We start from the raw sequence: 109,411 nt of genomic DNA on the forward strand, positions 1-109,411 counted from the left end.
GGAAGGCTAATGAACACAGATGTGCAGGAATCCAGAAAAATATATCTAAACACAAGAATGAACCAAGAACCTTACAATGAATTAACTAAAATAACAGGAAAACAAAAACAACAGGCAGGAAACGGCTCCATAAAAAAACTCAAACACCTCAAGATCATAACAGATACACAATGAAACCAAAGGTAGCCTTTTCTGTTAAACATTTAGTTTAGTTTTTTTATCTAAATGACACAATTTTTGATTTCCACTGTGAGTAAAAACAGTTACATATGTGAGATAAAACAGTGTTTGAAACGATGAAACCGTGTTAAGTGTAGAAAAAAACAGAACATTGCTCAAAGAATCCTCAAAAAGTACAACCAAGAAAATATAGTGAAGGATAAAAATGTTATTATATAATCAAGAAGCAGTTTATAGATACACATCAACATATGGCAGGAGGAAGCTGGAATCTAACCCACAACCTTCTGATTGCAAGACGACTACTCTTCCTACTGAGCCACAGTCGCCTCAACAACTCCAACATAGATACTTTTGGCCAGAGAAAGAAAACCAGAGAAGAAAAACCACAGAAGCTCTGAGAAAATATTCAAACTCCACTCAGAGAGGCCTGCACAGACAAGATTCAATATGAAGAAACTCTTGCTGTTAGGTAATTGTCCGAACTACCACTACATAGAGCACTGTACAATATATTTATTCTCTTGTTTCTACTGTTGTAAGACAGCATGTGGGGTAAAAAGCGTATAAAAAGATCAGCTGTTGTAGAGCTCGTTTGGGCCTGCTACATCTGGTTAAGCTGTCATGATCAGGTGCAAGGACCAGAAGAAAATGAGTGAGAAAGGACTAAAGTTGAATTATAAAATTAGGAAAACCTTCAGAAATCCCAAAGGGCTGTTGATTCAGACAATTTTAAAGGACTACAAGTAGGTCTTGCTCTTTGGAAACATTATGAGGCCGTTTAAAACTTTTTACACGATGTGTTTAAAACAAATGTGCTGATAGAGAAGCTAAGTTATTTTTTTCCTAGAATGTTTTACATTTAGCAAAAAAGTTTACATGTAAACCCACTGGGCCAGTAATGTACAAAGTGCGGCCCGGGGGCCATTTGTGGCCCCAAACTTATTTTCTGCTGCCCCTGAATGCATTTCAAGAATGATACAAATTTGGTAAAGGTTGTTTATGCAGATTAAGACTTTTTATTTTTAGGCAAGGCAAAATTACTGGTCTATTAATAACCATGTTTTTTGCATTCTCTTCAATTTCATAGTAAATTGTCACAGAGTGACATTTTTGGACTGTGTTTGTGGTTTTGTGTTTGTTTACCTGTTGCTTAGATTTTTCTATTTTGGTTTTTGTTTCATGTTTTCTTTTCTCCCTCTTCTGCCTCCTAGTGTTTACTTCTTAAGTTCTTTTATGGTTTTCTTATTACTTGGTATGGTTTATTATTATTATTAGGCCCGAGCAGGAAAACTGCAAGGGCCTATTGTAATCGCTCGAATTCTTATTATTATTCCGGGGACTTTTGGCGGGGCAATATGGGGACTTTGCCATATCCCAAAACTCACCAAATTTTAACCAAAATTGTCCCCCGCGTGAACGTTTTGTTCTTTAATGTCGTCGTCAGTGGGCGTGGCCAAACCACTTAGCCACGCCCCCAAACGTGACATAGGCCAAACCGTAAGTCGTACAGATCTGAAATTTGGCACAATGCTAGAACTCCTGAAACCAAGAAAAAAAGTATCTTGGGGGTATGCCCTAAAATGCACAGGAAGTCGGCCATTTTGGGTCAAAGGCCAATTTTTGCCCGTTTTTCACTTTTACTCACCTCGAACTTTAACGAACTCCTCCTAGGGATTTTGACCTATCGGCTTCATATTTGGTCAATATGCAGTTAAGGCATGGGGGATTAAAAGTTATCAAAATTTTGAGTTTTCGGCCATGTTTAGGGGGCGTGGCCGGGGCACGAACTTGCCGTTCGCGCTCAAAGTGAAAAGATGCAATAACTTTCCCAAAGAAACGACAAATCAAACCAAAGTTGGCATGAAGGAGGACCTTTGGGTTCCCGATGATCCTATGGGGTCATATTCTGACATCATAAAAGCCACGCCCCCTGAAAACCGGAAGTCACTTTTTTCACTTGGAAAGGTGCCTCTCTGACCCTCTTGACCCAATCAACTTGAAAGTGTGTCAGAAGACAGACAACTAGTGGGTCTAACTTCGTTTGAAGCACAGTAACTTTTTAGAAAAGGGCATGGCCGTGGTGGCGCGGCGAAGTCAGACGTCACGCCATGGCCATACGTTTGGCTCTAATTTCCACATAGATCATCTAATCTGCACCAAATTCAATGGGATTGAGCCTAGTCCAGTCCCCAGCAAAGATCTGATGACATATTTGGTGGGCGTGGCCTCATTCGTCCACAGCGCCCCCTAGACAATTTAAAAAAAGCAGCCACAAGCCATGCTTTGACCAAGGAATCTGAAATTTGGTACACTTATGTATCTTCTCTGGACCTACAAAAATGTGTCTTGGAGCATTGGTCTAAACCCCACAGGAAGTCGCCCATTTTGGATTGAAGTTGCCATTTTGACCCTCTTTTGGGCGTTTTTAGCCCGCATATCTGAGCAAACTCCTCCTACAGCTTTTGACTTAGAGATTTCAAAATCACTCAGTATACTCTTAAGGCATTGGGGATCAAAAATTATCAAAAGCTTTTTGATACATGAAAGCGTGTGGGCATGGCCACGCCACAAAATATGACTTCTCGCCATAAAACACTAAATTGATATAGCTCCTACAAGGAAAGTCACAGACAAATGAAACCTTCTGGGATTGATCTGCCTCTAGGCCTCAACAATATTCACTGATCAGATGCTGACATCATCGAAGCCCCGCCCCCTCAGAACAGGAAGTGTCATGTTTCACTTAGTGTGGGCCATATTTGATCTCCTTCAACTAATCAACATGAAACTGTCTCCAATGACAGATAACACGATGGTCTAACTTCATCTCCAGTACTGACATGTTTGGCTGGAGGGTGTGACCGTGGTGGCGTGGCGAAATCTGATGTGACGCCATGGCGATACGTTTGCCTCTAAATTACACATGCAGGGTCCCATTTACTCCAAACTCAATATGATTGATCCTTGTCAGCCCCTAAACATCTCTATTAGATTACATATGAATTTGGCTCAACAGCGCCCCCTATGACACTTCAAGTGCTCTAGCTCCCTCATGCCCGATCGGATCCACTTCAAACTTCCTGTACATCATCATGTATCAATGCTGGACATGTTGACACAGTCAATACATTACATCACTCTAGCCCCGCCCACTAATAAACAAATGACTGTAGCTTCCATATGGAAGGTCCGATTCACTCCAAACTGAATATGGTTGATCTTTGTCATCCCCAAACAGCTCTATTGGATTACATTTAAAATTGGATCAATAGCGCCCCCTAGGACACTTCAAGGGCTATATCTCCCTCATACATCATCGGATCCACTTAAAATGTAGTATATATGATCATGAGTTAATGATTGACATTTTGACACAGTCAATTGATGATGTCGTTTTTGCCCCACCCACAAACAAACAAGCGGCTGCTGCGTCCTTCTGGAAGGTCCGATTTACTCTAAATTTTGAATGCTTTTTGCCAGACCGAAACTCTGCATGACCGAAGATCATATGACATGTTGCTCACAGTACTACTTAGTGACGACGTGTTGAAGTGAAGCAGTGTCATCGTCGGTGCCGTGTATGAGGAGATGCCAGGCTCCCGTGGTCGCTCAACAGCCCGAGTTGCGCTGAGGGGTGCGAGGGCCTTCAAAGCTGCTTGCAGGTTTCTAGTTATTATTGTAATCATTATAGTTCTTGGTCTTCCCTGGATTCTCTAGTTTTATTTCTCTTTAGTATCTTTGTGTTTAATTGTGTTTTATTATTTGTTCCTTTGCACTCTTCTTGTTTACTAGTTTATTTTCTGTTTCCTTTCCAGTTAATTCAGTCAGTGTGGTTAGGTTTGTTAACTTTTGTATTCAGGTTTTCTTTATGGGTTCTTTGTTTGTTCTTAGGTTGTTATTGTTGTTCTTATGTTCCCTCTAGTTTCTCTGTTTACTTTAGTCATGATTATTCTAGTTTTCTTATTCCCCATTTGATTATTTATCTTTGTCCATAGGTTTGCTTGGTTTGTGTTTCTGTTTATTGTTTATTAGTTACTTTGACCATCCTCAGTCTTTGTATTTGTTTCACCTGTTCCTTCTGCCTCCTAGTCACACCTGTTCCCTGTTTTCTCTGATTACCTACCCTTTGTTATCCCTCAGTATATTAGTTGGTTTTGTGTCATTGTTTATTGCTGGTTCCTTGTGTTTGTCATACCCTGTTCTCAACCCACGTATTGGTGCTGAGTTTTTTCCATGTGCCTGCAGAACCTCTTTTAAGTTTTTGGATCAGGACTTTGTTTGTATCTGCAGTGCCTTGTTTGGTTTCTTTTGAAAACCTCTGGAAATAAAGCTAAAACCTTTTAAAACATGCTGCTGCCCAGCTCTTGTCTGCACTTTGGTCCGCCCTCAAATCACACTATGACATAAATAGGATCACATCTGTCCAGTGACACACTTGTTTAAAACATCTCGGTACACCCCCAAACCAAACTCACTTTACTAAGTAAACACAGTCAGCCATGTTGGTCTGCTGTGAGGAGAGCATGGCGCAATGCTCCACAACAGCTCCTCTGACTGCTTTATCAGCATGCCATAATTTATGTTGTATTAATTAGGTCCCAGTGGCTGTGGCTAGCCGGATGCAGTGGCTGATCCCACAGAGGGAAAAGGGAGAGCAAAAGAAAAGGGAGTCCTTACAAACATTAAGATGCCCTTAGATGCGGACCAAACTGAGATTCAGCCATGTCATAATTAATGTTAGTGAATTATTAATGTTGCTGTCCTCAGTATGTCTTCTATGCTGTGTCTGTGCCTCTCCAAACCTGTGTGATTGGAGCATGTTTATCTATCTGCAGCCTCTTGAGAGTCTTAGAAGAAAAAAATATTAAACCTGAGTCCTTCCCGGTCATTTGCTGGACAAATGACCACATCAGGAATGTGACGTAAAACCCAGCATCTGGAAGGCCCAGCTCAGCCGTTCTGCACCGCTCATTAGCTCAGGCTGAGGTCAGGCAGGGGAGAGCCTGCGGGATTGCTGGTACAGCCGCGTAGAGGGGCACAGCATGACCTGCAGGTTCTTCTGCCTCGTTGTTAGCCTACAGTTTGCTGCCGATTGTGAGTTCAGGTGCTCCACACAACACTCCACTGCAGCTCCTGAGAGGATCACACACAAAAACAAATCTCCGCACTCACTTTGAGCCCACATAAATCTAAAGGCTGGGTGATATTAAGATCCATATTGACAGAGTGAAATCCCATAAGCGCCTCAGTTCTCCCCACATATCAAACATTCCTCTAGGTGCAGATCATTCCGTTTTATTACCCTGCCTTAACATTCAATTGCACAAGCAAGTTCAGTCCGTTGGATTAGTGGAATAATGTGCGCACACAGGCAAACACATCCACATGCACTTAACTAAACAGAAGAGGTACTCAAAAAGAAAAAAATCCTAAATTTTAAGTCTTCTTCTTCTTTCGGGTTTCTCTTTCAGGGGTTGCCACAGCGAGTCATCTATCTCCGTCTAACACTATCTTCTGCATATTTTTCTTTGATTACACCTACAGCCTTCTTCTTCTTTGCTGGCCAACAGTATCCCAGTTTCCACCATTACCCTGTCAGTCACCAGTGGGCCTCAACCGATCCAGGATGGAGATCATGTTCTTGACTCCCATGGTAGATGTGGCTAAAGTTTTACACCTGATGGAACCCTCAGCATTTATCCGGGCTTCGGACCGGCACAAATAGGACACAAGACACCACTCTGCACACATTGGATTGTGTGTGCAAAGCTGATCTACCAGGTGGAGGATATGCATGTAATTCTTTACTACCCACATCGCGATTTATCCAACCTCATACAAATTGCGAGTGCAGTTTCTGCATCTATATTTAGCACATTTGAAAGGCAAAAGCAAACTGGCTTTGACTGTCCGAAATAGAAATAGTAGCAAAATCATCTATCCAGCAATGCCATTTTGGAGTTGCAGCATTATATTTCCTGCGTACCGCACTTTATGGGACGATGACGATGTGTCTGGACACACTGAGGGGCGCTTCTATACAGCCCAACAAGGAGGTGCAGATTATAGTTGTCTGCTGCATGTTTGCAGCAGGACTGCAAACAATGGTTTTCTTTCAACTAATATTTCAACCACACAACTAATAGTTGTCCTGTTAATAGATTCTCCCACCTGAGCTGTGGATCTGTGCTGCTCCTCCAGAGTTACCATGGACCTCTTGGCTGTTTCTTAATGAGTGCTTTCCTAACCGGGAGTGTACTTTCAGGGGTCGTCCATTTCTTGGTACGTCTGCAGTTGGTCCATCCTCTTTCCATCTTCAGATGATGTATGAAACATTTCTCAATGATATGTTCAGAGTTTCTGACAATGTTTTAGAACCTACCTCTGGATTAAACTTCTCCACAATGTTCACCCTGATCTGCCTGCTGTGGTCGTTGGTCTTTATGATTGTTGTGATTATGAATATGAATATATTATTTAATATTTAATATTGATACTTTAATATTTTATTAAATAATATTTCAGTCTGTTAAGGGTGGTCCTGTGAATAACAGCCCAGTAAGGCGATAGTATTAGAACAAAATAGAAAGGGATGAGCCAAGCTCTGACATTATTGAACAGCAAAACTCTGCAAACACATGGATTCACATAATTTCTTAAAATATAAGAATTTATTAACAAAAATAAGTCAACTCAGGTCAAACATATTTCAATCAACAAACTCTTTACTATGCTAAAATAATCCAACTAAACTACCAAGCAGAATTAAAGAATAGTGAAGATTAATGGGCTATGTACAATATAAACAAGTTGATTAAAGATTATTGAAAACCATGACCAAAAGAGTGATGCAATATTACCATGAAATGTTTATGTTTGCCCCTCCTTGAACCATCACCTTAACGTGGTGGAGGGGTTTGAGTGCTCAAATGAGCCTAGAGGCTATGTTGTCCGGGGCCTAAATGCCCCTGGTAGGGTCTCCCATGGCAAACAGGCTCTAGGTGATGGGTCAGACAAAGAGTGGTTCAAGAATCCCTCATGAAGAACAAAATATCGAGGCACGTGACGTCGCCCGGTACGGCAGAGCTGGGGTCCCACCCTGGAGCCAGGCCTGGGGTCGGGACTCGTCGGAGAGCGCCTGGTGGCCGGGATGCTCCTCGCGGGACCCGGCCGGGCCAAGCCCGAATGAGAGACGCGAGGCCATCCCCCAGTGGGCCCACCACCTGTAGGGGGAACCGTGAGGGACCGGTGCAAAGAAGATTGGGTGGCAGACGAAGGTGGAGACCTCAGCGGCCGATCCCCGGATGCTTAGGCTGGCTCTAGGGACGTGGAATGTCACCTCGCTGGGGGGGAAGGAGCCTGAGCTTGTGCGGGAGGTCGAGAGATATCGACTAGAAATAGTCGGGCTTGCCTCCACGCACAGCGTGTGCTCTGGAACCCATCTCCTTGAGAGGGGTTGGACTCTGTTCTACTCTGGAATGGCCCACGGGGAGAGGCGGCGGGCTGGTGTGGGTTTGCTTGTTGCCCCCCAGCTCAGCCGTCTCGTGTTGGGGTTTACCCCAGTGGATGAGAGGGTCGTATCCCTGCGCCTTCGGGTTGGGGAGAGGTCTCTGACTATCATTTCAGCCTACGGGCCGAGTGGCAGTGCGGAGTACCCGGCCTTCTTGGCGTCTCTGTCGGGGGTGCTGGATAGTGCCCCTCCCGGGGACTCCATTATTATGCTGGAGGACTTCAACGCCCACGTGGGGAACGACAGTGACACCTGGAGAGGCGTGATCGGGAGGAATGGCCTCCCCGATCTGAATCCAAGTGGTGTTTTGTTATTGGACTTCTGTGCTAGTCACGGTTTGTCCATAACGAACACCATGTTCAAACATAAGGGTGTCCATCAGTGGACTTAGCACCAGGACACACTAGGCAGGAGGTCGATGATCGACTTTGTTGTCGTATCATCAGATCTTCGGCCGCATGTTTTGGACACTCGGGTGAAGAGAGGGGCTGAGCTGTCCACTGATCATCACCTGGTGGTAAGTTGGATCCGCTGGAGGAGGAGAAAGCCAGTCAGACTTGGCAGGCCCAAGCGCATAGTGAGGGTCTGCTGGGAACGTCTGGCGGAGCCCTCGGCCAGGGATGTATTCAACTCCCACCTCCGGGAGAGCTTCGACCAGATCCCGGGGGATGTTGGAGACATAGAGTCCGAGTGGACCATGTTCTCCGCATCTATTGTCGATGCTGCTGCCCGTAGCTGTGGCCGTAAGGTCTGCGGTGCCTGTCGCGGCGGCAATCCCAGAACCCGGTGGTGGACACCGGCAGTAAGGGTTGCTGTTAAGCTGAAGAAGGAGTCCTATCGGCTGTGGTTGGCTTGTGGGACTCCTGAGGCGTCTGACGGGTACCGTGAGGCCAAGCGTGCTGCGGCCCGGGCTGTGGCAGAGGCAAAAACACGGGCCTGGGAGGAGTTTGGTGAGGCCATGGAGAAGGACTACCGGTTGGCCTCGAAGCGATTCTGGCAAACCGTCCGTCGCCTCAGGAGGGGAAAGCAGTGCTTCGCCAACACTGTTTATAGTGGGGGCGGGAGACTGCTGACCTCGACTGAGGACATTATCGGGCGGTGGAAGGAGTACTTCGAGGATCTCCTCAATCCTGCCATCACGCATTCCGTGGTGGAAACAGAGGCTGGGGACTCGGGGTCGGACTCTTTCATCACCCAGGCTGAAGTCACCGAGGTGGTTAAAAAGCTCCGCGGTGGCAAGGCTTCGGGGGTGGATGAGATCCGTCCTGAGTACCTCAAGTCTCTGGATGTTGTAGGGTTGTCATGGTTGACACGTCTCGGTATTGGAGAGGAGAGTCCGACCGATAGTCGAACCTCGGCTTCAGGAGGAGCAGTGTGGTTTTCGTCCCGGCCGTGGAACACTGGACCAGCTCTATACCCTCTACAGGGTGCTCGAGGGTTCATGGGAGTTTGCCCAACCGGTTCACATGTGTTTTGTGGACCTGGAGAAGGCATTCGACTGTGTCCCTCGTGATGCCCTGTGGGGGGTGCTCCAGGAGTATGGAATCGGGGGCCCTTTACTAGGGGCCATCCGGTCCCTGTACGAGCGGAGCAGGAGTTTGGTCCGCATTGCCGGCACTAAGTCGGACCTGTTCCCGGTGCATGTTGGACTCCGGCAGGGCTGCCCTTTGTCACCGGTCCTGTTCATAACTTTTATGGACAGGATTTCTAGACGCAGCCAAGGGCCGGAGGGGGTCGGGTTTGGGGACCAGTGGATTTCGTCTCTTCTTTTTGCAGATGACGTGGTCCTGCTGGCCCCCTCTAGCCAAGACCTACAGCATGCGCTGTGGTGGTTCGCAGCCGAGTGTGAAGCGGCTGTGATGAGGATCAGCTCCTCCAAGTCCGAGGCCATGGTACTCGACCGGAAAAGGGTGGCTTGTCCTCTTCAGGTTGGAGGGGAGTTCCTGCCTCAAGTGGAGGAGTTTAAGTATCTCGGGGTCTTGTTCACGAGTGAGGGAAGAATGGAGCGGGAGATCGACAGACGGATCGGTGCAGCTGCCACAGTAATGGGGGCGCTGTGCCGGTCCGTTGTGGTGAAGAGAGAGCTGAGCCGAAAAGCAAAGCTCTCAATTTACTGGTCGGTGTACGTTCCTACCCTCACTTATGGCCATGAACTTTGGGTCATGACCGAAAGAACGAGATCCCGGATACAAGCGGCTGAAATGAGCTTCCTCCGTAGGGTGGCCGGGCACTCCCTTAGAAATAGGGTGAGGAGCTCGGCCATCCGGGAGGAGCTCGGAGTAGAGCCGCTGCTCCTCCACATCGAGAGGAGCCAGTTGAGGTGGCTCGGGCATCTATACCGGATGCCTCCTGGACGTCTTCCTTGGGAGGTGTTCCAGGCACGTCCCACCGGGAGGAGGCCCAGGGGACGGCCCAGGACACGCTGGAGGGACTATGTCTCTCGGCTGGCCTGGGAACGCCTTGGGCTCCCCCTGGAGGAACTGGAGGAGGTGTCTGGAGAGAGGGACGTCTGGGCGTCTCTGTTGAGTCTGCTGCCCCCGCGACCCGGTCCCGGATAAAGCAGAAGACGACGAGTACGAGTACGAGTACGAGTGTTTATGTTTGAGAACCAAGGATTATCTTGAAGAATCTGGAAATGAAGTTAAGTTAGTCTTGGAACTAACTTAAGCAATAATCAGCAAACCTTTAAACAACCATTCACAATGCAAGATCAGATCAAATATTATTTAAATGAAATAATGTTTTAAAGAATGTTTTGCTGAATAAAACCAACCTTCTGGATGACTAATTCTCAATGGTGCCTTTATTTATTAAAATAATATTTAAAGAAATATTATTCTGAATAAGAACCAAATCTTTGAGAAATGGGCTTAATTGTGTTACTTAGTTATCAAGTTTAGTGATTGAAAACTAACAACCCTTTTGGGTAAATGATCTTTAGCAGGCAAGCATGTGTTCTTAGCTGTTATCGGTTAAAGCTGACAAAAGAAGCTTATAGCTTATCATCTGAATCAAACACATACCTTTAAAATACCATTAATAAAAGGGTTAAAACCATGGATCTTCTGTGTTTAAAATCACCCTTTAAATAAAGTTTGTCTCAACTTAAGAAAAAAAAAAAAACACAAACACAGAACACAAAACTGAGCACATGTGCTGAGCAGAGATGGCTGGGTTTTCAACATAAACAAAACCAAATGTCATAAAACGAAAAATGTTTAGATTATTTCATTCTAAACTACTTCTCTCTCTGCCCAAAACAACCTCTTACGTGAACCGTGCTGAGGAAAAGTTGTCTGGGTCGACGAAGTTGAAGAAAGCATCCACAGTGAACAAGGATTAACTTGCAGCTAACCTCTGTAGCTGTGGGGGGGGCGGCTCACTCGGTCGGCCGGCCAAACTGCGCGATACGTAACCACGGCGATCCCGTTGTCCTTCCTGCAGACCGGGAAAACTGCTCCACTCGGCATCGTAGAGATGGGGTCTCTACTGGGAACTCTCTGGAACACAGTTTGGTTCTGTAGACCTCAGAGAGAAAGTCAAGCAACGCTTGTACCTTAATTACCCCGTTTATGAATGAATACCGGATACAAAACAGTAATTCATTCCTACTTAACTTAGTGCATATGATCGCGTGATCGTATGACACTCTTGGATCCAGTTTGAAGAGTTATATCTGCTTGCCTTTAAAGAGACATTAGTGCGCTGTGTCCCTCTGTCCAGTCCCTCTGGGGACCTGCCTGGAAGAGGTCAGTTTGTTGCAAAAGCGGGGTTTTTATTCGGACAGTGACGTCACAGGAGGTCCACTGTTACCCCTTTTCCTGGCGGTGCTGGAAGTAGGTTAATGCAATTTATTTTGAAAGTTCCAGAAGAGTTCATACTGGCCTTTCAATTTGTAACACATGGCTGTGGTTCCAATATGATGCTGGTTGTTAACTAATGCTCTCTAACAAACCTCAGAGGCCTTCAGAGAACAGCTGGATTTATACTAAGATTAAGTTACACACAGGGGGACCCTGCTTACTAATTAGGGGACTTCTGAAGACAATAGTTTGAACTAGCTTTTGTGTAGGGGTATCAGTGTAAATGGGCAGAATACAAATGCACTTTCCAGACTATTATTTTTAAAACTTTAAAAACCATTGTGTCACTGTAACTGCTGACGTCCAGGATCACAGAGAGAGGGTCTAGTCTGTCAGAGAGAAGATTTATTTAATTTATTCAACTAGAAAACTCCCATTGAGGTTAAAAACCTTTTTTTTCAAAGGTGTCCTAACCAAGAGGCAGCAACAAATAAAACACAAAGTTTCCCAGTTAAAAGAAAAAAATCCAAATTATAAGAAACAGGTACATTTTATAGAATCAGCTTCTAAAACTTTTAGTTTGGAAGTACAATCATTGAGTGAGATAAGTTCAGTCAATTTCAGAGTTTTCTGAAGCAAGTTCCAGGAGAAGGGAGCTGAGTGAACAAAAGCCTTCTTGCCCAATTCAGTCCGTGCAAAAGGGACAAAAAGAAGCAACAAATTGTTTGAGCGAAATGAAATTAGTCAGCATCTCTTAGTGCAAGTGTAGAATAGATATAGTCCAAGAGCAGTCCAAATAATGCCTTTTAAATAAATGTTAACCAGTGCCAGGCCATCCCACCCATGAGTATGAATCACAATGATGTGTTGACATTTTGCAGTTTGTAATGAACCTCATCGAAGAGAAATAAACAGAGTCAAGTATTATAAGACATTGTGAAGAAGCAAGCATATATAAAAGATCTCCATAGTCCAACACAGACATAAAGGTGGCACCGACAAGCCGCCTTCTAGCAGCATATGAAAAATACAGCTTGTTTCGAAAATAAAAACCCAGCTTCAATTTGAACCTTTTTACAAGATTTTCTACATCGGGTCTAGAAGATAAGCATTAGAGAGATTTGGTAAGAGTTGTGGTAAATATTTTTTCATATATATCTATGATGTACAGAGTTGGATGTTGAAGAGGTACAACATGATCCCAGGGTGGAGGGTTGACTGACGCTCATCAGTATAAAAAGCTGACATGAGTCAATGACCCTTTTGCCTTGTCGGAGGTCAGTGCTCTGTGAGTGCTTTTCTAGTAATTTTGAGTTTTCTAGAGTTTTTTCATACCACTGTTCATAGAAGTACAAAACTGTGTAAAGGAAATGGTATTCCAACTGGACCATTACTCTGATTCATCAAAAACAAGTTTTTATTGTCTGTAATTGTGGTTCTCAAACTGTGGTTCAATTTGTGGAAAAGATTTTGATGGTTTGGGCTTTTATTTTAGGGTATCAAAGTAAAGGAGGCTCAGTACATATAAACCTATTCAATAAATTAATTCATTATAAATCAAACTTTCAATAAAACTCTGTAAACTAAACTAAAAAATAAATGCATTCAGTCCTGTGTTTCCTGTTTTCGTGCATGGGCTTTGAAATGTTTTGGAAAACTGTTTTTAAACCTCAGAATACAAGACATTTAACCACTTTACACCTTGATAGAGCAGATTTGTTCGTGTCATGTATTAAGCATATAGCCTTCCTGGATAAAACGTCTTTCTGCACACCTACCAAAAATCTTAGACAAGAACCAAGTGAGAACTTTTTTATCTCTCCATCTGTGTTAACTTTTGCATGTTTCATGGATTCTACTAAAGAAATGAGAACAAACTCTGTCTTTTTCACATGCTGAACTATTGACTGAAACCACTAAAGGTCCAGTGGCCTTCAGCTCCAGTAATTTTAAAGATAAATAGTAACCAGTTTAATGGTAAATTGTATAGGTAATGAACTGAAGTTATATAGCGCTTTTCTAGACATACTGACCCCTCAAAATCTTTACAGTAGAGCCAAATTCACCTAATTGGACTTACAAACACATTCATACACCGATACACAGATACGTAAGGACAACTTGGGATTAAATTGCCCAGAGGCACTGTGACATGTGTCAGGAGGAAGCTAGAATCAAACCCAGAACTTCTGGATTGCAAATACTCTACCCACCAAGCGATAGTCACCATCATGTCTTGTTGCTTGGAATTACAACACAAGGGATGACTCAAGACTTTTGCACAACGCTGTTAATATATCCTACTTTACTAACTTTAATTTCATTTGATCATGCACTGAGGATTGCAGCACTTTATTGCTTTTAATAAAACACAAACAGTTTCACACCCAGATGGTTAAATATTTCATGCATCTGAAGCAGCAGGGGAATAAATATGCCTTTGAACATATATTACAGAGGCATGGTCTGACAAGTAGCTGTTTCATATTTTCCTTCACAAAGTTGTGTGAAAAGTAACAAAACTCCACTTCAAGACATTTAAATTGGTAATCACCTCATCACTGAAACATCACACGGACAATGAATTATTTAGACAAATGTCCAGTCGGTTTAATTTCATTAACTCTCATTCAAATCCCTCTTATTTTCCAATCTGTCCATCCTTGAAACTTTTTAATTCAGCGACGTTAAACGAGATTAAATCATAATTATTGCAGCAGAGCTTGTTATTTAAACCAGATCAAGGTCGAGAAGGACCTTTGGGATCACAGAATGAGTAGCCATGTTATACAGGGAGTTAGACTGAATGGTAAATGGGTCAAATCCTAGAACCTCAGCAATTTGTGGATGTGTATTTAAATTCTTAAACAGTTCATTAGAAGAAGTATAGAAGTAAGCAGACTTAAAACAATAAATTCATTCTAAAAAACCAAAAATAAACGTACAATTTAGAGACTCTTGGTGCTCAACGTTCACACTAGAGACTAACAGTAGATTTGTTGTTGCCATCACTGACATCCTTACAATTTGCTTGACAGAACCTTTGCTGCTGACTGCAACCCAGCGCAACTCTGTTTACCATTTGTGTATTTGGTTTGGCATTGTTTGAACATTGGAAGTTTTTACGTCACTCTTGCATCAGCGAGGTTTGAATAAAGAAAATGTTAGTCTCGCGTTTGCTTCTTAGGATTTGAATAAAGACCAGATGGAGTTGTGACCAGATATAAGGCACCTGCAAGCGTCTTTAACTGAGTGGTCAGGATTTAATGCTGGAAAGTCTTCACAGATTTTGAAGACTAGGGGTCTGATCATCATAGATTTCAAACAAGGAGTGCTAAATTGCTTGTGCAAAAAAACTGCATGTGCAATACGTGGACGTGTTATAGGTGATCTACAAAGATTGCGTGCACAGTGGATAACAGGTGAAAAAGCTGTTTTGGACCGCCCTATGTAAATGAGGAAATTGTGTGTGCTGCTGGCTGTCACCATGAAGAGTGTAGAAGAGCAGGGCGGCTGTAAAAGAAAGATTAGGTTCAAAGCAATAATAATAAATAAATTGTGGGCTGCACGGTAGTAGCACTGTTGCCTTCCAGCAAGAAGGTCCTGGGTTCGGCTGCTGGGGATCTTTCTGCATGGAATTTACATGTTATCCCCGTGCATGCGTGGGCAAGACAAAGACATGCCCTTAGGTGTGTGAATGAGTGTGTGCATGGTTGTTTGTGTGTTGCCCTGTGATGGACTGGCGACCTGTCCAGGTTGTACCCCGCCTCTCGCCCATATACTGCTGGAGATAGGCACCAGCTTCCCTGCAACCCACTATGGAAGAAGTGGTATAGAAAATGACTGACTGATAATACAAATTGTATTTAAGTATTTCAAAGTGTTAAAATACGAAAAGCTACAGTTAAACCATCAATGTTAATTATAAAACCTAGCAAAGCTGACAGCCGCTGTCAGACCATCCAATCATCTCTAAACAACTCATTCACAAACCCCCTCACCCACCACACACACTCCCCTGTCGTGCTCTGACAACTCCATCAGCAGTTGGCAGCAACTCGGGATAACATTTTTGTGTGCCAGTTTGCATCTGGCTTTAAAAGTGTTAAATATAGGTGTAAAAACAGCACCCTCAATCTGTTTCAGGCTTGACAAGTAAGGTTGCAGGTGGTAAGAAATTGCATTTGCATATCCACCTCCCATAAATTTGTGCATCTGGGTTATTTTCATCATGTTTTGCATTTTCATGAAGGTAAACATTCTAAAAAGTTTGCTTTTTAGAATGTTAATTCCAGGGTCTGTGCAAATTTTATTTTGCAAATTTTACACAGCAATTTGATTCCCACGCCGTTTGTAGATCAGCTTTGTGCACGCAATCGAGTTTGCATGTGTTTTTATACGCAAACCTTTTGAAGATCAGGCCATAGGTGTTCACACTAACTGGTGTTTGCTTCACGACTGAAAGACCGGGGATAACACTTACTAGCTGGACCTGCTGAGAGATCGCAGACTACAGGAATTTGTTGACCGACTAACGCCATCTGAAAGCATCAAACTCTTGATGAAACTCTCGCAAGGGCCACACGAACATACCAGAAGTGTCACGGTATGTGGTTGGTTGGGACCGGGATGCAGACAGAAGCTTGAGAGCCACATAGTTATGAAACTTCTTCTTTAATAAAAAATAAACAAATGATTTACACGAGAACACAGAGCAGGAGACACAGGAGGAGCCAACGGGGAACAAGGAGAACCGGTAAGTTAATATACAGAGGAAAGTGCAGTGTGAACCAATGGGAAGGGAGGCAGGTAATCAGATGATTAATGACAGGTGTGAGGACCAGCTGAGGGAACTGAGGGAATTAGGTTACTGTGGATACTGGTGCAGGGGTATGCAGAAACATGGGAGAAACTAGACTAAAGACACTCAGGGAAACAGATCTAAGGAAAAGTAAAAAAAATAAATACGGGGATCAAAATACTAACTGGGAAGACAGGGACACGAGGAACTAAACTAGACTAAGGGTGTATTCACACTTGCCACTTTTGGTCCGCTTTAAACGGACTAGAGTTCGTTTCCCCCTTGGTCCGGACCTTTTGCGCAGGTGTGAATGCACTCAAGCAAACCCTGGTCCGGACCAAACAACCGGACCGAGACCCACTTTTTGAGGTGGTCTCGGTCCACTTCCAAACGGACTCTGGTTTGTATTCAGACCATAAGCGAACCGCTTATGGTCTGAATACAAACCGGCCCCGATCCGAACCAACTACAAAAAGCGTACGTCTCTTTGGACATAACAAGCCACCGTAGCCGGTAGCAAAGGTGTGTGTTTGTAAGGTAATCATACCTGATAAGCTGTGTGTTGCTTAGCAACGCTACTGGCTTGTTGTGAGACAAGGCACGTAGAGAACGTCGGCGTTCAGCACACATTCTCCGATGGGGTTCCAAAATTATAAGTGGAAAATCTGTGTTGAATGAGCTGCTCTTCGCCCTCACAATAATATTGCAGCTGTAATAACGGCACAAATATGCAGAACAGAGGAGCAGCACGCAACACGTCTACAGCTGTTTTCCTTAATTTCCGGGTCTGTGCTCTGTCCCGCCCCCATCATTTCTGTCCAATGGGAACAATGATCGTCACCTGCGTGGCTTTGTTTACAAGTAATAGTTCACTTGCAAAAAGTACAATGTGAAAACAAACCGCACCAAATGAAGAAAATACAGTTTGCATTTGGTCCGGACCAAACAAGGGGACCAAAGGATTTTTCTGGTATTTAATAAACCTAAAAATTAGCGAACACAAATGGTAACTAAATCTAGAAGGAAGCAACAACTAAAGGACACGGGAAAAACCGAACAGCAAAAGTAAAAGTAAACAAGCACAAGGATACAAAGAGACAAACACAACTAAATAAAACTTGACAGGAAGGAAATAAACATAAGGAAAAAACAAAAGAGAACTAAACTAAATGATAAACTTGGGGAAGAAAATAGATCTAATGTCAGGACTTGAGCAACGGAGGAACCCAGAATGCAGATTACCAGGCAGCATGATGGTAAGTGAAGAAAGGATTTAATGAGCAAAAACCAAAACCTCACTCACAGGTGGAGGCAGGAACCAAAACCATAAACAGGCTGGTGAGACAAGCATGGCATGATCTAGAAAACAAGGTATGAGCATGATCCAGAAAGCAAGACCTGAGCATGATTTGAAAATGTTTCTGCAATGTGTAACTGAACAGGTGTGTATTTATGGAGTGTGAACCAGGTGGAGCAAGGAGACAGATTAGCTTGGAGCAGGTGAACCGAATAAAGATCATTGACAGACAGAACAAAACGTGGCTGGAGCGAAACAGACTCTTGAATACAAACAAACAGAAACTAGAACAACATGAAACTAAAGCATGACCAGATCCAAAAACCAAATTTGACAAAACATGAACAAGACTAAAACATGACCAGAAAAATAAACAGAAACATGATTCAAAACTTCAACTGTGAAATAATATATATAAAAAAAAAAAACCAAACCAAAAACCAAACAACCCCAAATCATAACATCTATTAGGAAACACGTAAGCACAAGGATCTAAACAAATATTAACTAAACAAAAATAAACTACTAATCAGAGGAACAGAGAATACATCTAACGACAAAGTAAGCAAAAACAAAGACCAAAATGGCAGATCATGACAAGAAGGTTGGTAATAGAAGATATTCTTAGAATTTAAACATCTTGTATGTCTATTATACTCCCCAATAAAATCAATGAGATGCAATTTAAAATATGTTACATTTATGACCAAGTGAATCTGATTTCCTTGTTATGCTCATATTGGGAGGTTGGAACATGTATTTGAGGTTGTGGGTCTTTGTATTTTGGAATGATTTTTAATTTTGGCTTTAATCTACAAATATCATTACTTCTATCTTAACACACACAATAATGTTTGGGCTGGACCATGCAAATGAACATTATTTTTAATAAACAGGTTTAGTCTATGTGCAAAATATGTCATTCAGAAATGAAATTAGTAAAAGGAAGTCCCATTACCTTTATGTGCAATCTGTGAGTTGTGTGGTTTATTTCAACAAAGCCCGTCATTATTTACTGTATTTCAGTTTTAAATATCTGATTATCTCTCTGTTGCTTTTTATCACTACATGTTTGTAATGAATTAGCAGGTAGTTTGTATTATGCCCAGAACTGTTTATGTTCAGAATGTTATATAGCTACCAATAAGGTGTGAAACTAAAAGCTGGCTCAGAGCTGACGTCATGTCCTCAGCCTCTCTTTTTAATTGGCTGTTGGCAACATGTGTAGCAGTTGGGTCAGTGATTAGTTCCACTCCAAAATATTTAAACGTCTTTGTTTGGTCAGGTCAGGACAGTTCCCCTCACATGCTTGCAGACTCAGGTCCTCAGCCGATCTCACAGTTACGGATCATGATTTGATCCAAGAATCGGTCTTTATCTGGAGTCCAGATCCACCCACTCTGGCTTCCAGTAGTTCCTCAACCAGAGTTTGAGGACATCTCTCGTCCACAGCACTCTTCTGGTCATTGCCCAGATCTTCTGGCAGATTTAGTGCTGAACTCTGACTAGGCCCGTCCAAAATTTTAATTCATGACCTAACTCCTCTTCAGCTTTGGTTCTCCTTGCAGACACCTGAACATTTAAGGACAAAACTGACGTATTTATAAATGTTCATGATTCCATCTACTAAAGCCATAATGCTGGCGTCATCATATTTTTTGGTAAAGAGCTCTTTGGTGATTTGCCATGTAGTTTTGTGCCAAACTAACCTTGTGTTTTCTTCAGAAGCAAAGACTTCTGTCTTTTAACCCTGCTCCTGATTCAAGTACAGGAGATTATTGTCACACATTGAAGACCAAAAATACAAACCACAAAATCTCACAACTCCCTCAGCGCTGCTATCATCCATTTGGAAGCCTCACAAACCAGTTTCAGTCTCTTCTTTTCATCAACTTTGGAGAAATTTCCAGTATTTCAATGTCCCCACTTCTTTTATTATTTATTTATCAACATATTCACATATTCCAGATGGTTTAAGGACCAGTGGATTTCGTCTCTTCTTTTTGCAGATGACGTGGTCCTGCTGGCCCGCTCTAGCCAAGACCTACAGCATGCGTTGGGGCGGTTCGCAGCCGAGTGTGAAGCGGCTGGGATGAGGATCAGCTCCTCCAAGTCAGAGGCCATGGTTCTCAACCGGAAAAGGGTGGCTTGTACTCTTCAGGTTGGAGGGGAGTTCCTGCCTCAAGTGGAGGACTTCAAGTATCTTGGGGTCTTGTTCATGAGTGAGGGACAGTATAGAGCGGGAGATCGACAGACGGATCGGTGCAGCTGCCGCGGTAATGGGGGCGGTGTGCCAGTCCATTGTGGTGAAGAGAGAGCTGAGCCGAAACGCAAAGCTCTCGATTTACTGGTCGGTCTACGTTCCTACCCTCACCTCTGGCCATGAACTTTGGGTCATGACCGAAAGAACGAGATCCCGGATATAAGCGGCTTAAATGAGCTTCCTCCGTTGGGTGGCCGGGCACTCCCTTAGAGATAGGGTGAGGAGCTCGGCCATCCGGGAGGAGCTCGGAGTAGAGCCGCTGCTCCTCCACATCGAGAGGAGCCAGTTGAGGTGGCTCGGGCATCTATATCGGATGCCTCCTGGACGCCTTCTTCGGGAGGTGTTCCAGGCACGTCCCACCAGGAGGAGGTCCAGGGGACGGCGCAGGACACGGTGGAGGGACTATGTCTCTCGGCTGGCCTGGGCACACCTTGGGCTCCCCCCAGAGGAGCTGGAGGAGGTGTCTGGGGAGAGGGACGTCTGGGCGTCTCTGCTGAGTCTACTGACCCAGCGACCTGGTCCCGGATAAGGCGGAAGACGACGAGTACGACAAGTACTAGTACGAGTATATTCACATACTATGACAGCTGAACTTTTTTTCAGGTTCATCAGATTTGCTCTATTTGATGGCAGGTGTGAACGCAAGACTAAATGCTGAAACAGAATCAAAAGGTGTTTCCGCTGATGCGCACATTTAAGCAATTCCGGCTTTTATTTTTCTGATTTTTTTCCTCTTGCGCATTTGTTTTTCAGCTGAATCTTACAGGATAATTGAAAATTTAATGTGGAAAAATTCTAATTTTTATTCAGAAAAACCTGACATTTTAACAGCGATGTGCACACTGAGAGTCGCTGTATCTTTGTGGCGGCAGTCTGAGGGGATGCTCAGTGCTCCACAAGGTCAACTCTTTACCTCCCTCCCTGTACTCAGCCTGGCTGCAAAGGTCCAGGAAAAACCACCACTGGAATAACAAGTCCACGATGTTGGATAAAATCAAGTCTCTATCCAGAAAAGTCAGGAATCAACATAAAAATGTCAATGTTTACTCAGAGAGTGGGAGAAAAAAAGACATCTCAAAATATACATTTATTCAGAGCCTGAGAAAGATCAAACAGCAAAATTGATCTGCTGTTCCTTCAACTCTCGCTCTGCTCCCCCCTCCCCACGACTCCTTGGCTCAACGCTTATTGACTTTCTGCTCGGGCCATCACCATGACGACTCCACCTTGGCCCGCTGTCACCTCTATTCATGCCAAAACACAGACTATTATGGTATATGCTGTGATTGAAGGAAAGCACCTTACTCCTCTTACACGTGTTATGTTTTAATAAACGATGGATGCTGGTGTATTTGTGCTGGTGGTATTTCTGTGGGGACTCGGGCCATGTCGCAGCATGGTGGGCTCCTGGCTGGCAGCCCCTATGGTTTATGGGGATGTTCTGTGCTGGCTGTGGGCTACAGTAATTGAGCTCGGCTCTGGTGGGGGTCCAGCTCACTCTACCTCCCTGGAGCTGTCCAATTCTGATTCCTGGCCACTGCCTGCTCAGCAGGTTTGGGACGCTTGTGGAGGGTTCCTTTCTTCTTGGTGCTGGGCGTTTCTGCTGCTGGGTACTTGTGTGGGCAGTTAACTATCCTGCTTCTCTCTCTGTGCAGTTCTGGCCTGGAGGCTTTTGCCCCTGTGCTTTACTACTGACATGCCTTCATGTCAGGCATATGGATACTCTGCATGTATGGCTGGTGTCCACCTGCCTGCATTCCCACAACCTCTGGAAGCCAAGGCTACCTCCCCCTTGCTGCTTATGGGAGCTGAGTGCTGCAAGGTCACTAGTCTCTGCAGGTAACATCTTTGCAACTCCAGGTGACAAACTAGCCTACATACCTACTCAACACACACACACACACACACACACGTTCAAACTCAATGTTACACAAATAATCCGAAAGGTTAAAGGGCATAAAAAACAAAAGTTTATATTTTATTATTGAAACCTGTCTACTTTGATGCTAGATGCACCCCTGATTTAATAAAGTCAATCAGGCAATTAGGATACCATCTCCAGAAATCGTTTTTGTTAAGATGCCCTTGTACATGTAGGCAACCAGCTTCTCCATTTGGTATGGCTGTCATGCTGCCACATGACACGTCAGGAAACAAATAGATGTTCTTAACATGTTTTAAGAAAATTTGAATTTTTTAAAGTTTAAAATAAAAATTTAATAAGGTCAAAAAGTCTTAGTTTCTTTGTGTTCACTTCTTCCTATCCATACTGACTGCCAAACAATGTTTCCAAATTTGTCAGCACAGCACATTGAAAATTACATTGCATGCAACAGATGAGATGTCTTTTTTAAATGACTGATTACAGCACTGTTCATTTACTCTGCATTAACTCATTCATTTAGGCTATGTATGTAGCAACACGGAAGCATCTAAAACATACAGGGCTGTGGGTCATGAGGATTAGGGTTGGGACCCACTGCTTTGGGGACAAAATTAGGCATTCTTTAATTCAATCACACATTGTCTATTGCTTATCTGAAGTTGAATTGTGGAAGTATCGAGTCTAGGAGGGAAAACCAGACATTTCTCTCTCCAGCTTCCACCGGAGGATACACTGCATGAAAAAGTATTTGCCCTCTCACAGATTTCCTCTGTTTTGCTTTTTTTGGCACACTTAAAAGTTTCAGACTGTCGATCTTAGTTTAATATCAGCAAAAGATAACCACAGTAAGTACAAAAAGTAGTTAACAAATGATGATTTCATTAATTAATGAAAAAAAGAAAACAATCCAAACCAACCTGGCTCTATGTGAAAGTATAATGTCGGTTATGATCCTGGTGTGGGGGTGTGTGTGTTCTTTCTGTACAGAGGATCTCTGATGAAGGGCGCGGCTGGTTGGCAGCAGTTGGCACATTTGTCCCTAAATCCATCCTTTCCTTGCTGGGGATGTAAGGAACTGCAGGACAACCATGCTTCGCCTGATGATCAACCTATGTGGTAGAATCAAGCCCTCTGTGTTCTCTCACTGATCTCTGGGGTTGCTTAACTCTGCTACCAAATGTTTTTTATATTTAGGAAGGTCTTCTTTGTCTGATATTAAATTCAGTTTAATGATCTGAGCATCTGAGAGTTAAAAAGCACTGCAGACACCCACAGTAACAGTCTTCAGGTTCCTTACATACATAAAGTAAAAAATGAAAACAGTATGTTATGTTTGTTTCTGGTTGTATTTCCTTCAGTTTATCTTAACTCTGTCACTAATTATTAATGTCAGTTTTTACACTTGTTTTTGCTTTAACCAGATTTTATCTCCGAGAGTGTTTGGAGCTAAAGATGTAAAACAAATGGTCACAATAACACAATAGTATTTAAATATATGTTATAAAAGACTCGGGGGAAAAACAATGAAACATAACAATGTATAGATGCAGTCTATAGATTTTTTCAACAACAAAGAAAAAACAAACCTGTAGAATCTCTCACCATACAGTGGAACTTTGAATTATTCAGTAATATAATATAGTTAAGTCACAGCTGCTTCAGAGGAAATCTAGAGTCCACTTCTTCTAATACTGAGGAGGGGAGAGGTCCTGTTGTCACTGAACAAATGCTGGGTTTGGTCCAGTGGTGCAGCTATAGGTGCAGCAGCTCCTGTGGCAGCAGATGTCTAATTGGTCCAAGAGAAAGATCGATATCAGCCGGAAGAGACGGAGGGAATGATGGGCATCCCAGGCAGCTCACTCGACTAAATTACATTACAGACTCTTGAAAACAGTAGAGAGTGCTACAAAAACTGCCAGAGGGCTGTTTTCAGGAGAAGTTTGTGCTTTAATTTTTGGACCCTTAGCTTTATTGTCTGTGTAAAGTTTGTGTAAGTTAAGGATTGAAGGAGCAGATTCCTGTTTTTACCTCAGAGGTCAACAAGAAACAAAGTAACATTCCTTTGAGTGGACAATTTGAAGATAGTATTTTCATGAAAAGAAATTACATCTTAGAATTTAAATCAGTTGTGGTGGCATGGTCCTCTTCTGCTCCATGGTGCCTGTGCTTGTTCGGCAGTGCCTAGAGGTTTGGGGATGGCATGGGGGTCTCCGACAGCATCATGGGGGGGCTAACCCGCTTGGTGTAATGTTGTGTGGCCCAGCATGTAAAGGTGCGTTCACACCGAACGCGGATTCTGCAAATATTTCGCCTCATTTGTGTGCTTTTGCCCGCTTCACATTCCGCGTGAACTCCGCCTCTACATAGGGATAACATGTAAATTGGCCGCTCCTATCACAGAATCCGCGTTCGGTGTGAACGCACCATTAAAGAACCCCCATGTAAACCCAAAAGAGTGCTGGGAATGCTATCTTAAACATCTACAAGACATTGTCAAATACCGGTGACCTTCACACACATTCTGATTGACTGTCACTGTCGCTTAATTGTGATGCTAAGTCTATTGCCCTCTGCTGGCCAAGCACCAACTCCCTGCAAATAAAATCATTTTCAAATCCGTCACTTGTTTGCATGTGTACCCAATTATTTTTGTAATGAGTGAGAATGCTATCATCAAATTGAACTACTGTAAAACTGTGATGATAAGATGCTACTTTTTGCTACAAAGGTAATGATCTTACAACATGTAAAGATCATGAGATAGAGAAAAGAATAATCTTATGACTGTTGTTTAATTGTACTGTTATTGTTTAAATACAAATTATCTGTACAGAATAGTACAATCACCTGGTAATGTAATAAAACAAGGGAGTTTGCATTTCCACTTTTCAAACTGAGGGTGAAGTTGCCCACTGAATGTCTTCAAAACATTCAACCTTTAATTTGACAACATTTATTTAGTAAGGGATGAAAATATATTTATACATACTTATTTTTACATACCAGGGTGCAATTATTGGCCACAATGACCATTCATTTTATACTTTACCTTTAAAAGTTGAGTTCAGGTCATAGGAGAACTGCAGCAGATGGCATCCTGAGGCTGTTGGTTGTTTATGAGGATTTTTGTCCTGCCATCCCAAAAATAAACAGAGTTTGCTAACTGTTGCTGAAACTGTTACTACAACTGTGTGTGCTGGTCATATGAGACTGACGGGAGCTCTTCTGCAACAATCATTTCATCTGGGTCTGGCCTGAAATAAAAGTTGAACCACGTGTCTATTGTTATGAACAGGGGAGGCCTTTTGACACTTGTTAGAGTGCATAGCATCATGAAGTGTTTGAAATAAAGTCAAGTCAAGTTTATTTATATAGCGCTTTTCAGCAACAAGGCACTCATTGCGCTGTACATGAGGAAAAAACATTACAATGATACAGAAAATCAAACACAGAAAAACAAATCAAATGACATTAATAATCCTTGGGGGTTTACTGGTAAGAGCTGGTTCTAATCCAATCTTTCTAATAGAGGTAATTAGCTCATCAAGTCCTCTGTGGTAAGGAATTCATCCTGTGCTAAAATGATAATATTAATCCTTGAGGTCGCTGGTATGAGGCAGCTGTGGTCCCATCATTCAAATAGTAACAGTCATGGGCACTCACTGAAATCTAAGTAGAGAAGCTGGGTCACTGGTAGGTCCAAACATTTTAAATACTAATAATGTTTGGCTTTCACTGGTATGAAATTGTAATACAATCTTTCTAAGAAATCTAAAAATATATGAATTCTTCTAAGAAATCTAAAAATCTCTGGTCATTGGTGTAAAAACAGCTGTAGTAAAATTTTCAAATACTAGTAATAATTGGCTTTTGCTGGTAATCCTTCTGAGAAATCTGAAAATCTATGAAAAGTAAGGAAATCACACATTTAGGTAAAGTAAGATAGGAGGGAAAAAAATCATATTTCAGACTCTATTCTTAGCAGAATAGAGTCTGAAATAGTACACAAAACCTCAGCAGGGTGAGCAACACACACATAAGTAAAGATTTAGCAAGGGTACGGTGGAATCTTGAGGGTGTGAATATATATAAGTCTGAGTGTGTTTGCAAGAATTAGACTGTCAACACTGATAGAAGCGCCATTGTCCTTGAGAAGAGAGGTGGAAGTTTTATCAATCAGCCGCATAGTCCTATCAGCACACAGCTGGTAGGGGAGTGCTGGGGAAGAGCGTCGTGTTTATATAACATCCAGGAGATATTTTGTCGATAGCCAGTTAGCAGAAGTTGCCAAGGCCACAATGGGGAGCCATATTTAGAAAAACAATAAATGTTGTGGTTCAGGCAGTTGTGAATTTCCAACTACCTTAAGAGTTTTACTGGTATGTCTCAATTGCGACTCCAAATAGCCAAATTTCTGGTATTTTCCACAGATCTGGAGCGTACAACTTCTCCAAGATTGTATCCTTTAACCTCTGAGTCCAACCGCTGCCAGGCTGCGATTCTGCTCTCTTAACATTTCACTCTGAGTGTTGATCGTTCTACAGACTCCATCCAACATCGCAGGCAGCTTTGAAATGCTTTGAACAGCCGCCCACGTTTTGCAAATCACTCGATAAGCCAGGTAACCACCAACTCCAAAAAGCAGAAATCCTATTATCAAAAGTCCAAATATGTACACGTTTTCTACGTCCACGACCGACATCGTAGTCAGGTACACAATCTTCCACTGCTGCCAAGAATCCATTGTGTATCCAGAGAAGAACGTCCCGTCTGATGTCAGATGATCTGTCAGAAAATGAAATTGAGAGAGAATCCATGACCATGGAGGATCTGGGGAGATTGTGCAAAGAGGAATGGGGAAAGATCCCTCTCTCTGTGTGGCCTAACCTTGTGAAAAGTAAGGGCTGTCATGTTTCCAAAAGGGGGTGATTCAAAGTATTAACAGCAGGAGAACCCATAGCTGTGGCATCAGTGATTTTGTAAATTAAAAGTAATTTTTTGACATACAATTATTTCCCTGATAGATAAATGTGGTCAACTTACGTGGATTTTTAATTAAAACATTTTCAGTATGAGCTATAAAAAAATGAATAAAACTGAAGGGCACTTAGTTACCCTGGCTTAATTTAAGTAACTTTGTTGAATAATATTTGCAAAAGTACTAATTAATAAAAGTGTTGTGTCGGTTTCCTTATCTTTAAAATAAGGAGGAGAAGTCTTTATTCCTTAAGCTAATGCTCTGGGGTCAGATCAAATCCACACAGTTTATCACTTTTAAATGCTTGTGTCTCTTTATTATTCATCATGTAATTTATCCATCTCATCCTCTACTGTGAGATGTCAGAGGGAAAGTAGGTGACCAGTGGGTGGCCCCCACGAGATCCAGCCCAGAGGTCAGTCGGTCACTGTCCCAACGAGGCAGCCCTGCCGCGGGTCACCTGCTGCCCGCATTCCTCTCGTTATTTATCTCTTCCTGACAGTCCATTCCTCTTCCTGTCAAAGCCTCTCCTCTCCCATCTCCCCATATTCCCTCTCTCCTCTGCTGGGCCTGGCACCGGACTTCCCGTCCTTTCACCAATATCCGCAACCAAGGCCAAGGCTCGCTGAGTCGACCAGGTCACATGACACCCAGATTCAGCAGCCTTTCTAACAATGAAATAGGTGTGTGTTGCTCAGTGCTGAACCACAGGGATAATTACCTCTCAACATTGGACTTACTTCTTGGCCCCTTTCAGTCTCGGTGGACTGGCCAGGACGCGACACCCCCTTTCATTAGGAGACCGACCTATGGAGCAAGAGCTGGGAAGAGAAGAAGTGAAGGCCCTTCTTTGGCTGGTGATGAATTGGTTCGCCTCACAGAAGCGGTGGGGGCGTAAAGTATGACACTCAGAGGACATAAAGAGGACAAGGAAGTCACAAATACAGGAGAGGAGAGGAGAGGGTTTGGAGATAAAAATATCTTCACTGGAAGGAAAGAAACAGCAGGTTTGGTAGCCGTGGAGGTCAGTTTAGGGACTGATAACATGAGAGTTCATTTTAGCAAATACACATTTTAATTAGAGGAAAATAAGACATCCTAGTAAATTACAATATAATTGACAATTTAATTTATTTTACTAATTTGATTTAAAAAGTAAAACTTTTTGATACCAAATGATACACATATTTAAAGTATTTATTTCTGTTAACTTTGATGATTATGTTTTAGAGGTAATGAAAACCAAAAATACAGTTTCTCATTAAAACATTACGTAAGACCAATAAAAAATATTTTTATACAGAAATGAGAGGTTTTTGACCATGCAGTCCCTGACAACCTTCATGAGAAGGCTTGACATTTTTATTGCAAAGGAAGCTGGATCACAGAATGCTTTATCCAAGCATTAGGATTGGAAAGTCGAGTGGAAGGAAAAAACTGATTAAAAAAGATGCACATGCAACACGTATAACCACACCTGTGAGAGGATTGTGAACCAAAGAACATTATAGAGTTTGGGGCTGAATCACATTACATGGGCTGCAGCTGGAGCCACCACACAGAGATGTATCCCAGTAAGGTTGAAACACACCCAAATGAGAAACTATGTTAGAAGCATCTTTTCTGGAGGAAAGAAATTACTGGACTGTTCAGTGGTCCAGAGTACTCCTGTCAGATGAAAGTAAAGTTTCCATTTCATCTGGAAATCAATGTTTCAGAGTCTGGAGGAATAGTAGAGAGGTACCGAATCCATGTTGCTTGAATTCTAGTGTGAGGTTTCCACAGTCAGTGGCGATTTGGGGAGCCATGTCATCTGCTGGTGTTGGTCCACTTTGTTTTCTGAAGTCCACAGTCTATGCAGCCATCTACCAGCAAATTTTAGAGCACTTCGTCCTTCCTTCTGCTGACAAAATTGGAGTATGGAGATGTTGATTTCACTTTTCAGCAGGACACTGGTCCATACTACCAAAGGTACCAAAAGCTGGTTCCATCACCATGGTGTTATTGTGCTTGATTATCCAGCAAACTGGCCCAGCAGAGAATCTATGGGACAAACAGGTCCAGCAGAGAATCTATGGAACAAACTGGCCCAGCAGAGAATCTATGGGACAAACTGGTCCAGCAGAGAATCTATGGGACAAACTTGTCCAGCAGAGAATCTATGGGACAAACAGGTCCAGCAGAGAATCTATGGGACAAACAGGTCCAGCAGAGAATCTATGGGACAAACTGGCCCAGCAGAGAATCTATGGGACAAACAGGTCCAGCAGAGAATCTATGGGACAAACAGGTCCAGCAGAGAATCTATGGAACAAACTGGCCCAGCAGACATCTATGGGCCAAACTGGCCCAGCAGAGAATCTATGGGACAAACTGGTCCAGCAGAGAATCTATGGGACAAACTGGCCCAGCAGAGAATCTATGGGACAAACGGGTCCAGCAGAGAATCTATGGGACAAACAGGTCCAGTAGAGAATCTATGGAACAAACTGGCCCAGCAGACATCTATGGGCCAAACTGGCCCAGCAGAGAATCTATGGGACAAACTGGTCCAGCAGAGAATCTATGGGACAAACTTGTCCAGCAGAGAATCTATGGGACAAACTGGCCCAGCAGAGAATCTATGGGACAAACTGGCCCAGCAGAGAATCTATGGAACAAACTGGCCCAGCAGACAATCTATGGGCCAAACTGGCCCAGCAGAGAATCTATGGGACAAACAGGTCCAGGAGAGAATCTATGGAACAAACTGGCCCAGCAGACAATCTATGGGCCAAACTGGCCCAGCAGAGAATCTATGGGACAAACAGGTCCAGCAGAGAATCTATGGAACAAACTGGCCCAGCAGAGAATCTATGGGACAAACTGGTCCAGCAGAGAATCTATGGGACAAACTTGTCCAGCAGAGAATCTATGGGACAAACTGGCCCAGCAGAGAATCTATGGGACAAACTGGCCCAGCAGAGAATCTATGGGACAAACAGGTCCAGCAGAGAATCTATGGAACAAACTGGCCCAGCAGACAATCTATGGGCCAAACTGGCCCAGTAGAGAATCTATGGGACAAACAGGTCCAGGAGAGAATCTATGGAACAAACTGGCCCAGCAGACAATCTATGGGCCAAACTGGCCCAGCAGAGAATCTATGGGACAAACTGGCCCAGCAGACAATCTATGGGCCAAACTGGCCCAGCAGAGAATCTATGGGACAAACTGGCCCAGCAGACAATCTATGGGACAAACTGGCCCAGCAGAGAATCTATGGGACAAACTGGCCCAGCAGAGAATCTATGGGACAAACTGGCCCAGCAGAGAATCTATGGGACAAACTGGTCCAGCAGAGAATCTATAGGACATTGTCAAGAAGATGAGAGACACCAGAAGCAAAAATGCAGATGAGACTAAAGGCTGTTATCAAAGTAACCTGGGCTTCCTGAACACCTCAACAGAACCACAGGCTGCGCTCCCCTTTCTGAGAAACAGTGTTGTGGGTTTAAATTAGTTGTAATTCATAATCCATCATCAAAATATAAATATACACTTGAAATATATCACCTTGTGTGTATTTAACCCATATAACATATGAGTTTCTTTCAAGAAATAAACTTTTCCATTATTTTCAATTTATTTAGATGTACTTCTTATAATCAGTACATGATTACCTCAAAGCAGCTTCTCTACTTCTTTTAACCTATCAACTGATATAAAGTGGTACAATGAGGAGAGAAATGAAGAGTAAACATGAAATTTTTTTTATTTTATTTAAATACTCTTTGATTTATAATTCAGCATCACAAGGATCCCTCCTCCAGCATTTTCTTCAACTGCAGGAGGAAGCAGCAAACGAAAGATGAAGAAATTTGATTCCTTTCTGCTTTTTGTAATATCTGCCTAAAACAGATGGAGGCTAAAGGTCTGTATATTGACTTTAAACTCATCAGATCTGAAAACACAACATCATACAGCTGTCATTACTCTGCTTTTCATTCTCTGATCAGATGAAACAATCAAACTTTCAGGTAAACCTGCCGTAAAAATGTTGGATATGATGAAAGTCACTTGTCTGTAATGTAACAGCATAAGACAGAAGGTGACAAAATATTACAAAGTTTTCAACTACATCTTGTGTATGAAGATATTTTCCATGGGAATTTAGAAAAAAAAATCCTCCCTAACTGCATCTTTGATAAAGGAGGCTTTTCTGTCAGCTGTGGCCTCATTTTTCCTCCTCTTCAGCTCGGTACATATTAGATTCTCTTTGGTTCCCCATGGGTCCAATGATCCCCAGATCATCTATATTCTGATGCCCTTATAAAGCTAATGTGCTGATTTTACGTTTTCAACCTGCCGTGATCCCCTCCCAATCCCCTCAGTTCCCTCCGGTTCCTCTTTCACACTCGAGTGAGGATCTGCTGCCGCTTTGATCACAGTCCCCTGTTAAAGGTTTAAAACGTCTCAATTCCCGGCGATTGTTGGGGCCTCTGTGGTTTACTTTAAGCATCTCCCCATGCTGCCCTGTCCAAATGCACCGCTCCTAAATGAGGCACCGTCTATCCCAGCTTCCCATACCAGCGCTACTTTCAAGTTCCCCCAATTGGGTGCCGCAGCTGTAAGCCCTAGATTTTGTCTCCTCCATCTTTGTCAAGCCCATTTGCCAAATACAAAAAAGGCCAAATAAGCTAGGTCTTCATCGCTGCTCTCCAAAGTAATCCCCAGATCTCCCACTCTCTCAAAAATCAATGCAAAGGTTGAGACGAGGTGAAACTCCCTTCTTAACTCATCAGGCTGGGAAGTGATGGTCTTATGATCACTTTTTCCTTTATCGGTGTGGCTCCATGATGAAACTAATTGTCCTATTTCATGCAGGCCTTTAAACTGTCGTTCACGCGCTGCTTAGAAAAAAAACAGATGCTTTGAAGAAGTTGGCGCTGGTTGTAACTAACAAACTGCTTGTAAAGTTGAAATTAGAGTACATGCCAAAACACATTAGGTCATAACGACTAACAGAGAAAATTAGTGAACTGTTGAATTTTTTTGTATTAATATCTGGTAACTTTTCTGGAAATATCAGCTTCGATCTGGTTGTCTGAAAGAAACTCAGTTTAGTCTACGTTTACGGTGTTTGATCAGCTGGAATGTGTTCACTTTCTGCACCAGGGAAGCTGGATAATCCCGGATGAACCCCCAGTTTATTCTCCAACCAGGCTCTTTGGGCCACAACATTAAATGTAGGTTAAACACTTTATTGACTGTATTATTCAAACCAGTTATTCTGTGAAAAACTTCATGCACAGCCAAACACCTTAGCCTTTATAGGTGCCGCACCTTAACCCAGTTAAGCTGATCCGGACAGTTTCACCACTACTGCAAGGGTAAGGATTTAGTGGTACATGAATCAGTGATGATTAATTGATTTTGGGCACCCCTGGTACAGATGCATACAAAAGCCTTCAAGTCAGTGGTTGTTATTGAGACTTGGTGACCTCACTTCTCCAGCAATATAGGTACATTTTAGGTGAGCCTTACTTTAATTGCATGTTAGCTTGTCTTTCCTGTTTTGAAGAGTGGCCAATTGAAAAGTGCCTTTGTGTTTGCTATGTTTCAAACATATTGAAAACAGGAAAACATTTAAGTTAGATTTTAACCAGTTATTCTTTGTCGTGGACTTGTTTTTTCCCCCCTTTAGTAAATGTGGGCTTTTTCTAACTTTCTTAGAAAAATAACTATTGTGGAATAATTGTGCTGCAATTAAATTTTAATTTATTCCAAAGCTTTACATATTTAAAATGAGGGCACTAAGTCTGTTGCAAGGTACCTAAATAACTTCATAAAAAATAGTCTAATTTTCAGGGCTAAAGTGTTAGTCTTTTGGTTTAAGTTTCCCTCCTGAAAGGAAAGTCTCAGATTAAAATATTTTGTACAGCTTTTAGTGTCAAATAAACTGACTTTATGAAAACTCTGCAACCTATGTCAAATGTAAGATGTCAGATCATACATAAGCCAGGTTTCTTATTTATTTTACATAAGACAACTTACATATATGTATGTATTTTTAATTTAATCTTAAATCTACTGTGAACTTTAAAAAATAAAGATTAAGAACAATAGAAAGATACAAATGAACTAATTAAAATAAAATAATTTAACACTATAACATTAATAAAATTAAAATAACACTAAACAGAAACAAAATGTATTAATTACTAGATGATAATAAACTCAGATATTTAAAACATATATATCAAAATAACGTAATTCCTTTTTGCTTTATTCATAGCTAGTTATACTTATAGTTAATAGTTTTCCATTTTAGTCTTTTTTAAAGCCACCCTGCAGAAGTTTTAATTTCACATTATTATCATAAATACATTTAAATGTACGTGTTTATATAAAGTACAGAGAGCATTTATTTAGTTGTTTATTTATTACCATATTTCTGGCCACAAGAAAATGTATCCCATATATTTACATCAAAACAACTACTGGTTTAAATGACATTTGGTGATCGGCAGTGGACTTGTTGGAGAAAATATTTTATTCTAGAGAGAGAGGGAAGCTGAGTAAAAACGCTGATAAAGAGAGCACATGTAAAATATATGTCATTTTACTCTAAATAACACAATTTTAAATGAAATGTTAATTTTAATGTTTGTTTTATAATCCAAACTGAACTGTTTGCCTTACAAACAGTGTAATAATCAGTTCCGGTTGATCCGGTCCAAACTGCTGCCTCTGCATTAGTGGGGTTTGCTTGAAGAAGCGGGCTGCTGCTGGGACAGCAGTAATCCTGCCAGCAAGTCTTGGCGAATGTCAGGCTGATGGAGGCCCAAACCAGTGGGGTGGGATGTTCTGCTACAACCCTCTGCCCCACGTTCTGCCATTATAATTAATATGTTGTTGTATTAAAGTTGAAGCATTTGCCTCCAAAATGTCCTGCGCTCAGCCCCCTTATTAAAGACCTGACCTCGAAGCTGCTGAAGGTTGCTCTGCAAACTTGGCACACCCCCGAGCGAAAACATCTGCTTTCCTCACAGGCAGAACCGCCATGGACCCCACGTCTCAGCTGGTTCCCGCAGCCCAGCGAGAGAGCCCTTCCCCTGTCCTCGCGCACTGACCCCCACATTTATAACCCCGTCCCCACTCCCACTGCTGCTGAGGCCTCCTCAGGCCCTGGGCACAGACCTGGACCTCTCCATCACCTCGCTCCTCCCCTGTCTGTATGTAGCACTGTGCCAGTGTGGTCACTTCACTGCTGAGAGGACCACTCCTGTCTTGTTATCCCCTCATCACAGCCTGTCGGGTGGAAGGGAGGGCTGAGAGGTGGAAGAGGAGGGGGGAGAAGGCATCTGCACTACTCCTAAAAAGCGACGACCGTTGGAACGCTGACAGAAGCATCTGTCACACCCTGCCTTCACATCCTCACCTGCTGTCCAAGGGGCTGACTCCATCTCTCCTCCCTACTACTGCACTTCCTCCCTCCCTCTGTCCTCCATCCTCCATCCTGCTTCTCTGAGCTTCCTCAGTTAGAAATCACACACACACACATACACACACCTTCTGAACTTCACCGCAACGTCTTCAGTTTCAGCACCTAAACATGCTGACTTTTCTTCCTAAACTCCTGCTTATTTGGTGACCATCTATGAAAAGATCATCGCTTAGGTTCTGCTTTGCCAAGTCGGCGTCAAACGGAACCATTTTTATTTATGAAGGGATGTTGCTCTGCTGTTAATGAATCTACTGACCTGCCTTGTGACTACTTCATCATCCTATGGTGGCATCTGCGTCCGTTCCCTCGAACATGCTGAAGGGTTGCCAGCAGAAAGGGGAAAGATGCCAATCCATGTAGATGACACGCACACGCACACACACACACACACACACACACACACACAAACACCTAAGAAAACACACAGAATCTGAAGGACACCCTCCCTCATTCAGGTCCAGAGAAAGTGCCCTTCAGCTAACGTTTCAAAGAGGAATGCTCAAGCCAAAATCAGTCATTTCACCAAAGTAAATAGTAAACAAAAATAAAATCAGGTTAAAACTGAGTTTTGTATTTTTACTGAGAAATTTCCATTTATGAGTATTATTTTCAATTAAGTAATTGCAAAGGGAGATTCAATGAAATTCATTAAACAAGGTTTGCATGACTTTATTCTCTGAACGGTTTGTGCTATAAACTTTAATTACAATCAATATTCAGAAACCTATAATAAAATGTTGTTTCTGTAATACAGACTTTATACAGATTTAAAGGTGTGCAAACACACCTAGTTTTATTCTGCAGAAAGTTTTCAGTTTAATAGAACCTACTTGAATTATTTCTATTTTTATACAGACCATTTTGGATTCATTTATTTACTTAAACATCATATTATTTATCTGTTTGTTTGTGTTGGAAAAATGTATATAAGTTACCATTGTTTAGTTTAAACTAGGTTTATGTTTTAAGTTCTACTCTGGTTAAGATGATTTCTGTGATTGTTTAGTGTGTAAAAGGGAGTGGAAAGTTAAGGAAGTCTGGAGTGAATGGACATGACAAGCTCATACCATATATGGGATTGACTGATTTTTATGTTTTAATCTCTGTAAGAATTGGCTGAACCGATTCCCGCTTTTTGTTTGTAAGAATGTGAGTTGTAAATAAAAGGCTGGTGCAAGGATTTATTCTTTGTGAGAAGTAAGTCGCTGTTTGGCAGAGGACTGTCTCACCCTTGCAAGTCAAACTTACTTGGTTCATCTGTGCCTTATTCATATGTTGGGATTATGAATCTGAGATTATTAGTTAATATTAATATTTTATCAAATAATATTTCGGTCTGTTAAGGATTGTCCTGTGAATACCAGCCCAATAAGGTGATGGTATCAGGACAAAATAGAAAGGTGTGAGACGAGCTCTGACATTATTGAACAGCATAAACTTTGCACATATATGGAATAAATTCACACAATTTCTTAAAATACAATAATTTATTAACAAAAATAAGTCAACTCAAAGTCAAACATATTTCAATCAACAAACTCTTTACTTTGCTAAAACAATCCAACTAAACTACAAAGCAGAATTAAAGAATAACGAAGACTAATGGACTATGTACAATATAAACAAGTTGATTAAAGATGATTGAAATCATGACCAAAAGAGTGATGCAACCTTACCATGCAATGTTTATGTTTGAGAACCAAGGATTATCTTGAAGAATCTGGAAGTGAAGTTAAATTAGTCTTGGAAATAACTTAGGAAATAATCAGCAAATGTTTAGACAACCATTCACAATGCAAGATCAGATCAAATATTATTTTAATAAAGTCATGTTTTAAGAATGATCTGCTGAATAAAACCAACCTTCTGGATGACTAATTCTCAACAGTGTCTAATTAGCTGCCTTTATTTAATAAAATAATAATTTAAAGAAATATTATTAAGGGAGTATTTTGGAAAAGAGACAAATCTTTCTGGAGAAATGGGGCTTAATGGTGTTTGTTTAGTTATCAAACTTAGTAAAGTAATGGGACACATTATTTACTGGATTGAAAACTAAACCTTTCTGGGTAAAAATTATTTGGCAGCAAGCACGTGTTCTTACCTGTTAGCAGTTGAAGCTAACAAAGAAGCTGCTAGCTTAGCACCAGAATCAACACACACCTTTAAAATACCAGGGTTAATAAAAGGGTTAAAATGCATAAGCGCGGACGGTGCGTTATGATCAATCTTCTGTTTAAAATCACCCTTTAAATAAAGTTTGTTTTAACTTTTAAAACACACAAAGAACACAACCTGAGCAAGTGTGCAGCAGATATTCTGCTAGCACCAAGATAGCTGAGTTCAACACAAACCAAACTTCATAAAATGAAAAACGTTTAGATCATTTCAATCTAAATCACGTCTCTATTATTCTGCCCAAACACTTAACCTCATGAACTGTGGTGAGGAACGTTGTCCAAGGCGGAGAAGTTTGAAGAAACGTCCACAGTCTGTAAACGGTTAGCTACAGCTAACCTACGTGGCTGTGGATGAAAGACTCCGCTAACAACACTGCACGTTACCGTTACCATGGTGATGCGGTGATGCTGTCTTCCTTCCAGACTGGGAGACCGCTTCTCTGTAGGGAACTTCTCTGGGACAGTTTGCTTCTGCAGGCCTCAGAAAGAAAGTAAGCAATTCTTACACCTTAATTTCCCCGTTCATGAATGAAAATACCTGGATACACAGACAGTATTTCATTCGTACTTAACTTTGCATATGATTGATGATCGTATGACATCCTTGGATCCAGGTAATGTCATGGAGTGACATTTTGGACTTTGTGGGTTCTTGTGATGGTTTATTTTGTAATTTAGATTCTCCTTATGGCTCTTTGTTTATTTCTTAGGTTATTGTTTCTATGTTCCCCTCTAGTTTCTCTGTTTACTTTAGTTCATAGTTATTCTAGTTCTTTATTTCCTCCTCTGATTTATTATCTTGCTTAGTTTGTGTTTTCTGTTGTTTGTTTAGTCCTTTCACCCATCCTCAGCTTTTGTATTTGTTTCACCTGTTCCTTGTCACACCTGTTCCCTGTTTCTTTGATTACCTGCCTTTTGTTTCCCTTTCTGTGCTCTGTGTATATTAGTTGTTCTGTGTGCTTAGTTCCTTGCTGGTTCCTTCTGTTACTACCCCGTTCCCTACCACATCTACGCTTTGTATTAAAATGCTTCGACTATGCTACGTTTTGTCTATGCTTTGCCTTACCATGAGTACCTGCAGGTTTGCGCAAGTTTTTGATCTTGTCTTTGTTTCATCCCTGCAGTGTCTTTGTTACGTTTTTGGACTTTGTGAATAAACAAGGAAGTTACTAAGATACGCTTTGGTCCGACCCAAGATCCTCCCACGACAGGTAAAGAGTTTATGTTCATTTGCCAGCAAAGAGACATCAGCCCGCTGCCTCTCCGATCCTGGTCCCGCAAAGAGGAACAGTGGAAGAGGTTGGCTTGTTGGAGAGGGGGTGCTCTTATTCAGACAGAGGCATCATGGGAAGTCTGCTACCCCCCCCACCCCCCCCCCCCACCCCCCCCCCCCCCCCCCCACCCCCCCCCCCACCCCCTCCACCCCCCTTTCCTCAGTTGCTGGAAGTCAGTTAAATGCAATTTATTTTGAAAAGTTCCAGAAACGTTTGTACCGGAGTTTTAATGTTGTTTCCATGGCTGGTTCCCAACACATACACTTGTCTGTGTTTATCAGCTTTCTAACTCTAACAGTTTGTTTGTTTGTTTGTTTGTTTGTTTGAAGGGAATATTCACATTAATTACATGATTGTTTCAGTCTGCCCTGTAATGTGCCAGGTTTGGCCACAGAGGCTAATTTTTATCTGCAGCCCCTGCATTAAATCGTATGACTGTTAAATTACAAAATACTGAAAAATTAACCTAAAAGAAAATGAAAAACACATGGTCAACATGTAACAGTCACTAATCTACATATGATCAAAGATCAAAGATTTGATTACTCCCTTTGGGTTCAAATGACAGCTATCTTTAATTTTTTCCACCACAGGCTCTTCAGATTTAACAACATGTATCATTTACAGCTTTGCAGAATTATTTTAGTAAGTAAACAAGTTAAAATGTATTTATACAACCCATTTCAGCACATAAAACACAAGGTGCTTTGCAAAAAAAAACCACCAAACATTAAACATGAGTAAAGTCTAATAGTTAGGCAAAAGCACTTAAAAATGTGTTTTAGCTGCTTCAAAAAAACAGCTGACTCCACAGTTCTCATACTCAGAGTCCTGGGGCTGCCGCTAAAGAAAGTTCTGATAACGTTAAATTTAAGCCTTTTGTGTGGCACAGCCAGCAGGTTCTGGTCACAGAACCTAAGGGACCTGCCGGGACATGTGAAATTAAAGTTCTGAGATGTGAACCAAGCTTGTCCATTTCACACTAAGAACCAGAAATGTACATTCTACTATTTTAGTCCAGTGTAGCTGAACTAAAAGCATTGTGCATCCTAGGTGCACAAAGGAGTATTATCACAGATCCTTCCTCCCAGCAGTTGATCATAACCATCACTGCTCCTAACAGACTCAAACACAATAACTGTTTACATCCCTGCTGTTATTTGCACAGTTTTTTTATTTTTTATGAACAGTCTGTTATTTTTAATGCTCAAACATAGTACATGCACATTTTGTACATTTTTAAATCACCTGCATATTTCTACTCTGAAAATGCTATTTTTAATATTTTTAACTGTACAGTATTATTTTTTTGATGTTGTAGAGTTCTCCTCTACTGTACAGTCTTTTATTCTTATTTTTTTGTTTTTATAGTTTGTACCTTGTGTGTAGGCTGCATGGTGGTGCAGTTGCTAGCACTGTTGCCTTGCAGCAAGAAGGTCCTGGGTTTGATTCCCGGCCGGGGGTTTTCTGCATGGAGTTTGCATGTTCTCCCTGTGCATGTGTGGATTCTCACTGGGTACTCTGGCTTCCTCCCACAGTCCAAAGACATGACTGTTAGGTTAATTGGTCTCTCTAAATTGCCCTTAGGTGTATGAATGAGTGTGTGCATGGTTGTTTGTGTGTTGCCCTGTGATGGACTGGCGACCTGTCCAGGGTGTATCCTGCCTCTCGCCCATAGACTGCTGGAGATAGACACCAGCTCCCCCACGACCCACTATGGAATAAGCAGGTATAGAAAATAACTGACCTTGTGTGTATCGGCATGCTTCCATTTGCCTTTGACTTCTGTTTAAACACGCCAGCTGACAAAAATCTTCAGTGAAGTCATTTAAAGACAACATCAGTGCTTTCTTTTGGGCCATACTCAATTCTGCAAATGTCACAGAGAAACATTAGAAGTGACCGAATGTACTGAGCAGCAGCTTCATGTTTATCTCTGCTGTACCTGCAAATGGGTCTCACTCACTGCAGACGCCCGGGCAGAAACAACAGAAACTAGTTGCACAACTGGAATAGTCAGTATTGATTTTCAGTCCTAAGTTTATATTGTTATACTTGAAGAGAAAAAAGTAACAGTCAACTTTAAAGAGAGAGGAAAGAAGAATAAATTATCAATAACAGGTCCTCACACACACACACATGTGGACCTTATTAAATCCAAACCTAGGACCGTTTTCTTCATAAAGGCTTTTAATACTCAGTAACACTGTTGCATTGTATTCCAGATTTTTTACTTGTGTTTATTCTTTTATCTGTTTTATTTGTTTTATCTGTTTTTGAATTATTTTTTACAACTTTATTGTAAATAACTTTGGTTGGCTGCTTGAAAGGGCTATATAAATAAAGGAATGAAAAATAAATGAATACACTAGCATGCATAAAAACACCAAGCTTTTATTTTTAAGGGTAAATGGCACAACTGTTTTCAGTATAAGAAAGTATTTAATGATGACAGGGAGAGCTGTGCTCAGTTCAGGTTCCCTAAGTAAAAAACAGCATTGTTAAGTACAAACCGATCCAAAAGGTTAAGGCCACTCATGAACATGTTGATATTGGTTCATTTCAAGATAGAGCTGAAAAAAAGAAACATCTTGCTTTTTAGTAGAAAAGTTATTATGAAGCAAAAAATCTCTATTTATGCTGATTTTGGAACTTATTGTTCAGTTATAGAACCAGAAAATGGATTTAATGGATTAAAAACTAACCACGTGGGATAATGCTTATTTGGAAGGTTCTTGATGGATAACTAAGAAAAGCTGAAATTAAATGAACTGGCGCCACTGTTGTTGAAGTCAACAACATTTTACTGCTTTTTATGTTGCCACACAGTATCATCAGAGCTCAGGTTTAAGCTGTACTGAGGTAATTTATGAGTGGAGCACTTTCACAGGCTCACCTTTATGTTGCTGTATAGGTTTTAAGCAAATGAGGGCCTTCATGAAATCCAGCTGTCTTGTCACAGTGGTCAGAGGACGTCACTGAAGCAGAGAAGTGATTTAAAATATCACCGCTCATACACAAAGCCTCCCAGCGTGAGCGAGGACTCTGAAAAGAAAAGAGGCAGCTTAACAAATGAGTGAGGGGGGATAACAGGACTTTTGTGGACCTCTGAGACAGAGTGGGCTGGGATGTTCTGGCATAACCTTATCTGCTAGGGTGAAGGATATGCGTTACTGTCATCTCTCCACAGCTCCATCCCTGGCCTCTGCTGTGGTCGTGTGTCGAAGCAGGAACCCCTCTAAGCTGGCTACCGTCCAAAGCTGAGGTCTCTCACCTCACAGGGTGGGTAGGGGTCCTGGTTGCTTCTGTGGTTATTCCTGGATACTAACCTGAGTTCCACCTAGCTTTTTTTCTTTTGTCTCATCCAGCCTCCTTTGGCCTAGCATGGCCTTACCTGGTCCCTTACCCCCCTCTCTGGGACCCAGTGGATAATGTGCCTGTCCTTCAGCTATCAGCGTCCATTGTCTTTATAACACTTCCACACTTTGTGATGTCTTTGTGGACACTAATATCAAGGTCACTTTCATTTATCTCTGTGATCTGCAGTGTTATAGCAGCAAGAAGTGCTTCAAAGCATACATGACTAAACAAGCAACTAAGAAAATGTATAAGTTCACAATAGGCTAATTTTTTCCCGAAATGAAAACACACAGAGTTGTATGCAGTAAAGTCACTGTAAAATATTTTTTTTATTTTTCTTGTATGTCTTTTTAACAACAAAACCCCATTCCGCTATTATGTAGGGATTCCTAATTTAATACACCCTACAGACATGTACACAGTTCAGGTAAAATGTTAGATTTTGCCACCAGAGGTCACTAAATATGCTACTAATCACATTGTCAGAATCCAAATGCTACAAAGGGAAATACTGAAAGATTTATCTAACGGTAAATAAATTAAATACATCAACTATTTAAAAAATGTCTAGGCGCCAAACTCTGTAGCTGAAATGTGTAAAATTAAAGCTTAATATTTATATTATCCTCTCAGCAGCTGTTAGACTTTATAATCATCACTGCTCCGAAGTTCAATAAGTGTTTACATCTCTGCTGCGCACAGTTTTTCTATTTTTTGTAAGAAGTCTGATGATATTGTTTCTCGTACAAATGCGCTTTTTGTAAATTTTCAAATTACCCTATTCAGTTGTACATTTCAGATAATCTTAGTATTTCATTTCTAATAAAAGTACAGTATTTATTTTTATTGTGTTGTATTTTTATTTCCTTTATTATGCAGTCTTCCCTCACTTTTGTTCTGGATAGTTTTTACGTTTGTGAGTACCTGCTTCCATTTGGCTTTTATGTAGCTGCTGAGACCCACTGCGGGACAATAAAGGATATTTCTAAGCTATTCTATATTTCTCACTCGGTCTGGTTGTTGTATTCTTATTGGCACTATTATTGCAATTTGCAAACCGATCTAAGCAGGTGTGGATATATTACTTTAGCATTTTTAGCTTTAATTTTTGAGAAGGGGGAGTAAATGAGATTGTACTACTTCCCACTCATTTTCCGATATGTAAATTACAACAGTATTGTTTTTGTTTTCTCTCACTTCTTTTGCATTGTGTTTTATTGGTATTTATTATAGTTGGGGGATTATTTTGTTTATTTCTATTATTTTGCATGTTTGAAATAATCGGCTTAGCTAATAAACAAACTAATTATATATATTTTTTGTAAGTATTTATTAACATTTTATATATTTAATCATTTTGTAGTTTGGTTGTTCTTGTGATCCGAGACCTACACGTAATAATTAGGAATGAAGCGCCTTGCTCTTTTTAAAATGATCAGCATCCCTACCAAAGAGGAGCAAAGAGCAGAGGTCCCACTCTGGTTCTTTTTCCATATTCTAGATGAAGTAAGTTTTTACGACAGTCGTTTAAGCACTAATTTGCAACCAAATTGGCATTTTAAGTCCTGTGATGTTGGTTTTCCATATCCCTGTTCCAATTCCAATTTTATTTAAGCCACAGGTATTTTTGTGTTTATTTTAATGTTATTCAGACCTGTTTCTAGCAACACATCTTGCTGATTTACTTTATCTTTAAAAAGGCAGGGCAGTCTCACATATATACACAACTAAAACCTATTTAACAGCAGTGAGGCTCCGGCGATAACATAACAAATACATGTTATGTTTTTTTTAGGACATCTAAAAGTTTTAGTTCTATAGTATTTACTGAAACCCTGGCAGCGGTAGCGTCATGTTATTAAACCAGACCCCCCCTGTGTTTCCGCGGTCAGGTGGTTCAGTCCGACGTCGTCCTGCGCGGGAGCGGAAAACGTGCGTCGGCTCTGCGGAAAAGGAGCGGTTTGTTTTATAGGTCAAATAATATCCTATACAAGCTTTATTTAACTGCGACTAATACCCTTTCTTCTTACGGGAAGCCCTCACAGAACGGAGGTAATTCAAACAAACTCTTAAAACTGCTTTCTTAGCTAACTTTAAGCTAGCTGAAGTGAGTTAATGATGCGTTTCGCGTCTACATCCTGATCATCATCCTGCAGGTTACCTTTGCTTTTTAATCGGATAAGGGGTATATACTGTCTCTAGAAACTGTTCCTACCACTTGAACATTTTCACACATTATAACCACAACCTGGAAAATAATACGTTGCTCTCATTTTTGTTGCTTTTGTAACAACATCCTTTTACTCTGGTTCCCTTTAATAAAATGCAGTGCAACATATTGCTTTCAGAGATCACCTGAGTCGTGAATAGAGTCCACCTGTGTGTAATTAAGTGAAGAATAAATTCAGCTGTTCTCTGAAGGTTTTAATTGTTTGTTAGACAACATAATGAACAAACAGCATTATGAAGACCGAGGAACACAGCAGACAGATCAGGGAGAAAGTTGTGGAGCAAAGATGGGTTCTAAAACATGATCCCAGGCTTTTCAATCTATTTCTTAAAAATGGAAAGAGTATGACACAACTGCAAAGCTATTAAGACATGGCCCTTCACCTTAACTTGCAGGCTGGGCAAGAAGAGCATTAATTCAAGAAAGAGCCATAGTACCTCTGGAGGACCTGCAGAGATCCTTAACTCAGGTGGGAGAATATCTTAACTTAATAACTATTAGTTACACTGCATAAAATCTGTCCTTTATGGAGGCATGGTGAGAAGAAATGAACTGTGGCGAGAAAGCCATGAATAGGTTGAAAATGAACACTGCACATCAGCCGGAACACATCATCTCTACCGTGAAACATGGTGGTGACAATCTCAGGCTGTGGGGATGCTCTGCAGCAGGGAGAGGGAAGCTGGGAAGATGGATGGAGTGAACTTCCATTCCATCCTGTAAAAATAACCTGTTATAGGCCACAAAAGACTTGAGCCTCGGGTGACCCTAATGCCACACTGTTTCAGATTTGTAGCTGAAAAAACGGTTGAAAACCATCATTTTATTCCCCGTCGCTATTACACTTTGATCCCATGAAATCAGTTTAAAGCACATTTAAGGTTGTGGTTGGAACGTGATAAAAATGGAAAGGTCTGAGGGATTTTAGTAGGCACTGTACAGTTGTAATGTGGCCTTTATTTAGTCTCCATATAACTGACTGGCATGCTGGGCTCTAAACGATGTTGAGGAAGATTTTCAGTTAGGTTAAAGTGAATGATAATTAAAACAGTGTTTGTTTGTTTTTTCCAGGTTGGTTTACATCCAACATGGCTCGAGATTGGAAGCCAGGTGACCTTATTTTTGCCAAAATGAAGGGTTATCCTCACTGGCCTGCCAGAGTATGTCTGGATCTACACATACAGTATACTGACTACCTTCAGCAGAAACAAACTGCGTGGACATTTATAACTGTTGTTGTTTTCAGATTGATGAAGTACCAGATGGTGCTGTGAAAGCATCCAACATCAAGTATCCTATTTTCTTCTTTGGCACCCATGAGACGTGAGTAAGAATCCTCTACCATAAACCAAATAAAACCAAACTTGTGTGAAGTCAAAGTACAGATTTATCTTTACTTTTTATCTGAAGTTGCTGCATATTCAGCAGTTTCCGAGGAATCAACACACATTTATTTCCTAGTTGCATTCAATAAGTTCAGCACACAAAATAAAAATGAGCTTAAAAAGCTTCCTCGGGTGTTTTTTTTTTAATAACATTAAGACTACATTGTTTTTCTCTGACTGTGTTTAATACCTGAATGTTTGATGAGGGCCCGTTTTGAGTTACCTTCTTGTTTCGGTTGTGTGTAGTCTGACTCTAACCTGCTGCATTTTTTATGGCTTACAGAGTAGCTTATTTACATGCATGACTGAAATGATTTTCTTTCCTGCAGAGCGTTTCTTGGTCCAAAAGACATTTTTCCATACCTACCAAACAAAGAGAAGTATGCAAAACCCAACAAACGGAAAGGCTTCAATGAAGGATTGTGGGAGATCGAAAACAATCCAAAAGTTGAGCTAACTGCGCCCAAGGTGAGTCTCCATCTGAAGTGTTTTTAAAGGTCACTGGGTGTAATTTGATGACAAAAAGCAGGATTTTTAAGTACTATTTTAACATTAAACTGTTGTTTTCCACACGATCACATCTCTAAGTGTATTTGAGGGCCCTTGTGATCAAGGAAGAAAATTCCTAGTAAAACTACAGGGGTTGGACAATGAAACTGAAACACCTGTCATTTTAGTGTGGGAGGTTTCATGGCTAAATTGGACCAGCCTGGTAGCCAGTCTTCATTGATTGCACATTGCACCAGTAAGAGCAGAGTGTGAAGGTTCAATTAGCAGGGTAAGAGCACAGTTTTGCTCAAAATATTAAAATGCACACAACATTATGGGTAACATACCAGAGTTCAAAAGAAGACAAATTGTTGGTGCACGTCTTGCTGGCGCATCTGTGACCAAGACAGCAAGTCTTTATGATGTATCAAGAGCCACGGTATCCAGGGTAATGTCAGCATACCAACAAGAAGGACGAACCACATCCAACAGGATTAACTGTGGACGCAAGAGGAAGCTGTCTGAAAGGGATGTTCGGGTGCTAACCCGGATTGTATCCAAAAAACATAAAACCACGGCTGCCCAAATCATGGCAGAATTAAATGTGCACCTCAACTCTCCTGTTTCCACCAGAACTGTCCGTCGGGAGCTCCACAAGGTCAATATACACGACCGGGCTGCTATAGCCAAACCTTTGGTCACTCATGCCAATGCCAAACGTCGGTTTCAATGTTGCAAGGAGCGCAAATCTTGGGCTGTGGACAATGTGAAACATTTATTGTTCTCTGATGAGTCCACCTTTACTGTTTTCCCCACATCCGGGAGAGTTACGGTGTGGAGAAGCCCCAAAGAAGCGTACCACCCAGACTGTTGCATGCCCAGAGTGAAGCATGGGGGTGGATCAGTGATGGTTTGGGCTGCCATATCATGGCATTCCCTTGGCCCAATACTTGTGCTAGATGGGCGCGTTACTGCCAAGGACTACCGAACCATTCTTGAGGACCATGTGCATCCAATGGTTCAAACATTGTATCCTGAAGGCGGTGCCATGTATCAGGATGACAATGCACCAATACACACAGCAAGACTGGTGAAAGATTGGTTTGATGAACATGAAAGTGAAGTTGAACATCTCCCATGGCCTGATCAGTCACCAGATCTAAATATTATTGAGCCACTTTGGGGTGTTTTGGAGGAGTGAGTCAGGAAACGTTTTCCTCCACCAGTATCACGTAGTGACCTGGCCACTATCCTGCAAGAAGAATGGCTTAAAATCCCTCTGACCACTGTGCAGGACTTGTATATGTCATTCCCAAGACGAATTGATGCTGTATTGGCCGCAAAAGGAGGCCCTACACCATACTAATAAATTATTGTGGTCTAAAACCAGGTGTTTCAGTTTCATTGTCCAACCCCTGTACTTTGGATTCTCCTTTCGCTGGTTACAAATACAACGCGTAGCCAGAGCATCTCTGCATCACTTAAATAATTGAAACCTGCATCCCAGGCCCAGCAAATTCCAGCAGTGTAACTCCCCACTTCATACCTACCATCAAGCTCTGTTCTGAAGTTGGTGAACGTCAGCCTCGGTTCCTTATTATTCCCAACGCAACATGCAGCAGAGCGTTCCTAGACCCCTGCTTGATAGCGGCTTTGGAAAACTGCTTCAGAGGGTTAATATTCACTTCGTTTGCAGGTCCTGAAACCTGACAGGAATGTTTCCATTATATTGCTGGTATTTAGAACAGTCAGTCGGTAATATATGCTTTTTTTATTTTACTTTTAAGAAAGAAGCTTGGGGATTGGTCTGCGATGAATCGAGTCTGATTTATCAATGTTAGGCCTTTTCAATTTCCTGCTGCAGGTTAGGGTTGAACCGAGTCAGTGTTGGAAAAAGATTTATTGTGACACAGCAGGAGGAATATTTAGTTCATCCTCACTAAATCTGTCACATCCTCTGGAGTTGTTGTCTCCTGGTGCAGAAGCCTGAACTGATGAAATATTGGTTTTTTTCTGAAGCCGGTGCCTCCTCAGTCCTTCATGGAAAAGGATTTAGACAGCGGTCCGGAAGGAGAAGAGGATGCAGCTGACAAAGGAGTAAAATCTAAAGTAAGTTTTAGGTTTTTTTTTTATCCTTTCATGTCTTTCATTCACATGTAAAAACATATAGTTGCTTCACTGCAGTGAATGTCTTCTGTTGCCAGATTCCTTTTTATTTTTTATTTTTTATTGTGTCTCTCAAAGCTTCCTGTGATGTGTGTCTGCATCATAACTGGAGGAAACAGTGTTCTTGTTACTGTAGAGTTGTTCTTTGGTAACAGAATAAAAGAGCAGGGTGTGCAACAGAAGAATACTTGCTGACTTCTCCCCCTTTCAAGACTCGTTGACCCCACCACGCTGCGTCCTATGCTGTGTCTTGGGTGCATTCAGGTTCCAGGAAAAGAGGCTGAGCAGGAGAATGAGGAGGAGGAGGAGAAGGAGGAAGGGTCTCTGATGTCTGAGCAGGGTCCTCAGAACCAGGATGTACGTACTTTTGCATGTTGGGGTTTTATGAAGCAGTGCAGGTCATTTCATCCCTTTTTTCGGTGGAAAAGCATGCTACACCTGGTGGTTGTTTGTTAGTCGGTGGTTTATTCCTGATTGATTTGGAAATCTTTGTGGCCAGAACTGATTCTCAGAGCTGGGTCGGATTTGAGTGTCTGTTTCGGGTTTACTCCGGGTGATTACCAATCAAACAGAACTCTTAAGAGAAAGCATTTTGTGTTTTCAGTAATGAGGAGAAAGTTTAATGTTCCCTGATTGTACTCCAACAGTAAAAATGCTTTAGGATCAAACTCATTCAGACTTAAGACACCATTCTGACTGAGACTATTTGAAAATACAAAAGTTTTTCTTCTTCTGTTTTGGGTCCATTTCCTGCTTTTCTGTCCATCTGCTACATGATTTATTTCTTCATTTTTTAACCATATTTTGCATTTCCTCTGATCCAAGTGATACATTTATCACACTGCAGAACATCAGAGTTTCATCAGATAAAAACAGATTTTAATTTTGTTTTTAATGCAATGACATTAATAAAAATAGCTAAAAAGGGTAAGTATAAAATAAATTCTTTCACATTGGCTCATTAAACATTACATTTAATGTAAAACTATAGCTGCTCACTAGAGGGTGCTGTGGCTCCATAGTGAGACATAGATGTTTTATTTGTTCATTTCTGCTTATTCTCTTACTTCAGCAGTTTTTAACACCCTGTGGAAGCACAAGACGGGTTGTTTTTAAGATCAACTGAAATAAAAACATACCTTTTGGTCAATTTTTAGGATTCTGCTCAGAAAGAGTCTACTGATCTTTCAAAACCCAAGAGAGGAAGAAAGAAAAAGGTTGGTATTAATACTGTTGAATTAGTTTATGAAATGAATAGGAGGTTCTTAATTATGTTAATGTTTTTCAGAGTGAGCAGGAGAATGAAAAAGATGAGGATCCTGGAAGCCCCGTTAGTCCATCAGGTAGGATTTCTGTTGCTGTCGGCTCAGATTCAGTCACAAGGTGCAGAAATGGTGTAAAGTTGTGACCCGGTACAGCATCTGTCTGGATGGGCCACTGACCATGACCAGATTGTTCCTGGAGTGTTGGAAGAAGCTGATGTTAGGATGTTTTGATCCCATTCTTGATTGGTTGCAGTGTTTTTATGGAGAATTATCAGAAGATCCACTGCACTGGATGAGAAGAAACCCCCAACATGGATTGTGTTTCACAGCTTGTGCCACACACGACTCATTGTTGCTCTCACTTTTGCTTCTCTGGACACATCTGCTTCCAGATATGCCAAACAACAAGTAGGTCATTTGCCATCCATGTGAGAAGTGGCTCTTTTGCTGCCATTTGTGTCCAAAGGTTTACCGGCTGCGGATGTTGAGCAAGTTCTGCACTGGTGGTAACATGATCCTGTTGCACCCTTTTCAGTAGGAGACGATCCTAGGCCTGATCTAACCCTCTGACCATTCTTCACTACAGCTGAATCTCTCAACTTGAAGTTCGTGATGATCCAAAAAACGGTTCTTTCAGCTGCAACGTTCATAGTGTCGGTTTTCTCCATCAGTGGCCGTTTTGGTACAAAGTGATACAAAGGCTGCACATTTTCCCTTAACCGTAGTTTTAAGCTACTTGCTCCTAAGTCTGCTGATTGGATTTAGGAAGTGATTTCAGCCGGACTCTTTCACTGCTTCATCTCTGCTGATGATACAAATAAACTGAAATCAAGTTAGCTGATCATTTTAGGTAAAAACACGGGGAACTGGGTTTTTACATTTGTAATTAATTAACAAGCATCTTATTCTGCACAATACATTTCAAAACTGCTGAAATTGTTCCACAAAACTGAACCTGCAAAGTTAGCAAAAGCATTTGCGGCACTGCCAAAGCTTTTGACCATGACTGGAAAATAAGACTTGTTACAAAAAGAATCGCAAAGAACATGGCAGCCCTGGAGAATGAATCAAACACTGTTATTTCTGTCGAGGTTTAGGAATGCAGTACTGTATTGGCTTTTAATTTCAAGTAAAAAACGTAAGATACAAACCATATTTTCCCCTGTTGCACAAACTGAATTCTGGCCCGTTTGTGTGTTTCTTTATCCATGCAATCAGGTGGAGACGGTCCTAAACGAAGAGGCAGGAAGCCCAAAACTGAGAAGCTGCTGTTGCTTCAGCAAGACCAGCACGGCTCAGGAAGTGAAATGTAAATGATCTGAATCAGCTGCAAGGACACCCAGGAGGAAAATCAACTTTTCTTGATTACAACACATTCTGTTTTTAACTTCAATCAGGGAAACGAATGAGTCAGAGAGGAAGCGAAAGAGGACAGCAGACGACAAGCAGCAGAGCGGAGAGGATGAAAAGAGGAAGAAGAGGGAGGGCAGTAAGGGGAAGGAAGCAGAGCTAAAAGAGTCTGAAGCCAAGAAGAAGAAGCAGCCGAAGGATGGCGGCTCCTCCGGCTCAGACGATGATGAGGCAAGGGTCCACACACACATCCTGTTAGTGTCGGTCCAGCAGCGTAACCAAATGATTCTTTTTAATATTCAGATTTCAATTTCTGTTAGTCGCAGAAAAGCAAAGGCAGAAAGAAGCTGCAGAACTCGGAAACGGATAAAGATGTACGGCGGTGGAAAACCGACGAACCGAGAGAGTGAGTTTCTCACCATTCCTCCAACAGGTTGAGATTATGTTGTGTTTATGATTTTATCTTCATGTGATTTTTTTCTGCATGTCTCAAAACCACAATAAGAATAAACTTATCAGCAAGATTAGGTTATTTTGTCCATTTTAATGCTATCAAAAAAAGGTCCAACATACTAAAGAGTTCTGACCGGTAGAACCTTCTCTCAAGCTAAACAGTTTGCATCTCAGGTCTTTACCTTCATTATGGTACAACTACAAGTTAGTTTCAGTATCTAAATATTTTATGATGTGACTTTTCTCACTTCCTCAAACTTATCACCAACTTTGAGGAAGTGATCAAAGTGAAGCCACCCTAAATCAGTAGTTCTTCGGTGCCTTGAATCCCAGACCACCCGGGTCGAGGAGATTCTGATGCCGTGTTTCTTTCTTTCTGTTTTTCAGGCCAGACAAAGAAGATGTGAAGAAAACTGAGGCGGGACCCAAAAAAAAGGGTAAATATGGACTGTGTTTTTAATTAATGGCTGATTTCAGTTTGTTTCATCCAGACAGGTTTTAGGTTTTTCTAAAGGTTCCTAAAAACATCCTCTTTCCCCAATTATGTTTCAGAAATGTCAACTGACCTGAAACTCCAGAAACTCCACAGTGAGATCAGAATTTCACTGAAAATCGACAACCTGGTAAAGTTCTCCTAACCGTTGCTGAACTGAATAGTATTTTATACCTAATATATACTTTGTTACTGCAGTAGTTTATCCCACAATGAAAACTGTAAAAAAAAAAATAACATTGATTGGGTGAGTGATAAAATCACTAAATAAAAGGTTTGAAGATTCTGTACTGTTCCAAAAATTAAAAACAATTATCGGCACCAATGCTGTTCATACTTTCAATAAACAGTTTAGGGAATATTTGTATTCTAAGACTTTATTCCTCCTCTATTATCTAAAATCCATCCATCAGTGGTGAAAACAGCTAACCAAAAAGTTAGCTTCATTGACCCATATTCTGCTAACTAAAATACTAGAAACCGATACAAAGAATTAGTGGAAACTAGCACCAACTGCTCACCACTGGAAGGTCACTCAGTCACTTTCCATAACTTAAAGAATAAAATCTCTTCGTAACTGGTTCAGAACTACTTCCAGCTAGCTGCAGCTGCATTGACGTCTCACATGTACACGTAATAAACCACAGAGTACCTAATGGACTCTTCGCCCACAATAGAAAGGAACAAACTTGGGAGTTTTGTTAGCGGACTTAAAGTTATCGAAATCTAAATTGGCACAAGCTAAACGGTCTACTAATGGTTTAAAAAGTTAACAATAACGCTAAACAAAAAACTTGTTTCCCTGTTAGCCGTTAGCAGATTAGCAGAACCGTGACCGCCGCTGTCATTGTTGTTCATTATTCGATCATAGTACTGATTCATTCCTTAATAATGATCAAAGAATCGTCCGCCTTGTGGATTCTCCTGATCTCAACTATCATTTATTACACCCACAGTCCTCGTGCTCAACCTTCCTCCATTACCTCATGGGAATCTCACCTTATTTTGACACTTTCCATAAATATGGCATCTAATGGTTGCTATCAAGACTCGTTGACCCAACGTTTTTCCTGCAGTTCTCATCAGTGAGCTGTGGAGAGGTTTTGCCTCCCTCAGCGTCATCCTCACTGTATGTTGGGGCAAGATAAACCTGAGTCCTCGTCCAGCCTTGTTTGCTTCAGTTTCAGACTTCACTCTTTGCTCGGACTGTAGAAATGAGTTACTTTCTTGCCATTTCCTGTCTTAGGGAGATCTGGGTTGATCTTTCTTACTTGAATTGCTTGTTCTCTTGTCTTTCCCATTTTGAAGATGGTGGTTTACAGTCCCATGGAAAAGTACACAGCTCAAAAAAATAAACACTCAAATAACACATCCTAGATCTGAATGATTGAAATATTCTCATTGAATACTTTGTTCTGTATAAAGTTGAATGTGCTGACAACAAAATCACACAAAAATCATCAATAGAAATCACATTTATTAACCAATGGAGGCCTGGATTTGGAGTCACACACAAAATTAAAGTGGAAAAACTCACTACAGGCTGATCCAACTTTGATGTAATGTCCTTAAAACAAGTCAAAATGAGGCTCAGTATTGTGTGTGACCTCCACGTGTCTGTATGACCTCCCTACAACGCCTGGGCATGCTCCTGATGAGACGGTGGATGGTCTCCTGAAGGATCTCCTCCCAGACCTGGACTAAAGCATCCGCCAACTCCTGGACAGTCTGTGGAGCAACGTGACGTTGGTGGATGGAGCGAGACATGATGTCCCAGATGTAATCAATCGGATTCAGGTCTGGGGAACGGGCGGGTCAGTCCATAGCTTCAATGTCTTCATCTTGCAGGAACTGCTGACACACTCCAGCCACATGAGGTCTAGCATTGTCCTGCATTAGGAGGAACCCAGGACCAACCACACCAGCATATGGTCTCACAAGGGGTCTGAGGATCTCATCTCGGTACCTAATGGCAGTCAGGCTACCTCTGGAGAGCACATGCTGCCCTCCAAAGAAATGCTACCCCACACCATTACTGACCCACTGCCAAACCGGTCATGCTGAAGGATGTTGCAGGCAGCAGATCGCTCTCCATGGTGTCTCCAGACTCTGTCACGTCTGTCACATGTGCTCAGTGTGAACCTGCTTTCATCTGTGAAGAGCACAGGGCGCCAGTGGCAAATTTGCCAATCCTGGTGTTCTCTGGCAAATGCCAAGCGTCCTGCATGGTGTTGAGCTGTGAGCACAACCCCCATTTGTGGACGTCGGGCCCTCATACCATCCTCATGGAGTCGGTTTCTAACCGTTTGTGCAGACACATGCACATTTGTGGCCTGCTGGAGGTCATTTTGCAGGGCTCTGGCAGTGCTCCTTCTGTTCCTCCTTGCACAAAGGTGGAGGTAGTGGTCCTGCTGCTGGGTTGTTGCCCTCCTACGGCCTCCTCCATGTCTCCTGGTGTACTGGCCTGTCTCCTGGTAGCGCCTCCAGGCTCTGGACACTACGCTGACAGACACAGCAAACCTTCTTTCCACAGCTCACATTGATGTGCTGGATGAGCTGCACTACCTGAGCCACTTGTGTGGGTTGTAGAGTCCGTCTCATGCTACCACGAGTGTGAAAACACCACCAACATTCAAAAGTGACCAAAACATCAGCCAGAAAACATCGGTACTGAGAAGTGGTCTGTGGTCCCCACCTGCAGAACCACTCCTTTATTTAGTGTCTTGATAATCACCAAAGATTTCCTCCTGTTGTCTTTTCCATTTGAACAACAAGATGTGAAATTAATTGTCAATCAGTGTTGCTTCCTAAGTGGACAGTTTGATTTCACATAAGTTTGATTTACTTGGAGTTATATTGTGTTGTTTAAGTGTTCCCTTTATTTTTTTTGAGCAGTGTATTTACCTCCTTACAGATGTTCTGCGTGTTTGCTTTTTGTCAAATACAAAAAGCAGTTTTTTAAAAATGATTTATTCAGGGAAAGAAGCTGTGCAAACCACCTCGACGTTATGTCAAAACTGAACTGTCCGGGCCACCGTTGGCAGCAGGAACCACCATCCCACCAAATGTTTGTGATAACTGGCGATGAGTCATCTCTCTGGAGGAGTTTTGGCCCACTCTTCTTTGCAGAATTGTTGTAGTTCAGTCACACTGGAGAGTTTTCCAGCACAAACAGCCTGTTTCGGCCATGTGATATTTGTTTGGTCATGTGACAGTGATGGTGATCCAGCACAGGATTGTGGGTGTTAAACTGAAGCAGAGAAGAAATGTCAGCGATGTGGTCGTTTTTTGACGCTGTGCCTGCAGCAAAGTGAAAGGCAAATGGAAGCACGCAGATTCACAAAAATGTCAATGTGATATAAAGACTCTGAGATTGGAGAGCTTTCAATGGTGGTAGTCTAGTAAATGTGACGAGCTGGTTACAGCCAGGCCGTTCTGAAGAGCACAAACCTCCAGCGAAATGTTGACTTGCTCACCGTGAGCCGCTGGTGGAAGGTGGAGGAGACGGCTGCTCCTGCGGTTGCAGCTGCATGCAACACCTGGAGCTCATTGGTGCCTTCTGCTTCCCTCAGCTGCAACACGCCTGGGGCCATGCATTTGAATCTTTTTTTTAAAGCGAGGTCACTAAATATTATTTAATGGTCATTTTATTTTCAACAAACTATATTAAACTACCATTCAAACCATTACATTCCTTTTATTGGGTTTTTTGATGAGCAGGAACATGGAACTATGAGGCATAAAATGTGCCTTATAGACAATCTCTTTGTGTTTTAGTGCAACAGAGTTTTCTAATTATTCACCATCTAAGATCATCCACCCCTGGGCTCCAATAGTTTTGGCACTGGGGATTTTATTAAAGTCCTGAGATTTTTCCCCCACTGAATAAACAAATTAAAGGTTAAAGGCATCTTTCACGTTAACGATGACGCTATAATTAATGCCCATCCCATCCTGCTGCCCTGCATCAGATCTATTTTATCTCTGGTATCAGAAACGCATTCAAATGTTTCATCTATGCCATTTTTCTCCCTGGTCTTCACCTCTCCAGGATGTGAAGAAATGCTTGGACGCATTAGACGAAATAGGTTCTCTTCAGGTGACGACTCAGCACCTGCAGAAACACAGTGAACTCATCGCGACGCTCAAAAAGGTAAAGCTGCAAAAGACCAAACAGTTTTCACTCATTTAGACCTCTCGAGTGGTGACGCGTACTTTTATCTGTCTTCTAGATCCGGAGGTTCAAGGCCAGCCAGGACATCATGGACAAGGCCACCATGTTGTACAACAAGTTCAAGAGCATGTTCCTGGTGGGGGAAGGCGACTGTGTGCTCAGCCAGGTGCTGAACAAGTCCTTAGCTGAGCAGCGACAGCATGAAGATGCAAAGAAAGGAGCTCTGAAGAAAGCTGAGCACGTCAAAGACCACAATACAGGTAGAGTTTGAGTCAGATATTCAGTCTTTCTTTTTCCATCATCATTAATAATTTTGATGATTCTGGCTTACAGAGAATGAAAACCCTAAAATTCTGTGTTTTAGAAAATTACAATTTTACATAAGATCAATAAAAAGAATATTTTAAACAGAAAAGTCAGGCTTCTAAAAGTATGTTCTGTTCTGTTCAATAAGTACTTGGTTGGGGCTCCTTTTGCATAAATTACTGCATTAATGCAGGGTGGCATTGAGGAGATGGGCCTGTGGTTCTGGAAGCCCAGGTTGCTTTGACAGCGGCCTTTAGGTCATCTGCATTGTTGGGTCTGATGTCTCATAGATTCTCTTTGGTGTTCTGGTCAGGCCAGTTTGCTGGCCAATCAGGCCCTTGAACCACCATGGTCACTGAACCAGCTTTTGGTACATTTGGCTCTCCAAAATTCTTGATTGGATTTTGCTTGACAGTCTTCTCCAGGCTGCGGTTATTTCTGTTGCTGAGGCACCTTTTCCTTCCTTTCTATGAATATGCTCAGTGTGTGAACAGTCAGCTTATTCACCAATGACCTTTTGTATCTTCCCGTCCTTGTGGAGGATGTCAGTGACTTCTGTCCAGTCAGCAAGATTGTGTCGCCTGCTGACCCAGACTGAGACCATTTAGAGTCAATCTCCAGTTCTCCAGGGCGAGTGTCCTGCAACTGCTGGATCTCTCCCAGGTCAAACAGACCTTATGAAATGACTGAATCACCTCCTCACGCATTCAGGCTTTACAGAGTCCTGCTAAGGACCTAATTAGGTGATTCAGGTTTGCCGACACGGAGACACGGGTTCTTGAGGACTGGAGTTTGACTCCTGTGATTTAGGCTCAGTGAACCTTTGCAGGTGTTTTGAGTTAATTAGCTGATGAAAATGTGATGCCATGCGTTTCCATTATTGAACATTTTCACAACATTCTGATTTTCTGAGGAACCTGTAGAAGGTCAGAACAACGATGCGGTCATGGCCAAACGGAGGAACGTCAACCAAAGCTCAAAGGGTGATGACCGTAATGGTTTGGCTTACAAATAAAAGTCAGTTATATCATAGTAACACATTTGTCTCTGTGGCAACAATGAAAATGGGTTCAATTGGGTTTCATCACAAAAGTTCTCCTTATCGAGTAATCCATTATGACCAGCAAGTCACCTCTAACAAGCATCCAGTAAGGAGGAACCGAGGCTCTGCGGTCTGCTTCTTTTCCTTTCCAGTGGGGTGTCATGGGATCTATGTGTAGAAGCAAACTTTTATCAAATGCTGGAGCCACATCCCTGCTCCTAGTTACCTAATCTGCTGTATCTGTAATAGATTCTCTCTTCTTTTTAAAAAAAAAAAGCACAACAAATTGATGGAAAATCTATTAAATTTACTAACATCTCCAAGGCTGCATGTGTCATCACATGCTCCTGCGTGCTCTGATTGCGCAAAGACTGATCAACTGTTCCTACCCTGCAGACAAAGTGACCAATGGTGACATCAGCCCTGAAGAGAGGAAGCAGGAGATGGAGAAAGAAAAGCTTGAGGACACCTCAGGAGAAAATCACAGGTAGATAATCGAGGTTTATGCTGCCTCTTTGCGTAGTTTGGACTGAAGGAACTTTTCCAAACTGGAAAATACCAGACACATGATGATCTGTAGCTGATTCAAAACTGTTTTCTTGTTTTAGCTTTAAATTCAGAGAATGTGGCTTAAATGTGTTCAGACTGAATAAACTCACAAATCTAACATCAGAATTAAATCTACACAAGATCATTGGTTAAAGTCAAAGATCGGACCTGCTTTAAAAACGAATTCTGAGATTTTTCTATAAAAACTAAAAGTACACTAATGTTAAAGTTCAGGATCCCTTTTATTTTCTACATCACAAAAGCTTTCCATTTAATATTAGTTGCCAACTCTCAGCAATCAGGTCTTCAGAGCCTCTCCTATGAAAACATGAGTCGATCCTCCCAGAAGACAATCGGTGTGTAAAACAGAGGGACTGACTGACTGAAATACATATGACCCAAAACCCTGAATCCTCCACCCAGCGTCTGCAGACCATCTCTGACCCAGAGGTCGATTTAAAGACTGAGAACCGATGCTTTCTCTTTCTGACAACAGTTCTTCAACAATCTTAACAGTACGGTTGAAGGTACAAATCTGGCAGTTTCATTTTCACAAATAAACATAGTACAGGTCCTTCTCAAAATATTAGCATATTGTGATAAAGTTCATTATTTTCCATAATGTCATGATGAAAATTTAACATTCATATATTTTAGATTCATTGCACACTAACTGAAATATTTCAGGTCTTTTATTGTCTTAATACGGATGATTTTGGCATACAGCTCATGAAAACCCAAAATTCCTATCTCACAAAATTAGCATATCATTAAAAGGGTCTCTAAACGAGCTATGAACCTAATCATCTGAATCAACAAGTTAACTCTAAACACCTGCAAAAGATTCCTGAGGCCTTTAAAACTCCCAGCCTGGTTCATCACTCAAAACCCCAATCATGGGTAAGACTGCCGACCTGACTGCTGTCCAGAAGGCCACTATTGACACCCTCAAGCAAGAGGGTAAGACACAGAAAGACATTTCTGAACAAATAGGCTGTTCCCAGAGTGCTGTATCAAGGCACCTCAGTGGGAAGTCTGTGGGAAGGAAAAAGTGTGGCAGAAAACGCTGCACAACGAGAAGAGGTGACCGGACCCTGAGGAAGATTGTGGAGAAGGGCCGATTCCAGACCTTGGGGGACCTGCGGAAGCAGTGGACTGAGTCTGGAGTAGAAACATCCAGAGCCACGGTGCACAGGCGTGTGCAGGAAGTGGGCTACAGGTGCCGCATTCCCCAGACCTGGGCTACAGAGAAGCAGCACTGGACTGTTGCTCAGTGGTCCAAAGTACTTTTTTCAGATGAAAGCAAATTCTGCATGTCATTCAGAAATCAAGGTGCCAGAGTCTGGAGGAAGACTGGGGAGAAGGAAATGCCAAAATGCCAGAAGTCCAGTGTCAAGTACCCACAGTCAGTGATGGTCTGGGGTGCCGTGTCAGCTGCTGGTGTTGGTCCACTGTGTTTTATCAAGGGCAGGGTCAATGCAGATAGCTATCAGGAGATTTTGGAGCACTTCATGCTTCCATCTGCTGAAAAGCTTTATGGAGATGAAGATTTCATTTTTCAGTACGACCTGGCACCTGCTCACAGTGCCAAAACCACTGGTAAATGGTTTACTGACCATGGTATCACTGTGCTCAATTGGCCTGCCAACTCTCCTGACCTGAACCCCATAGAGAATCTGTGGGATATTGTGAAGAGAACGTTGAGAGACTCAAGACCCAACACTCTGGATGAGCTAAAGGCCGCTATCGAAGCATCCTGGGCCTCCATAAGACCTCAGCAGTGCCACAGGCTGATTGCCTCCATGCCACGCCGCATTGAAGCAGTCATTTCTGCAAAAGGATTCCCGACCAAGTATTGAGTGCATAACTGTACATGATTATTTGAAGGTTGACGTTTTTTGTATTAAAAACACTTTTGTTTTATTGGTCGGATGAAATATGCTAATTTTGTGAGATAGGAATTTTGGGTTTTCATGAAACGTTTGTCTGTAATGACTCTAATAAAATCTATTTCTTCTGAACTCTTCTTCTGTTGTTGTAGTCCTCTGAAAGCTCAGGAGTCCACTTGAGCGTCCTGCTGACCTGAAGAAGAGATTTGCTGCTGTACTGGAACAACCGTCTTGGAAATGGTTTCTGGTTTTCTGAACTTCTGTGTTGCTGCTCCTAGGTTTCAGTTGCTGAATAGTTTATTTTTGTACTTGGACACCTTGTCCTACCTGCTGTTTGGTGTATTTAAATCATGTCCGTGTGGAGTTTAGGAACCCTGCAGGTGTGAATGTTAATGAACATGTTAGAGGAAGCAGGGTCAGGACCATTTTATTCCTTGTCTTTCTTCATCTTGAAGTGTTTGTAGTCCCTTCATTTCATTTAGAAAGTTTTTGGAAGTACTAAACATCCCTGGATTTGAAGTACAGTTGCATTCTGTAAAATGTCTGATAATAGCTGTTTTAATGCTCTGTAATGCATGTTTAACAGATTCTCATTTCAGATGCATATCAGTAAACTGTGGGATTGCCAAAGTTTCCTTAGCCAACAAAGTGCTTTATTTTTCACTGTGTTCAAGTGTCTTTTAATGTCTCTTTAAATCTAGATGTAAATAAGAGTATTTTTGTGCTCGTGTCATCATGAAGTAATAAAGTGGTAGCAACAGTATATCGCCTTGTGTTTTTATCAGATTCATCATTTATTGACATTTTCAACCTTAACCAGCACAAAGTTGGAAAAACGTGGAATTTTACTGTGGATGGAGGGATGGATGAATGAAGGCTACAGATCCTTTGTCATTTTAGTTGAATGTATCACATAGTGGTGCAGACAGAGGGGGGTCAGGACCTCGCTGCCTTGGCACCAGGACCCAGGGGCTGCTGGCCCCAAACTGGCTTGGCTCCTGGGTGTGTACCTAGGGTGGCAATGGGTCAGTATGGGTGTCAGGGAAGGGCAGTTCCCCAGCAGGTGGACCAGCAGCCACGGTATAGCTGTCTGGGGGAGTGGGAGGATGGGGTGTAGCTGTGACCCTCGCTGAACCACGCTACCCGTCCTTAGTCACCGAGTGTTGTGGAGCTCTTACTCTTCTTGGCACTTAAACTATCAAGCACCTCCAGGGTCACACAAGTGTGTTTTTTGACGTACAACCAAATAGTTGTGTGACAGGATAAAATAACAACTGAAGCAAAAATATTTCTCCAACAGGTAGCAACCTCCATGCCACACCACATTGATGCAGTAATTCAAGTACTGAGCTGTAAAGTACATGGGCGTACTTTAAAGTGGGCTCATTTCTGTTAAATATCCTTTTTGAATTAATTTACTGAAATAAAATTTCTAATTTGAGACACACCTTTACTGAGCTACTAAGCTCGGCACCAACAGCCAGTAAAGAAAAAGTATGAGACTGAATTTTTAATCAAAAATAAAAAGTTTTGTGACATTTACACTGTATGAAATTTGACTGAATTAAGCAGCACCAACATCTGTTTGCTTCAGTTAAAGGCACCTCGGTCTACATAGGGATACGCCAGGAACTCTCCCAGTTTGTTGCCTTCCTTGTCGTAATGCAGCATGCGGAAGCATTTGTCACAGAAGAGACACGGATCACTGGGAGCGAACTGGTCGCGGGTGGTGTACCATCTGAAAATACAAAGGTCGGATTTGTTTTCACAAAGGTTCAGGTGATGCTCCTCGTCTTGCTCCTGATGTTTACGCACCTGCTGATGAAGACATGGCAGACAGCACATTTCTGGGTAAGCACCCTGTTCTTGTGTGTGAGAAGCGGATACAGCTTCCGATCCAAGCAGTCGCCTTTATGGACCAGTCTGGAGAGGAAACAAGACGCCGCGGTTGGAAATTTATCTCTCATTTGTGACACCAAGAGCCCCTTTCTTGTGGTTGCTCTGCGCAAACTCTACATCAGCTTTTCAACATTTTAGTTTCATTCATGAAAACACAGTCGTAAAAAAAGTATGTACACCCTTGCAACATTTTCTACATTTTGTCACGTTGCAACCACAATCTTGAATGTATTTTATTGGGATTTATTGAGATAGAGAGACACAAAGTAGTCAAGAGAAGTGGAGTGAAAATGATACACGGTTTGGGAATTAAAACCAATTAAAATCTGAAAAGTGTGGCATACATTTGTGTTCAGAGTCAATTCTTTTTGTGGTCTTTGGTAGATATGTCATTTTTGAACAGAGTGAAATTTCTGCCCATTTCTTGCTTTTTTGCAACAATAATCAGACTGGAGTGAGGCTTAGGTAGGCATCCCCACAGCATGATGCTGCCAGCACCATATTTCATTGTGGGAATGATGTGTTCAGGATGATGTGCAGCGTTTGCTTTCTTTCACACCCAGCTTTCATGCGAGCCAAAATGTTGGAGTCTGATCTGACAACGTGAATGCACCTTCTTCCGTGTTTGTTGTGTCCTCTTCATGGCTTGTAGTAAACTTTAAACCGGCTTTCTTGTAGACGACTTTCAACAATGGCTTTCTTCTCATCACTCTTCCATAAAAACCAGACTTAAGGAGTGCAAGACAAATACTGTTGACAGGTTGACAGTGGGATACTGTTGTAGAATCTGACCCTGCTCTAAACCTCTCCAGAACTTTCCTCCCTGACCTGTCTGCTGTCTTCCTTGGTCTCTATGATGCTGTTTGTTCATTAATGTTCTCTAACAAAAATGTATAGAGATTAAATGGTAAACGGCTTATATCAAGTCCCCAGAGACCCCAAAGCGTTTTACACTACATTCAGTCATCCACCCATTCACACACTGAGCTACATTGTAGCCACAGCTGCCCTGGGGCACACAGACAGAAGTGAGGCTGCCAAACACAGACGCCATCCTGGTGGCCCATCAGAGTGCAGAGGTGAGTAGTAACTAGTTACATTTACTAGAGCAACTTCTTAAAAATCTAATATTTTGAAGTAATGATGATCTTGAGTACAATTTCTGGCTGCTCTACCCAGCTGGGGTAACCTCACTATACAGAGACCGAGCGCGTTTAACCACCAGACACACACCTATACAGTAATATTTTTACAAACTTCATAGTTCTAATGTCCTTTTATCTGGTAAGCCTGAGTCCAGGTGAATATACGGTAAATGATATGGTGTGTCACCTGCTGTAAGAATTGGCTTCAGATCTCACTATAAAAAGTGCTTTATAAATCAAGTTTGATGCTTGATGTTGTGAAACAGATTAGGTTTGGAAATGCCACACTTCAGATTTATATGTAAATATAGAAAATAAAATTAAAAAAACACATGAATCCTTAACTTTCCACTAAATTCTGCACTAACTTGTGCTTCTGTCAAGCAGCAAAAAGCATTTATTTGAGCTGTGTGTACTTCTGAAATGGTATCCCAGGTGTGATGAGGCTGCTACACTCCAACAGTTTTATATGCTCAGGGTTCCTCATCCTGAGATGACCCCCGTGCCCTGATAGAACAGGTTATGTCGTACCTAACGGCACCGTTAAGGATTGTTACACATGTTGAACGGAGCAGGTTCACAGAACAAAAGCACTGACCTGACGTCTGTGATGATGACGAGGTGTTCGCAGTCTCCTTGGTGACAGTAGAGGTACGGGAATCCAACCTTCACTTTCAGATCCATGAACCGCGTGTCCTCCATCTTGGCCTGGCTGAACGACGGGAAGTTCTGGGATTTTGTCCATTTGATGGTCGTACTGGATTCCAGTTACAAAGATATGGATCACGACATTACCCATACAGGAAGAAAATTAAACTGAAGGTCTCACAAGAAAAAGTTAATCCATTACCATCTGTGGACTATTTTCAGCCTTTAAAATGCAAAACGTTCCAAATAACTTGATGGATCAGCTGCATGGATGGCAGTAGGACCCGGTTGGGTTTTCCAACAGGACAAAAGACACAAACTCACATTCAGACTGGTTTTAGAACGGATAAATCAGGCTAACGTTTAAGGTTCTGGATTGACCCTGAATGAAAAAGCGGGTCTGGGCCAGGAATCCAACCACTTTAAATTTCTACCCATTCTGCAGGAAGACGGGTCGAATGCCGGGCCAGAATTAGGCCAGAAGCTTGTTGATGAGTGTGTCTGAGATGCAGTTTGCTCAGGAACATTTAACCAATTATAAACACAAGGACTGTATGTACGATTTAAACCCAGGAGAATGAGAAAATACCACAATAAATTCAATTCCTTTTTTAAGGTTTGATGGTGTACGACCGCTCCCTGCTGGAGGAGTGAATTTAAACTTCTGGGCATAAATGTGAAACCAGTGAGGTCATAGGTTACACCAACAGTCAGGAGGCTTCTACCAAACCAGTCTCTCCATTCATCAGTTAGAGCGGCACTACAGATTCCTACAGAAACGTCTAGTCCTCGGGTCCTCACACTTTCTACTTGACCCAACAGTACATACGTTATGACCCGACCCAACAGTACAATCTTTCAGACAAGCCAGGCATCTGGGCTGACAGTTTAAGGCAAGTAGCTTTTAGATTTTATGTTAAAAAGGAATTCCAAGTGTTGTACCGAATCAGGGTGACTTGAATCACATTTGGCTACAAACTCTGGTTGAAAAGCAGCTTTGAACAAAGACTTTTTATTACCAAATAATAACTTGACAGCGATTCAAATTCAGGAGTTTAACAGGCGTTGGAAACCTGCACTAATGATACTGATGCAATAAGACTCAAAGTAGTAACTCGTACCGTAATTATATCATTGTGAGATGGATGCTAAGCCTGTGATATCTCTCCTCTGACTGAAGGTTGTTTCAGGATGGGGTCGTTGTTGTTACTTTTCGAAATAAAAAAATAAATTTTTGAAATAAAAAACATCATAAAATTACGTTAAAAAAAAAGCGTTTCGAGAAAATTGTTCACTATGCCTACAGGTCTGTGTTCATTTCCAGCAGAAATTGAACTCGAATTCCTCTTCACATCACCCACGACACGAAAACTGTCACATCCACCAGAAAAGATGTAACCAGAATATAACCAGAAAGGAGAAGAAATGTCTTTCCACATAGAGTTGCTGCGGTGTCGTCTGGTTTTATGCTGTTGGTTAATGTTTTTGGATGTATGGAGATTTTGGACATAATTTCTGACTTATTTAGAATATGTTCTCACAGAAAAGCTAGAAACAGACCTGCTGATGTCCTGGCACTCAGGATATCGCATGTCGTTGTAGAAAACTCCTTCAAAGAAGAAGAAGGCTGATTTGAAAATATCCTGAAACAAAACACATGAAGATGTGATCTTTAGATGGCCAAACAACTGCTAATTTTAAGCTGGTGTTAATGTACAGCTGGGAGCTACGGCAGTGCTTACTTTGCTGATGAAGTCTGGAGCCATGTCTGGTGTGCTGCTGAACTCGCCGCACACTTGCAGGTCGCTGACGCAGCAGATGGCGTCCCGGAGCTCGGCCAGGGTGTGGGAGCCCGTCATCAGCAGCGTCATGTGGGGTCTGACGTAGTTGAACTGGGGAACGTTTGAAGGGAAATGTCAGCTCCACAAAGGAACCATTCAGGAAGAAACGCTTAGCGACGAATGATGGCTGGAGGCACAATTTTAAAAAGTACGAGAGAAATGCTCACTTTCTCAAAATTCCCAGGGAAGTAGATGTTGATGGTTAGAATGACCTCCCCTTCAGGAATCATGTCATCCTCCGTCTCTGGTACCCTTCCAACAGTTAGACGGTCCTGGAAATCATCCAGAGACGCAACAATTAAATGACGGGTTGAACTACGAGTGTTTGTCGCCTCCTCAGCTCAAGATGTGTGTAAGTGGGTACAACTAAAATACACAACACTGTGCAGAAGTGTTCAACCACTCTTGACTTCCTTCATATTTTTCTTCCAAAGAGCCAGACGGTTTTGTAATTCTTTAACGTGTTCTACTTCTCCATGCTGTCTGGAGGTCCTTCAAGGGTTTTCTTTAAACTTTAGCTCCTGTTTTGCTCATTTTCTGTCCAGTCCATGTACCTCACCATGACAGGCCTCAAAAACTGTCTATAGCAGGTGAAACGTTTCTGCAGATTGCATATTTACAGTTTATTCAACCATTTTCAAACAACAGCTTCAAATCCTTTTGTGAGGCTTTGTACCATGATGTCTGGAGATCCAGTTAAAAGTTGCTTCTTTCATAAGTTTCCTGTTCTGTTTGGACACAACACCGGTTAATCCATTGTGTTTTGATGCTTCTGGACATAATGTTACACTCAACTTAACCATGTTCCAGTTCTGTGACCAGAACTTCTGTTTTTCTCTGTATTTCAGACATTTAGACACTAAGAAGACATTCACCAGCAGTGGTTGAAAAGGACTTAACAGGCAACCGAGTTCACGAAATGTTCAGAAGTGAAAGTAAAATGTTTGTGTTGGTCTGTTGAATTTCTACTCAGAAGTCAGAGTTTCCATGTTCCAAAGAATCGAGGTGAACATTTCCTCGTGAAAGGTCAGAGGTTCCTCACGCACGCTGCCCCCAGAATCCAACATGGCTGCTGCATGTTTAAAACATGGTGAGAGCTGCAGTAATAAACCCTTCATTTGCACTTTTGACAGGATGATAATATCCTAAACTTTGAGAAATAACTTTCATTTTTTGAAACTACATCTTTATTTTTTAAAATATTTCCTGCTGAGCACTTATTAATTATGTCTATTTTATCATAACTTTTTAAAAGTTTAAATGCATTGAAACCTTCATTAATCACCATTTCTGGACCTGACATAGATGTAATCTCATTTTATTGTTTTACAAAGATAAAGTAGTTTATGCAAATATATCATTATCAGCTTGGACTACTAGAAGCAGTTAGCCTGGTCCCTGAGCTACACAATTAGAAAAACATCCCCCTGCTTTTTAAAAATCATAAGTGAGGATATAAACCGACCAATGAGGAGGAGGAGGAGTCTTTTCGGCTGCTCTCTTATTCAGGGTTCGCTCTAGTAACCCCTAGCCAGAGGTTTTATGCCGGATGACCTTCCTGACGCACTGAGAACTGAACCGGGGTCCCCCATATCAACTACACCACAGAGGGATTTCAAGAACTGCCTAACGGTTAAACACAAAATGTTATTACAACCGCCATCTCTACTTTTTTGGTGCAGGAGCCATAATGGATTTTCAGCCTCAGAGCTACTGAGGAACCTTTGTAGCTGCAGACTTCCTACACCAGCTTTATCTTCTAAGGTCCAAAACCCTCTTGAGTCCATGCATGACATTTGTTCTGGTTGGTGAGCAAAGACAACGTGTCCAACTTCTCTTCTGGTTCCTAAATTGGCCAAGGATAATAAGCAATGTTCTATTGAACAACTTCTGAAAGTAAATTATGTTTCAGGATGCTTTGGGCGTCAAGTTACAATGTATCTGAAATGTGGGGTTTGAGAGCAAGTAATCTGAAGCATTTCTGACCTAGAAAAAGAGTGAGAATGAATGAGGCCTCGGGATGATCCCTATAGGTGGATTCTTCTCTACCTTTTAGCCCCGGGGGGCCGTAAGGGATTTTTATCGTCTGGCTGCTTAGAAGAGAAATATCAAGAAATATGAAGGACTTTTTCACAGTTCTGTGGCGCAGACAAAGAAGAATAAGTCAGATGATGGAACACGTGTGGTCTGAAAGGGCTTCAGTGGTGCCCAGTTCACCCACCAGTTCATTCGCGTAGAGCTCATGTCTGTTTTTGGACGATTTCTCAGATGTTTTGATCTCCTGCTTCTTTTTTCTTTGTCTGTTGTAAAACAAGCAGAGTCATCCCACTGGAGAATCCGAGGCACAGTAACTGGTGTTGAATAAGAATCGGTCTTACGTGACGGTTTTCAGGGTCGAGTTCGTAGGTACGACCTTGGGGTCAGGCTGCTGATCTTCCGAATGGCAACGAAGTGAGTCAACACTTCAAACGAAAAGGAAAACACATGAAATTACATTAAAAAAAATTATTTGTTCTAACTATGCAATGGCTCCAGAGAAATCCATCCAGGCTTATCAGCATCCAACAGTAATCAGAAGATAACAGACCATCTCAGCAAACTGGAATATCAAAACATTTATTTATTTTAGTAATTGAATTTATAAGTAAAAGCTTTAAATTTGTTACCTACAGAGTGATATATTTCACATTTTTATTTCTGATAGTTGTGATGATCGGGGCTTACAGCTAATAAAAAAAACTAAATATGTTTACGAAAATGTGAAGTTTAAATAAAAGTCATTAAAAATTGACTTTTTACTTTTTAGTAGACCCAGTTTCTGTAGTAGTACATATGTTCTGTAAAGTTATGCCCTCAAAAGTTGGTCTGGGCTCCTTTTGCTTGAATTACTGCATCAGTGTGTGGAATGGAGGAGATCAGCCTGTGGCTTGCTGAGGTGTAATTGGATCTCAGGTCACTTAAATAGCAACCTTGGTTCCATGGCTCCATACATTCTTGACGACATGCTCTGGAACCTTAATTTCCAAATTAAATGCAAAATTCACTTTCATTTGAAAGGACTTTGGACAACTGAGCAACAGTTCTCCTCAGCCCAGGTATGATGCTTCTGACGATTCCGGTTCAGGAGTGGCTAAAACACAAGAGATGCGACAGCTCTAGCCCATGTCCTGGTGGCTCTTGATGTTCCGCAGTCCACATCTTTATTAATCCCCCAAACTCTTCAATAGGCTTTACATCAAAATACTTGTGGATCTTTTTCGGCCATGCTTTTTCCTTCCACTCAACTTTCCACTGAGATGCTTGAATACAGCACTCTGAACAGCCAGCTTGTTCAGCAATGACCTGTTGTGGCTTTTCATGTCAGTGTTGCCAAATCAGCTTTCCCATTTTGTGTGGGCCATAACAGAACATTTCTGAATTAAGAATCCTTTTTATTTATTTATGTTGTATTTATAGAGAAGGTGAGTTTTTGCAGTTTTATTAACTGTAAGCAGTCAGTCAGTCATTTTCTACCGCTTATTCCATAGTGGGTCGCGGGGGAGCTGGTGCCTATCTCCAGCAGTCTATGGGCGAGAGGCAGGGTCACCCTGGACAGGTTGCCAGTCCATCGCGGGGCAACACACAAACAACCACGCACACACTCATTCACACACCTAAGGGCAATTTAGAGTGACCAATTAACCTAACAGGCATGTCTTTGGACTGTGGGAGGAAGCCGGAGTACCCGGTGAGAACCCACGCATGCACAGGGAGAACATGCAAACTCCATGCAGAAAGACCCCCAGTTGGGAATTGAACCCAGGACCTTCTTGCTGCAAGGCAACAGTGCTACCAACTTCGCCACCGTGCAACCCCATCATAAGTAATTGAAATTAGCTCTTAGAATATATCAGTTTGTGTGTAATGACTGAATAGTTTTACTTTTTACTTTAGATATTTTGGTAATTGAAATGTACAAAGGGACATGGGGGAATTTTTTTTCTTTTGCATCCTCAAGCAACACTTTTGCATTCGCTCGCAATAGTCTTTGCGTTATCTTGCAATATGGGATAGTTTTCAAACCAGACAACTGCAAAAATGGAACACCCGTTTTTGAGATTTGTGTTTTATTTTGAAATCCGCCTTAAATAAAATGACATTCAATCAGACTTAATGACAGTTATTATCCCCAAGCTGTCAGCCTACTAAACTCTGGACAATAATACTGCACTAAACAACACTTTATTAGCTTATTGTTGCTGCAGGATGTGTACTTTTTATTGCACGCCATTTGTGCTTTTGTTTTTATCGTGATTTGAACGGTTCTTAAGCATTTCACTGCATTGTTGACAGCATGTTAACCTGCATATGACAAATAAACCACACCAATGCCATATCAGTGCTGTATGTTTTGTGAGCAGTTTGTGTTTGTGCTGCTGTTCCAACATGCACAGCTTTCTCAAATTGATTAACAACTTTTACGAGGGAACACAAAGGTATTGTGTGGGGACGCAAAATAAAAAATAAACCCCCCCCATGTCCCTACGCGGGCTCCGTAGAAATGGACTTATATCATCAAACCTACGTGATAAATTATTTAAAGCCATGTGTGAAGCCAGATTAAAGCCTGCTATCTGAATGGTCCGGACCGTTAGACTCACCAACCTGCAGACTGATCTGAGTTCAGCCATGGTTTCCTCTCCGAGGCCCATCTCCGCAGCAAAGCTAGCTTCAAACGTGTCTTGGTCTACCGGCTGGAAGGAGACGTCTCTCGGCTGCAGTCTTTTCAGCCACTCGTCCCGGAAGGAGCCGATGTGGAAGGGTTTAGTGTTTACGTTCACAAATTCATATTCTGGGATGCTGCTGTTCGGTTCCGTCGGCTGTTTGGACGCCGCCATGTTTTCAGCGACAAAAACAGATGCGTCATCAGGCCGCAACCCTGCGGAAAAGGATCACGGGTAATGTAGTTTTATTGGGGCGTTTTAAAACACGTTTTCAAGCGCTAAATTATTTAGATAAACGCAATTCCTTTCCGGACTGACTGTTCAGTGTGTTATTTGCTGTCAAACAGCCAACACAGAGTACCCAAAGAGAACAAGTTTAAAACGAATTTGTAGGCGCTTTGTTGTTTGGTAGGTTCCCCAACAACACCAGCCTCAAGATCCAAAATGGCTGCCATGCTTTCAATATAAACAGTTTGTTTGCATTTCTGACTGTTTTTTTCATTAAATGAGTAAGAGATATGTTACATTATATTCTCCTTTAGCAAACATGCACCTACAGCGTTTAAATACATAAAATGTAGATCAATCCATTGTTATTTGCCTATAATTCGCTAATTCTAGTTAGTTTGGTCATTGAGCACAACAAAGAGCTAAAACAGGTTATCCTAATGACTGATAACTTAGTAGCTGCTCTTCAGCATCTGTTTTATTTGAAGCCAAACTAATCCGTAGCAAAAGTTTGGCTTAATAATGTTATATGGTAAACTAAAACGCACTTATACTTTTATTCATATTCAGTTTACATTGTAGTACAGAAAACTGTTGGTGCTGTTAGGAATAACCTTGCTTACTTTTACTTATAGATGAGCTTTCACACACAGATCAGAATGATAAAGAATAAATGCTAATGTTTTCACTTTTCTTAGTAGGATAATAATCCTCAGTGACCTACAGTTTGACATGAAGTTTAGTGCATTGGGTTGATTGTGGGACTTACTGTAACAGGAGCGGCGATTAAAGTGCAGCTGCCACACTTAGATTCAGGTTTTGACATCTGCTATTACACACACTGTCAGATAAACACCAGAATGGTGACACATAGTCTACTGTTAAACACTGAGGGAGTGTATATCCCTTGCAGGGAGTACCAGACATAAAAACCCTTGTAAGTAGAGATGACGCTTCTGGGCAAAGAATTCGGGGGAGATCCGAGGCGTCTTACCGCCAACAGGGTGCGGTAGCTCGGACAGTCCCCTTACAGAATTCTTCAGTTTTTACTTTTTTGTCATACCTGGTATGGAGCTGCTTTGCTGCTTCAGGACATGGAAGACTTGCTGTAATTAATAGAACCATACATCTTCTCTCTAGTAGAAAGTCCTGATGGGCAGAGATTGGCCATCAGTTTGTGACCCTAAGCTTATAGCCATTCTTGTGTTTTGCAGCAGGACAAGGATCCAAAGCACACCAGCAAGAATGAACAAGTAAAAACAACAGAAAATCTAGGTTTTGGAGTGGCCAAGTCCATGTCTGGAATTAAATCTGACTAAGATGCTGTGGCATGACCTTTAAACCCTCCAGCGTGGCTGAATTAAAACAGTTCTAAAGAGAGTGGGCCAAACTTCCTCCACAGAGAAGAAAAATTACTCGTTGCCTGTTATTGTAAACTCTGGATGTAAGTTTTTGCTGCTAAGGGTGGCACAACTAGGCATTATGTTTAGGGGGCAGTTACTTTTTTACATAGGGCCAGGTTGGTTTGGATAGCTTAATCCCCTTAATGAATTAAAGGTCATGAACCTCCTGGATCACAATATTTACACAGCATGCCTGTATTTAATAAAAGTCATGCACCTCAGTATATTGACCAAGAAAGAACACAAATTCAACATCAGAGGATTCCAAATATGAATCACTGCTCAGGAAAGGATGACCATAACAATATGCTGGACATAATGAGGAAACAAAATGAAATAACAACATTACTGATCCAACAACAATCCCTTTCATCTTTACCAAAAAGAGAAATTCCAGTTTTCAATGGAGATCCACTGAAGCATTTCTGAAAACTTTCGAGAAACGAGTTGGAAGCAACACAGAGAGCTACAGTGATCGCCTATATTTTCTGGAACAATACACTGCTGGTCATCAAAAGGAGCTTGTGCGAAGTTGCCAGCAACTTAATCCTGAAAGAGGATACATTAAAGCAAAATCTTTATTGAGAGAGCAATTTGGGAATAAGCAGAAAATTGCACATGCTTATATGGAACGAGTTTTCCCATGGCCTCCAATAAAAACTGATGATGTAACATTACTTCAGGAATACAGTCTTTTCCTTAGAGGATGTTCTAATGCAATGGAGCAAGTACAGTACCTGGATGAGTTGGACATCCCAGTCAATATGATATTGGTCATAAAAAAGTTGCCATACAAACTGCGGGATAAATGGAGGACTACAGCCTGAACTACAGGAGAGACGCAACCAGAGAGCTAACTTTGCTGATATTGTCAACTTTATTGAGAGACAAGTGAAAATCTTAAGTGACCCTGTATTTGGAAACATCAGTGATGCTCCATTATCAACAGTGAATAAATGTGTGAACAAACAAGGATCACATCCTCATGTTAAGATAAAAAGGAGTAGTTTTGCTACAGATGTTTCTCCACTGGAAAAAGAACATGGGACCTATATTCTGACAGCACAGAGAAAGTGTTTTTGTTGTGGAGGAGGACATGCTCTGGCATCATGTGCACAATTGGAATGAAAGACCCACAGAGAGAAGATTGGCTTCTTGATGAAGAAAGGCATCTGTTTTGGCTGCTTGTGTATTGGACACAACAGTAAAGACTGCAGGAAACGGTTAACCTGTGAAAAATGTGGGCTTAAACATCCTACTGTATTACACATTCTGCCAAAAGAAAACAAAAACGCCTCCGATTTGATGAATGAGAAGCCAAAGGTTGTAGTAGACGACACACTGGTCTCAAGTGGCTTAACGGGCTGGTCACAAGGATTGCAAACTTCCCATTGTTCCAGTGAAAGTCAAAGCAAAAATAGGCAACAGGATTGTTTCAACTTAAGCATTTTTGGATCAGGGTAGTACAGCAGTCTTCTGTACAGAGAACTTGATGCACAAGCTGGGACTCACTGGAAGAAAAACTCACATACTTTTAAGGACGATGGGACAAGAAAAGATTGTGAGTAGCCATCTCGTTACGGGTTTGGAAGTGGCCGGGCTGAGAGAGGAGAACTTTTGTGAGTTGCCTAAAACATATACCCAGGAATGCATGCCTGTACATAGAGGAAATATTCCTACACAAGAGGATATAAAAGGCTGGCCTCACCTGAAACATGTTTCTCTTCCTGAAATAAAGGTTGACATCGAGTTGTTGATCGGAATAAATGTTCCTAAAGCTTTAGAACCTCTGGAAGTCATACGTAGTGTTGGTGACGGTCCTTATGCAATCAGAACACTGCTTGGTTGGACTGTTAATGGACCACTTACAGGAGAACGTGCATGTGCAGCGTATGAGGAGCTGCCGGAGTTAACAGTAAACAGACTATCAGTAGTGAATTTGGAGGAGCTCTGGCAGCAACAGTTTAAGACAGGTTTTCCTGAATGTAACACAGAGGAGCATCAAGGATTATCCAGAGAAGATCATAAATTTATGGAATCAGTTACAAGGTCTGTAAAGCGACATGATGGTCATTATCAGATCAGCTTACCTTTGAGGGACAAGGATCGCATAATGCCAAACAAGAAGATTATGGAGCAGCGAGCTTTACAGCTGAAGAAGAAACTTCAAAAGGATTCATCCTTTTACGCAGACTACGTTGCCTTCATGGATGACCTTATTATCAAAGGCTTTGCTGAAAGGGTACCTAACAATGGTATATTCCACATCATGGGATCTATCATCCCATGAAACACAAGATAAGAGTTGTCTTTGATTGTGGACCCAGTTTCCAAGGCACATCACTCAATGCACATTTGCTACAAGGCCCAGATTTGACCAATTCATTGATTGGGGTGGTGACTCGTTTCAGAAAGGAACCAGTGGTGATAATGGCTGATATCAAGTCAATGTTTCATCAAGTCAAAGTTCCAGCAGAAGATGCAGATTTATTAAGGTTCCTATGGTGGCCAGAAGGGGATCTAACTGAAGGTCTGGCAGAGTTCAGAATGACTGTTCAACTTTTTGGAGCAACATCGTCCCCAAGTTGTGCCAATTTTGCTTTAAGGAAATGTGCAGAGGACAATATGGATGGGTTCAGTGAAGAAGGTGTGGATAACCTGCCTCACTCTTTCTACGTGGATGACTGCTTGGTGTCTGTGGCCTCAGAAGAGCAAGCAGTGTCAATTTATCATGAACTTGTCTCTTTGTGCTAAAGGTGGCTTCCAGTTGAGAAAGTAGATAAGTAACAGACGTTCTGTTTTGGCTGAAATTCCTGAAGTCATCGAGCCAAGGATGTTCGAAGGTTGGACATGAACAAAGATCCTTTGCCTGTGGAGAGAGTGCTTGGAATTTAATGGTGTATTCGGTCAGATGCATTCAAATTTAAGATCATAATTAAAGACAGACCATTGACCAGAAGAGGAATTTTGTCCTTTGTAAGTTCCATCTATGATCCTTTAGGAATATTGAGCCCTATTGTTTTAGTGGCCAAGAAAATTTTGAATGACCTCAACAAGAAGGCATGTGGATGGGATGACATCATACCTGAATCCGCTGCCAAAGAATGGATAAACTGGCTGCAAGAACTGCAGCTTGTTGAACATTTCAGTTTGATGAGGTGTTTGAAACCAACAGATTTTGGAGAAGTGGTCAGTGCACAGTTGCATCATTTTTGTGACGCAAGTGAGCATGGATATGGGACTGTAACCTATTTAATATCACAAAATGCAAACTCCCAAGTATACAGTGCTTTCCTCATGGGTAAAGCGAGAGTGGCTCCTTTGAAATCTGTGACAATTCCTTGTATGGAACTCGTTGTTGCCACAATGGCAAGTCGCATTGATGCGTTATGGAAAAGAGAACTGCGCATGCATCTTAACGACTCTGTGTTTTGGACAGATAGTTCATCTGTGCTAAAATATATTAAAAACGAGACGTCAAGATTTAAAGTGTTTGTTGCGAACAGAGTTTCTGCGATTCTGAAAACTTCCCATCCCTCTCATTGGAAATATATTAAAAGTTCAAGCAATCCTGCTGATGTGGCCTCCAGAAGCCATCCAAAAGTGGATGCGTTCCTCACAAACACATTGTGGGTGTCGGGGCCTGCCTTTCTGCTTGAACCTGAAAATGAGTGGCCTGTTACCTCACATGAGGTGCATGAAGTTTCCATTGAGGATCCTGAGATCAATAAAGTTGTGGGAGTCAATCTGTTACAGATGAGGGAAGATTATAACACATTGACTCAAATGTTTCATTATTTTTCCTCTTGGATTCGTCTGAAAAGGTCTGTTGCTTGGTTCTTGAGATTCAGGAACTGGCTTCAGTCCTGTAATCAGAACAGAAAACAAATAACTTTGGATCTTGTCAAGATGAATTTGAACATTGAGCAACAAAGGCAGTTGCTGAAGGATAAAATGGACATGGTCAAAAAGAAAATGGATCATGGGTTTCTTTCAGTGAAGGAAATGGAGAAAGCTGAGCTAGAAATAATAAAGTTCTGCCAACAAATGACATTTGATGAGGAGATCTCAAGGCTTAAGGAAGGCAAAGATGTAAAAGCTTCTAGTCACATTCGTAAACTATGTCCAATGGTGGAGACTGGTATTCTGAGAGTTGGTGGTCGGCTGAGGAAATCATCTATGCCTGTGGAATCTAAACATCCCATAATATTAGCCCCGGATCTCCACGTTTCAGATCTGCTAAGGGACATCCACCAACAAATAGGACATGGTGGGCGTAATGACATGCTGTCCAAGTTGCGAGAGAAATACTGGATTACCGGAGCTAGTTCAGCAATCAGAAGGATTTTGTCAAAGTGCATTATTGTCGAAGAATAAATGCTAAGCCTATTTTCCAGCAAATGTCTGACTTACCTTCTGATTGAACAACTCCGGATGAAACACCCTTTACCTGTGTTGGGGTAGATTATTTTGGACCCTTTGAGGTGAGAAGCAGAAGAAGTATTCTGAAGAGGTATGGTGTTATTTTTACCTGCCTGGCAATAAGAGCTATACATATTGAAGTTGCAGCTTCATTGGACACAAACTCCTTCATTAACGCTCTCAGATGTTTCATAGCAAGACGTGGTCAAGTCCAAGAGTTTCGGTCAGATAATGGGACAAACTTTATTGGAGCAGAGCATGAGTTAAGAACGTCTATACAAGAATGAAATCAGTCACAAATCAGCAGTGTCCTGCAGAAGGGAATAAAATGGACATTTAATCCTCCTGCTGGTGCAGATCATGGAGGATCCTGGGAGCGGCTGATCAGGTCAATATGGAAGGTCCTGAATTCCACCTTAAATGTGCAACGTCTAGATGAAGAAGGCCTTCAGATGGTTTTCTGTGAAGTGGAAGCTATACTTAATAGCCGTCCAATTACTAAAGCCTCCACAGATCCTAACGACCTTGAAGCCTTGACACCGAATCATCTGCTACTCTTGAAGACTCAACCATCATTACCACCTGGAAATTTCCAGCAGGCAAATGTGTATACACAAAGACGATGGAGACAAGTTCAGTATATGTCTGACTTGTTCTGGAAAAGGTGGGTTAAAGAATACATACCTCAGCTACAGGAACGTCAGAGATGGCTTGGAGCTAAGCGCAATCTTGTCCCCGGAGACATTGTGCTTATTATGGATGGGACAGCACCTCGCAATTCTTGGCTAATGGGAAGAGTTCTGGAAACTTTTCCAGATAGAGGATTTGTACGTCAGGTGCGTGTCAAAACAAAGAACAGCGTGTTGGATCGTCCAATAGCCAAACTCTGCCTGCTTCAAGAAACAGAGGATGGATCAAGATGAAGAGCATGGAAGAGTGACTGTTAACTGGGACTCAAACCGGCCGACATGGACTTTTATTGGATCCTGATCAGACTAGACCTTTTGATTTAAAAAAAAAAAAAAAAGATATGTGAAACAAAGACTTTGTATGAGCTTAAGTTTTTTAACAGGTTTAATCTAAATGTCTCCTACTGATTTTAAGAGTTTAATTATTATGTGATTACTTAATAATTAGGGGCTGGTGTGTAGGAGCCATAAATGAAATTGGGCTGCTTTGTAAGATGTGTAATTGTTAGGATTTGGAATTGTTGTTTATATTTTTTGTTGCTGTTTGTTTGTTAATGCGTGGGTCAACTGGAAATGGGCGGAGTTCAGGTGATTGGGCATATTAACCCACCTGCCTGAATGTCAGGAGAGAGAAGAGGGGGTGTGTGGGCCGCTGTATTTTTTGTTGACCGCTAACAATCGAGATCTTTGAGATTTGTATTCGTTAAGTCATATTTTTGGACACGTTATTCTAAATTGATAATTTTTCCTTAATACCATAATTAAAAGGCATTTATTTTCGACCATAGTGGAATTTTGTTTTTCTATGAAGAGCGCGTCGGACAAGGAACGGCCCAACTTCAGCCTCTCAGTGGCTTGTTTGTCTCCTGAAGTCGCTGCAATACTCATATTTAGTATCACAATATATGATTAAACTAAGAAGTTAAATGTATTTTTTTAATACAATTCTATGAGTAGAAATGAAGACTAGAGGCAGAACCCAGGAGTGAGTAGCAGTAAGGTTTTTCTAAACCTTAACACCACAGATTAGTTTGACAAGCCTTTTTGAAACGTATCCCCACATGGCCCCTGACTGAGGTTAAACCCTTGTGATGCCACCAATCTGATGGATGGACTGCCAGGAAGAATGAAACCAGGCATGAACTTGTCTTCCTTGTTTTCTGACCAGAAAGCTCCAGCAGGTTGCGTCAATGAATGTTTTTTCAAGTAAAAGGGCAGTGCGGCAGGATGAATAAAAAAACCCACTGGAAATAATTGTTTAGGCTGATGCATCACATGCCAGCAGATAGTCAGAAATAATGGCAACCTCAAAGCAGCACAGACTGTGTTAAGGATGAGGAACATCAGTAAACGCTCAGGGGATTTGTTCTTTGAGGACCCATAATTTGTTATAGTAAAGCATTTCCCTTCAGCTTTCCATTGATTAGTTCTTACACTTTACCATTTTTTTGACTGGCTAGCTGCATATTTTTAAACTCTAGCTATTAAACACAAAAAATGCAATGTACAACTAAACACAGAGACCCCAAAATTGCATCAACAAAAACCATAATTCATTAAAGTTAAATGGCTATACGTAGGTGAAACCAGATATTTATAAAAATGTATTTTCGCTCTATCTGACGAACTTTACCTGTTTTAGGCCAGTTAGGATTACCTAAATTATTTCTGTTTGCCAGGAAGTGTATAAATTAGTTACAAAGTGACTTAGTGACAAAAAACGTTCCATCACATAGTAATGATCTCAGTCCTATAGAAAATGTGTCATGTATGTGAGCAAGGTGCCCACTAACCTGAACCAGTTACACCAGTTCTGTCACGAGGAATGAGCCAAAATTTCAGCAAACTCGTTTGAAAACCATGTGAAAGGAAACCCAAAAATGTTTGACCCAATTATGATCAAAGACAATTTTACAAAATACTACAGAAAGTAAACTACTGAATTTAAAAAAATAGAAGTAATCTAATATTTATGTGTGTTTGTGTTTTGTCCAAAATCATCCATGTTCAGTCATTTTATACATGGTTTTCTCTTTTAAAGTCCTTTTTATGGACATCGTTAGTTTTTATGTACTCTTACTGTAACCCTGTCCTCTTCATAAACACCCTCTTTCATCCAGTTAATGATGTTCCATTAAGATTTTATGTCTCCAACCTTTAATATTTAGGCTGATTTTTCGTTTGAAGAGAGCTGTACGGACGAAGCCAACCAACTTGTGACCTTCTTTTCACAAAAAGCAGTGGTTTGGGCTGAGCGTGTTAAATGAAGGCCACTCCCGCCTTAGATCATGATAAGAAGCTGGAGACAAACTTGTTTGTCTTTCTCACCAGCGTTTTGGCAGGGAAAGACATCCATCTCTTTTCCCTACAGGTGCCCTGTAGTTTTATAAGGTTCTGAGCCCAAATGGAGATGAACAATGATGCATTCAAGGAGGTGAGTTTTGTTGCAACTTCTGTTTTCCTTTCAGGCTAAATGTTATAAAAATCCGTCAGATGGCATTGATGTGAAAGGTGTTGGGGACAAATTCAACAATATCACTTGTCATTATTTGTATCATTTTTATTTTTGCCAAATATCTCAAAACAGGATGAGCATAATTTTTGATATTTTAAATATTTATTGAAAAAGTTGATCCTTCAGTATTATTTGCTGCAGAAAAACTCTAAGACCATAAATGCATGATTTTGATCTAAAAACCATAACCCAGTCAACACGTCTTGTTTAAGGACTTTTAAAGAAGATTGCAAACAGTGATATTCTGACACAACCATGAATGAAAGAAGAAAATGCTTCCATGTAAAGCTTCATATTCCTGGTGCTGCAGGTTTTAGAAACAAAACCTGCAGCACCAGGTGAGTTGTTATTCCCTCAGCTTCATGATGAGCTGTCCAATAATTTGGATCATTCCCATTGAAACGTCTAACACTGCAGGGGTGGGGACATCCTAGGATCAGGGTTGGAAAATTCTCTCTTCACTCATTCACTATCTGCAGGAAAGTCCCCCTTGCATCTAAATGCCATGTACTGATCGGTGTGACTAAATCTCTTATTTCTGTGTGTTTGTTTGTGTGTTTTTAGGTGGAAATGAGTGAGAAGGAGATGTAAGTAGAGTTCAAGTTCTCCAAATCTGCATTACCTTTAGTGAACTCTCACATAAAAATCAATATAGTTATTTGGGTGAGATATGTTTATTATGAAGAATAATTTTTATCACATAGATCAACCAATCAAGGTGCCAAAACAAACACTGCTGTGCGAAAGGTATTAAAACAGCAATAATTTATTTATATTTTCCTCTAAAATGTCCCTAATTGGCTGCTTTTAATTTTCTGTCTAGTCACCAGTTTTCAGCCAATAGCTGGCCAATCACCTTACTGGAGCAAAAATTGGATTTTGCTGTCTCTCAAGTTATGTCATCTAAAGATATTTTCAACAGGTTTGAACTTAAGAAATGGGAGTAATTTTTTTTAGCAGGTTGCTGGCAGCAAAATAAAAAGGGCTGAAAAGCAGCCTGATCCTTGATCATCAATTATTGATCAAGACTTTTATAAGAATACAGTAAAGTCTGAGTTCTTTGAGTCAAAGTAGAGCGAAGGAAATGAAGGATGGACTACAGGTCCTTCTCAAAATATTAGCATATTGTGATAAAGTTCATTATTTTCCATAATGTCATGATGAAAATTTAACATTCATATATTTTAGATTCATTGCACACTAACTGAAATATTTCAGGTCTTTTATTGTCTTAATACAAATGATTGTGGCATACAGCTCATGAAAACCCAAAATTCCTATCTCACAAAATTAGCATATTTCATCCGACCAATAAAAGAAAAGTGTTTTTAATACAAAAAAACGTCAACCTTCAAATAATCATGTACAGTTATGCACTCAATACTTGGTCGGGAATCCTTTTGCAGAAATGACTGCTTCAATGCGGCGTGGCATGGAGGCAATCAGCCTGTGGCACTGCTGAGGTCTTATGGAGGCCCAGGATGCTTCGATAGCGGCCTTTAGCTCATCCAGAGTGTTGGGTCTTGAGTCTCTCAACGTTCTCTTCACAATATCCCACAGATTCTCTATGGGGTTCAGGTCAGGGTAGTTGGCAGGCCAATTGAGCACAGTGATACCATGGTCAGTAAACCATTTACCAGTGGTTTTGGCACTGTGAGCAGGTGCCAGGTCGTGCTGAAAAATGAAATCTTCATCTCCATAAAGCTTTTCAGCAGATGGAAGCATGAAGTGCTCCAAAATCTCCTGATAGCTAGCTGCATTGACCCTGCCCTTGATAAAACACAGTGGACCAACACCAGCAGCTGACACGGCACCCCAGACCATCACTGACTGTGGGTACTTGACACTGGACTTCTGGCATTTTGGCATTTCCTTCTCCCCAGTCTTCCTCCAGACTCTGGCACCTTGATTTCCGAATGACATGCAGAATTTGCTTTCATCCGAAAAAAGTACTTTGGACCACTGAGCAACAGTCCAGTGCTGCTTCTCTGTAGCCCAGCACTGGGGAATGCGGCACCTGTAGCCCATTTCCTGCACACGCCTGTGCACGGTGGCTCTGGATGTTTCTACTCCAGACTCAGTCCACTGCTTCCGCAGGTCCCCCAAGGTCTGGAATCGGCCCTTCTCCACAATCTTCCTCAGGGTCCGGTCACCTCTTCTCGTTGTGCAGCGTTTTCTGCCACACTTTTTCCTTCCCACAGACTTCCCACTGAGGTGCCTTGATACAGCACTCTGGGAACAGCCTATTTGTTCAGAAATTTCTTTCTGTGTCTTACCCTCTTGCTTGAAGGTGTCAATAGTGGCCTTCTGGACAGCAGTCAGGTCGGCAGTCTTACCCATGATTGGGGTTTGGAGTGATGAACCAGGCTGGGAGTTTTAAAGGCCTCAGGAATCTTTTGCAGGTGTTTAGAGTTAACTCGTTGATTCAGATGATTAGGTTCATAGCTCGTTTAGAGACCCTTTTAATGATATGCTAATTTTGGGTTTTCATGAGCTGTATGCCAAAATCATCCATATTAAGACAATAAAAGACCTGAAATATTTCAGTTAGTGTGCAATGAATCTAAAATATATGAATGTTAAATTTTCATCATTACATTATAGAAAATAATTAACTTTATCACAATATGCTAATTTTTTTAGAAGGACCTGTATATGAGACTTTTGTGCAGGAAGAGTCATGCAGGAGACTCCAGTTCTGCCATAAGCATGTTTTGCATGTTTTTTAAAGTTCAGATTTTTACTTTGCCATTCTTCCACTCAGCCCATTTGAACTGGATTTGGAGACGGCGCTGGAGGAATGTAACGCTGCCCTCCATCTGTTTCTGAACAACAGGTTTGCAGATGCTTTGTCTTCATTAGAAACACGGTAAGTCACTGATGTTCCTGAAGAGCTGCTGGAATCTAGAACCTTTAAAAAACATTTAGTAAATATGTATGATTACTAGCCGAACATCTTGGATTCCTTCTGTGTTTTGGACCATCAGCTGTTTGGAGTGAATGTCGATTTGGAAATTCCTCAAATTTGTCAAGTGAAGCTACAAAAACTTAAAATCCATCAATTAAACCAGTTCTCACAATGAACAGAAAGGCTGCAGTAATCTACAGATCATCAGTTCCAGAAATCCTCATTTGCTGAGGTAAAGTCTAAGACTTAGGAGTTCTCCTGGAAGATACACCTCAGCAGCAACACTTAATGAAAATACAGTATTATTCTGCCATTTACTGTTTAGATGTTGTAGGGCAAGAAACACAATAAAAGTTAATCACATCATGGGAAATCTGCACTTTTATCCATCTACAGTTTGGGGACAGAGCTCTGAGCCTACTTAATGTTTCTGCAGCAGCTTGCCCTTTCATGTGGTCACAACAAGTGGACTCAGCTATCTTTCTTTTTATTCAAAGGGAAATAACCAAAAGGTGTTGCTTGGCTCTTTAAATCCAATGTAACCACAAAGTACAGAATGAAAGTTGTGTATTGGATCCACCATCGTGATGTAATTCCCAGTTTTGATGAAGATTGAATTCTAAACTTACTTTTGTTTGTTTACATGTTTAACAGTCTGAATGCCTTCAGTGCTAACAGAATACTTTGCATCGGTGGTTACATCAAAACATCGACCGCTACTTTTAATTAAAAATCCCATTTGATTTATTTTACTGAATCATTGTATTTTTGTCTTTTAGGAGGAGTCACAGCATGTATCATGCTATGGGCTACAGCAGCATCTTACTGATGCAGGCTGCCATGACCTTTGACCCCAAGGACATGGATGTTGCCATGACGTCATTGAAGGAAACTCTGCACACCTGCCAGAGGTAGCAATGGCTTGGAAAACCATTTTCCCCATGTAACTGAAATGAATCTATGATATTCTAATTCAAAGGTGCTAGTATATCTAGTAAAAATATAATACAACTAATAAAATAAAGGAAAAGACTGAAGATTTATCTTACAGATGGAAGATTTATCTGACTCTTGCAGAATATAAAGGTTCTCATGCTGATCATCAATGCTGAAAAGGCAAAATGTTGATGGATCTGACAGATTATTAATCAAATATCAACAGCACAAAGATGTTGTTGCCATCAGCAGAGTGCATTGGAAGAGCCGCCTACCTGGAGCAGTTAATGAACCTGTCTTTTATAGGTTTTATAGTGACTCCTTCTGGAGACTGCTGTTACTAGTTGTTCAGGGTTTCCCTCTTCACGCACATGTTGTGACTATGAATATATTATTTAATATTTCATATTAATACTTTAATATTTTATTAAATAATATTTTGGTCTGTTAAGGGTTGTCCTGTGAATACCAGCCCAATAAGGTGGTGGTATTAGGACAAAACTGAAAGGGATGAGCCAAACTCTGACATTATTGAACAGCAAAACTCTGTGTGAATTCATTCCATGTGTGTGCAATTTCTTAAAATACAAGAATTTATTAACAAAAATAAGTCAACTCAAAGTAAAACATATTTCAATCAACAAACTCTTTACTTTGCTAAAACAATCCAACTAAACTACCAAGCAGAATTAAAGAATAATGAAGACTAATGGGCTATGTACAATATAAACAAGTTGATTAAAGATGATTGAAAATCATGACCAAAAGAGTGATGCAACATTACCATGCAATGTTTATGTTTGAGAACCAAGGATTATCTTGAAGAATCTGGAAATGAAGTTCAGTTAGTCTTAGAACCAACTTAAGCAATAATCAGCAACATTTAGACAACCATTCACAATGCAAGATCAGGTAAAATATTATTTTAATAAAATAATGTTTTAAAGAATGATCTGCTGAATAAAACCAACCTTCTGGATGACTAATTCTCAACGGTGTTTCATTAGCTGCCTTTATTTATTAAAATAATATTTAAAGAAATATTTAGGAAATGGTAAAATATTTAAGGAAATATTTTGGAAAAGAGCGAAATCTTTCTGGAGAAATGGGGCTTAATGGTGTTTACTTAGTTATCAAGTTTAGTAAAATAATGTTTAGGGAACTATTATTTACTGGATTGAAAACTAACAACCTTTCTGGGTAGATGATCTTTAGCTGCAAGCACGTGTTCTTAGCTGTTAGCAGTTAAAGCTAACAAAAGAAGCTTACAGCTTAGCACCAGAATCAAACACACAAAATACCGTTAATAAAAGGGTTAAAATGGGTTAAAAAACACACAAACACAGAACACAATAGCCTGACAGCACCAAGATAGCTGAGTTTAACAAAAACAAAACCAAACTTCATAAAATGAACGTGTAGATTATTTCATTCTAAACTACTTATACCACTCTCTGCCCAAACCCCTAACCTCTCAGTTGAACCGTGCTGAGGAAAAGTTGTCCGGGTGACGACGAAGTTTGAAGAAGGCATCCACTGTGAACAAAAGATTAGCTTCAGCTAATCTCCATAGCTGTTGGGTGGGGCGGCTCGCTCTGTCCGCCGACCGAACTGCACGTTACCACGGTGATGCGTCTCGTTGTCCTTCCTGCAGACCGGGAAAACTGCTTCACTCTGCGTTGTAGAGACAGGGTCTCTGCTGGGAACTCTCTATAACACAGTTTGATTCTGTAGACCTCAGAGAGAAAGTCAAGCAATGCTTGTACCTTAATTACCCCCGTTCATAAATGAATACCAGATACACAAACAGCACTTCATTCGTACTTAACTTATTGAATATGATCGTGATCGTATGACACTCTTGGATCCAGTTTGAAGAGTTATGTCTGTTTGCCTGCAAAGAGACATTGGCGTGCTGTGCCTCTCCTGTCCCAGTCGTCTAGAGACCGGCGTGGAAGAGAGCGATTCATTGGAAAGGGGGTATTTTTATACAACCAACGACATCACGGGAAGTCCGCTGTTATCCCCTTTCTTTGCTGGCTGGAAGTAGGTTAATGCGATTTATTTTGAAAGTTCCAGAAAAGTTTGTACCGCATGTTGTAATCCATGGCTGTGGGTCCCAACACACAGATAGTATCCCTATAAAAGACAGGTTCATCCTCACAGTAAAATCAGATTTTTGGAACCCAATACAGAAAAGAGCTACACAACTTCCTTCAGCGAGCAAGATGGGGTTTTCTGCTGTGTATGAGTTGTGCAGCCAGGATGTTCAGGACAACTAGATTAAATCTAATTACACTTAATCTGCAACCAAGTAAATAAATCAGCTAATAAAAAACTAATTGAGCTGCTTAATAACTACACAAGTAGTTTTAAAAAGGATAAAACTTAAATACATTTGAAATTGAATGACACCTTTGTCTCATTGAGAAAACTATTTGTCTTGTAGTTTAAAAGAAATCTCAAGTGAAGCTTAGATTTACCTGATTAAAAACCCGCCTGCCTTTCAAAAGTTGATTTTAGAATATTTTTACTGTGAAATATTTGCGATGCTTTACAACAGCTTGTTTCCCAACTCAGATTTCGAAGAAAAAGTGGAATATTAAAGAGTTTGGCCAACTTTTGGTATGGACAATCTGTTGACAATTTGTCCGAAGGTAAGTGGACAGCTTTGTTCTCAGACTACGTCTATTAATGAATACATTATGTTAATTTCTGAGAGAAAATTAAACGTGTTTCAGTAAAAGGCCCCTTTGTAGTATTTCTGCTGGTTTCTAGCATAATGTTCACCTCTTTAACTGTAAATTGCTTTAATATATTTTTTTGCATCTCTTATTGACAGAAGAGATGCATGCAGAGCTATGCTACGCCGAGGTCCTGATGCAGAAGGCAGCACTAACATTCCTGGATGAAAGCATAATCGGCTTTATCAAAGGAGGCATGGGAATGAGGAACAGTTATCTGATTTATAAGTAATAACAATACAATCTAAAAAAAAAAAAACAACAATTTTTAGTTACGTTAAGTTCATATTTCTGAGTGGTGTTTCGTTGTTGGACCTCTGTCAGTCACTTATTGTCCATAACTTATACCATGTTCAGGCATAAGGGTGTTCATTAGTGCACTTGGTGCTAGGACATCCTAGGCTTGAGGTCAATGATCAACTTTGTAGTCATGTCTTCTAACCTTCGGCCCCATGTCTTGGAAACTTGGGTCAGGAGAGGGGTTGAGCTGTCCACTGTTCACCACCTGGTGGTCAGTTGGACTGGCTGGCAGAGGAAGAAGCTGGACAGACTCAGTAGGCCCAACAATGTAGTGAGAGTCTGCTGGGAACGTCTGGTGGAGCACTTGGTCAAGGATGTATTCAAGGCGGGAGGCATTGAGTCTGAGTGGACAATATTCACTATCTCTATTGTCAATATGGCCACCCGTAACAGTTGCCATAAGGTCTGCGGAGCCTATCATGGCATTATTCCCCAAACCCAGTGGTGGACACTGGCAGTAAGGGATGCCGTCAAGCTGAAGAAGGAATCCTAATGAGTCTGAGGCAGCGTGCTGCCACCCAGGCAATTGAAGACCCAAAACGCGGACCTGGGAAGAGTTCAGTGACGCCATAGAGAAGTTGTACTGGTCGGCCACAAAGCGATTCAGGCAAACCATCTGTCACGTCAAGAAGGGGAAGCAGTACTTGTTCATCAGACTTGTTCATCACCAAGGCTGAAGTCACTGATAAATCTCTATGGTGGCAAGGCTTCGGGGGTGGATGAGATCCACCCTGAGTACCTCAGGTCTCTGGATGTTGTGGGGCTGTCATGGCTGCTGCACCTCTTTAATGTTTTATGGGGGTCTCAGACCCCATAAAGTTCAACCTGTTCAGCGTTAAGTTCGATGTGTCACCGGTGCTGTTCATAACTTTTATGGACAGGATTTGTAGGTACAGGCCAGGGCGGGAGGGGGGCCATTTTGGGGACCAGCGGATTTCGTCCCTGCTTATCGTGGATGACATGTTTCTGCTGACTTCCTCCAGCCAAGACCTACAGCATGGACATGGGTAGTTTGCAGCTGAGTCCGAAATGGCGGGGATGATAATCAGCTTTTTCAAGTCAGAGTCCATGGATTTCGACCGTAAAAGGGTGCCTTGCCCTCTCCAGGTCAGAGGGGAGTTCCTGTCTTAAGTGGAGGAGTTTAGGTATCTCGGGGTCTTGTTCATGAATGAGAGGAGAATAGAGCGAGAGATTGACAGACAGATCGGTGCGGCTGCCGCAGCAATGTAGATGCTGCACCTGTCCTTTTTTGTAAAGAGAGCTGAGCCAGAGAACGCCTTGGGCTCCCCCGAGAAGAGCTGGAGGAGGTGTATGGAGAGAGGGAAGTCTGGGTGTCTCTGCTGAGACTGCTGCCCCCGCGACCCGGTCTCAGATAAGCGGAAGATGACGAGTATGAAGTTCATATTAACACCCTATCTCTCTAAACTAGGAATTGCCAGGCCATGGAAAATGCTACAGAAGAGGCAGAAAAAGAGAAGAGCACACACATTCATTTTCGAGGTGGCGTCAACATGGGCATCGGATCATTCAATTTGGTAAGACGCGAATAAAGCTAAACTCTTGTAGTGTTGTTAAACTTTTTAATTTAATACTTAATACGGAACAAGACACTAGACAGGGCAGGGGACAGCTACCCCATCTAGCTAAGATGAGGGGACGGTCAGTAGTCGAAGCTCATAAAATGTGCAGCTGGGGAGTGCAGGGAGAGAAACAGAAGAAGACAATGAAAATAGTACAATATGCAGGGGAGGAACAAAAATGTTGATACATACTGTAGCAATGAGCTGCTTCACAAAGAGATTGTTTGGTCTAACAAGAACCACCACTACCTTTGAAGTTTATCTAAAGTCAAACAGAAAATACCGCTCCTGGCTGCAAACTTGAATCCACACATTTACTCATCTATGATTAAAGAAATAATAATAGATCAAGCTAACAGCCACACAGAGCAGGTCCAGGTAAAATGCAAGTGTCCAAAAACATCTCAGCTCAAAACTATCCTAACAAGCCCACATTTCCACATCTAGTCACGTTTACATAAGACAGTGTTTCTTGACACTGTTTCTTCAGTCAAGAAATGTCCGTATTGCTGCACTACGTAGCTGTGAGTTGATATACTAAAAACAAACAGTGCTGATATATCCTCCTGCTGATAAGCTGAACCAGTCAGAAGTTCCTCTGTCCCTCTAACCACATCTTTCTAATCTGACCCTTACAGATGTCCTCTTATCTCCACAGAAAAAGGCACATTCTGCCACTATTTTTAGTGTGTGTTGTTTTTGCCTTGGTAATAGACTTTTATAACTGAGAGGCACAGCAGATTTGCAGCAGAAACAAAGTCTCATTACAGGTGTATAGACACATATGCAAAAACAAAAGCAACCTTTGGGAAAGTAAGAACAAGTAAAACAGCATTGGTCTTGGCTTCTTCTGGTGTTTTTAGTTTATTTGGATCATTGAAATTTGCAATTGTTGTTCTGGGTAGCTGTTTATACCCCCTTCAAGCTACTGCATATCTGCATGTTATTTTAGCAGCCTTTTGTAAATAATGCACCAGCATTCTCTTTCTACACATTTTACACTAGCATATATAATTTGATCACCACCTAAGCCAGAGTAAATAATTTGGACATGTTTAAACATTCTGCATCATAACGCTGCAGCTCACAGCACGAATGTAGACCGCTACTACTACAACATCTACAGTATTGCTTCTCAAATATCATTTTTATATAAAAACATCACTAAATCTCAATCAAACCTATTGAAACGCTCTGTCTGTGCTGCTGGACTCACTCACCCCAGGATGTCCGATGCTGGAAATGTAAGTGAAACTGGTGGCATGGCCTACTTTCTGATTCATTCGGCTAATAATTATCTGAAAACAAAATACGACGAGACAGTGACGGTATGGCAGAAATAATAGAACCCAGCAGAACACTCTGAATTTCACACCCCTGTTCCTAATGCACATCCACTAGTCAAGTCAAGAGCACATTAAAAGCTGCACACAGACTTTAAAGAGGTGGCCACACTTCACCTTTCACAAAGTTCAGTCATTTTCTAATGAGTAACATGAGTAACACAGTTTGAAATTTACTCCTTGGGAAGTTTTACCTGATTCACCAAACTGAGAGTATTTCATGATTACTGTTAAAATACCACAGAAAAAGCTGCATTCTTTAAATAAAGTCAGCTAACCACCTAGTTTTATGTGTTGTCCATTATCAGATACTGTCCATGCTTCCGTCCAGAGTCCTCAGACTCATGGAGTTTCTGGGCTTCTCTGGAGACAGGGTAGGAAACGTCGCTCTGTGCTGTTCAGAACCATTGCTTTGTATTGATGAAATATCAATATTAGTGTGTTAAAGGGTTTGAATACATTTTTACAAATGGTTTTGCAGGAACTGGGTCTGTCACAGCTGAGAGAGGGGGCAGCAAGCAACAGCCTCCGTTCCATCCTCAGCACCTTGACTCTGCTCATGTTTCACCTCTACATGAGTGTGATACTTGGTAAGATAACTTTTTTATGTGAAGCATAATTTCAGATTATTGGAGACGGCAATGCATTAAAATTGATCTTGGCGCTCCCTCAGGTACTGGTGAAGGAAACCTTCCTGAGGCTGAAGCGCTGCTAAAACCATATGCTGAAAAGTTCCCTAACGTAAGCACTGCTGAACCTTACTGAAAAAGATATATTTATATATTTAACCCTTCCCAGACTGAGGGGCAGAAGCAGTTGCTTCTCTAAGGGCATTGCTGATGTCTTGACCCTTTAGCATTATATTAATGTACAACTGTATGTTCCAGATGTAAGGATTATGATTATTGATTAATTAATATTCTGTCGGGATCTGGGTTGTGTTTGTGTCTTTGTGCTTGCAACTTGTGTCTCAGAGTTTCCAGACTGTGCTGAAGTTCTCAGGTGTGCTGGGGGACAGGTGCGACTTATCCTGCTGATTACTTGGTGGAGTATTTAAGCAGGAGGCTGCCAGTACTTTGACGCCAGAGTGTTTGCCTTCTGTGGTAACAAGCTCAGCCAATGCAAAGTCTATGCTTCATCTCTTGTTTTTGGATTAACTTTGTTCATGTGTTTTTGCAGACCAAGTACCAGGACCTTTTGGGTTTATGTCTCTGAACCACAGACTCTGTGAGCTAAGTGTTTCCTGGTTAAACTTCGTTTTGTGGATTTCGTTCTGTACTTCGTTTTCATCTGGATCTTCGACCAAGCTGGCAGTTTCCTGCAACCTTCATCTCCTGGACCAAGAACTAAGCGTAACCTGTCCACCCTCCAGCGCAAGTATCAGCACAAGGAAACAACCTCACCTTTTCACCAACCACAATTAAGTCTCAACCAAGTGTCTCCTGGATTGAGTACGCCCTAAATTCCCACGTTTCCTCGGCAACTGGTCGTTCCCCTTTTGAAGTGTCTCTCGGCTATCAACCACCTTTGTTTGCTGCCGACGAAAGGGATATCAGGGTTTCATTGGTTCATCAACACATTCAACGCTGTAAATCCATCTGGACTACCACTATCCAGACCCTACATCGCACTGCTGACCAGAACAAACGCTTCGCTGACTGAAGACGCCGACCGGCACCGCAATACCAGCCGGAGCAAAAGGTATGGTTGTCAGCATGGGACATACCACTAAAATCTATGTCTAAGAAACTCTCGCCTTGTTTCATTTGCCCCTACGAGATTGAGTCTGTGATTGGTCCATCTGCTGTTTGCCTTCGTCTACCTGCTACTCTTCGTGTTCATCCTACATTCCATGTGTCGCAACTCAAGCCGGTGGTCTCTAGTGACTCGTGCCCTCCGGCCAAACCCCCACCATCCACCCTGGACCGTCAAGGGCACCCAGTGAATGCGGTCCGACGAATCGTGGACTCCCATCGACGGGGCCGTGGGTGGCAGTACCTCGTCGACTGGGAGGGTTACGGTCCTGAAGATCATGTCCCGATCATGTATTTGTGACCCTTCATTGATTGACGATTACCGTGCCTCTTTACCTTCCACTTCTTCTGGGCTGCCGTTGAGGGGGGGATGATGTCGGGATGTGGGTTGTGTTTGTGTGTTTTGTGCTTGCAACTTGTGTCTCAGTGTTTCCAGACTGTGCTGAAGTTCTCAGGTGTACTGGGTGACAGGTGCGACTTATCCTGCTGATTGCTTGGTGGAGTATTTAAGCAGGAGGCTGCCAGTACTTCGACACCAGAGTGTTTGCCTTCTGTGGTAACAAGCTCAGCCAATGCAAAGTCTATGCTTCGTCTCTCGTTTTTGGATTAACTTTGTTCATGTGTTTTTGCAGACCAAGTACCAGGACCTTTTGGGTTTATGTCTCTGAACCACAGACTCTGTGAGCTAAGTGTTTCCTGGTTTTGTGGATTTCGTTCTGCACTTCGTTTTCGTCTGAATCTTCGACCAAGCTGGCAGTTTCCTGCAACCTTCATCTCCTGGACCAAGAACTAAGCGTAACCTGTCCAGCCTCCAGCGCAAGTATCAGCACAAGGAAACAACCTCACCTTTTCACCAAGCTAAGTCTCAACCAAGTGATCAACTGAGTAGACTGGACTTCAACAACCCAAACCCTGAATCCCTCTATCCCTGGTGACCTGACCACATCCATTCAGTAAGCCGTTTATGTTTCCTTCCCGAAATTTCTTGTTTATTGCCATCTACGTGTGTTCCCTGTATTTACCAGTTCTATTCCCCTTTTCCCCAACAGTTGGAGTTTCGCCTGTTTACGTTCCCTATTCCTTTTGTTCCCAAATAAACAACCTTTATTACTTTTCATTCTTTCTCCGGAGTGTTCTCTGTTTGTGGGTCAGAGCTATTTCGAAAATAATGACAAAAACATTAACCACGCATGATTCAGCAGCGCTTGCGCAGCAAATCAAAACACCACTCAGCATAAAACACTTCAATCAGTATTGCATGCAACAAGTTAATACCTCAGATTAACTACTGGTTTAATATGAAAGGAACGAAATTACTTTGACATGGATTTCTTCTCTCCACCGGTTGAGGATGGATCAGGTTTTGAAGAAAAAGGGGGGGGGGGGGCTGTCTGGTAACTTCTCATCCGTTCAGGAGGGGAAAATATGAAGAACCGTTAGTCGACTGCATACGCAAGGAGGAAAAACTCATCTCCTTGGAAATAGAACCTTTGTAGGTTTTTTACCTGCGCCGGGTGTCGGCGTGGTCTTCGATCGGCGAATAAATCCTCTGATCTTCTCGTATCAGACAGATTTCCAGCTTTCAAGTTCTTCTGGGGATGGCCTTGTGGAGCAAAAGTTCGCCTACAAGCTTTTGTCTCTCCAGATATGCGCCTCCAATGTGCTGTCCTGTGAGACACGCGGGGAATGGCCACGAAACTTCTTCTCCTCTGGGTTTTACACTCTTGGTGACGTCAGAGCTGCGACGTCTGTTGAGCTGCGCATGTCAAAATGTGCGACCAAAATGGATGACCCCAACACAGATCAGCAAGCTGCCCGAACATTTGCTTTTTTAGAGGTGTTAATACACATGAGGACTAGTTAATCAATGCATTAGCAGCAGTTGTACTTAGTATTTACCATGATTATATTGACAAACAAGGGGACTTTCATTTTTCCCATTATTAAATTAATTGTTTTTAATTACTAAACTGGACTTTTTCTTTCTGCTCTCGGTGGAGGAGGACGCTTTTCTCTGTCTCCTGCACCCTCCCATTTCTGTCCTGCTTCAGCTCTGTTTCTCGTCTGTCTTTTTGGAGCCTCCTTTTGTATAACTTCCAAAATTCTGAGTTATGGATTTGGTCAGCTGGTCTCTCAATGCAATTGATCAAATTTTCTCGACGAGAAGACGGGGTGAAAGGGAACCCTCTTGTCCAGACGGGACATTTTCTCTGGATACACAATGGACTCCTACCAGAAGTGGAGGATTGTGTGTCTGTCGATATTGTCAGTCGAGGATGTTGAAGATGTGTACACAATTGGATGTTTGATAACAGGATTTTTGCTCTTTGGAGTTGGCGGTTACCTGGCATATCGAGAAGTTTGAAAAACATCAGCAGCTGTTCTGGCCATTGTAAGGCTGCCTGGCATGTATGAGGGATCTGCAGAGCGATCAACACTCAGACTGAGATGTTACGTGAGCTGAATCGCAGACTGGATGTGATCCTTGCACAGGATCGGAGGCAGGTTGCGGTTCCTGGACACAGGGATGAAATGGGATAAATCTTGGAGAAAGTTGTTTGCTTGGATCTGGCGGAAAGGGCCTGGTATTTGGCTGTTTGGATTCGCCATTGAGAACCACCGGCGAGACTCTCAAGGCTGATGGAAAATTAAGAGTCAGCCTAACCCAAATAATTGTTGTTTTTCTGAATCTGGTTCCCCTGCATGGCCTTGACGGCTGGCTATCTTCAACTTCTCCTGGAAGTTATGTAAACATGACGCTCTGCTCCCTCTGCCCCCTCCCTACACTGAGGACATCTGTGGACCTGCTCAGAACTGTGTGGTCGGTTGATGAACCTTCCATCGTATCATTAAGGACAATGGCCTCTGTGACGGTGCTTCATGGACTTACATTGCACACACTCACATGCACACACACACACACATGCTCAAGATAAACATATGCACCCCTTCACATCACCTACACCGGATCCTTGCATGATGTTGTTTTGTATATATGTTGCTTCTTTGTGCTGAGGTTTTTTTTGCAATCTCAAACTGTATCCTGCTAAGGATTAAGTGTGAAATATCAGAATCAGAATCAGAATCAGAATCAGAAAAGCTTTATTGCCAAGTACGTTTTTGGACATACAAGGAATTTGTTTTGGCGTAGTCGGTGCAATACAGTACAAATTAAACAGTACAAACATATCTACAATATAATATAAATATAAGTGCACAGTTTTAAGTGAGTGAGAGTAAATATAGAGCAGTATAAGATGCAAGAGCAATACAACAGTGGTGTATGATTTCTTTTCCCCCTCTTGTTACCTAATGTGGTCTCTTTTCTCATCTACCTAAAGGTGTGATTTCATTACTTTTCATAGATTTTCAGATTTCTCAGAAGGATTACCAGTGAAGGCCAAATATTATTAGTATTTGAAAATTTGGACTAAAGCTTTTTACCAATGACCAGAGAATTTTAGAATTTCTGAAGAGGATTGTATTACAACTATATCATACCAGAGGCAGCCAAACATTATTAGCATTTAAAACGTTTGGACTAAAACTGTTTTATACCAGTGACCCAGCTTATTTGAATGATGGGACCACAACTGCCTCATACCAGTGACCTCAAGGATTAATATTATCATTTTTCTTCTAGCACAGGATGAACTCCTTACCACAGAGGACTTAATGAGCTAATTACCTCTATTAGAAAGATTGGATTAGAACCAGCTCTTACCAGTAAACTCCCAAGGATTATTAGTGTCATTTGATTTGTTTTTCTGTGTTTGATTTTCTGTATCATTGTAATGTTTTTCCTCATGTACAGCGCTTTGAGTGCCTTGTTGCTGAAAAGCACTATATAAATAAACTTGACTTGACTGAATCAGAGGTACTTTTCCACAGGGAGCCCTGATGCTCTTCTACGCTGCCAGAATCGCTGTACTTAAAGGGAACTTCACATTTGTAAGTGTTTAGTGTCTAATTGAGTGCTCTTGATGCCACACATGGGGTTGTAAATGAAAACTAATATTCAGGGAGTTTGGCCCTCTCTGCAGGCTCAGGAGAAGTTCGTAGCATGTATAGCAACACAGGAAGAGTGGCGTCAGATTCACCACCTGTGTTACTGGGAGCTGATGTGGGCATACTCCTTTGAGCAAAACTGGATCGAGGCGTATCGATATGCCAACCTGCTCTGCAAGGAGAACAAGTGGTCCCAGGTATCCTATGGGACTTTTTCCACCTTTGAGATGCCAATATATCATATGTTCTTTCAGGTCATACAATTTAATGTTGATGCTTTCTTGTAGGCCACATATGTATTTCAGAAAGCTGCCATCTTAAGCATGCTTCCAGAGGAAGAAGTAACAAAGCTGGGAGAAAATGTAGTGGCACTATTCAGGTGTGTAAAGAAATGAACAATGCCTCACCTTTGTTGTTCTGTGGTTGTACATTTCGAAATGAAATAAATGTATTTTGGTTTGTAGGCAGGTGGATGGCCTCAGATTAAGAATAGCAGGAAAATCAATTCCCACCGAGAAGTTTGCTGCAAAGAAGGCCCAGAGATACTCCTCCCCGAACCCTCTGAAGCTTGTGGTGCCTGCTTTGGTCAGAACATGTGCATGACCTTTCAGTAAAAACTATAAGCCAGTTTTCTTTACTACAATGAGTCAAATTTATCTCTCGCAGGAAATGATGTATGTGTGGAACGGCTTCACAGTAGTCGGCAAAAGGCCAGAGCTGACTGAGGCCATCTTGTCGACTCTGGAGAATGCAGAACAGCAGCTCAGGAATGATTTAGGTGCAGCAACAGAAATAAGTAAAAAATATATAAACCTTTAAGATGAAAATGAAAACTAAAAGTCCATGTAATGTGCAGCTCCCTCAGAGTACCACATGGATGACCTGTGTGTCGTGCAGATGCTGAAGGGCCTGTGTTTAACGCAGCTGGGACACCAGATTCAGGCTGAGATTTGCTTCAATTTTGTCATTTTCCAGTGAGTTCACATCATTGCTGCAACATACAACACCACCAGCTGCATGAGAAATTCTCATTAAAGACTTTTATCTCTCACCTTTTGATTTACATGGTGTTTTGTATAAAAAAATAACTGAAGATGATGGTTCTTATATGTTTTAGCCAACTGTTTTATGGTATTGGTGTCAGTTATTTATATTCAGTGCATTTTAATACCAAATGTAAAGTACTCTGAAGAGGTTTAAAAACAACGGTTTTGTGTTCAGGGTCAGGACAAAATACCCCATTTTGGTTCTTTAAAACTACTTCCATTAGATGAACAGTAACAGAAAGTCTTATCTTTGAAAATTATAAAAAGTAATCCAACAAAAACCCATGAGTCTTCAGTTGACCATAAATAAGTTTTCAGCTAGATGTTCTTTGGGAACCGCTTGGTGCTAACATCTGTTTCCTTCAGCATTTTTCATAGATTTATTAAAGAAATAGGACAAAATGTGTAACAAAGAGCTTAAAGATTTGGTTTAAAGCTAGTTCTTTGCTAAGTTCTCTGTTGTCTGTAGCAGTGGCGGATGCTGGTCTTTCAAGGAGGGGAAGCTCAATTTCAAGATCGCTGATTCGCTGTCAATCAAGAAGGGATTCAGCCTCAGACAGGTCATCCAAGCATCATGCAGAAGCTGAGCGTCCAGGCCAGCCGAGGCCAGCCCACTGCCCCATAGATCCCCAGAGACGCTGAGCGTCCGATGGGCGGGACAAAGCCCAGCATTTTTGCTTCGCTCAATGTTTAAAGCACTGTGAAGCTGCGGGAATGAGTGAGAGGAAAGCCGCGCCGTTACCAGTGATAAGAAGCTGATTCTGAACAAAAGTTGAGCGCGTTGTAGCGCATATTTAGTCAATGACATGTACACACAACAGTATATATTTGATCACTTATATTTTGAAATTTTAGGGGAAGCTGAACTTCCCTTGCAGTCTTAGAGCAATCGCCACTGGTCTGTAGATACTATACTGCCTTTATGTATGTGAATGGCCTTTAACCCTTCCCAGATTGATGAGCTTCTCTCAGGTCATTGCTGATGTCTTTCTGTCTTGGCATTGAGCTAACACACACATGTATCCTGCAGAGCAACAAACTTCAAAGCATATAAGCAGACAGGAACATGGGATAAGCAGAATGATCCCTCCAACCCAAAGAGGTCTACACTAAGACAGTTTTAGGCCAAATGTTGCTGAATTAAACAGATTTACACAAAAAAATGTCCAAACTTTCACAGTAACACAAAGATAGCACCCTAAGGCCCAGTTTATCTGTAAAGAGGCGGTATCAGCTAAACCTCTACGAGTGAATCCAACCCTGGATTCCTTGGTGACTGCTCCCATAGTGATGGACTCCTCCCCAGAGGGTATAGTGACTAAATTAAGAAGATCCTCAAGGTGCTCCCTCCACCACCCGACATCATCCTTAGTCCATGGCCGGAGTTCCACCATCAAACCAAACACAGCCCGGGAGGTCTTTAGCGGTTGTCTGGCGAGTTTGGGGTACATGACAGTAAAATAATGAAAACCTGCTCCTCAACATAGTCAAGCAGTAAGTGAAAAATCACTGAAGTTCAAATGAAAACTCTTAATGAACTCTAGAAAGCTTTGACCCAAACCACATAAAAAGATTACAAGAAAATCTGGCTGCTTGGAAGGAAAACATTAAATGATGGTACAGTAATACTTATCAAAGGTACTGTACACATGTACTGTAATGATGGTTCAAAACTGATTGAAGGATTTGGCTGTGATATTGGCTACTGTCACTAACTAGACCTTCTGTTGTTTCTTTATCTTTCCTGCAGCGAAAAAGACATCAAGCATGACACCTACCTGGTACCATTTTCCATGTATGAGCTGGGTTTACTGCACAAGCTGAAAGGTGACATCAAAATGGCCATCACTGTAATTGAAAATGCAAAGTAAGTATTTCCATCTTTTTCTTTCAGCTAAACTCACCATAATCTTAGAGTAAAACATTTCAGAGATGGCAATAGGTTCAAACTGAGCAACACAAACTCAATGACCTGTCAGTGCAAGTCACATCTACACAAATACTCCCAGGTTCCAGAAACAGGTAACATTTGATCTTATTTGCAGGATGAACTACAGAGAGTACAGCATGGAGTCCAGACTGCACTTCCGCATCCATGCAGCTCTCAACACCATGGGTTCATTTGAAGCCAAACTTCCTCCTTCACGTACCCCAGCTTGAAAGACGGGCAGAAAGATGGGCAGAGCTTGTACTTAAAGCTGTAGTTTAAATCTCATCTCCGTGTCAACTCTGAATCCATTCGCCCTCTTTTTTATTACCAGACAAACCTTAGAGTTCCACCTCTGTGTAATTTATAAATATTTGAATGTAAAAATGTAATTCAGTAATACCGAGTTATGATACCTGGAGATAATACCATAAATATGACCGAATGAACTTGATGAACAAAATAAATAAGGCAACACTTTATAGTCTTCTCATTTGTACATAAAAATTGAATTATCACTGCTATCACTGACAAAAAACAAAAATATATTTATGATTGTGGAAGGCAGTAAAGTTTTTTTTTACTGACACTGGGCCTAAAAAAGGTGCCGCTTTTCTTAAGATAGTGAAGATATTTCTTTTAGATGAGTTTATGCTGAGGTTACTGATTTATTGCACTCATGCAGATAAACAGAACAAAGGTGGAGAAACAGGCAACGTGGATCATTCACATGGCCTGATCTAGCTTTTCATCCTCAGCAGACTGGTGCTGTTTCCTTCCTTGTATTCGATGTAAAGCACTTGTGGGTCTGATTAAAGTCAGATTATCATTCTTATTAAAAATTGATTTTAAATTATTTAAAAGTCATTGTGTACTGTTATAATGTATTTGTTTATGAAAATGAAAAAATATATAAATCTATTTACAAGTCTGCTGTGATGAATAACAAAAAATATTGCAAACTAATAACACTTTTCTCCAAACAAAATCACAAACTGCTTCCCAGTGAAAACATAAGAAGCTGTATAAAAATATTAGACATAGAAGATAGTGGAAAGGTCATCGAGATTAAGTATAACATCATAAATCACAAAATGATTTTTTATGATTTGGATCACAGCTTTTCACAGGTTTTAATGTAAATTGTGGACACCAATGACCTCACAATGTCAGCTTTTAAAATGCATTAACACTGCCATTTTTTAGCATACACACGATAGGACATAGATACATGATAGGTTGTGACACCATGAGTTTCCAATATTTTACCTTTTCAAAATATTCAGTTTATAATTTTTAAGATTCCAATCTTTTTTTTTGGTAGCGCTGTTGCCTTGCAGCAAGAAGGTCCTGGGTTCGATTCCCGACCGGGGGTCTTTCTGCATGGTGTTAACATGTTACCCCCCCGTGCATGCGTGGGTTCTCCCCGGGGACTCCGGCTTCCTCCCACAGTCCGAAGACATGCCTGTTAGGTTTGTTAGTCTCTTTAAATTGTCCTTAGGTGTGTGAGTTGTTTGTGTGTTGCACTGGCGACCTGTCCAGGGTGTACCCCGCCTCCCGCTGGAGATAGGCACCAGGTTCCCCGCGACCCACTATGGAAGAAGCGGTAGAAAATGACTGACTGATTATCTGTAAGCTATAAACATCAAAATTAGAAGAAATAAAGTCTTTCATTCACTCTGTGTATTGAATCTATGTAATATGCGAGTTTCAATTTCTGAAATGAAAACCCGCCTGTCAGTGCTGTAAACCACGTGGTTTGAGTTCATCAGCTGACTGCGGGGGGAGGAAAAGGAAGAAGAGAAGAAGATGGAAGGGAACAGAGACGAAGCAGAAAAATGTATCAACATCGCCACGAAAGTGCTGGAAGCAGGAGACAAGGAGAAGGCCTTGAAGTTTCTCTACAAAGCGGAGAAGCTGTACCCGACCGACAGAGCTAAAGGTGAGGCTGAGTGTGCTGGAAAAGGGGCTAACTTAGCTCCTTCCGCCGTCTCTGTATAAATCAACCTGCTGTTAGCATGTAGCTGATATTCTTTAACATCATTCACGGTGACACTTCGCTATAAATCCTCTGGAGGGACTAGAATGATCATAAGCAACTGTTTATGTACCCATATCACTAGAGAAAGAAGCAGACGTTTGTTATTTTGGTAAATTTAGCTAAAAGGATCCCAGTTAGCTAGCTGAGCTGTTGGCCTGGCGGCTAGCCAAGCCTGTGCTTTCATTTAAAGGGAAACACTCTTTATAAACGGACATTAGTTAAATTTAAACTAGCTAATCAGCTCTAAACTGTCCTGCTCAGTTTCAGCGTAATATCCTAATTTTTTTTTGTTCTGATTATAAACCAGTTGACAGACTATTGTCTGTTGTCTTACTTTGAATTAAGCGCTAATTGAACTTTCACTTCAATTGTGGCTATAGTTTTGTAAGGGTTCTAGCTGTCAGTAGTAGCCAGGAGAAGGAAGCAGGTCAGGTTTGTTTAGAGGCAACAGCAGCCAATCCTTTAATTGAATGATAAGCCCACAAAGAGCTCCGAGCTTCAGGCTAATCATCCAGGACACAGGACAGGAAAACAGGGATAACACAGATGCTCTTAAATGTCCAGGTGGGTCAGATGCCTGCTTAATAACAAATTACCAAAATAAACACGGGCAACTGCAACAACCCTGGTTCCTAAACTGTGCTGCAGTGTTCCTACGTAGTCCGGAAATTACGACATCTTTATTGAAGTATTTTCCAGGTGTAGAGTAGAAAAGATAAATGAAGTAGAGTGGAAATATTTGTACTTCCAGGAATCACTTCGAAACACATTGTTTAAATCTTCCTGCCAGTCATTCATCTGCTCTTCCATCTGTCTATTGTTGTTCACCCTCATTTATCTGTTTGTCAGCATTTAATTATCCATCCATTCATCCATCCATCCATCCATCCATCCATTCATCCATCCATCCATTCATCCATCCATCCATCCATCCATTCATCCATGTGTGTCCATCTGTCTATTGTTGTTCACCCTCATTTATCTGTTTGTCAGCATTTAATTATCCATCCATTCATTCATCCATCCATCCATTCATCCATCCATTCATTCATCCATCCATTCATCCATCCATTCATCCATCCATCCATCCATTCATCCATCCATTCATCCATGTGTGTCCATCTGTCCATCCATTTATCAGTAAATAAAACAGTTTTTAGATAGTACATTTCAAGACAAAAATCACAAATTGATGTACAAAGGAAATTACAATACCATAAACAGTCAGGTGAAAGAGCTCGTTAAACAAAAGCAATTATGAAAAGATATGTATTTTTTGTTTTTTTTTAAGCAGCTAAAGAACGAAGAGTCCACACTCCTGAAGTTTGATGGTTCCATCATGGCCTGCAATGCTCTCCCAATGCAACAGACCTGTTTTATCGTAAAAAGTTTTTTATAGATGTGAACTTGTAAGTTTTAAGCTTTATGCTGTGTTCATTATGTGGTATTAAAACAACTTTGGCTGGAGTAATTTAATCGGACATGAATGAAGTTATGGATTTCTATATGAGCTTTTCCAGATTGCAAAAGTTGTTAGACAATTGAATTATGTAATCTGTTACATCAGCAGGTACTGGTATTCAGTGCATCAACAAACCTACCATGTCATGCTAAAAGCAGGGTTTCCCAGTCCAATGTTTACCCAAGCCCTGGTTCTGGGGACACATTGTTGGGTTATCGGTCTATCTGTGCTTTAATGTCTCTGATCCAGATGAATGATTTATGTAAGCGTATGTCGGACGTTTAGCTGCTTGTTATTGGCTCATGAGTTTAAACCCAGTGTGTGAACCTGGAGAAAGCTCAGTGGGAAAGGTTCCAAAGTCCTGGAATTGGAAGCTATTTAAAAGGAAACTTTTATTTCTACAAGTACAGACATGTCCACTGTTCATTCAGGCTGTGAGAGAGAGAGTGAGACTTTCAACAGATAACAGGAAGGCAAAACAGCAGCATTGCTCAGTTTGTTTTTTCCTGTTTTTAGACTGTTATCTAATAAGAAGAGTTACGTTAAGGGTCTAAATAGTCCAAGGAATACATATAGGTCCTGTGGTTTTAGTAACGCTAGCCACGTTAATTGTTATAAGATGCCAAAGCCAGTTAAAACTATGTATCAGTTTCTGTCATCTTTTTCATGGTAAAACCCAGCGACCGCTCTCTTTACACGTCACACGTCGGAGTGACGTTGTCTCTCTTACTAACATGAATTATTAAAGATTGACAGCTAAAAAATATCTTGTTTTTTTAACATATTAATTCTTACAGCAAAATTGGTATCGGTAATTGAACCTAATTTAATGCTTTGTTTTATTCATTTCATTGTTATCCTTGATTTTTGTTTTCTTCAGCCTTGTTGAACGCGTTAACGAAGAATGGAAGCTCAGCAGGCAACGGCGCGTATCGCAGGCGGCCCAAAGACCACTCAGAAACAGCGGGTTCCCAGCCAGGAGGAGAGCATCAGGAATCTGCAGGAGGCGACTCTAAAAGCTTCACAGATGAGCAGGTGGAAGGGGTTAAAAGGTGAGGGTGTATGATCGGCTTGGGAACACGGTTGGCTGGATATCTGTTGCTCATCTGTGGGTTAGTTGATTACTTTATCATATGTGACCGAACCTTCCCCCAGCTGTGCTGTGTATGCATCCTGAGCTTTTGACATGTTGTTAGATGTTTATTTCAGCTCCTGATGGATCCTTTGTTACAAATGTTCAAGTGTGCACTAAAGACAGGCTGTTATTCCATTCTAAGCAACAAACATGGATTTAAAAGGAATTGTTTGTTTACTTTCATATATTTCTACTTAAGTAGTTAAATGAAAAATCTGCAGAATCTGCAATTTTTTTTATTTGATTACTTGATTAATCAGAATAATCGATAGAATACTCGATTACTTAAACAATCGGTAGCTGCAGCTCTAAATATAACAGCCCTGATTTACAAATGATGACTTTTATTCTTTCCAGTGGAAAATACACCAGAGTGTTTAGATGAATTAATTAATTTTTAGACCTCTACTTTCCAAAGGATAAAAATCAACATTACTAACAAGTCAAACAAGAACGTTTTACAATGTTGTTATAGAAAACATGGACATCCTCACCTAATGTAAGCGTATGGGCGGATATGATGAGAAAACAAAGCTAAAGGGACACTGTAAAAATGAAACAGGAAATAGATTATTTTTTTTTTTTGTTGCATATTGTTATTCCAGCCTTATAGCAAAGAAAATAAACAATAAATATTTTAAACAATTAAACAAAAAAGCATGAAACGAATCAGAAAATCTGAGTCAGAAATGATGTAAAATAAGAACGCCGGGTGTACTCGAGACGGACTAGAAGAGTACGTCCTCTAGGCACGTCTGCATAACGTAAATGGTAAATGACTTGCACTTGTATAGCGCTTAATCAAGTTCCCAGAGACCCCAAGGCGGTTTACACTACAATCAGTCATCCACACGTTCACACGCTAACAGTGGTGAGCTACATTGTAACCACAGCTGCCCTGAGGCACACAGACAAAGGTGAGGCTGCCATACAACGGACGCCACTGGACCCTCTGACCACCATCAGCAGGCAAGGTGGGCGAAGTGTCTTTCCTGAGGACACAACAACTGAGAAGGATGGAGCAGGGGTTCGAACTGGCAACCCACCAGTTACAGGACAAACCCCTACCACCGTCACCTCAATGCACTGTTTTTACGACTGTGTATGCGTGCTCGGTGTCGCACAATAAACAGCTTGGCTGGAAAAAGTCTTCACATCGAACTGTTTGATGTGGAACTCTAAGCTGACATCCACTGCATCCACCGCACTGGCGGGGGTGCGGTGGGTTCCCTGGTGGAGGAGAAATGAGGCTAGGAGCCCAACCAGCTCGTTCTTCATCTCTAGTCTGGTTTAATGGCTGTAAATAGCACATTCTTCTCTGTTGTTTTTCCAAAGCTAGAAAGCTAATTAGCTCTTCCTCCTCGATCGACGACACCTTGTGGTACAAAGGTAAATCATAAAGGCAGAGTTACGATTAAACGGAAAACGTTCTGCAGATTTTCTATCATAAGCTATTGTTTGAATTTTTCTCTTCATGCCTCTCTCCCATGTCTTGCAGAATAAAGCGGTGTAAGGATTATTATGAGGTTCTTGGTGTGAACAAAGAAGCTGGAGATAAAGAGCTGAAAAAAGCCTACAGGATGCTCGCTCTGAAGTTCCATCCAGACAAGAACCACACCCCTGGAGCAACAGAGGCCTTCAAAAGTAATATGTGTTGTCCTTACAGTCTCCAGACAGGGTTTGGGATAGTTTTTTCTTTTTGGTGAAAATCTCTTGTATGGAGCAGAGAAAACTAGAACAAAAAATAGAATAAAACGGTCCTGTCGGCTCCTTTGCATTACAGTAGATTCACGTTGAATGAAAAAAAAATGGTAGAAAAGGGTGCACAAGCATCAAGGAGAAGCACAGCCATGAGGGGATTGTGTAGAGATTTTGCATCCTTTGTTTTGAGCCACTCCAGAATCCGAGACGTTGTCAGAAATGTTTTACCCTGGCTTAGGAGAAAAAGGGCCGGACTGTTAATACATCATGTAGATGGACACCTGACCTTCATTTCATAACTGATAGAAGAACAAATCCTTATTTTTGTTGCTGTGATGTAACCATTAAAATCTGTACCAAAGTTAGGCGTTTCAGACCTAGTCTCTCTAACCTGCTGGATATTACAGTACTGGACTGAAAGGTTAAAACAGTCTTGTCCGTCTCATTTTCCTCATTCAGAGATTGGGAATGCTTATGCAGTTCTGAGCAATCCAGCAAAGCGACAGCAGTACGACCTGACGGGCGGGGAGGAGCCGAGCAGCCCGAGCCAATCCCACGGAGGAGGCTTTGACTTCCACAGAGGCTTCGAAGCCGACATCACGCCTGAAGACCTCTTCAACATGTTCTTCGGGGGCGGCTTCCCCTCCTGTAAGAGAACAGTCCATAAACGCAAACACAGATCAGATCTCATCGTTGCCTCATCTGTGTGTGATGCACCATTTACAGGTCCTTCTCAAAATATTAGCATATTGTGATAAAGTTCATTATTTTCCATAATGTAATGATGAAAATTTAACATTCATATATTTTAGATTCATTGCACACTAACTGAAATATTTCAGGTCTTTTATTGTCTTAATACGGATGATTTTGGCATACAGCTCATGAAAACCCAAAATTCCTATCTCACAAAATTAGCATATCATTAAAAGGGTCTCTAAACGAGCTATGAACCTAATCATCTGAATCAACGAGTTAACGAGTTAACTCTAAACACCTGCAAAAGATTCCTGAGGCCTTTAAAACTCCCAGCCTGGTTCATCACTCAAAACCCCAATCATGGGTAAGACTGCCGACCTGACTGCTGTCCAGAAGGCCACTATTGACACCCTCAAGCAAGAGGGTAAGACACAGAAAGACATTTCTGAACAATAGGCTGTTCCCAGAGTGCTGTATCAAGGCACCTCAGTGGGAAGTCTGTGGGAAGGAAAAAGTGCGGCAGAAAACGCTGCACAACGAGAAGAGGTGACCGGACCCTGAGGAAGATTGTGGAGAAGGGCCGATTCCAGACCTTGGGGGACCTGCGGAAGCAGTGGACTGAGTCTGGAGTAGAAACATCCAGAGCCACCGTGCACAGGCGTGTGCAGGAAATGGGCTACAGGTGCCACATACCCCAGGTCAAGCTACTTTTGAACCAGAAACAGCGGCAGAAGCACCTGACCTGGGCTACAGAGAAGCAGCACTGGACTGTTTCTCAGTGGTCCAAAGTACTTTTTTCGGATGAAAGCAAATTCTGCATGTCATTCGGAAATCAAGGTGCCAGAGTCTGGAGGAAGACTGGGGAGAAGGAAATGCTAAAATGCCAGAAGTCCAGTGTCAAGTACCCACAGTCAGTGATGGTCTGGGGTGTCGTGTCAGCTGCTGGTGTTGGTCCACTGTGTTTTATCAAGGGCAGGGTCAATGCAGCTAGCTATCAGGAGATTTTGGAGCACTTCATGCTTCCATCTGCTGAAAAGCTTTATGGAGATGAAGATTTCATTTTTCAGCACGACCTGGCACCTGCTCACAGTGCCAAAACCACTGGTAAATGGTTTACTGACCATGGTATCACTGTGCTCAATTGGCCTGCCAACTCTCCTGACCTGAACCCCATAGAGAATCTGTGGGATATTGTGAAGAGAACGTTGAGAGACTCAAGACCCAACACTCTGGATGAGCTAAAGGCCGCTATCGAAGCATCCTGGGCCTCCATAAGACCTCAGCAGTGCCACAGGCCGATTGCCTCCATGCCACGCCGCATTGAAGCAGTCATTTCTGCAAAAGGATTCCCGACCAAGTATTGAGTGCATAACTGTACATGATTATTTGAAGGTTGACGTTTTTTGTATTAAAAACACTTTTCTTTTATTGGTCGGATGAAATATGCTAATTTTGTGAGATAGGAATTTTGGGTTTTCATGAGCTGTATGCCAAAATCATCCGTATTAAGACAATAAAAGACCTGAAATATTTCAGTTAGTGTACAATGAATCTAAAATATATGAATGTTAAATTTTCATCATGACATTATGGAAAATAATGAACTTTATCACAATATGCTAATATTTTGAGAACGACCTGTATATCCGCTTCTTTTAAGTTTCTCCTTATGGATTCTAGCAGCACAGATTTAATACTAACATAGAGAGCTGATGTGTCTGATTTGGAGCTACGTTTCTGACCACAGCTGTGATGTTCTGTCTGCAGCCAGCACCCACACATTCACCAATGGCAGGACAAGCTACAGCCATCACACGGATTACCGACAGGAGAGGACAGAGGAGCGAGGCGATGTGTGTAAACAGCTTCAGATTTTATTTTTGCCTCAAAGAATTGCCTCCATCTTTTACACACGTTTTCTGTTTGTCCGCAGGGGGGCTTTTCAATGTTCATCCAGCTGATGCCCATCGTGGTCCTGATCTTGGTGTCAATACTGAGCCAGTTGATGGTGTCCCCCCCTCCATACAGCCTCTACTCCAGACCGTACGTGTATTGGCACACACACTGTGGACCAGGATATACACCAAACAGGCACTTCACGTCTGTTGCTGAACCAGCTGCTTCCCATGCAGTCTGGAAAAGCCTAAAATTTGATTTCCAGGTCTGGGTGACTATGGAGAAGGAAGGCAGAGAATGAAAAAACATTTATAATTTCCAGGTTTTATTCCCTGTTCCATTGCCTAAATGTTGTTCTTTCTTCTTTGTATCCTTATTTCCTTCCTTCTGCCTTTCCTTTCTTCCTCTGTCTCTCATGTCTTTCTTCCTAACTTTCTTCCCTGGCTTCCCTCCCAGTCCACTTCCTGCATTCCTTTCTTTCTGGTGCCGCTACAGCACAACGGTCACTCAAGTCATTCGCAAAAATTCCAATGTGTGTATATTTATGAGAAATATTGGTTAAAACCAGATCAATTAAAGATGACTTGTCTGGATACTCACAAGAAGATTTAAAACTGTGAGAAACAAAAGAAAACCAGTTAAAGTTTCCAGTTAACAAAGTCTTATTAAAATTTAATAAGGATAAATGTTAAGTAAAGCTGGATTGTGCACAGAAAGGGCTCTAAAACAGCCCACCACAGTCATAAAATGGTCCTGAAGAGGACAGAACAAATAAGCTAGGAGGTACAAAAGAGAGCAAGTTTACACCCACCTCAGACCAACAGGGTCAGTGCAACACCTCCTCAACCTGCATCTCCACCGATAACAATCAGCACATCAGCTGACGTCGTGATGCATCTCTTAGGTTCTATGTCCAGATAGTTTTCTTCTTTTCTTAGAGATACGACTTTCAGATACAGTTCATCTGCTGTAGATAGACCTGACGTTTCTTCAGTTCATTTTTATCATTTCTTTAAGCACATGTTGTACAATATGCTGTAATGTTCAGGTCCTGCGCTGAAAACGAATTTAAAAGCAGACAACATTCAGAGAAAACCCCTTTTTTACAAGACCTTCAGAAATCCTCGTGAACTGTAGAAGATCACCAGAAGTTATGGCTGCTAGACAGCAAAATATAAAGATATTACATCTGGTTTCAAACTTCTACGCAGTTCTCTTCAGACGATCATAGCCTTCCTGCTACAATGTTTGTTTCTCAGTGCAGTGGGGGAGTTTAAGACCAGTTGTTGTTTGTCTTCTTTTTGCAGAAGTTTTTTCTCTCTTTCATTTAGTCAAACAACCGTCATGTCCTACGTGTTTTGCAGGTCCACAGGTCAGACAGTAAAGAGACAGACGGAGAACCTGCGTGTCGATTACTACGTCACCCGAGACTTCAAATCAGAGTTTAAGGGCTTGGCTCTGCAGCAAATTGAGAAAAATGTAGAAGAGGACTACGTAACTAATGTCAGGAATAACTGCTGGAAGGAGAGACAGACAAGTTAGTAACCGCAGTTCACTCTTTCAGTTCTTCCCTTCATCATTTTCAGTGTCTAACTTTGTTTTTCTGTGCGTGTCTCATGCAGAAACAGACCTGCTTTATGCTGCAAAGGTTTACAGAGACGACCGTATGCGGAAGAAGGCCGAGCTCATGACCATGGAAAACTGCAAGGAGCTGGACAGACTAAATAACTTATTCAGAGGCGGATGAGTTCGGAAGCTTGTAACAAATGTGAATATATGAATAGATGTCTATGCTCTTTTTTTTAAACAGCGAGGCTTTACATTAGCAGCAAAAGATTATTAAATTATTTAAGGCTTGTTTGAGGTTAGAAACGTCACACACCTCAAATCTCATCCTGTGAACGGCTCTTCCTCCTCATTCCAGCCTGTTCCCAGGAATCGCCTTGTTGCATCGTAATGAACCAGTCTGCACACTGTTAAATATTCTACACTTATTTTTATTTATTTTGACTTGTTTCGCTAGTAACCAGAAGGACAAGGACACCTGATTGTAGAGATTTTGCAGTGAGAATAGGAAGGATTTCTACATCGTGGGTTCATCATGACGAAGAAAGTAAAAAAAAACGGCGAGTTTATCAGGAGATGTTCTCCAGTGAGATCCATATCACTGAGGAGCAAAAAAACCAAACCGGGTTTTAGCATTTTATTTCCCTCGCTGAGTGGAGAAAATTAGACCGTTTGGTTTTCTTCTGCAAAATATATTTCAGATTGAAACAGTAAATCGCACACATCAACACGTCCATCAAGAAATGGTTGTACACTTTCATTTTTGAATGTTTAAAGTTTTGGCATTAATTGAAGTAACTAACTGAAGGAACAGGTTTTCTCTTCAGTGCTGGCCTGATCATTTAAATAAAGTCAAACTGGATTAATGTGTTTCTCTGCATCAGATAAATGTTTTTAACTACATCAGCTGATATTGAAGATGCACTATATGCAAACACATGAGTCGTGAAAGAAATGCTTGGCTTCATGGAATTTGATCAGCAGGGATGTTTCTTCTCCAAACAATGGGAATTCTTTCTGATGGGGGTTCTGGGCCACCGGGTGGACCGGGTCCTGGGCCACCGGGTGGACCGGGTCCTGGGCCACCGGGTGGACCGGGTCCTGGGCCACCGGGTGGACCGGGTCCTGGGCCACCGGGTGGACCGGGTCCTGGGCCACCGGGTGGACCGGGTCCTGGGCCACCGGGTGGACCGGGTCCTGGGCCACCGGGTGGACCGGGTCCTGGGCCACCGGGTGGACCGGGTCCTGTGCTTTGTCTGCAGGGCGAGGCCATGGCGTCTCAGCCTGTGTCTCTTTGGCCCCTGTGCTTCACTGATGACCTACCTCTGTGTGGGGCATATAGCTGCCCTGGGTTGAAGCCCTGTGTAGGTCAGCCTGGGACTGCTGTGGCCTTCCAGAGCTGGGTCCACCTGTCCTTTGCTGCTCTAGGGTGCTGTGTGTTGCAGACCTACCGTTCTTGTCACTCTAACAACGGTGCAACTCAGGACAAACTTGCTTACATACGCCAGCTCAACACAAATTTACAGAGTATAACCCTAACCCTTGCAAAGCATGTAGAAGTCCTTCATTTTTACCATAGGAACTCTTCAACTGAGATGTGATGGGATCTAAAACAAAAATCACATTGTGTGATTTTTAAGTAATTAGCATTTTATTGCATGACATAAGTATTTGATCACCTAACAACCAGTAAGAATCCCAGCTCTCACAGGCCTGTTAGTTCTTCTTTAAGAAGCCCTCCCGTTCTCCACCTATTAACTGCACCTGTTTGAACTCATTATCTGGATAAGAGACACCTGACCACACAATCAAACAAACTCCAGCCTCTCCACCAAGACCAGAGAGCTGTGTGAGGACATCAGGGATAAAACTGTAGACCAGCACAAGGCTGGGATGATCTACAGGAAAATAACCAAGCAGTTTGATGAGAAGACAACAACTGTTGGTGCAATTATAAGAAAATGGAAGAAGTTCAAGATGATGGTCGATCTCACTTGATCTGGGCCTCCAATCAAGATCTCACCTCGTGGGGCATCACTGATCATGAGGAAGGTGAGT

At 41.6% G+C, this 109,411-nt stretch overlaps 4 protein-coding genes and 1 long non-coding RNA gene across 10 annotated transcripts; 4 read left to right on the plus strand and 1 right to left on the minus strand.

Moving 5' to 3' along the window:
• The first annotated feature begins 41,398 nt into the window (after positions 1-41,398).
• Positions 41,399-59,577, plus strand: psip1a (PC4 and SFRS1 interacting protein 1a). 3 transcript variants are annotated; one of them, XM_047364951.1, is made up of 18 exons: positions 41,399-43,075; positions 43,649-43,722; positions 44,325-44,413; positions 44,500-44,576; positions 44,968-45,106; positions 47,147-47,236; positions 47,558-47,650; positions 48,451-48,510; positions 48,582-48,636; positions 49,777-49,867; positions 49,956-50,139; positions 50,229-50,314; positions 50,749-50,798; positions 50,914-50,984; positions 54,906-55,007; positions 55,087-55,288; positions 56,773-56,863; positions 58,967-59,577. In XM_047364951.1, exons 3-18 carry the CDS (start codon positions 44,342-44,344, stop codon positions 58,992-58,994), a joined length of 1,491 nt encoding a protein of 496 aa, XP_047220907.1. In that variant the 5' UTR covers positions 41,399-43,075; positions 43,649-43,722; positions 44,325-44,341; the 3' UTR covers positions 58,995-59,577. The 3 variants fall into 3 exon arrangements, with proteins under 3 accessions (XP_047220907.1, XP_047220906.1, XP_047220908.1); XM_047364950.1 differs by lacking the exon at positions 43,649-43,722; XM_047364952.1 differs by lacking the exons at positions 43,649-43,722; positions 47,558-47,650 and having other exon boundaries at positions 41,400-43,075.
• A 732-nt stretch (positions 59,578-60,309) lies between these two features.
• On the minus strand, positions 60,310-96,729 carry snapc3 (small nuclear RNA activating complex, polypeptide 3). 2 transcript variants are annotated; one of them, XM_047364953.1, is made up of 10 exons: positions 96,705-96,729; positions 68,992-69,265; positions 66,726-66,809; positions 66,569-66,647; positions 64,515-64,619; positions 64,249-64,398; positions 64,067-64,149; positions 62,457-62,615; positions 60,630-60,737; positions 60,310-60,552 (listed from the first exon to the last, which is right to left on the minus strand). In XM_047364953.1, exons 1-10 carry the CDS (start codon positions 96,712-96,714, stop codon positions 60,405-60,407), a joined length of 1,200 nt encoding a protein of 399 aa, XP_047220909.1. In that variant the 5' UTR covers positions 96,715-96,729; the 3' UTR covers positions 60,310-60,404. The 2 variants fall into 2 exon arrangements, with proteins under 2 accessions (XP_047220909.1, XP_047220911.1); XM_047364955.1 differs by lacking the exons at positions 66,569-66,647; positions 66,726-66,809 and having other exon boundaries at positions 68,988-69,265.
• LOC124868120 (tetratricopeptide repeat protein 39B-like) lies at positions 69,149-97,333 on the plus strand. Of its 3 annotated transcripts, XM_047364948.1 has the most exons (19): positions 69,149-69,284; positions 78,164-78,226; positions 78,872-78,894; positions 81,072-81,176; positions 81,995-82,126; positions 84,732-84,808; positions 84,994-85,123; positions 86,625-86,730; positions 88,427-88,492; positions 88,600-88,708; positions 88,792-88,859; positions 93,764-93,823; positions 93,916-94,077; positions 94,168-94,259; positions 94,345-94,465; positions 94,547-94,658; positions 94,737-94,854; positions 96,677-96,793; positions 96,972-97,333. In XM_047364948.1, exons 2-19 carry the CDS (start codon positions 78,197-78,199, stop codon positions 97,084-97,086), a joined length of 1,743 nt encoding a protein of 580 aa, XP_047220904.1. In that variant the 5' UTR covers positions 69,149-69,284; positions 78,164-78,196; the 3' UTR covers positions 97,087-97,333. The 3 variants fall into 3 exon arrangements, with proteins under 3 accessions (XP_047220904.1, XP_047220903.1, XP_047220905.1); XM_047364947.1 differs by lacking the exon at positions 69,149-69,284 and having other exon boundaries at positions 78,106-78,226; XM_047364949.1 differs by lacking the exon at positions 69,149-69,284 and having other exon boundaries at positions 78,106-78,226; positions 81,072-81,143.
• Positions 88,887-90,989, plus strand: LOC124868123. Its single transcript, XR_007038246.1, has 3 exons — positions 88,887-90,428; positions 90,505-90,825; positions 90,922-90,989. It is a non-coding gene; the product is annotated as an uncharacterized LOC124868123 (long non-coding RNA).
• A 1,273-nt stretch (positions 97,334-98,606) lies between the features above and the next one.
• dnajb14 (DnaJ heat shock protein family (Hsp40) member B14) lies at positions 98,607-108,223 on the plus strand. Its single transcript, XM_047366650.1, has 8 exons — positions 98,607-98,795; positions 101,237-101,408; positions 102,990-103,135; positions 103,652-103,840; positions 105,659-105,744; positions 105,825-105,934; positions 107,152-107,324; positions 107,410-108,223. The coding sequence occupies exons 1-8, from the start codon at positions 98,663-98,665 to the stop codon at positions 107,532-107,534; spliced, it is 1,134 nt and encodes a 377-aa protein (XP_047222606.1). The 5' UTR covers positions 98,607-98,662; the 3' UTR covers positions 107,535-108,223.
• The last annotated feature ends 1,188 nt before the right edge of the window (positions 108,224-109,411 follow it).

Source organism: Girardinichthys multiradiatus, chromosome 5 (assembly GCF_021462225.1).
Source record: "Girardinichthys multiradiatus isolate DD_20200921_A chromosome 5, DD_fGirMul_XY1, whole genome shotgun sequence".
NCBI classification, from domain to species: Eukaryota; Metazoa; Chordata; class Actinopteri; order Cyprinodontiformes; family Goodeidae; genus Girardinichthys; species Girardinichthys multiradiatus.

Excerpts from the sequence above, each read along its gene's own strand:
- dnajb14 (XM_047366650.1), top strand. The coding sequence starts at position 98,663 with ATGGAAGGGAACAGAGACGAAGCAGAAAAATGTATCAACATCGCCACG. Across the intron at positions 103,136-103,651 it reads AGCAACAGAGGCCTTCAAAA|AGATTGGGAATGCTTATGCA; the intron begins GTAATATGTGTT and ends TTCCTCATTCAG. Across the intron at positions 107,325-107,409 it reads CTGGAAGGAGAGACAGACAA|AAACAGACCTGCTTTATGCT; the intron begins GTTAGTAACCGC and ends TGTCTCATGCAG.
- psip1a (XM_047364951.1), top strand. The coding sequence starts at position 44,342 with ATGGCTCGAGATTGGAAGCCAGGTGACCTTATTTTTGCCAAAATGAAG. Across the intron at positions 47,237-47,557 it reads ACAAAGGAGTAAAATCTAAA|GTTCCAGGAAAAGAGGCTGA; the intron begins GTAAGTTTTAGG and ends GGGTGCATTCAG. Across the intron at positions 48,511-48,581 it reads AGAGAGGAAGAAAGAAAAAG|AGTGAGCAGGAGAATGAAAA; the intron begins GTTGGTATTAAT and ends AATGTTTTTCAG.
- LOC124868120 (XM_047364948.1), top strand. The coding sequence starts at position 78,197 with ATGGAGATGAACAATGATGCATTCAAGGAG. Across the intron at positions 93,824-93,915 it reads TTAAAGGGAACTTCACATTT|GCTCAGGAGAAGTTCGTAGC; the intron begins GTAAGTGTTTAG and ends CCCTCTCTGCAG. Across the intron at positions 94,855-96,676 it reads TTCAATTTTGTCATTTTCCA|CGAAAAAGACATCAAGCATG; the intron begins GTGAGTTCACAT and ends TCTTTCCTGCAG.
- snapc3 (XM_047364953.1), bottom strand. Across the intron at positions 64,620-66,568 it reads AGCTCTACGCGAATGAACTG|GACCGTCTAACTGTTGGAAG; the intron begins GTGGGTGAACTG and ends GATGATTTCCAG. Across the intron at positions 62,616-64,066 it reads GAGTGCCAGGACATCAGCAG|TACGACCATCAAATGGACAA; the intron begins GTCTGTTTCTAG and ends ACTGGAATCCAG.